Raw genomic sequence first — 127,535 nt, forward strand, 5'->3', positions numbered from 1 at the left:
GGTTGGGGGGACAGGGTGAGGCCCGGGCAGTCCCGGGAGCAGCTGCTTACGGAAAAGGTGGTGCAGGATGAGGCCGTCGAACATGTCCTCCTCCAGGCTGCGGACCACAATGTGTTCCGGGAGCAGCGTGCCATTGATCCACTCCATCAGCACCTGCTGGCCCCAAGGGGACAGCTGATGGGGGGCATGTCCCACCTGGGCCTGCATCTGGCCTAGGATGCCCTCCTCCCACCTGCCAACTCCTACTCATCCTTCGAGGCCCGGTTCAATGGCACCTCCTCTGGGAAGCCCTCTCTGATCTCCCAGGCTGAGCTAGGGGTCTGCTCTGGGCTACCGCAGTCCCCTGCTTCTCTCCACCACAAACATGAGCACTGTGGGGCTGTCGTCATCGTGTGTGCGGTTTTGGTATGGGGAAGCGGGGTATTACATAGCAAATACCTAAAACTGGGAATGTGGCTGTGGAATTAAGCATGGGGAAGGATCAGATCATGGTTTGCTAGAAAAAGCCTAGATTGCCGTAAAGAGATGGTCAGTAGAAATGTGGATGTTAAAGGTGCTTCTGGAGGCGTCTCAGGAGGAAACCAGGGACAGGTCACAGAACACAGAGGAAGGCAAAGCAAAGACGGGGTTGGACAGAGGAGTGATGCAGCCACAAGCCAGGGAACACGGGGGAGTGTGGCAGCCCCCAGATGCTGAGAGAGCATCAGGGGACAGATTCTGACCCAGAACCTCCAGAAGGAAGTGACCTGCAGACACCTTGATTTAGGACTTCTGGCCTCCGCAACTATGAGACAATGACTTTCTGCTGGTTTAAGCCACCAGTTTGTGGTCATTTGTTGTGGCAGTCCCAGGGAGCTGACACAGGGTCTCCTGGTGTCCTGCCCCAGTCCCCCTGATGTCACCACTGTGGTGCCCACTGGCCCAGCTTCCACCTGCCACTCTGCCTCGGGGCTGCTTGGAGGCCGACCCTGCCCTGCTATGCTCAACAGGCCAGAGCACCAGAGAATAGTGCCTTGCCCCTTTAAGGGAGCAGCTTTTAACTAAAGGGTGTCAGGTGGTGGTGCATAAATACCCCAGCTCTTTGGCAGCACCTGGGTAGGAATGCCCTGACGTGCCTGCTCTAGCTGGCTCCCGGCATCCCCAGCAGGCTTAAGCTCCCACAGCTAAAGCCAGCTCGCCCCTGTGTTGGCCCCTTCCCTCTCTTGTCTCCTGGGATAACCTCCCAACTGGTTTTCCATCAGGGACCACGGATGGTTCTTCTCTGTGTCCCCAGTGCCTGGCACAGGGCTGTACCGCACTTGTTTGCTGAAGTGGGAAAGGTGGATGGAGGGAGTGAAGGAATGAGACGGAGGATGGAAAATGGCCCACAAAGTCTCTGGGGTGGAAAGGTGGTGTAGGCCAGGAGGCCTCCCTGGAGGAGGCAGCAGAGAGGCCACATGGAGACTGGAAAGTAGGGCAGCGAGCAAGAGAGGCCCGAGGCTGCCTGCGCCCAGCTGGTCCAGCCAGCAGTCACAGCAGCAGACCTGGGGCCAAGAAGAAAACTTAGAACTGGGTGACTCAGGCCTGCTCCTGCCACCACAGCTCTCCATTGCCTTGGGCAGCCGAGCAGGTATAGGAGCAGGGGCTCTGGCGCCGATGGCCTGGGTCAAACCCCAGCTCTGTCACGTGTGCTGCACAGGTCAGGTCACCTCTCAAAGCCTTGCTGCCCCCTCCCTGGCATGCAGGTGACAGCAGATCCCTCTCAACCTTCATGAGGCTTGCATGCATAAGTTCATAGTCAGTGCTCCATAAATGTTCATTCATGCAACCATTCGACAGGGTTCTCAGGGGCCTGCAAGGTCACTACCTGCCGCTCTGAGGTCAAGGGGGAGTGGCTTCTGTCCCCACCCCATGGAGACAGGTGCCCCATCTGCCCTCTAGAATATGAGATGAGAAGACAGATTCCAGAGAAGTCAGGGCTGCTGATGGCTGCTGTACCTTTTGCAGTTCTTCAAATTTTGGGTCCTTCTTGGAAGTGGGTGGCAGGTATCTCTTCTTTCCTCCTAGAAACAGAGGTGGGCATGACAGGTATGTGAGGACCCTGCAAGGCGCTTGGCAACTCTCTCCTGGCAGGTCCCCCGCACAGCCCGGCACCCGGGCCCCAAGGGGTACTTGGTCCCCTGCTTCCCTGTTTCCCTCGGGGACACCAACTCATCCTCAGACACTGTGATAGTTGTATTTTGGGACATACTCAAACTCAGAAGTTATTTCTTGTTTATTTGATATTCAAATTGAACTGGGTGTCCTGTACTTTATCTGGCATCCCTGCCCAGTCACATGAAATGGAGCCACTGCTCAGAAGGGTGAGTGACGAGCCCAGGTTCACCAGGCTGTGAGGGGCTGAGGTGGGACTCAGCCCAGGGCTGCCCGGGCCCCTGGCCTAGTGTAGCCAACAGGCTCACGTGCTCACCCACTGAGGCCCACAGCTCTCATTCCCCAAGGCCATGGTCAGCAGCTTCCCCCATTGTAGACTCATGGAACCCACAAAATGACAGTGTCCAGAGGGACCTCTTAGATTAGCTAGTTCCAATGTGCATGGGGGAAACTGAGTCAGAACATGGGACAACCTTGACGAAATTCACAAAATGCACCTCCCCTCCCATGGCCCGGCTGGAGCCTTTTCCCAGACGCTCTGAAAACCTTCGAGTATTACCCAGACACAGGACCCGAGTCTCCTGACAGGAGAAGGCAACAGAATGACGTGCAGATGTCCCTGGCACAGGCCAGGATCCCAACAAACACTGGGTGAGTGAGAGAATGAATGAGTGAATGGATGAATGAGTGAATGAATGAATGAGAAAATGAATGAGTAAATGTGTGAGTGAATGAATGAGTGAGTGAGTGAGTGGATGAGTGAATATGGTGCCATCCTTCCTGGAACAGACTACTTGCCACTCTGAATCATCCCGTGTCCCAGCTCTGTTCGCCAGAACTTTAAGTATTTAATCAATCGTAAAACAAACAATAAATGTTTTTTCAAATCACTCAGTCCCACCACCCTAACTCAGCAATTTCCCTCATGATGCTTTCCGATCTTAAACGGTGCACACCAGACAGTTGAGAAGTCAGCCAGGCGGCTCTGGTCGAAGCCAGCCGCTCTCTGGGGACCCGCGTGGCACTGGGGTTCTCACTCCACAGTGCCCACTTTGAAGGGCTGCATTCACAGGATCCAGAAAAAGTTGCCTTCTTCTCTACCCACTTAAATTATTTCACCCTTTTTCTTTGTCGTTGTATTGATGCTTTCCTGGTCACATAAATTCTAGTGAGTTCACTTGAAGCCTCCCCCTGCCACTGGGACATTTGGGTTGCTTCTGGTGTGTTGTTTATTCGTTTCTTTTAGGCACACAGGGACGATGGCAGCTTTGGGTGCTTCTCCAGAACCGTTCCCTGGGGGGGGAGGATTGCAGGGGCAGGGGTCACAACCTCCCCAAGGGCTCGTAAAACAGATTTGCTGAAAGGGTGACCCAAACTCATCGAATTTCCCCGATCCTATGGCCTCCCCACCTTTTTTTCTCTTATTCTTCTTCTTTTTTTTTTTCCCCTTGGCTGCTGGCCGGTATGGGGATCCAAACCCTTGACCTTGGTGTTATCAACACCATACTCTACTGAGTGAGCTAAATGGCCGGCCCCTCACCCCGCTTTTTAAAGAGACCACATGTGTAAAGGGAGCAGATCAATAGCGCCACATCCTGCAAGATGCCAGGGGAAGGCAGTGCTGTGCTGTGCACGCACAGCTGAGCTCTGGAGCCACTGTCCCTGGGTTCAGAACCCAGCTGCACCACCTACTAACAGAGTTGCCCATTACTCCATTACATCACTCCCTGAACCTCGGTTTCCTCACCTGTGAAAATGACGCCCACCCTCAGGAATCAATGAGATGCTGCACTTTAGCAAACAGTATTTATCATCGTCACCAACATCATCACTAACCTGGAGCTAGGGAGTTGGTAGAGATGTGGGGGTAACTCCGGGGAAGGTCCCAGGAGCAGGAGCGGGGTCAAATGTGAAGCGGAAGGCATAGGCAGGGGCGTGCAGGATGCGGCATGCAGATGGCGACTGGGAAGCCATGCATGTTCCCAGCCCTGCCTGTTTGGCTCGTGCGACGCAGACCCTGCCCCTCCGCCCTGGCCCGACCCTCAGCCCCGCTTGGCACCTTGGGGGAGCTCCTCCTGCGTCGGCGGGTCCACCTCCTTGGGGAGCTGCAGCAGGTTGTAGAAGGACTCTGGCTCCATCTTCTCCCTTGCCTGCCCTGGAGGATGCAGGGGACAGAGAAGCCCAAAACTCACTCGGTGCTCAGCATTCACTGCAGACCAGGAGGCATGGGGAGAGGGTGGGATTTGGCTTCGGTGGACCAGCCACCGAGTCAGCCTAGGCTGCCCAAGCAGGAGGAGGCTGGAGCCAAACCTCGCAGGGCGATGGGGCAGAGAAAGGCACACGGCCCAGGGCACAGCCTGAGCAAGTCTTCACAGGGCAGCAGACTGCGCACCGCTCTCCTGCACAGGAACCCCTGCCACCCCTGATCAGGCAGGACAAAGGGGCCTGCGGCCCACTGCTCTGGGTCAGCCCGTGTGGGGCTGGCAGATGAACATAGTGATGATGGTATCTCCCAGACTGCGAGCTCCTGGGGACAGAAACCAGTGTCCACTCTAGGCCCCTGAGCCCGAGTCAGGCGAGCACTGAGCAGGCACCGCCAGCCTTTGAGTGGGTGGCTGGAGCTGCTGTGCCCAGGCCACCCAGGCTGGGCTCTCAGAGGCCTGGCCCCCAATTCTGAATGTGGCTCTCTGCAATGGGCTTATCATTCCCAACCTCTCTGGTGGCTTGGGGACTCGGGGCTCTTGCCCCTGAAGCCTGGGCACGCTCAATGGGAACGGCCAGTGTTTGCAGAGGGCACCATCACCCTTCCCCACGGTCTTGACGGGAAGGGTGCCGGCCTCGCCCTCTTCCTGTCCCGGGGCCCACTTCCTCCCCTGCCGAGGCTTCTCTGCGCTGCCACCCGCTTTCGCCCTTCCGCTTTCTCTCTCGTCAGGCCCTGGGTCTTCCCCAGCGTTTCCAAACTCAGTCAGGCATTTGGGACATGGAGCTCATGCAGCAGATGTTGGTGGTCAAAGCAGGGAGCCCCCAAGCTGTGGGGAGATGGGGGTGTCTGCAGGGCCCAGAGCCACCCCCATCAGACTAGCAGCCATCCTGGGGGAGGCCGGGAGCTCCATCCTGCCCTGGAGCATGGAGGGGGAGAACACAGCCACTGGGACTGACTCCCGTCATCCCCTCAATCCCCAAGCTCCCTGCTGGACACCAGGACACTAACTTGAGGGACATGGCCAAAGAAGAGGAAAGAGCCCCGGCCTGGGGGTTGGGAGTACCGGGCTCCAGGCTGGCTCCTCCTCGCCCTGGCTGTGACTTTGGGCAAACCCCCTCCCTCTCTGGTCCTGATGCATCTTTAAAGGAGTAAAGGGGATGGTCTGGACTCGATGGCAGCCGAAGGCAGCCGAGTGCATGCAGACTGGGGGCTGCCTCTAGTGATCAGCAGCCCTGGGCAAGCCCTTCCTGCTCTGGGGCCTCAGTTTCCTCATCTGAAGATGGGGCAGCCTTTCTCCCCCACACGTCGGATGAGGCTCAAGGGAGGTGACTGGATGACACGGGGTGCTGCTCCCCTGGTTCCAAGAGGTAGGACGGGTCCTTCCGCCTGTTGGGGAGGGAGTACAGCAGCCTCTAAGCAGGGTGGTGTTGGGGTACTGGGGGCCCCGGGGCCCTGTTTTATCCAGCCCCCCCATGTGGCCCTAGCTCGGAATGTGCTCCCTGGGCTCCTTTCCACGCGGTGTCTCGGACCCCTCCCTCTGTGACCTCTGGCACCTGAGCTCGGTGGAGGCCGAGCAAAGGCTCCCAGGGGCTGAGCTGCCAGAAGGGCTCACCTGGCTGCTTTCTCCACGCGAGGAAACAAAGCCCTCAGTGGCTCAAACGGTGCTCCCGGTTCTGAAGAAAAGCAGCTCAGGTTCCCCAGGTCGCTGGGGTGCGGGGCTGGGCCAGGAGTGGGCCGCGGCTCACTTCCTCCTGCTCAGCGCGGCTGCCCAAGCCTCCACCACGAACCCACCGGAAGGCTCTGCCTGGAGCCCCAACGACCCCGCCACGCCCCTGGGCCCCCCGGCAGGTCTCGTAGGCAACTCAGATTTCATATTTCCTATTTCTCTCCCTCTCCCCTCCCCTTCCCAAATCAAGCCAGCTCCTCCCCAGCTGCCCACCCCCATAATGGCAGCACCCCCCTACCAGCTATTCAGGCCAGACACCAGGGGGCAGCCCCCACATCCCAGCCATGGGCAACCTGTCAGCTCTGCCCCCACATGTGATCCAAACAGCGCACGGCCCCCCACCTCCCACCACCGCCCAGCCAGGCCCCCTCCCTCCCGCCTGGACCACGCAGGAGCCTCCTAATGGGAACCCCTCCACCAACTGAGTCATTCTCCACAAGCAGCCAAAGGAGTTCCTTCATGTCCCAGCTCACTCAAACCTGCCACTGGTGTCCAATAGCTCTTAAATAAAATGCCCTGTGCACACCCCAGCCCGGAAGTGCAGACATACCTAACCCACCAGCTACACCTCCATCCTCGTGCCAAAACCTCCCCACCCTCTCACCTTCCCGGTCACACTCACCACCTTTCTGTTCCCTGAAAGTGCCACAGGCCTCCTCCTTCAGCATCTTCACACGTACCCTTCCCTCTGCCCAGAAACCCCTGCCCTGGCTTTTCATGTGGCTGAATCCTCCAGATCAGCTTAAATGCCTCCTCCTCCAGGAAGCCTTCCCTAACTGCCTTATCTAAAGTAGGTTCTCCCTACAAGTCTTTACCACGGCCCATGAAAGTTTCCTTCACAGCACTTAAACCTGTGACGACATTGTGGTTCAGCTGGTCCCATCAGCTGGTGTTTACTGCCTGCTCCCCCAACCAGACCAAAAGCACCATGAGGGCAGGGGCCTTCCTCTTGCTGACCGTTGTGCCAGTGCCTCACAGAGTGGCTGGCACAAAGTGAGCCCGATGAATAAGTATTGATGGTGGTTATTGCCTAGGGGATCAGGAAGACTTTCCGGAGGACAAGGGAGCCATGACAGCTGAATAGGAGTTTGGCAGTCGAGAGAGTGAGAACCGTGCAGGTGAAGGGGGCAGCGTATGCAAGGCCTAGAGGAGTCCGAGAAGGGAGATCCCAGCACAGCAGATGGAGACACTTCAGACCCGAGCCATTCTCTCGAGCTTGTATCATCCCATCCAGGCTGACATTGTGAGTTTCCATAGCAACACGTGACCGCTCTGAGTGACCAGGAAGCTAACCACCCTTTCTCTGCTGACAAATAGGACAGAAAAGTGGCCAGATCAGGTGGGAGGCAGAGCAAAGTATACTTGAGAACAGGAGAGTGAGGTTGTTTATATGGAGTTATAAAAATGTTGTTGCTAATATTTACGGAGTAGCTGACGGTGAAACAAACATAATTTTAAGAGCTTTACTGGAACTGACCCTGTGAGGCAGGTGCAGTTATCATGCCCACATTACAGAGGAAGAAACTGAGGCAGTGATTCGGTCTCTGCCATTCATGGACCACCATGCGAGACTGGAGACCGTGATGAAACAGGCAGGCAAGCAGCCGCGCTCAGGACCTATTTTGCTGGGGCAGGGGTGGTGGGCTCAGCCTGGCTCCGGATCCAACAGTTCTGTGGCGGCTTCTGAGCCCTGCATCACAGCCGGGTAGGTGCATCAGTTAGAGTCCAAGCAGCAAAGAGATGGCACATTCAAATGCAGTAACCAAAGAATGTTTAATAAAGGGACCGTTGGGGCAAAGTTAAGGAACCCAGAAGAGATGGTGCTGCAGCCCAAGGCTGGCAACGTGAGGAGCCGTTACAACTCCAAAGCCTAAAGGGGCAAAGGAGGGAGCAGATACCAGAGCCCAGAAAGGGAATTCCTAAAGCTCTAAGAGGGCCTCTGGATAGGAGTTGTGGCCTCTCATGGTGACCCAGCAGAGGGGCACAGCCAGAGGAGTAAATACCTGGGTCTCCCTCATCCCCACACTCCTCCCTTCCACCAGGGCCTCCCAGCAGCCAAACCCTGCTGGAAGCCAGAGGTAAGAAAGTCCACGGACGCAGCCCATACAGGCCAAGATGGAAACCAGTAGACAGTGGGTCTCAAGATGTGGGCGGAAAATACTCGGCCCAGAAATTATGATTATGGAGCCAGAGTCCTTCAGCAGCTTCCTGGTCGAGGAGGTGCCCTTCACGGGCCTGCTCTGCAGTGTCACCCCCCGAATCCTTGCTGGAGGGGCTGCCTCCATCCCACTCCGCCAGCCTTCCAATAGCTTGGTGATCATGTAATTTCTGTATTAGATTCCTTTCTACTCCAAACAACTAAAGCAGTTCCAGTGATCTGCAACTGAATCCCAATGAATATAGGATTTGTTCCAAGAAACTATCACAAGCAACATACCCTCCAGGATGGGAATCTGGGATTGGTTACTAGCTCGGGTTGATTTAAAGGCAGTGAGGACCTAGTGACTGTTAGAGAATTGAGTTCTAGTGGATCGTGGCACATGGCAGCAAAGTGACCCGCAGTCACTCAGAACCAAGTACCTGTTAAATCTCCGGCTGGGGCAGACTGAGATGTGGCTTGTGGGTATGATAAGCAGATGGGACTGTGGGATGACCTTGCTCTTTGTCATCACGCCAAAGAGTTTAAAACAAGAAAAGAACAGTCCCAGGACTTTAAATTCTCCATTCAAGGTATGTCCAGAGTAGCAGGGAGTTCTATGATCACCCTCAAAGAATCTCTTCTCTCTTGGAGCTGCAGGGCTGATGTGGCTGAAAATCAGATACAGAATCTAATCCTGTGTGGTGTGGAATTACAACACAGACTAAGTCCCCAGCCTCACCAAGCCTCCTCTGTGATAGGAGAAGAGAGGGACTCCAAGAATTGGAATAGTAACATGCAGATAAGTCCAAGCACCCCAAACTCCGGTAAGAATCTTTGCAGCCAAAGCAGCCCTACCTCCAGTCTAAGGGGAAAGGCCCTCCCCTGCTAAAAAATGCTTTAATGACTGCCTCTGGAGTGTCTCCCTTGCAAGGGGATGCCAATTCTCCCCGCTCCCCTCCCTATCACCCCCCGTAGCCTCCAGACATATGGCTGCACTCAGTTCCAGTCTGTCCCAGGGAGACGAGCATAAAGTCTGAGAGGACATGGCTGATATATACACATATATATTCTTTAAATTGCAAAAGTTTGCTAATTTATGTCAGTCAAAATAAAAGGGAAACATGCAGGAATGGGTTACATGAGTGGCGAGTCAGGGAAGAAGACACACACTTTAGACTGAGCTGCATTTACTGATAGATTTGCTTTACTAGAGAGTCTGAACTCGGGGCATCAGCAAGAACAGTTGGGAGTGGTTCTAAATGGCTTGCTAGGTTGTTTTACTGAAAGTGGACTCAGCAGTGGCTACACTGAATGGAATTGGGGCAACAGCAATACCTGGGTATAATGTATTTCTCATATGTGACCATCCCCTGCCAGGAGGACTCAGAGGACACTGGGTATACACTGAATAGCACTGCAGCAGCTGTCCTCTGTAGCCCATGACTGATGTCAGGAGATGTTGTCATGGAAATGGGCTCCCCGATTTCAATGGGATTGAGGTCATTGCAAAAGGGCAGAAGCCAAGGGGCAGCATTTATTCACCTACGGCAAGGTGCGTGTATCAACTAGTTTTTGCTGCATAACGAACCACCCCAAAACTTTGTAGCTGAAAACTACCACTATTCCACTTAGCACATGATTCTGAGTCAGCTGGTCTGGGACAGCTTAGGTAATCTCTGCTGGCTCTCTTGAACATCTGTGGTCAGCTGGCAGCTGGTTATCTAGAACAGCCTCACTCCCATGTCTGGTGGTTGGCAGGCTATTGACCAGGAGCTGGCTGGCTGTTGGCTGCATGGCCTCTCATCTTCCAACAGGCTAGCTCCAGCTCTAGTCTCATCACAAAAAGGATCTTCCATACACAAGCACTTCCAAGATCTCTGCTAGTGTCACTTTTGATATTGCCCCTTGGTCAAGGCAAGTCGCATGGACAATCCAAGATTCAGTGCCTAAGGGAACGGGTAGAGGGAAGGGAAATATTGCAGCCATTTTTTCAAGCAGCATGCCACATGGGCATGGCAAGAATAACAGGAAGCAGGGCCAGAGCAATGCACAGAATGTTCTAGACATGGGGCTACTGGGTTGTGGAGAACTGGTCCTGGAGTCCCTTGGATTGAAACAAATGGGCAGCCCACTAAGGACCTACTCAATAAAAGCTGGAAGAAATCTAGGCCAGCTCAACAGAGGCCTGAATTGAGTCACTGTGACAGAGGGTCACAGCACCAAATCCAGTTCCAGACCTGAGTCAGTTCATGGACCTCCCCAACAGACAGAGTCCCCATATTGCTTGCTCAGCTGGGGAGTGAAGACACTTGTAGGAAAGGCCAAGTAGGTGTGTCTCGAGCCCCTGTTCCTACAGCAACAGTAAGAGCAAAAGCAAAACCTCACTGACAGATGCAAGGGGGCCCCTTTTGCCTGTGCAGAAGACAGAGGGAATCTAGAAATTTTAATCAGTGGGATTCTGGGTGCAGCAGCTGCTCCAAATGTGGTCTCTTTACTAGAGCAAATCAATAGAGCCCTTGGTTCCTTGTAAGCAGCTCTCAAACTAGCAAATGCATTTTTCTCTCTCAAACTAAGCAGAGAAGACAAGAAATATTCACCTGGCAGGGAGAACAGTACACTATCCTGCCTCAAGGCTACATAAATTCTCTGGCACTACGATCATTTAGTCGATCATTTAGTCTAGAAAGACTAGATCACCATCCCACAGGGCACTAGGCTAGTCACTCCACTGATGCTGTCAAGCCAATAGCACCCAGTAAGCAAGAAGTAGCAGGTGCACTAAGGCAGAGCTTCCCACAGTGTGTCACTGATGTGTTGTAGGGATCAATATGTTGCTCCCTCTGGCCCTGGGGATGGTCAGAGCTCCCAGGCTGGTCATCATTAGCCATGAGCTAATCTGTCCATCCACTGTGCCGTGCAAATTCTACCACTTTCTCTATGTTCCATGACATGATTAGCAGTGAGAAGCAGCGTTCTAGATGCCTTGTGGGGACACACGCATGCCAATTCAGGGCCCAGCTGCCTAGTGAGCTTTGGGGGATCTACCTGTCCAGCAACACAGGGATAACCCCTCCCAAATGAAATTTAAGTGACTGCACCTTGCATCCTCCTAAGAAAGAGGCACAGTGTCAATGGCCTGGGCTCTTCAGGTTTCAAAGGCAGTGTATCCCTCATTTAGGTTTGCTCCAACCTATTTACCAAGTAACCTGCAAGGCTGCCAGCTGTAAGAGGGGCCCAGAGCAAGAGAAGTCCTGCAGCTGGCCCTGGAAGCAGTGCCGACACTCAGCCCCCTGGCTCTGGCAGCCCAGCAGGTCCACGGGGCTCAGCTGTGCGAGGCGGGCTAGGATGCTGAAAGGCACTTACAGGAGAACCACGGTCCAGGCCCTAGGGTGCTAGGGCAAAGCCGTGTCCTTTGCCATCACAATTCTTCTCCTTTTGAGAAATAGCTCCCCAGCTTGCTTTTGGATTCTGCTACAGGCTAAATCCCTGACCATGGGGCCCCAGTGACCATGGACCTGGAATTGTCCATCAGATACTGGGTGTCCTTTGATCTACCAATCTATAAAAACCAAGTGTGTCACGGCACTCCATTGTCAACAGGAAGTAATATATGTGGGGTCAGGCTCATGCAGACCCTAATGACAGAGGCAAACTGCACGAGCAGGCGGCTGGTACCACCACCTCTCCCTCAACCCCTACCTGTGGCCTCCTGGGGAGATTTCCAATAACCATTGACTAAAGAAGAAAATTAATTAGCTTGATTTACACATGGCCCTCCATGCTCTGCTGGCCAGAGCCAGAAGTGGCCGCTGCAGGGTTACAGCTTTATTCAGGCTCAGCCCCAGGACAGGGAAAGTTTCCTTGGGCTTTGCCAGTTAAGAGGTCTTAGTACCCAAGAGAGGAATACTCCTACCAGAGAACACACAGTGGCCACCTGGGCATGATGGCCTGCCAATGCCCGGGACCACTGGGGGAAAAATTACCGTGTTGGATGGGGACATTAAGCCTGATTTTCAAAGGCAAGAGGGGCTGTTGCAGCACCACAGGGGATAGAGAAGCATATTTGGAACCCAGAGGGCCCTGGGTGCCTCCTAGAACTCTCATGTCACATGGTAAAAAGTAATGGAAGACCACAGGCAGCCACAGTCACAGGATGGGCAAGTGCTAGCCCTCAGAAAGGAAGGGAGGTTCCCCCACAAGGTAACAAACAGGGACCAGTTGAGGTTCTGGAGGCGGGGTCAGGGGGAAGGAAATGTGTAGTGAAAAGAAGAGGAAGAAAGTTATAATTGCAGGCACATGACCCATTGCAGAAACAAGGACTTAATTATGACTCATATTTTCTTCCTTGCCATGTTACATACACATACACATACACATGCATATACATGCATGCACATGCACACTCACACATACATGTGTGTATCTCTTGGGTTAATATGTTTCTGGCAATGCTTCTTGGTTTGTAATACCCAAACCTACAGAATGCATATGTCTCTCAAGACAATGCTTTTTGTTCAAAGTTTGTATAGAAAACACTTAAATTACATTTCCAATCCCAAAATCTCGATACAAGGTTTTTTTAAAAAACGTGAAATGTACTACATTTGCTTTCTCTTTCACTCTTTTCCATTTAAAATAATTTGCATTTTAAAATAATTTGAGCCATTTAAAAATAATTTGCAGGGATAAGTAAACAAAATATGGTGTATACATACAATAGAATACTATTCAGTCTTAAAACAGAAGGAAATTCTGACCCATATAACAACATGGATGAACCTTGAGGACATTATGCTAAGTGAAATAAACCCACCACAAAAAGACAAATTCTGTGTGATTCCACTTATACTGAGGTACCTAGAGTAATCAAATTCATGGAGACAGAAAATGGAATGGTGGTTGCCAGGGGCAGTCGAGAGAGAAGGGGAGTTAGTGTTTAATAGATATAGAGTCTCTGTTTTGCAGGATGAAAAGTGTCCTGGAGATTGGTTGCACAAAATGTGAATGTCTCTAACACGACTGAACTGTACACTCAAAAATGGTTAAGGTGGTAAATTTTATGTTACATGTATTTTACCGCAATTAAAATTTTTAATTGAAAAAAATATAAAGAAATTGCATGAAGCGTTATCACTTCATCTCTAAATACTTCAGAATATATCTAATTAAAAACAAGGACATTCTCCTACCTAACACAGTACTGTTATGATACCCAAGAAAACTGGCATTGATATAATATTTTTAATATTTCATCCATATTCAAATTTCCCCAAGTGTTCAAAAAATGTTTTTTATACCTGTATTTTTTTTTACTCCAAGATCTAATCAGGGATCACACACTACATGTGATTGCACTTGGTTATGTCTCTTCAGAGCCCTTTAATCCAGAACAGTCTTCCATAACATTAACCTTTTTAAAGCATTCAGGTCAGTTGTCCTGTAAAATCCATCATTTCTGTCAATTTCTTGGCCTGCTCCTATTGACTGATTTCTCTCCTGGTTATGGGGCACAATTTTCTGCTTCTTTGTATGTCTAGAAATTTTTTGTTAAATGCTAGCCATTGTATTTTTATGTTGCTGGGTGCTGAATTTTGTTGCATCCTTTGGAGTGCTGGAATTTTTCTGGCAGGCAGTTAATTGTGGATTACTTTGATACTTTTTGATGTTTTAAGTTTGACCTCCTCAAACTCTGATCTGTCACCTAAATTCAATGAGACCACCTGGCTCTGTCTGGGTTCCCCTTCCCTACCCCACAGTCCAGGAATTATATCCAGGCAGAAAGCATAGGCAATGGGAGGGCTCACCTCACCTGCCTCCCTCTTCTTAGGTATCACAGACCTGACCTCCCTCCTGCCTAATGTCTGAAATAGCTGCCTCCTATATTTTGCTGTGTTTTCTAGTTATTTCTAGTGAAAAGGTAACTTCAAAAATCAAAATTCTTTTCTCATAAATATTTATTGATTACAAAGAAGAGTTAGATTTTCAGTGTACAAACCATATAAACACTATCTTAACCAAGTCATCAAAATTAACGTGAGAAGTAGGGCAAATCAACATGTATCTCCTGCTAATGATGGGCTAAGAAGAAGAACACATCACTTCTGCCAAAAATGTATACCTGAATCTAATCTGAAAATATGCATAACCTGAGAAAAATGCTGGAACAGTCCAAGCTGAGGGACATTCTGGAGAATAACTAGCTTGTATTCTTCAAAAAGCCAATGTTATGAACGTAAGGACAGCCTGAAGAGCCATTCCAGACTAAAGGAGACTGCAGAGACACAAAGTCTGACTGCAACACATGCCCTGCATTTTCTTTTGGTATAAAGGACGTTATTGAGACAATTGGCAAAATCTAATTAAGGTCTGTAGATTAGCTAATGCTATTGTGTCAGTGTTATTTCCTGATAATGACACTTGTACTGAGAATATATAGGAGAATGTCTTTGCTCTAATGAAACATACGCCTATGTGTTGTTCATAAGTGAGGGGGCCATAATGCATGCAACTTACTGTCAAAGATTCAGGAAAGATACATGCACACACGTATAACATGTGTATAAAGACACATATTTATTATTATATACACATACTGAGAGAGAGGAAGAGAGAGACAAATACAAATAGAGAGAGGAAGATACAAAGTAAACAGGGTAAAGCAAATGTGGTAAATAGTTAGTATGTATGGGTATCTGGGTAAACATAGGAACTCTGCACTCTTCCTGCAACTTTTCTGAGTTTGAAATTACATAAAAATAAAATGTTAAAAGAAAAAAAGCCTCCACTCTCACCCCTGTTTAGTATCACTATAAATGATGATTCTTTTAAAACTTCAGTGTGTTACCCTCCACTATTCCCTCTGATGCTCAAAATATCCAAATTACAGACACTCTTAGGTCCTATGTCCTTTTGACAATTCCCTGTCATTCTTTGGGGACTTTCCTGCTTTCTGGCACGATACTTCAAGCTCATCTTACCAATGCATTTTCAAAAATCGATGTGGGGAAACATCTAGAGCTACATCCCAGATACATCTGGTAGAACCTCAGGATCCCGGGTGGACGTTTTGAAAAGCACACCGAGTGTCAACAGAGGGGATGTGCACTTCTGTGTGATGGTGCCCCTTAAAGGGGCTGCAACAACTGTTGTGCTTTATGTGGCCTGTCCCAGCTGCCAGGACTAGCCTCATGGCCCCCTAAATCCAGGGGTGGGGAATGGATGCATATGAGGCCTCAGCACCTGTGCGTCAGAAGCCCCCCGCCCACCTCTTACTTTGCTCCCAGACTTGCCCTGTCTGCATCCCCTGGTGGCCTCACTGCAGTGCTGTCCACCTCTCCTTGCCCTCTAGCCCTTTGTCCCCTGCTGCATCCCTGGTACCCGGCATGGCACCCAGCACACAGTAGGTCCTCAATAAATACCCACTAAATGAATGTTGAGTTTCCTGGGTTGGGGTCATGGGATTCCCCCCATCCCTGCCCCAGGGTAAAGCCTAATACTGATAGTGATGATGATAATTTCTTAAATTGAATTAAAGCCCCAAAGAGTGGGTTTCCACTTAAAACAAACCTGACTAAATCCGATCTTCCCAACCATAAGACGCTGTCCTTGCAGAAAGAACAGCGAGTTCCCGTCCCTGCTGAGCTGGTTCCTGCCTGGGAAGGGTTGCATGAGCTGACCTCAGAAAGTCCCTTCCTTCCTTCAATTCTAAGATTCGGCACATTCTGCCAGAGCTGAGGGCAAGTGGCCGCATAATGTCACAGTTCCCCAGAGACTGGCCGCAAGAAAAGGAGGAGACCCTGACCCAAGCAGACAGCCCCTCCCCCTCTAGTGGAAAGCCCCCGGGGAGGTGACAGAGGGCTTTTCTGAGGGCATGCTACTCACACCAGGGGTGTCAACCTGAAAGAATGGAACAAAAATGACTTTCATTAGAGCACGTCTGGAACAGCCCCCTACGCCTCATCCGAAGCCCCCCTCCGTGTGGCTCCCACATCGTCTTCTCCAGGTCTTCACTGTCCCTCCTCAGGCAGGCTCAGCCAGTCCCCTGCCCTTCCCTGGACTCCCTCCTACATTATAGGTCATGCTGGGAGTTATCTACGGACTCAAGGGCAGAGGTCAGGCCAGTCACTGGCTGCTGTCCCCAGGCTCAGACAAACCAGACCCTTGGTAAGCACCCACCAAACAGGACCAATTAGACGATCCCCAGAAGGCTACGCACCATTGCTGGCCTCAAAGAATGGACACTCGAGGGGACGATCCTCACCAGTACTAGCAGACGAACCCCATCCAATGAAAGCACAGGTTGAGACAGGCTGACTCAAGGCACTGCCACTGACAGCAGGGCTTCCCAGCCTCGGCACCACGGACATTTGGGGACAATGACTGGGGGGGGGGGTTGGGAGCCTGTCCTGTGTACACAGGACGTTGAGCACAACCCAGGCCCCCAGCCGCTACATGCCATTAACACCCCCCACCACAACCTGCCCGTGAGTTGTGACAACCCAAACCATCTCCAGACACTGCCAACTATCCCCAGAGGGGCAGAATCACCCTCGTGGACGACGGCTGATTTGGAGGGAGGGAGTGTTGGATTCGTCCCTCACAACTCTGAGCTGTGAAGTTCAGGTTATTTGACTCACCAGCAGTGACACAGCAACCAAACTCAATTTGAACCCAAATGTTTCTTCAAAGCCCAAGTTCTTCCCAACCAATGTTTGCAATTTTAGTTGTTTTTGTTTGGAATAGCATTGTCACCTTGTTCTTCAGGCTGGCCATCCTGGAATTGTCACCATTTTAATGTCATCTTGTAGAGACAAGTTCGATGCACCTGAAGTGTCCCAAGACTTCTGCCCAGGAGGGTCTACAGCAGGGCCAGCGTAGAGCACAAAGGCTAGGCAACTGTCTGGGGTCACACAGGGGTCCCTCACCCTGAAGAGTCAAGAGCGGCCACTTCCTGGTCAGCAGGCAAGGCTTCATGACCTCACATCCCCTCCGAAGAGTGGGGTGGACGCATCTCCCTGCAGCGCCCCTGGCCCACTGGCTTCGTCCCTGTCTTGGTGTGGAACCAGGAGAATGGACAGACTGGCCTCACCTGTGCTTTATTATTATGACTCCTCTGTACCTGTGGCTCCCACCTATGCACCTCCAGCCTCAGCCAAAGCCCCCGCCCGCCACAGAGGGCTGTGGCTGGAAGCTCCTGGCAACCCCAGCACCTAGCACTGGGCTGACACAACACATGACCACTAAATGCATGAAAGAAAAAAACAGCAGCCAAACAAAGAGGAAGCCCCGTGCTTGGGAACCCTTTATTGGAATAAATAACAGCACGCTGTGACTCACCGTGCCCCTGACACACGTCTCTGCCTGGAAGCGATCTGATTGCGCTGCCGTGAGCTCACGAAAAACAATGGCTTCCTGCTGCTGCCGATCAGGCGGGCCCGACCCACAGCATGGCCAGGGTTTTAGTGGCTTTTATTTAATATCCAGAGATCCAAAGTCAACATTGTTTAAACAATTAAAAAGACAATAAAATACTGGCACACAAAGCAGGGGGGTGGGGGGAAGGATTCAGTTACTGTAAAATAAAATTGCTGTTTGTCACATCTAATTAGGACATCAGGCCAGGCCCTGGGCTCAGCGCCTACACAGCACCCTGCAGTGGTCGAAAGGGAACCACAGCTGCACGCAGGCTCCCAGGGCCACGGGCAGGCTCGAAGGCCGGGCACACTGCGGAGGGTGAAAGGTGAGTATTTCACAGCTCCTGCCCAGCGTCCACTTGGGCCTGTAAGACCTGAGACTTCCCTGTGCCCCCATGGATGGACAGAAATGATCTTGCTGTCACTTAGCTCTTATGCACCAGGGTCCCTCTTCGGAGGAAAACAAGTCACTGGAAAGGTAGAGCCAGAAGAGGAGGAAGGGTTCCAGAAATTTCCTGAACTGAGAACTGAGAGAACCATTTGTATGACAAAAAGGCCCCACTAAGCGTCAAAGGCAAGTGGTTTCTGATGCCCAAGCCCAGAGGAACAATGCAAGGAGAGGAGCAAAGCCACAGCAGAGGTGACCCCGAATCCTGCTTGGGAGCTGGCCAGTGCCATCCAGGACACGCTGTGGGTTCTGACGGCAACTGGATGGTGAAGGGAGAAGGGGCCGAGGGTGCCCTTCACAGGTGTGCTGCAGGTGCACCTCCCCCTGCAAACTGACTGGAAAAGAAGGAACTGGGATAAAAGATGACACTTTTTGCTGGAATCACAGCCTTAAATGGTCACTGTTGTGAAGCAAAAGTGCCCAGTCATGGTTTCCCCACATACCTTCTTATCCCCCGTACTGTCCTGCTTGAAAGACAGAAGACAGTGAAGTGGGCATGGGCTTGCCAGGCGGGGGCCCCCGGGGCCGCCCCGGGAAGCCAAAGCCCGTCCTAGAGAAACCATCTCCTCCCCTTCACTGGCATGGATTGGGCCGGAGCTGCCCACTTGGGCTGAAAATCCACAGCTGTGTTCTTTCCAGGTCCTGATCTCGCCTCCTCCATCTCCCTCCGTCCCCCTCGGCCCGCACAGAGGAGCATCGCCCTCACCAAGCCCACCTGAGCACGAGTCAGGGTGGATCCGACTGCACCGGCTCCAGGTGGCTGTGATCCTGTGCGTGTAATGAAAGCGGCACAGAACGTTCCAGCCCCGGGTATTTTGTCATTGTGGCTCTTTAATGTCACTGCATCCCGCAGGAGATGCTGTAATGCCGTTTTAATTATTTCTTTCCCCTGCTGGGAAACCACTTCCATCAAAACGGCTATTCTGAACCCATCCCCAGCCTAGCAACAGCCGGAACTAAGGGAGAATATTAAACTATTTCCTAAAACTTTAGTGTTGGCTTTCAATTTAGCATGAACGATGTATTCAACAGCTCTGATCTACAGCAGGAGGCGGAAGTCTAAGAGATCAGACGCAAGTGCTGCGAGAACTCCAGGAAGGAGGTCACTTTGCAGGAGGTGCCCTGGGGGTCAGCAGGTGGAAGCCTGAGCAGGAACTGGGGAAGGAGACTGGGGGGAGATGCCAGAGTGCAGGACCCACTGAGACCAGCAGCCAGCCCAGAAAATGTAGCCGATGGGATCCCCATTTCTCTCCAGAGCCAAATGAGTGGTCAGCATTTCATTTTACAAGATGCCCCGAAGAGAGATTTCATCAGGCTCTGGAAAGAGCGAGATGAACACTTCATATCCCCCATTACGGGCTCAACTGTGTTCCCAAATCCATATGCTGAAGCCCTAACTCCCAGTACCTCAGCATGTGCCTGTGCTTGGAGATAGGACCTTTTAAGAGGTAATTAAGGTAAATGAGGTCACATGGGTGGGCCCTAATCCAATATGACTGACATCCTTATCAGAAGAGAACATTAAGACACAGGCACAGAGGAAAGACCAGGGGAGGACACAGGGAGAAGACGGCATCTGCAAGCCAGTGAGAGAGGCCTCGGGAGAAACCAGCCCTGTGACACCTTGACCTCGGACTTGCAGCCTCCAGGACCATGAGGAAGTAAGTTTCTGTTGCTTGAGCCACCCAGTCTGGGGTACGAGCAGACTAGTGCACCTCACCCATTCATCGTTTCTGAAAATGCATCCATTTCCAAACAGGGCCTCTGAGACAGGAAGGTTCTGGCCTGATCTGTCACGGGCAGCACATGTATAGCCAACTCTGGTCCCAGCCACAGCAAGAAGCAGAGCAGTGCCCCGGCACAGCGTTCCTCCTGCAGACCATGGCGGCATCACCTGGGTCTCAGATGTTTGCTCAAAAGCAAAACTAAAACACCGGTGAATGGCCAAGAAGTCATTGGATCGTGGGGTGAACACTCCCATCACATCTAAAGCTTCTGGGACTTTAGAGTGAAGTTTGTAAAACTGCAAGACTCTTTTACCAAAAAGGCCTCACTTTCAAGGAGAGCCCAGCCCTGGAGATCCTGGAGAGTGGTGAGCCCGAGTCCTCCCAGAGCCAGCACTACTGCAAAGCCGACGGCGCACTTCCACGCACCCGTGACCGTGACTGCTCCATCAGATGGAACGCAGGGTGCCGTCGATGGACTTTTTCTTTTCATCTTTTGATCAAGGCAGACAACTGACTCAGCATCCTGCAGAACAAGGTGGGGCGAGGCCTGCAACACAGCCTTGATGTTTAGAAGCCTGCATTTCCAAAGGCTCCTGCCCACCGCGGAATTACAGGGGAAGGAGGTTAAGAACACAACCAAAAAAAGGCAGGGGTGGGGTGGGGTGATAATCACACAGCTGAGACCCTGGGGAGGTGCGGGGCACAGGCGGATGGCACTTCTCCTGCTGGGAAACTGTCCCCGCTGCTGTCTGCTGCTCCCCAGTCACTCAACGTTCTTGTACTTGGTGAACAGGTTGTAAAGAACTCTCAGGGTGGATTTGAGGTCCAAGTTTACCACATCTGCGGAAGGAAACAGAGAGACCGTTGGCAAGACGAGAGAACACAGCCTTGTCCTGTGATCCCCAGGGCTCTCTCAGCAGCAGCTCTCCCTGCCCAGTGCTGAGCACTTCTGTTTAAAGACCAACTGCCACCATGTCCAGGACACTCTGGGCAGCACCCCCCCCCCCCAACAGGCCACTGTGAGAGTCCCCAGCCCAGGCTGCCCCCCTGGGGAATGAGCGTCTGGGATGGCAAGGACAGAGATGCTCCTTCAGCTCTCTGGTATTTGCATGAGGATATGTCCAAGGACCAGCGGTGGGGGGTGGCCAATGACATTTACTGGGGGACCAAACACCCCAGTAACACTTAAGAGACCTGACAGCCCCCTCTGCGGCCCTATGAGTCTGGGCCACTTTCTTTGGTGTGAAGGAGATCTTCTTGGGAGTTGGCACCTGGATCTTCTCACTTGCCCTGTGACCTCAGATAAGTGACTTCCTGGTCTGGGCCTCAGCCTCTTCAACTGTGAGACAGGCCTGTTGGACCAGACAAAGCTAAAGGCCCTTCGACCTCCGACTCCCTGTGGTTCAAAGGCAGCCACAGAATGACCACCTTGCTTTAACCCTGCAGGTCATTAGCCATGTGAGCAAGAATTGGCACTTCTTACCAAGGCAGGCAGGCTGGGTAGTTATGAATCAACAACCGTCCTGTCACCAGCCTCAGGGGCACTACTCCCAGCCTCGTTGGAGCGGGAGGGCGGCTGGTGCAGCCTCCTTTCCTTCCCTCCTGTTTTGCAAAGCAGACCCACACCTATGGCAGGGAAATGGCGTGCCCACTAGTGTACTGCCGGAGCAAAACCAGAACTGAGCTCGAGTCGGTGGGCTTGCGGATTCACCCAGGGTCTCCTCCCCCTGCTGGGTCCACCGCAGCTCCCCTACAGACTAACACAGGTGGCAGGAGAGGGAGGCCAAGGCAAGGGAAACAGCAGGGACACAGCAGAGCCCTCAGAGGGGTGAGGCCCTCATCCTCCCCCTGCCCTTGCAGGTTCCACCCTCCTGGTGGATTCACAGGGACACAGCATGGCAGCCTGGCCACTAACACCCCTGCTCAGCCATCCCCAGGTCTGACCTCTGAGAGGCTCTGAGAGCCTCACTGGGGAAACAAAGCACAGCACTCGTGAATCCCACCAGACCCCCTGCAACCACAGCCAGCATTTAACACCCACACCCAAGGACAGGAATCCCACCCATGAACTCAGCTGCCTCCCCAGGTGGGCTGGGTGTCCCTCTGTGTTCCCAAAATGCTGCCCTGCCATCCGGCTCCTACACATAGCCCTGTGAACTTGGAGTTAATGACAAGGTTCTTTCTCCCTGCAAAGGGGCCTTTCTTAAGGGCAGTGTCAGGACCTCCACGTGTCTCCTCCAGGCTCCCTCCCACGGTGAGAGGGTGATCCATGAAATCTGGGAGCCAGGGGCACCAGCAGCAGGCCTGGTGCAGTCCTGTGGGCTCCCGCCTTCATACCTGCCAGGGGCTGAGGTCTGCTCAGCTCCCCCAGGGGCTCCCCCAGTACTAGGCACCCGGGTAAGTCTGTCTACCTTGGGGGAGGGGACCAGGGAGGCCACAGACACAGCACCTGGTTCTCCACGTCAGTACAGAGCAGACATTCTCGTCTCTGTCTCCTGATTCTCACTCCTCAACTGGTTTTGAATGAAGACGGGAAAGAGCTATTATTCACTGCTGCATCACCTACAAACAAAAAGGCCTCCAGGGACCCTGTCTTGTGAATGTCTGCAGCCTGGTTCCCGAAGGGCTGGCCCAGAGAGGTGCTGATGAACACAGCCAAGCAGCAGTGTCCCTTGCCTGGGCTGGCTAGAGGCCCTGGGACCCCCAAGGGACCCAGCCCAGAGGCTGCAGAACTCGCCACAGCCCTGGGCCAGTCGCTCTGCCTCGGGCCACCTTTCACTTCCATGGCAAGTTCTCTAATGTGCCATGCCTGGAGCGCTCTCTACGCAGATGGGCATGAAGCCCAAAGCCAGCTGGAGGGGCAAACCCTCTCCTCAAAGTCCAGACTGGCAGAAGAGGTCCCAGCCTCTGAACAGGACCCTGCCTCACTCCTCAAAAGGGAACAGAGAACCAGGGCTCCCTCGGCAGCTGGGAGCCCCACCCCATGCTGCAAACAGGGCCCAGGACTCCGGGATGGAGGAAACTCAAGGAAAACCCCCAGCCAAGCCAAGGACCCGTGGCAGGAGTGCCAGGCACGAGTGAGGATTTCTCCTCCCCACCGGAGCGTAACCCCACCAGACACTAGCGCTGAGCTAACAACAGTCGCAGCCAGCAGGGACAAGCAGGGACACGCAGGGACACGCAGGGGACAAAGCCCCGCTCTCCTGGGGCTTCCATTCTGGAGGGAGAGAGGAAGAGTAAAGAACACACAGGTTGACACACAGTGAGACCGCGGGCGTGGGATCATCCTCTGCAGTCGGGAGGATGCTCAGGAGGCTATGCCGGGGCCTGCTGGGTGGACAGGCAGGTGACACATATGATGGGATCCATTTCCAGCTAGTGTGGAGACTCTACAAACCCTACTGTGGAGAGGATGTTGGCAGGGGTGTAAGAAGCATCGTGGACGCCCCCACTCAGATACCACCAGGAGGAAGAGCAGGGCTGGGTGGGGGCCCGTGGTAAAAAGGGGGTGCCCACGGGCACTAGACCACGGTGTCTGGGTTCCATGGGATCCTCCTGCAGGGCCCAGGGATTGACGAGGCAGACAGATTTCTTCACGCAGGACTTGTCAGTGCTTTAACTTTCAGCTCAGCCCTGCGACTTTCCAACAAGGGCTCACAGGCCGTGCTGCCCACACGCTGCTGAGCTGACTGCACCAGAGCACCTGTTGACAGCGCCCCAACTTCCCGGAACATAGGTTGGCAAATGCTGTCACCGAGGGTGATGGTTCTCAAAGTGGAGTCCGTGGTCAAGGAGCATCAATGTTACCAGGAAGCTTGTTAGAGGCGCACATTGTCAGGCCCACCCACGCCTCAAATCAAAATTTGTGCTTTAGGAAGCGCTCTCAGGGATTCTGATACTCAGAGAACCCTGGCACAGGTTACATAACACACGAGCTGGTAGGGACAGTGAGGTGACCCCCGCCCTAGCTCTGCTGGCCTCCCCCGCCATTCAAACCCACACGGAGCATGACCACGCCAAGTCCCTGCCACGAGCATCGCCCTTTGCTGGACATCAGGGGACCTCAACCCTGACATTCATTAAATCTTAGTAAGCCTTTAATATCTTTTCAAGGCATGAAACAGTATTTCCAGCTTAAGTGGCCAGCTAGAGAGGCAATTAAATCCTGAGGTCTGTGGGCAGAGGCCATGTCCTTCAAAGTCAAGTGGTTATTAAAGAAATCAGCATCTCCAGCTCTACCAGCGAGGTCCTCCTGGTCCCCGAAACGAGAACAAGGAGCTGAGGTCGGCAAGAGCCAGGGATATGGGACCTATTCAGGAGATGACACATCCAGACTTCTGGCCACTCCTAAGACCTGATTTTACTTCCCTTCTGTGCCCCCGACCCTCCCCGAGGGCACCTGAGTTGGGCATTACCTTCGGGGTGAGCCTTGGGTTTCTTGAGCCCTCCGTCCAGCATCAGCTCAAAGGCGAACGACACGTTGTGCACCTGCCAAGGAAGAAGAGATAGCACCTGGGTCCGGCAGCTCCGCCCACCCCAGGCCCACCTGCTGCTGCCGCTTTCTGATTGAAGAGCCGGGAAGGGAGCAAGTGTGGGAATGATGGAGCCTCTGCACCTGTTCCATCCACAAGGACCCAGTGAGCCCAGGGCTGAGCACAGGGAGGGCAGGAGCAGGGGAGGAAGTCTGCTGAGGGCCACCACATATGCTAGGTGGCTCTCACTCCTCACACCAGTGGTCTGGGGCCATGACACAGGACAAAGGCTCACAGCCTGTCCTGGGGGGCTCACATCCGTCCAGCACCTGCCCTGTCCCAGACCCCAGCCACAGGATGAAAAGTGACAGTAACCCCATTTTACAGAAGGGGAAACCGAGGTTCAGAGGATGTGTCCCTTGCAAAGGCACCCAGCCCTGGACACTACCCCCAGCACAGAGCAGTCACCCACTTTCTTCTGGAAGAACCATAAAGAGCCATGGATGTGGGATGGATGGCCTGGCCAGGCCATTGGCGAGGCTATGCCTCTGTAGGACACCATGCTCTCTGGGGTAGTGGTGTCCGTGGCACCGAGCAAGCACCACAGATCCTGTTGGAAATGAAGTCAGACCAATGGTGGCTGCAAGTGTCAGCTGCAGGGCCCGGGTGCTGCCCTGGACCTGCCAGATGCCACAGAAAGGAAGATACATCCCCACCCGCTACAGAACTCCCTGAAATTAAAGGGTCTAGTACCACTCGGGCCCCAAGGATGCTTAAAAGCTTTTATTCTGCTAAAGGCTGCTGAAGAGGTTTGAAATAAGAGCCTTCTTGGCTGTGTTTAAACTCTACTTGAGTCGTAAGGACGCAGGTGATTAACCAAATCATATCCAGCCCTGCACCTGCCGCCAGCCAGGGCTGGTGGGGGTGGGATGGGAGGAAAGCCACCAAACAAACAGACAAAACAGAGATGTCAGAGGTGCAAAGGGCTTCAGAGACCTCACAACCAGATATCTTTCCAACAGTAATATTTTCATGAGCCAGTGGAAATGAAGCAGAAACATGGACAATTTTATTTGCAATGCAATTCAATAATGAACCAGGAAAACGATGCTTGGCAAAGTAACCCTCAGTCAAACCTGCAACACTGGAAAACGGCTTGGGTGCTTTGTAAAAGCCTCCAGAGCCCATGACTTGTGCTCTGAGAAGCACAGGGGTCAACGGGCTGCCAGCCCCAACTGAGCCAGGCCCCAGCAAGGTACAGGGGGCATGGCCCAGTGGGAGGATGGGCCATTTCTACCTAGGGCCAGGGTGGGGCTGGGAATGACCAAACAGAGGTCCTGCCCCAAGAGGCTCCCGGGTTGTTCCAGAGGCCCAGAATTGGAATCAGCCAGTGGGCTCACCGGGCAAGATGTGAGACATCCCAACCTGCAGGACAATGAGCAGGGCCTGAGTATGGGGCAGGGCTGCACCTGAGCTGGGCCTGAGGGTGGAAGCAGCACCAGGAACGGAGAAGCAGCATGTGTGAGGGCGGCTGGTGCAGAGCGTGCACGGTGCAGCTCCCCTAAAGGGACAGCGGCTGCTGGGCGCTCACCACGTGACCCAGGCACTCGGCAGGGCCCTGCGCAAGGTGGGTCGGACCTCCCATCACCAAGGAGGGCACTTGGACGTCCAAGCCAAGAAAGGCGGGGGCTCAAAGAGGCAGAGCAGGCCTCGAGCACACTGCAGTCTGGATCTAGAACCTGCACCTGGTCCCCAAGAGCCTCCTGCTCCTCCCCATCTGCCACGCGGGTCCCCACAAGCTGACCACCGACCACATAATCTACTTCACACACACACCACAAGCTTCGTGTCAACGTGGAGACAGGACGGCAAAGAGGGAGGACACAAGAAAAGATTCTTCCCCAACGTAGAACTCAGTCAGCGCCCACATGGGCCCGTCTCCTCAGTGCCTGCTCCACGCGCCTCTCAGGCCTGCAAAATCCTCTCCCCAAGCACGGGGGGGTCATGAGCGGGAGGGACAGCAGGGTTAGATGTGGGACACACGGAGGAGAGACAGCTCCTGGGAACTGCCTGGGTGCTGATTGTGGTCCCTGTGCCCCACCCCGCCCCCAGTCCTCTGCAGCTCCTCAGCTCAGCAGTAACTGGTTTGGAAGTGAGATTTTCCTTCTGCTTTCTTCTCAACCTGAGGAAACGCTGCAGAGGAAATTACCACCGTACTCTGTCTGCTGTCTCTTAGCGCCATGCCTCTGTCCCCAACATCCTTCCATGCCCCACAGAGACGCTTCCCCTGAGCCAAGGCCCCCGGACAGGGCAGACAGGACAGCACACAGCTCCAGAGGAGGCTTGGAGACCACCCTCCCCCAGGCCCAGAGGCATCAGGCCATACATGCCACCGCTACGAGCCAGCCACACAGGCAGGACAACCTGAAATCCTTTCTCTCTGCAATTCAAAGGATTTTAGAAAACGTGTACCAGCTGAGAAAAGAATTAGGGTCCTAGAATAGGGGTTGACTCTTCTGGCTCTGCCTTTGCAGGCTTGTGACCTTGGGCTGGTCTCCAGTCTTCCTGAGATTCTGTCCCTTGTCCACGAGGGTTGAGAGATCAGCTGAGGTGACAGGGGAAAGCATCTTGAAACTGCAAAACCCTTTCTGGAGTCTTCTCCAGAACATGCTCCACTCCAGACAGCAGGACTCTGTGGAATCTCCCCAAACCATGACCAATGGGCAAAAGGTACTCAGCACAGAGGCCAGAATAGAGTCAAACTCAAACGGTGGCTTTAAAAGAGAAAGCCGTGGGTCTGCGCTAGTCCACGTGGCGCTGTTCATTTGCTGGCAGGAACCTCCAGAGCCTGAGCTGTCCTGTCTTATTTTGTTTTGGGTTTTTTTAATCAATCAAATGCAATTGTTTAAAACATAAGTCCTCACTCACTAGGCTCGGGGACCACAGATCAGTCTGCAGCTCTGGTTTTGCTCAGAGGGACTTAACCTCAGTCCCTCCCCCAGAGCTGCTGCAAAGACTCTCAGGGCCAGAGCACAGGCGCCTCGCAGTCCTAGTGCACAGATGAGGTCGCCACCGTTCTGTCTAGTGTTGGGACCAGTCTGAGCAGGGTCAGGCCTCTGCAGGGGGGAACCACCCACCTGCCAGGCGGCCATGGGGACTAGGAGGAAGATTATAACTCCCAGGGGCTCACAGAACACGCCCACGGCTGCTGTTAAGGCCTCACCCCGCGAGGAGGAAAGAAGAGGAGTGCAGGGGCTGGGGACAGGTGAGTCTGGATAAGAACTGCTGGAATTCTCCAGTCCTCCTGGAGGAGGGCACTCCCGCCACCTGCAGCGCCAGGCCGCCACCCGGGGCTCCCTCTCTGCAGGGAGCATGGGACGCACGGTGGCTGAACGTGGTGCTGACAACCCTCCCGCCCTGGCTGCCATTCAGGGGCGAAGGCGGATGACGCAGGTGTCCTTGTGCCTTCCAGGCCAGTGCAGCAACTGACACAGACTTTCATCCCTGGCTCAAAGGGAAAAAAGCCGGGCTGGGGAGATGACTCTGCCATTTGCACAAAGCCTTGTCTTGGAAAGAAACCCAATTCTAGATCTCCTGGCGAATCCCACTGTTCTCGCCAGCATTCTTATTCATTTGAACAGAGAGAAGATGTCTCCGAAACAAAGCTTCCTCACAGCCACGTCAGGGCCTGGAAATGCAGGAACTTCTTCGCCGAATAGTCTGTCCTCTCATTTTCAGAACAACGGCACGGGCATCACGCATCCCGAGGAGTCCCACACGGTTTGCTCGTTCCCTCTGCTCCTGCACACGCGCTTTCTCCATTCAACCTGGACTCCTGCATGCCAAGACCTTGCTAATCTGTTCTGATTCCATCTCGGCACGCAAGATGGGAATGACATTTGGCCACGAGCAAACAGACTGCACAGTGCCAGAAGTAGGCAGATTGATAAACACCGGTCCCACTTTGTGCTGTTTCTCTGGCTGCCGCCACCACCAGCTTACATTGTCTGCCTCCCTGACTCATGGGTCTAGCACTCTGGGAAAATAAATGACAGATGCCCGTGAGTCCAAAGCAACACAGACTGTCCACAGCCAAGTTTTTAAAGGCGATGCACTAAATACTGCTGAGACAGGCTCCACTGCGGGAAGCCCTGGACAGGCGGCAACCTGCAGAGACAGGCCTACTCACATGGGCAGTGACAGGGGACGGGGTGCTGTGGGCCAACCTGGATTTAAAGGATTGACCGAAACAATGCTATTTGAGAAATATCCCTAGGAAAACTATCCATAGAATGAAAAAATACATATACACACATACACACACAGTATGTATATATATGTATTCAAGAAGATGCCCTATTTTGTTTCAGTAGGGAAAAATGTAGAAATGAGTTGATTGCCCAAGAGTGGGGATCAGGGACACCCCAGCAACAGAGCCACTCCATGGGACTTGGTACCACTGAATATATTATTTGGGAAGCTCACGAAGCTGCAGGGAAAACCAGAGATGATGTATGTACAGGAGAATAGGGGAAGGATTTGCAACTCTACTGACACGTGACCACAAGTATTAAAGCTATGCAGTCCCACAGAAAAGACCCCCCAGAGAATGCGGCAAACACAACTTGGGTGTGCTGCACACTGCTGATGGGTTTCTTATTTCTCTCACTGAGAATCCCATCTAACTGTGACTTCTCTTGTTTGAAGAGCGCAGCTAGGCTGCAGGAAGAGCTGCCGGGACAGCCCACGCTGTGCACTTCAGCAAGCACTTCTTGGGCCTCTCCCTGGGACGGAGACCATGCACGTACCTTCTGATCGAAGCTGTCCGGGGTCAGGTAGAAGTTGTGGAGAGGAACAAAGTAGTCTTCAAGAAGGCCCATGAGCAGAACCAGGTACACTCCATCTGCAAACTGGACAGAGACACCTGGTGAGGTTTCTGGGCAGTGTATGAGGTCAGCAAATACTCTGCACATACTCAGTAAAAATAATCCATCTCTCCTTTCACTATAGGTGAGAAAACATGGAATCAAGTGTGGACGAGGGCCAGGCAGAGCTGGGCGGCCTGTCAGCAAGCAAGTGGACCCTCCACTTGCACAAACAACCGGCAGGCTCGCACCCTGTGCATCTCATGGGGAATGGAAGTCCCCATGGAGGCCACAAAATACCATCATCACCGTCTTCATCATCAACACTGACCTCTTGCCAAGCCCTGCTTTTGCTGATTCTAATGCATTATCTCAACTAATCCTCACAATGTCTATTGTCTCCATTTTAAACATGCGGAGAGAAGCTCAGAGAGGTTGAGTAACTCTCTCAACATCACAGAACTTGGAAGCTGTCCACAATGTAAAAGTGGTTCTTAAAAGGAGGGAAAACACACCCCCCCACCCCACCACTCACACACCACATGCCATACACACACAAACACACACATGATACACACACACACACACACACACACACACACACACATCACCCTTCACATACCACATGCCATTCACACACAAACACACACATGATACACACACACACACACACATCACCCTTCACATACCACATGCCATTCACACACAAACACACACACACAATACACGATACACACAAACACACACACACCACCACTCACACACCACATGCCAGTCACAGACACAAATACAAACACAACACCCACAATACACAGACACAAACACAAACCACTCACACCTGTCAGCAATTGAATCTGTGCCTCTCTGACTCCCAGGGCATCAAGACTTTAATGATCGATATATTTATAAAAATACACAAATTCCTTTGCAACAAAAGAAAAATTCTCTGTATCTTTGTGGCCAGTGACCTTTTCTGGTGGAACAGTGGTTAAAAATTCTTTTAAGATTCTACTTTACACAGTGTGATGACAAGAAAAAAATGAAGACACTGAGTAAATAAAAATGAATGCAAATTTAAGTTCAGAGTTCCAGTCTAAGATGCTGTGGCTACGGATATTGATGCACCGGCCCATCTGCGAGGTGCCAGTGGGGGACCGCGGTGAGGTGTGGACGCAGCGCTCTCCACACGCTGCCGACGACAGCATGACACCGCCAAACCTTCCTGCAACACGTGAGCTACCTCCTCTGTGACTCCATTGCTAGGAGTTTATCTTGAAGAAACAGACAAGAGCACAAATAGCTGTGCAGAAAGACGCTCACTGTACTGCTATTCACAGGAGCAGGAAAGACGTCCCATCAGGAGGCGTGGGTTTAATGAAGAGCAGCCTTACAACTGAGGGAAGGCAGCTATTAAAAGTGACAAGACACGAGACAGATGGATAGACCGAACAAGAGAAACAGGATCGGAGAGAAGCGCACGTGCGCGCGCGCACACACATACACACACACACACACACACACACACACACACACACACACTTTCTCTTACACAAAAAGATGCCACAATGTATTTAGTAACAAACAAAAAACCCATTATAAAACAGCCATACTGTTTTAAAACAGGATGATTCACTGTCATTTAAGAAAAATACACTTATGCATATATAAAATCTACGAAAATACACATCCAGCCATTAACTGGAGTTAGTTCCTCTCGAGAGGTTGATGAGGGAAGACTGTAGGATAGGAGAAAGGAGCATTTTCACTTTTTACTTAGTATACTTCTGGACTGCTGACATATTAAACAGTAAATAATACATCATTTAATATATTAATATAATTAATTATTATATATTTAATATATTAAACAGTAATCAATCAGGGGCTAAATGTTTACATTAGTAAACTGCTAAAAATGATATGTTTACAAACAATGCACAAATGAATATACACATTAAAAACAGACCATTCAGCTTTCAAATGTAGCCCCATGCTGTGTGAGATCAGCCCTAAGTGCAGAGAAACGGTCTGAACAAAACCCTCAGCACAGTTATCTGTGGGTGATGGGATTACAGACGATTGTTATTTGTTTTGCTTATCTGCATTTTCAGACATTTCTACCATGAACCTGAATTACTTTTTTAATTAGAAAAGCAAATGAGAAAAGTTAGAGAAAGAGAGAGGAATGAATACAGTCACCCAGGGGTTTAAGAAGGATCAGCTGTACATTAGAGACGTCTTTATCCAGAACTCAAAAGACTCCGAATTCAAGCACCCAGCTAATCCTGCGAAAATTATATTTTTTCTTGAATGCTTGCCGAGTACTTGAAAACGTATTTCCATGACGTTCCTTTAGGTCTGCGTGGGGGCTGGGGGAAGGGGGAGTATACTTTATGCACTTATTGCAGAAGAAGTGTTTTGTACATAGTCCCTAGAGGGATATTTTTCCAGCATTTGCCAGGTGCCAGCCCAGTGCCAAGTGTGAAAGGCCACAGTGGAGAGCAGGAGAGGAGGGGGCAGAACATTCTAGACCGTGCGAGCCACACATGCAAATGCCTTGTGGTGGGATTGTGGTGGGATGGGATGGCGCCCGGGAGGCTGTTATGGGTTGAATTCTGCCCCCCTAAAAAAGGCACGCTGGAGTCCTAATCTCCAGGAACTGGGAATGTGACCTTATTTGGAAATAGGGTCTTTGCTGATGTAATCAGGTTGAGATGAGGTCATTTGAGTAGGCTCTAATCCAACACTACTGTGTCCTTTAAAAAGGGGAAATTTGGACACAGAGGCATGCACACAAGGAGAGCACCATGTCAGGACAGAGGGAGAGATTGGACTGAGGTGTGCGCTCCTTGCAAGTCAAGGAACTCCAAAGATTGCCAGCAAAACACCAGGAGCTGGAGAGCGGCTTAGAACAGACACTCCCTCACAGCCTCAGAAGGAACCAACCCTGCCCACACCTTGATGTTGGACTCCTGGCCCCCAGACCACGAAAACATAAATTTCTGTTATTTCAGCCACCTGTCTGTAGCACTCTGTTGCAGCAGCCCCAGGAAACTTAAGACGGTGGGACTGAGAGAAGGCTTGTGTGGCAGGGGCTGGAGTAATGTCCCCACGGCTCCATGCAAGGCAAAGGACCCTCCAACCCAAAGCACACATACCTGGGTCTCAAGTTCTGTCACTTCCAAATTCAGCTTGTTCAGGTGCTTGTTCACAAAAGTGATGAGAGACTGTCAAGGCAAAGAGACACAGGGACCACGTTCAGTTCCCATCTGGTGGGGCAGATTCTACAGGTGCCAGCACCAGCTTTGTGAAGTGCTTCCATAATCTCCATTTGCTCAAATAACAAGCCCGTGCTTCCCACGCAACGTTCTTAGAACAGCCCTCAGTTGTATGGACGATGCCTACGTCCATCCCAGCTGGAGAAAAAAACACACTTCCCTGTTCACCAACCCATGCACACGTGTGCCCATCCACACACAGCGCCTTATCTCACAATCATAAAGAAGAATCAGTGTCCTTAAGAAGCATGAAACTGTCAGGGGAAGATAGGTTTTCAAATATACCCTGCATGTAACCTCGAAAAAAAGGCACACTCAGAAGATGGAAAGGGAGCAGCTGCCTCGGGCCACCCCTACTGCACTCTCAGGAGGCGGGAGACCCATCCAGGGCTTTATCTCAGGCTGCAGGGATTTTCTGAGCCCTGTTCCATACCTACCAAGGGGCACTGGCTTCTCTCTGGCAAAAGATTAAAATTTGTCACCTATAACTTATCAACAATCAAACCCAACTTCAATGGAAACTCATTACCACCCCACCCCACCCCACTCCTGGATGTGTTATCATTTCTTATTCATTCTGCCCAAATTTATTGAGCAGCTACTATGTGTCAGGCACTCTGCTTGGTGCTGGGGACATAAAGACAGCAAAAGAGAGCCCCACCCTCAAGAGCCTGGGGCATAATTTCCATATACCCGTAGTGGTGGGGACAGAGACATCAGGAGACAGAGCGAAACAGGGGGAAGCTGTACTAGCACAGAAGGGAGGTGAGTGGACCCCGAAGACACCAGAGACAGGGAGGGTTGGAGTTGGCCCTGGGGGGTGGGGGCCGAGTAGGTGCCCAGGCCACGTACACATCTGCAGACTCTTTGGGGGTTTTCAGGCCATGGCTGGATGTGGGTGGGATGGGAGTAGGAGGGGGTGACCTAGGGAGAACCTGAGGAGGTGGTCAGGGGCCCCTGTGGCCATCCTGGGGCACGGGGAGCCACTAACACAGCACCTCGCAGTGTGGGTTGAGGAGCACGTGGCTGGAAGTACGAAGCTGTCAGGCAAATGAGAGGACTTTGTCTTGTTCATTGCTGGTGGCGCCCGTGCCCAAAATGTCTTTTCAAAAAATGAATTAACATCATATCTACCAGAAATCAAAAGCTACCCTTGAGCCGCATCATATTCAACACAATTGGTGACCATGGACTGCACGCTAAGCCCTTGCACAGACGTGATCCCAGTTTATCCTCATGGTGCCCCTGAGAGGTGGGTAATGTCTCTGTCTCTAGTTGACAGATTGGGAAATTGAGGCGGAGGGGTATGAGCTGTCACAGGTCACACAGATGGTAAACGAGGGAGCTGAATTAGATTCATCCACCGAACCAGCTCCGCCGGGGTCCCTGGGGGCTAGGTGTGGTCATGGCAGGGTGAGGGGCACTGCTCTGAGGACCCAAGGACACTGAGAAGGCTCCGCCACTGAAGGACCATTAGGATGGTTCCAACAGCCTTTTGCAACATGCTTCCAAGAACTAATGACCTCATTGTCTGAGCCTGCACCAACATTTTCCAAAAGTGGGATCCCAAGGATGTAATGAGTTCTATCCCCAAGTTAATAAATAAGTAAATCCCACTATCAACAAACAAGTTTGAGAAATGCTTCCACCCGAGCCCCTCTTGGAGAGTTGCAGTGCAGGTTGGCATATGAAGGGCTCTGACAAGGCCTGCACTAAGAAGCCTATTGAGGGAAGCTGTCCTAGACAAAGGAAAACTCCCTCCCCTAGGTCATGGCTGGAAATGACCGTTCCTCCTGCCTCCTCGAATGGGACATCTGCAGGTGCTCAGATAACTCCACGTGCACCTCAGTTCCTTTTGTGGGTAAAAGCCTTCCTGGCAGGTCCCCCGGAAGCTGATCATTCCCAGCCCCTGACTCCAGAGCCTTCGGTTCACATGGTTTTTTCCCATCTGCAGACTGACCAGTGAGCTGCCTGGGCCGGGGAAGACCCTGTCCTCTGTGCTCCTGTCTGGAGGGAACCAGGCCAAATCCATCACGGAACAGCCAGCACAGGCCTGCTTCTTTACCGGGCAGGCTGCGAATGCAGCTTCATGGTAATGAGGCCAGAGAGAGCCTGCAGGCTGACACACTTAAAAACATTTCCACGTTGATAAAAGGAATGACCTGCCACACCGACGCTGGCTTGATAATTCACTTAACAGAAGCGGGGCTGGTGGGCAGGAAGATACCCAGGGAGCAGAGGTGTTGAGTTAAAAGGCGCTAATTTTATGCACCGTAGTTACGTTTTTGACTGTAATTACATTGCGATCCACGTGGCAAACATTTCAGAGATTCCAAACGTTTTCCCACCTTCTCCCCAGCAGGCACTCTTGCTGTACAGGAGCCTGAGACAGGAGAAGGCATCCATCCGTGCAGAGCTTACCTTCTTCACCACGCTGAGCTTATCCGGTGCGTGGTCGAAGAGTGTGTCGAAGGCATCGCGCTCTGCGAGGACATGCAAGAGAGACACGTGGAGAAGCGTTTATGGAGACACGCGGTGCTGCCCTAATCCCCCCGCTTCCCGGGACGCGCCAGCTTCTGGCCCTCAGGAAGTTCGGCCTCAACACTCACACCTGCCTAGAATCCTCTTAATTCCTGCCAGATTTGAAGGGCGGATGCTGACGACAGAAAGTCAGCAAAGTTGGACTAGATGCTTCTGAAGTTCCTTCCAACTCAGTTTTCAGCTTTTCATACGAAGTACAGGGATAGCACTTACGTCTGAGGACCTGAGGCGTCCTGATCTCTCCCTTTTCCCACAGTCCGTCTTCCAATAAACTTTGTCTGTGAATCCGACCACTTGCGCCTCTGCCACGCCGGCCTCCCCTGCACACGCCCCGTGCCCCTGCCTGGGAGCAGCTACTGCCTGCTGCTGAGCTGGCCCCCTCTCCATGCCTGGCCCTCCCCAGCACTCTCCCGCAGGCAGTGAGCCCTTTAAAGTGCAAACCGGGTCATTTCCTTTCCTCCTCCCCATACCGGCCCTGACTAAAACCCTCCAACAGCTTCTGATCGCTCCTACAATCAAATTCCTTCTGTCTCCCGTGGGCCTGTGGGATCTAACAGGCTCCACATCATCTCCAACTCACTCGCCCTCCTGACTTCTCTCCACCAGCCGGTCCCTGAGCTGCTCCTGTGCCACACCAGGCACACAGCTGCCTCAGGGCCTTTGCACCTGCTGTTCATGCTGTCTCCCTTCCTTCAGGTTGCCCTGATGTCACCCCCCAAGGGGTGCCCTGCCCCACTGTCTGTCCTCTGGCTCAGGTGCACTTTTTTCACGGCACCTATCACTATTTGAAATTCCGTTCCATTTTTATTCACTTGCGGTGTATTATCTGCTCTCTCACTTGTTCTCTGCACAGCCTCCAGCTCCAGAACAGTGAGGGGTCGGCAGCTGGTGCTTAGAACAAATGCATGAGCTGGAGACCCTGCTCCAGAATGTCTCTACAGCAGCCTTCTGAGGGCATCTGCCTCTGGGGGGGTATCATCAACGAGCAGCTCACTTGTCCCCGAGGTGTCCCGGCCGTCTTCCTTCTCCCAGGTGAGCCTAACCTGCTCATCTGCCACTCAGGGGCCCAACCAGCCTTCCAAATTAACCCAGAATAAATCCCTTCCCTTCCAACCTGAGGCCACTGAAGGCTATCAGTGCTGCTCTCAAGGCTCAGGGCTGGCTGGAGCCAGGTACCTGGTTCTAGCCTGGCTACTGCCATGGGTGGGGAGGGGTCACATGGAGGCACATGGGACAGAGACTGCTGCAGCCAGGACCCCAAGCAGAGGGCTGAAGCCTCCAGGGTGTATGCAAAGCTGTGTGGAGTCACTCTCAGGGCAGGAGGAAGGGGCAGGAGGGCATTTGGGAGGGGGACGGGGCCCCCCAACATCTGTCCTCAAGTCCCTGGGGACAGTATATGTGCAGAGGACTGAGGCCAGCAGAGAGACCCTCTGTTACTAGCCTGAGCTTGGACCCAAACCCAAAGTGGAGCCCTGGGGAGCTGGGGAGACCAGACTGACAGGGTGGACGAGGAAGTCTCCTCCCACCTGTCTGCAGGTGACCCAAGGGCCTGCTTCAGGGACCACCCTGGCCTGTCTGAGGAATGAGAAAAGAGAAGGCACCTGGTGAACCAGAGGCCCCAAAGGAGAGGAGCTGGCCAGGCCTTCTCCTGCAGGAAGTAGTCTGGCCCTTCCCCAAAAAGAAGGTGCTTGGCACAGAAGGACCAGGGCCCCAGGAGGCAGTTCACGGCCCAGCCCAGGCAGCCTCTTCTTTGGGCTTGTGGGTAGGCAGTGGGTGGTGGGTGGTGAGAGGCAAAGAGGAAGAGAGAGAAGTGTGCATGTGTGTACATGTGTGTGTTTATGTGCATGTGTGTTTGGGGGAGGGAGGGAGGTTTCCTTCACCTAAAGACTGACATTGACCAAAAGGCCCCACCCTCCTGACCCGCCAGCTTTTCTAATGCAGCGGCTGTAAATTATTTTTATAATCATCTAAGTCAGATTATACTCAATAAGACAGTCTGCTAAGGAGACCAGAAAAAGCTAAATCTTTACAAAGCAATACACAGACTTTAAATGGAGCTTAAGAAAAACCCCAGGAGCAGAGAGAGCTTGACGTCAGCCGGGGTATATTTAGCCAGGCCACCGCCAGGCTGGCGGAGTCAAGCCACGCGGGGAGGCACTGGCGCTGCAGAGGCGCCTCCATGCCGGCCACTCACCTGCACCCAGGGGACGGAGCAACGTCACACAGCCCACTCGGCTGGGGCAGGGGGGCTAGGAAAAGGGGCAGTGGGAACCCGGACAGGCCTTTGCTGCACCCCTGTGTTGTGCTCGGCCTTGGAAATAAAATCAATCTGGGTTCAAACATAGTTGCTCAATTTAAAATCTCACGATGTGAGGCGAGTCGCTTCCCTCTCCAAACCCATTCCTCCTCTGTAAAGAGAGAGTACTGCGTGTCCCCACCTCAACCCTGTGCAAGGATGAACCAGGCACTGAAAGAAGTGATGAGCAGACTGCCCGCCGGGCACATCAGGTCCTCAGTGCTCCCTCATCCTGCCCCCAGCCGACTTCCTGGGGCCATCACAGACATAAACAAGGATAGCCCTGCTGTTGAGAGGGGCACAGGTGGGGGGGGGGTCTGAGGAAGGGGTAGACTGTGGTGGGACAACCCTGTAAGTGTTGGAAAACAGGAACCCAGAGAAGGGCCAAATCGACCAGAGCGTGCCAGTGTCCACCCAAGTTCAACCCGCAAGAATGCTTAGCCTGGTCCATATAAAGTTGTTTTTGTTTGAGTCAACGTTTCTGAAATTGGAGGGTTTGTCCAAAAGTTCTGAATGTCTGGCTGCTCTGGAAGAACTGGAGGCTGTGGCAACAGCAAGCCTGCTCTCCCCCCCGCCCCAGTGAGCTGCCCATGGGGACGGGGGTGCGGACTCTCCAGTTTGCCCCAGACCCCACCACTCCCCACTGTCACCCAGCACTGAGGCTGAGGGGCAGCTGCGTTTATCACTTTATAATCTAGCTACTTCCCGCTTCCATGTTACTGGCCTGGTGCCTGGAGGCACCTGAGTACCAGGCCCAAGGGCCAGGGGCGGGGGGGCCAAAGAAGGCTCCACAAAGGGCCCCGAAGTTTGAGCCGGGCTTGCTGGGACAAGAAGAGGAGGAAGGGCATTCCAAGAGGAGGGAACAGAAAGTGCAAAGAGAGGTGCGAGAGAGCCCAAAGTAGGTTCAAGAGTGGGGGTGCGGGTGAGGGGGGCTAGCGGGGCTGCACCCTGCCGCGTGGGAGTCGTGGAGGGCACAGTAACCAGGGGTGGTGAGATCGAGCTGGAGTTTTTAGAACAAGCTCGCTGGCAGGAAGGGGGAAAGACAGGATGGGGAGGGGGCAGCTCCCCTTCTCCCCCCATGTCCTGACATTGACCCGACACAGCTTTGGCCTCCGGAAGGGGCTCTGGGCTGGTGGAAGCGGGGGAGACGAAGGGCCCAGCAGAGAGAAGAGGTGAGGGCGAACCTGTTGCCATGGAGATCAGGCTGCAACCTCCCAGCTCCCGGGAGACTCGTTTCCAGGGGAGAGAAAAGCATCCTCGCCCCACCTCTGCCAGGACAGTGACGCTGTCAGGAGGCGGGTGGGACCCTCGGGAGCCCACTCAGCTGCTGGAGTGATGGGGGATGGGGCAGGCTTCTGGGCTCAGTGCGCTCACAGGTGAGGCCGAGGCCGAGAACACGCTCCTGGCAAAGCCAGCGGGCAGCCATGGCCAGGAGGGTCTGCCTGGTGTCTGGAAGCTCCAGGAACGTTTGGTATCTGCTGGTGGGGACTGAGACCCAGGGCTGGCTGCTGTGGGGGGTGCGGGTGGAGGAAGAGACGGTCCCCACCCACAGGGCGCTTCCAGTGCAAGGAGCTGTGTGTGAAGGGAGAGGGGGAAGGGCGGCGGGTGCCCTGGAAATTTCACTGGCGCCACTGTCTGCCAGGTACATGGAGGCTTATGTGTGTAAACACTGACGCAGGAAAGACAAGCCAAGAACCCCTGAGAGCAGAGAGCGCTCTTCAGTGTGAAAGATGATTACAGGCATATAAGTAAGGCAGGTGGGGGTAGGAGAGCCAGCGGGTGCTAGTTTGGGGCAGCAGGGTAGGGAGGGCCTCCCTGATAAGTGACATTTGAGCCAAGAGCCAGAAGAACTGAAGGCATGAGCCATGGAGTAATCTAGAGGGAGAGCATTTCAGGCAGAGGGTGGTGGAAGCGGGAGTGCTCTTGGGTGTTCTCAGAATGGTGAGGGAGCCGCAAGGCTGGGCCAGATGCGAGGTGAGAACAAGAGGCCAGAGAGGAGGTGCATGGTGTCCAGAGGGGTGGTCTGAGAGGCTCTTAGAGGCCACTGTATGGGCTGCGAGCAGAACAGGGACGTGATGAGGGGGCTTTAGGAAGCACCACCCCAACAATTGTGCAGGGGAGCAGCCAGCAGGGGCATCGGACACCAGCATGCCCAGGGGGAAGCAGCACCTGGAGGACCCAGGCAGGGCAGTGGGCTAGAGGGCGGCTGCAGGAGGTGAGCGTGGGACAAGACAGACCACTGCTCCCACGGGGAGGTGCTGGCCAGAAGCCCAGCTGCGCCCGAGGTGGCCGGGCTGGGGACCAGGAGGCTTCGGAGCTTGCGTCAGCAGAGGCAGGGAGGCCGGGGGTGGAACTAATTGCCTGTCACCGCTAACAGCCTGTGTGCACCTCATATGCACAGTGTGGAAAGCCCAGGAGGTACTGAGAACAACCGCACAGACCTCTCATTGTCCCACCATCCCCCCAGCGGCAGCTGAGTCCCCTTTTCACATTGTGACATGCGGCTCTTACCTAGGGGTCACTGCCCTGAGTACCAGACCCCAGAGGGGCTCTTCCTCCCTTGGACCATGGGATGCAACACACAGCCCCAGGCGCATGAGCCCCCCCGCCCACCACAGAACCGATTCTCTTTAAATTCCCTAAACCTCAGACTAGACAGAGTAACACCTCTGCAGAAAACCGGGAACAACACTGAAAACCCTCTCTTCATCCATATCTGTACAATCCCAAGGGGCCTGAGCCGCTTCTGTGCAGAAAGGATGGAGAGGAGGTGCCATAGAGCTGCACTATGTCCCCAAACTGGGCCTCCTCCTAGACACAGACAGAGTGACGATGCCCGCTGGCTCCACTGGGGCATCCCACGCCCGGCCCCGTGACCCCACTGTCTGCTCCCTCAGCAACTGTAAACGGGAGGTGTCCCTTTTTCTTCCTTTATTTGTTTATTAGTAATAAAGTCATTAAAAAGAACTGAATTGCTCCTTAAAAAAATAAATAGTGAAGGCCTGTGAATTTTCCCAGCACAGCTTAAGGTCTACTAAAGAAAGCTTAGGGGACACATAATCGCTGCATTTTCTTGAGTTCAAGAGCCTTCAGAACTTAAGGGCTGCAAGCCCTCTTCAGATGAAAGTAACAGTGGTGTCGCAGCCTGTGGCCAAGCCAGCCTGCCCCCGTGGTAGAGGACTCATGGGGTGTCACCCTCCACCCAGAGGCCCCTGAAGCAACAGGGACCAACTCCGGGTTGGCAGGCTTGAGGACAGCAGGGAAGCTTCTATTTGGCTTTCACTTTCCTTCTAACAGCTGCCCCCCGTCCCCTCCCCCCACTGCAGAACACAGACAGTATCTGGGGGTCGAGTGCTTTGTTTTGAAATATTCCTCGAGGCAGACAGCCTGGCTGTGGCTCTGGGGCTTCCCATCTCTGAGGGTTTAAGTGCTGCCACTAGCTGCTGGTCCCTTTGTCCCCCCCCCCCCTCGCTGAGATGAAGATGGAGTCGTGGGCTTTAATGGGGTAAGAGGGAGTGATCATCTCCCTGTTTGGGAACAGCTGTGGAAAACTAGCAGAAATAACCGCCCCACACAGAGCGCCAGGCCCTGGGCAAGCAGCACACATGTGATCATGTCACTCAGTCCTCTCAACGACCCCGCCAGATCCTGGCAGAACCTCCTACTGTCCCATTTCACAGATGGGCAGCAGAGCAGGACAGGCCAAAGGCCACCAGCTGGACAACGGCCGTGGCCACCAACACTAAGGAAGTCTGTTAAGCAGAGCTTCTCAGGTGGAAGATGTGTGTATGAAGGTTCACCTGCAGGGAGCGTCTCTCCCGGCTAATCAGGCTCTGCGTGGGCCCAGGCCACCTCCCTCCTGTCATCTTCTTTCCCTCCTGCTCTGGCTCCCGACAGTGAGAGTGAGAGCGTGCCCCAGACACTGCCCGCTGCTCCTTCCGCCCGTGCAGGCTTCTGCCTCGCTCTTCTTAGCACCACCCAGCCCCTTGCAGCTCTGAGAAGCAAAGTCACGAGCCTGTAATATGGGGGAAGGGGGCTGCTCATGTTCTCTAGGATTCTAGAGCTCCTGGGAGCAGCGAGGCCCACGTGGGGTCCTGCTTTCCCCACATGACAGCATGAGCGCCCCCAGGAGCCTCCTGGGACAGTCCAATGTGCTGGATCTCAGACTCCCCTTTCCCACCCCCATCCCATTACTTACCAAACCGGCCCATCATCATCCTGCAAACAAGAACACAGAAAGTGGTCAGATGGGTCAGTTTACTAAGGAGCATGACGGAGCACGATGGCTGCCCAGGGCAAGGGCTACTGAGAGCAGCGCAGCCCGCAGTCTGCTTCGTTCTGAGCCACTCGAATTGCAGACGAGGCACTCATGGATAACTGATGTCTGCCCAAGGCAGCTGCAGATCACCATCTTCACCTGCACATTAACCACCCGTTAATGCCACCTGGAGGGGAGGCATTTAAACCTTGAGAGGGACTAACACGGAGAGGACTCCAGTAGGAAGCAGGTCTTCCAGCAGCCATTGAATGGCAAACCTTAAAGAACAGGCTGCAGACTACCCAAGGTTTGCGACGCAGTGAGTGAACACAATGCCCTTTCAGGGACTCACAAAACAAAACAATTCTAAAAAGACCAGGCTCTGATTCCAAGCAAGTGACACTGAAAACATGAAGGACAATGACTATCTTCTTGAAGATTTCCAGAGCATGAGCATACTGTTCTTTTCCACGAGCTACCTTACTGAGAGGCAAAGACATCTTTATTTCACCCCCCACCCAGGCTCAAGTCCTGTGGCTCCACCTTATTTAACAACATTTTCTTGCACACCTACTATGTGCAGACCACGGACATACAGAAGTAAACCCCTCATGGCCCCTGCCCTCAAGACGTCCAGTGGGAAGAGACAAGCATAAGCCATGTAGGAGATGCCACGGGAACTAAAAGCAGCCAAGCATGGAGAGCTTCTTGGAGGGGGTGACCTCACAGGTTCTTCTAGAAAGAGAAATAGGAAGGACACTGAGACTAGTGGGAGGTGGCAGCACTGCCTTAAGAAACTAAATGTGGATCTTTGGGCCACTAAGTGGTTTTCAGCAGACATCCCATGATTTAGATGCCCCATCAGTTCCCCTGCAGTCACGTGGAGGGGAAGGGACAGCAGACAGCAACTGGGAGTCTGGAGACCAGGATAGCATAATGAGCCATGAGAACTGGCCTGGATGTCAGCCTGGAGAAGGGACCGCCCACCTCTCCAGGACCCACCCCCTCTCCCCGGCTCCTGCCAGCAGAGTGACGCTGACCCGGGGCTAGAAAACCCCAACTCCATCCCTTGCTGCTCAGGACTGTCTGGCATCCAGTTGAAACAGCTCCCACTGGAATCTCCCCATCCTGACTTTGGGGCATTCCCCATCCTCCTGAAAACTTCTTTAGGGCCCCGAGGCACTTCCCACATGCTCCTGTGCTGGATATTACATTTCTTCAGATATGGCCTTCCTTGCCAGCCTGATGGCCATCCCTGAGGGAGGGCAACTACATCCCACACAGCTCTCAGCAGCTCTCAGTGCTCTGCACAGGGCCTGGCACACAGAGGACCCTGTGTGTGCTGTTCACTGCTGCTCAGTTGCTGAGGCCATTCTTGCAACCCCTCACTCATTCTCCAATTGTCTCAGGACCATTCTGGTTTTACCCAGGATGACTGCCAAGCTCCCAGCTCCTCCCTGCTGCCCTCTCTCCTGTCCTCCTCACCCGTTGGGAGACTGCAAAAGATGGCCACAGCTTCTTCCCATCACTGCACACTCCCTGCTGCAAAGTGCCTGGGCATCAGGAGGCAGAGTCTGTCTCCCACCTTCTGGTCCAGGATGGCCTGTGACTTGCTTTGACCCACAGAAGTGAGGACATGGGGTAAGCATCCAAGATAAGGTCTCAAGGGCCTGCAGCTGCTCTCCCTCTCTGGGGACCCTGGGGGCTCCATGAGGAGGAAGGACATGTAGGGGAGACCATCTCAGCCTCCCCAGCCCCAGAAGAGCCTTCAGACGTCTGCAGTCACATGAGCAACCCAGGGCAAGACTAGCCAAAGAACCACCCCGCTGAGCCCAGTCCAAATTGCTTGAGCCTCAGAACTGGCAGCAGCAAATGAAACAGCTGTAGTCTTCAGCCACTTGGCTCTGAGGGTGGTTTGTTACAGAATAACAGGCACCTAAGACACCACCCCGAACCCCAAATCTTCCCAAGCTGCTCTCCTACTGCTGAACAGGCCAAACTGCTGCTAAGGGGCTGCTATGCTGGGCACAGAACTGCATTCTCCACCCTCCCCTCCCCCTGTTCTCCTCTCTGTTCCCTTTCACAGGCTTGGAACAGACCTGGAGGCCACCTGCCAGGCTGTGCACATGTGTCAGACCGCACATCGCATCTCTTCAGTTTCCCTGACAGTGCACACACCACAAGTGGATTCCTGTGTCAGCTCCAGTTCTTGAAAGACCATACATGATTGTCTGGCACAGTAATTAGTCACTCTGTGAACTGAGCTGGTGGGTTAGCAGCGATAATCAATTTTTAAATGTTCTGTTTCATTTGAAACAGGTGTAGTCGAGAGGCACAAATGCAGTGGATTTTAAAGATGCTTAACAGGATGTCATAAAGGCTCCTAAAAACCACACACAAAATATACTATTTGATGTGCTATTTTCAATAGATTTAAAGCCTTTCAGACTTCTTGAAACTCACCCTCTGGCTTTCTCTTAGAGAAAAGAGATGGCTCAGCAACGTCTCTCAAAGGAAAGTTCTGGTTTAGACATGCATGTGGCTCCCTCCCTCTACTGGCGCTAATAGAGATGGATAAATGAGCCAGACGACAGATCTTTTTAACCATCCTGAATTCTCCCCTCCCCAACACTCTTAAAGTCCACCTTCTAAAATAAGGAATGAAAAATCCAAAGGCTTTGGATGATAACTCAGCTCAATGTTAAAAACTCTGAAGAAAGTATGTGTAGCAAAGAAAGCCAGGGTGGAAGGCTGCCTGAAAACCTCATCGTAAGACTAAGGAAATGGAGTGGGAAACAGCCCCACAATGCCAGTGTCCCCGGCTCACTCGGGCAGCAGGGCCTGGGAGGGCAGGTGACAGTTCTACTTACTCCGTGGTTGTGGTCAGCTCCTCCAAGACGTGGCTGGAATGCAGCAGGCCTTCCCGCTTCTGAAAACCCCAAAGTAAACAAGTAAGTACACAAAAACCAAGCTGACAGAGATGAGAAGGGCAGACTGGCGGGGTGGTTGAAGCTGCATGTGGATGGCCAGGGGCCAGGAGACCACCTTAGAAAGGAACCACAGGATAAAATCAAGGTGTTGCAGGGTTAAGAAAAATAAAAATATAGACCCTCCTCCCATAACCAGGCACACAGTGCCAGCACCTCGGGGCCCCACCCAAGGGCTCTGGGCTTGGAGTCAGGGACCAGACCCCCCTCCCACAACCAGGCACACTGTGCCATTGCCTCGGGGTCCATCCGGTGACCTGAGGTATGGAGCCAGGGAGTGGACCCCCTTCCCACAACCATGCACACCATGCCAGCACCTTGGGGCCCACCCAGGGACCCAAGGTATGGAGCTGGGGACCAGACACATCCCACAACCAGGCTCACCACCAGCGCCAAGGAGCATGCCAAAAACATCACCTCCGTGTGGGTGGCCCACCACAGCCACCACAGTAACCACAGCTGCTGTGAAAGTGGCTAGATGCCACAACCACCACGCAGATGGTCCGCCAACCACTGGCGTGCATTGACACAAGGAGAGTCACCAGCAGAGATAAAGAAAAGAAGAGGATGTCTCTCTCTAAGAGACAAAGCCCATTTCAGGGTGACAGAAGAAGCATCTGCTCTATGACAATATTGGGGGACCTGATCACACCTCTCAGCACTGGACAGATCATCTAGGCAGCAAATTGACAGAGTAACCATTATCCTTTCAGAAGGAGAGAAGAAACCGAGGGTAATTAGAGGGGGGAGGGGGAGGGAGAGCAGAATAGGGAGAGGCTGGACAAGGGGCATAAAGTATAATTGTGATTTGTAACAATATATATGCTAGTGATATTGATTTGATCAACGTATCTCAATGTTCAACCCCCAAAATATGTATAATCAATTTTGAATCAATAAATAAAATAAATTTAAAATAAATAAATGAATGAATGAATAAATAAAATAAAAATAAAAATATAAAATAAAAATTTAAAAAAGAAGGAGCAACAAGAGAATGAAGGGTCGTGCTGAATGCCCGCCAGTGACTACAAGGGGTGACCCTTTCAGAGGCTGCAACCTGTCCCCAAACTTCTCCCACACCCTCCATTCTCCACATTGCACTGAGAGTCGGCACCTGTGTGGGCCTCAGGAGGAGCACCCCAGCTCAGGCTTCCCCAGAGGGATCCTCTGCGTCCCAGCTGGGAGAGGTGAGGAGTGCAGAGAGAAGGGACACAAATGACAGCAAGGAACACCCAGAGAGAGAACGTGTGCGCACCGTGCTGAGTGGGGTCCCCCAGACCCTCCAAGTGGGGTCTGCCCTGGAAATAGAATCTTTGCAGATACTCGTTAAGAGGAGGCCATGAGGGGCTACGGTGGGCTCTACTAAATCCAGTATGACTAGTGTTGTTATTAGAAGAGAAAACAGACACAGAAACAGAGAGAAGAGGCCACGGGATGACAGACGCAGGGATCACAGTGATGCTGCCACAAGCCAAGGAATGCCAAGGACGGACGGCCAGAAAGAGAAGCAGAAAGAGGCAGGAAGGACCTTCTCCTGGAGACTTCAGAGGGAGCACGGCCCTGCCAACCCCTTGATTTCTGACTTCAGGCCTCCATAATTGTGAGGGAATATTTGTGTCTGCTGTTTCAAGCCACCCAGTGTGAGGTTCTTTGTGCAGCAGCCCTGGGAAACTAGCACAGTGTGTGATGTGCTTCTCCCGGAGCCCAGCAGGTGTAGAGAGACAACGATGGGGGTGGGGGGAGGAGGCCACATGTCACAGGAGCTTTGGGTGGAGCTCAGTGGCCAGATAAGGCAACCACCAACGCAGGCCCCTACACAAACACCCCAAGGGACCGGAGCTCACTTCCTGCCGAGGCAGCCCACGGTGGACACCATCCAAGCGTGGCCTCCGGGGGACTCTCGGGGCTGGTTCTTGCTCATGAACAACCGCAGTTGGGTGACCATCAGCTTCCTCATGCTGTCATCCTGACAGAGTCTCTGGAGAGCCCACTGGGGAAGGTCCAGAGACCTTTGTGGGCTTAGTCACATGCTAAACATGCACTAGCCCGGGTCTAGGTATCAGAGACAGGAAGCTGAATGTTTCAGAGGCTTGTGGTATAGTCTCAATCTTATGGGAGAAATGATGGCAGCTCAGAGAAATCAAGCGGTCTGCCCAAGGCCAGGCAGCCAGGTAGCAAACCAGGCCTTTGCCCTCATTCCTTCCACCCACGAAATGCCACATTCCCTGTGTCACCCCATCTCGGATGAGGTAACTAGTTACCTGAGAAAGCCCAGAGGCGGAGGGACAGTCTGGGGGACTGCAGGGCAAAAAGCCTTCTCAAGTATGATGTTGGCCCATTCCAGGTGTGGCCCAAAGCACCAGCAAGTGCTTGCCTGGGCCAAACTTTCCACAAACCCAAAAGACTGTCTTGGATCAAAATGCAAGCCTAAAAGGAAATAGCCTGGTCACTCAGGCTGCACAGTGCCTGAGGGGCCCCGCTTCTGACGTAGGTGGGTTTGGGAACCATGTTCCCATGTGTCTTGGAAGCCTTTCTCAGCCAGCTGCCTGTGAGCGAGCATCCAAGACAAGGGGCTGCAGGAAGGGTCCGTGGGTCCTGAGTCACGACCACCAACCACAAACATCCTCCTTAGGAAAGAAACAGGGCGAAGCAGCAGATGACCCTTGCCTGACACCAGAAAGTGGCATTCCCGTCAGGTCAAGCTCCCGGGGTAAAAGCGAGATCATAACAGCTTCAGAAAACACAGGCTCAGGCAAGTCTTTGTGGCCTCAGAGACCACGGGACTGATAAGTTCAAAAACCAGAGCAGAGAGCGGAGCAGGATGTGTCAAGTAATACCAACACCCAGACGTTGGGTTTCAGGCATAACCTCAACTCTCTGGCAGAAGCAGTTGCTCCATTGGGCCTCAAGTGTGTTTTTTCCACATTCAGTGTCCCCACTGGCCCCGCGGAGTGCTTAGTAGGTGCAGAGCAGGTGCTTTGCCCATGATCACAGGACAAAATTGCCCACACAAACCCCCGGCAACATCCGTGCACTGAAATGTAAGGAAAACAGCTCCACCTCCACTAGAAGGTCCCTGAGTCCTGGTTCCATTTCTCCATGTGAATCAAGAGAAATGAACCTAAAAAAAGAGATAATAGGGAACAGTGGCTGCCCTGCAGAGCCAGTGCAGAGAAGCTTTCATTTGGGTGTCTGGTTCATACCGCCCATCCCACCCTCCTCCAGTGACTAATAAGTACATTCAAGGGGATTGAATTCCAACCAGTTGTCTTTGGAGAGAAATGAATATTCTTTTCAAAAATGTGCAAAATTAAACCTCACACCCTCGTGCCTCCGCTTCTGCCTCTTAAATCAATCCCATTGTTCTGCTCTAATCACTTATCTGGACGCCAGAGTGAGACATAAATTTTGTCAAGAGGGAAAAACAGAAGGTAGCCTCTTAGAAGGGAAAAAATAATAATAAAAAGGCAGGACAACGACAGGAGGAAAAAGTTAGGCTGCCTGCCCGGCGGAGTGATGGTCATGCCAACCGCTGGGTCATACTCACCCGCACGACCACCACCTGCACGGTAACGTGCTCGGGGAGGCGGATCGGGGCCCTGAAGTGCACAGCCAGGGCGACGAGCAGGTGAAGTATGGCCACCAGGTTCTTCCCGTGAATCGCTGTGGGCGGGGAGGGAAGGACGGAGCGGCTTAGGACCCGCTTGCACCGGAACCCAAGCCCACGACCAGAACGCTGCGTCCAGACGAGACCGAGAGACAAGGGTGGAACAGGCCGTGGAAAAACTGAGAGAGTCCACGAGCGTCCTGGGTGGGCTGACTTCTAGTTTCTAGTTTTTTCTTTTCTGTTGGCCTCAGGTGACGTGGGCAAGCACTTTTAAAAGCATAATGTTTTTAAAAGCAGTAAATTTGGTGGTGACAGGAGGAGTGAGCAGGGTGCTAAAATTAGCACAAAAGAAGGGACAAATGAAGAAACACAGGTCACGGCCACTTGCCCATCATGATAATGAATGTTATTATCTTTGGCACTGCGAAAGTTCTCCCTCTCTGCAGTCAGCCATCCCAGCGAGGGTGAATGTCGCTCTGCCCGGGGATGTCAGACATTAGCTCCCGCCCTGCCTAAGTCAGTCCCTGGTTACTGTCCCCAGCCCTCTTCTAGCTCTTCCTCAGCACGTGGAGTAGGGCTTGGTTATAATCACCACTTCTGTGTAGGGCTTTACAGAGTACAGAGCATTTGACTGTGAACCCACAGCCCCAGCAGCCCCCAAGGCAGGCTTGGGTTTGTCCAAGGTGTCAACGCCAAGAAACCAAGTCCAGGACCAAGCACCTGGACGTCCCCTGTACAGCCAGGGCTCGGCTCACCAAAGCACGGAGGCCCCTCGTCAGGTGGGGAGAGCTCTGCGGCCACAGCCCGACGGCCCTGCATCGAGGATGGCAGTGGGGGCAGGATGGAGGGGAACCTTCCAGCTCCTCTTGGTTTAGTTCTTCTGGGTTCATGTCTGGGCTAGAGATACTGTGATGTCACATATCCCTCATGTCAGCCCACTCTGTGACACATTTCAAAGGCCAGCAGTTCATTTGGTACTATGGGTATTTGAGGTTGAGTCCCAACAGGAACCCCACAGGGCCTCTTCTGCCTCTCAAAGCCTCCCTGATCCACCCAAGCAGAAACCACCCCTCTCTACTCCAAAGCAGGGAAAAGCAAAAAATCGCAGCGCAGCTGAGTCCCTTTCCTGCAAGCTCCACAGCCTAACTTCCTCCTCCCCTGCCTTGCTCCTCTGCAACGCTGCCTCTCACAGAGCTCCCAAGGCAGCTTTTTAAAATGCAAAGCCTGATGTGATGATGAATGTCGAAAGACAAAGGATGGGGGCTCGCTCCAAACGCTCCCTCCCCCAGCAGCCACTCACAGTCCACGTTCCACCGGAGCGCCCAGCCACGGGGCCGCAGCAGGTCATGCACCGCTTCCAGAACAGTCTGCAGCTTCTGCTTCTGCCCTATTTCAGACTGTGTCACCTCAGCCACATTCAGCTTGCGGTCTGCCAGTTTTTCTGCAGTGAGAAGGACAAGAGCAAAGGGCAGTGTCACAGAAAGCCAGAGGCACTCAGAGACGCCTCAATGAACTGGCCCAAATGAGGTCCCCAAAGGGGAGCAGGTTGTCACTCAACAGTGGGGAAGTTTCGAGGTGTTGAGCCGAGGAACTCTGAGCTTTCAGGTCATTTGTGCTCCTTAGAAAATTACTCCGAATGAAAAGGGGAGATGAGTTAAGGATAAAGCTCTGGGTGTCGCACTTGGGAACATTCTGTACATAGTAAGTCGGAAAAATACTTTAAGATGCAGTTGGGAGGTTACCCGGGAGGGGCAGAGTGGGCCGGGAGGTGAGGACACTGTACAGTGGGTTCCCAGAGGGAAGAGACTTTGATGAAGATAATAAAAAGGGTCTTAAAAGCTGTCCTCTGCCTCCCTACACACAGGCTCCCCTTCTTGTTTCTCTAACATTTTGAAACCACAATGAGAAGTTTGATTAGATGTTCACAGAACTCGTGACTATTTTATTATCAAGAGTGAGCTGGCAGCAATCTAGAGGAGCCAGGACCAGAACTGTCACATCTACTCCAGACTCAGTCACTGAGGCTAACACCCAGCATGGCTGGTGCTCCTTCAACCTCCCTCCGAGCCGGGCAGCCGGGGAGGGCAGCCACCGGCAACCAGCGCTGGACCCCACGCCCATGAAGGGCACCGCGGCAGCCAGGACCTCAGGTTTCCCTCCTAGTCTTTTATTCTAGGACTCGAGTGCTTCCTGGTTCGATGTCCTCTGCAGAACAAGAGCAATGACACAGGCCATCATGAGATAATTCTCTGGGAGGCTGATTACAAAGCAGTTGTCACAGCTCCTGCCACTGTGAGCCTTCCACACAGAGCTGCTGCTGGCCACACCAGCACCGATGGGAGATCATAAAAGCAACCAAGTCCAGGCTGGTCACAAAAGGAGCTTCCATTTCACACGCAAGCCCCAGCACATAGTTCTGTATAAAGCATTTTGGCTGGAAGCTCAGGCTACGTCAACATCCCCCGTGTCCTCTCCCCTCATTTAGAAGAACAGGTTTAGTATTCCCTTCGGGGTAATATAATTATATAGCAATGCCTGCTGGGCTCACGATACCCCTTCGTTCGTCCGTTCATTCATTCATTCACTACAAAATCGTTCCTGAGCACCCACTGTGCGATGGGCACTGTCCTACGTGCTGAACGCAGCACAGAAGTACCTAGTGAGGAGACAGGCACGTAATCTCAGGTCGGGTGATGAGGGCAAGGAGAAAAACGAAGCAGCCAAGAAAACCACAGCCTGCAGGGAACGGAAGTGATTCCTGATTATACATTTGGTTTCCCTCCATCTGTATCTAATAGGTCCTAGCTGAATAATCCACAGCTCTCTGTCTGTATGAGCACCCTGAAAGAAACACAGCAAGCAGGTCCCACGTGTGTTCAACCACCAAGGACAGGGCAGAGCAGGAGCCCTTGGGGAAGGAAGAAGCGGGAGGGAGAGCCAGGTGGCCCAAGAGCCTAGCCCGCAAGGGAGACAGGGAGCCCAGCACACCCCTGCTGTCCCCCTGCCATCAGCCAACCCTGCAGATTGAACACAGCATGTCACCTGGGGTGGAGGAGAAGTCAACAGAGCTAGGGCTGCCATAACTAAGTACCACACACTGGGTGGCTTAAACAACAGAAATTTATTGTCTCATAGTCCTGCAGACTAGAAGTCCAAGATCAAGGTGTCAGCAGGGCTGGTTTCTTCTGGGGTCTTTCTCCTTGGCTTGTATGTGGCTGTCTCTTCCCTGTGTCTTCACTTGGTCTCCCCTCTCTGGGTGTCTGTGTCTTAACCATTTCTTCTTATGAGGACCCCAGTCATATTGAATTAGGACCTACCCATATGACCTCATTTTAATTTAATTACCTCTTTAAAGCCCCTATCTCCAAATACACTGAGGGTTGGGACTTCAACAGATGAGTTGGGGCAGGGGGAGACAATTCAACCCATAACAGAGACCAAGGAGACTGGCTGTGTGAGGTGTTGCCTTAGGCTGGGTCTTGGGTGACTCTCCCATGTGGCAGAGAATAAGGTACCTGGCTGCCCACAAGCCCAGCTGTCACATTGCCCACCGATGGGGCTGCAGGGGCAGCTTGGCGCTTTGCCATGGCCAGGACCCCTGTCTTCCTAGCACAGAAAGAGACAGAGAGAGGCAGGGCTATTGTCAAGTGTGGCAGGTGACCATGCAGGATGGCTAAATGTGAGGCTGTGGAGTCACACGAGGAAGGGACTGACTTAGAGGGGTGTGCCAGTGAGTCAGTGATGGGACAACAGCAGCCCGGGAGCTCCTGCAGCACCCTGCATGGGCACCTTCACTCAGTCCATAGACAGTCTACCTTGAGAGTAACACCACAGACACAGAAGAGCTACACCCACAGAAACCTGGTATGTGACAGAGAATCCAGCAGCTGCTTCCAGAATCTCCTCTCAAGAACAACATGGCCTTACTGGCCAGCCACGTACAAAAAAAATCTTTCACACGACCAGGCAAGATATTTTGATGTTCTGTTGATATCTGAACATTCTCTTTTATTATTCTTTTTTTCAAACAATGTAGTATGTCAAACTACCTGATGTGCAAGAGATTTCAGAATTGCCTTCTAAAGTACTTATGAGATACTCAGACGAGATGGAACAGCAGCTACTCCACAGGTAAGTCTGCCTGCACCAAAGTAAGCCTCATGCTATACCTTACAGATAACAAAATGGATATAGCAGGACTCACTGACAATCAGAACAGCTTCAGGGTAAGTGCTGCACTTGCTGGAGCCAACTGAAGAGGAAACCAAAAGGATGTGCCTTGAGAGGGCAGGATTCCTGCTCTAAAGATGCCCCGGTCATTCTACCCCAAGGAAGGCAATGGAATAGTTTACAGGCAACCATGACAGAGAGGTAGATGCAATTCAGAGCCTGTTCTGTGATGCTGAGAGCCAGATACAGGGTTCCATGGCCACACTGCTAGATATAAGGCTCAGGGACACACTGTTTCAAGTGATGGAGTGGGTGAAGCCACAAGCACATACAAAAGAATCAGAAATAAAAAACGTAAGTAAGCATAACACTCAAATTTGCTTCTGAAAATATCAGGAAGTGTCTGCTGCAGGCAGTGAGCAAAGCACCAACTCCAGAGACTTCTTCAATAAAGGAGCTTCATCACCAACAGCCAAATCTTCAAGTCCAAAACTCGAAGAGGAGTTAAGTCTTTACCATAATTGGTTGCTCTTATAGAGGGAGAAAAGCAGATACCCCAGGGGCAGCTTCCCCATCAGTAGTATCCTTGCAAATAGCATCAGTCAAAGACCTGTGTGCTTCTCTAGACTTCCTGGTTGAAAGTGTCTACCGACTCCAGCATCCGGTTTGGAGACCGTGACAGCAACTGACACCTGACAGTGCCGGGGATGACTGCACCAACACTGCAATGTAACACATCAAAACTCCGACCACTAACACTCTTTATAATAAAACCGGTCATTAAAAAACAAGCTTGATGAACATTTTAGATTTATTCTTGCACCATGGAAGCTTATTCTAAGATGGGGATTCTTGTCTTAGCCAAATACAGATGTTAACTCCTGGCCATTCAGCGTTCAGCCAATAACAAATTCGGAATGCCCTCTCCAGGTGGAGTCATCTGGTGCCACGGCGTTAACGTCATCACGGCTCCACATTTACACCAAAGCCTGGACTCCACAGGCATTTTAACACCAGCAAACCCACACTACTCCCAGGGGCCTCCTCAACCGCTCAGGCCACAAACTCAGCCATCAGCCTCAATTCTTCTGGCAGCTTTAACCTCCAAAATACCTCCCATTCTGCACTTCCACTGTGGTCCGAGCCCCTTCATCCGAGGCCTGGGCTGCTGTCGTGGCATCCTGGTCCATCTCCCAGCTCCAACTCCTGGCCCTCCTGTCCATACTTTCTGCACCCAGAAGCCCAAGTGACCTTCTAAAGTTTCAACTCAAATCATGTCATGGCCCTGCTTAGAGCCTCCACTTGCCTCCTGTCACCTGGAATAAAAGCCTCTGTTTAGCAAGGCCGGACGTGATCTGAGCCTGTCCATCTACTCGGCCTTATCTTATGACCCTTCCTTCCCTCACTGCCACCCCAACACCCACCCCAGCCTCCAACACGGCAGGTTCTTTCTCACCTCCAACTGAAGGAAGCTGTGCACGACCTGCTGCAGCCGCACTGCTGGGCATCACTCAACACCCACAGAGAAAGGATGAGAGGACAGATGACCCTAAAGCCTGGGGGCTGGGAGATGCCAGCTGGGAGGCCTGCACTGTGGCTTTACGTCTATTTCCAGGACAAGCAGCCAATGTCACCATGTAGAGAAGAGCGTGGTCCAGCCCCAGAGCCCTCTGCATAGGATGGGGCAGGACAGAACTGTCCCTTCCCATCCACTCACCCAAGAGCTTCTGCAGCACTTGGCCATCGTACAGGTCCTCTTCCAGCTGCTTCACGATGATTCTCTCCTCCACCAGCACGTCATTGATCCAGCTGAGGAGTACCTGCGGGAGAGCCGGGCGTTACAGCCTCACTCCACCAGCACCATGCAGACCAGGCAATGACCACAGCAAGTGCAGGGACAGACAGCTGCATGACACCATGACAGCCACCCGACCATGGCCTGGTGAGCCGGGGTGGGGGAGCTAAGCTTCTCTCTCTATGGATGGACAGGGTAGAAGGGGAGGGGGCTGAAACACAAGCAGGCTTCACACCCACCCCAGTCTGCCAGGACTTCCCAGGGAACGCCCAAGGATACCCTCGTTAGAGGGCAGTCACTTTGGTGAAACGGGGCCTCTTCCCACCTGGGAACTTGGGTAGGTGGAAAATTCCCAGTAAAAGGGAGTTTTACCCATTTGCCTTGGTATGGAAGGGGGTTAAATTAATAAATGTTAATAATAATGCCCCGCCACGTGGCCCCTGAGAGTAAAGGCAGGCCATAAAATGTCCATCCCCTCCTGTCTGCAAGATCTGCACCACAGTAGTCCCCATCACCCTGAGCCCCAAACTGTAGCAGGAAGGGGACTCCATGTGGCCGTCACTGATGAGCTGGGAGCTCCTACTCTCTGCAGCATTTTTAAAGCAGCTTTATTGAGATAGAAATATACCACACAACTCACCCTTCTAAAGTGTGCGGTTCAGTGGGTTTTAGTATTTCACAAAGTTGTGCACCCATCACCATAATCAATTTCAGAACATTTTCATCACCCCAGAAGAAGCCTGGACCCATGAGCAGGCTCTCCCCATTTCTCCTTCCACCTGCCCCTGCCAACCACTAACCTGTTTTCTGTCCCCACGGATTCATGTTTTCTGAACATTTCACATAGAAGAAATCGTACAATACGTGACCTCTCAGGTCTGGCTCCTTTCACTTGGCATCACGTTCTCAAGGCTCACCCGTGCTGTAGCAGGTGGCAGAGCCTCCTTCCTTCTTATGGCTAAAGAATATTCCACTGTACGGCTGTGTCACATTTTATTATCCACTTAGCAGTGGGTGGACATTTGGGCTGTCACTACTCTTGGCTATTGGGAGAAATGCTGCTATGAACATTCATGTACAAGTTTCCGTGTGGACGTAGGTTGTTATTTTTCTAGGCCAGCCCTCCTCTTAAGCCTTTTCTCAACAGATTTTCCATTCACTTCACTGGGTGAGATACTTCAGAAGACGATTGCTTCCATTGCGAAAATATCTGTAGAAAAACAGCATTCCCGCTGAACAGCATTCCAGCTGGCCAGTCCTGCTTACGACACTTCTGCTCCACAAAATACAACAGATGCCTGAACAGACGTGATCCATAATACATAGCCCATGGTTTTTCAGTAGAAACAAAACTAATAAAACTATCTAATTGGTCCCAATAACCTCTTAGAAATGGACGTTTACAGCCCCTCTCGGAGACGAGCAGTAGGGACAAATCCAGAATATATCGCTCTCTGTCACTCTTTGGAACAGTTGCAACCTGCAAAATTGGCCACAAAGCAAATTTCTGTGAAGTATATTCTACTTTCCCACTCACTCAAAATTATTTAATCAGACACACAATCCCATGAAGAACAGGAGTAAAAATAAAGGGAGGTTTAAGGAAGAGAGAGGTGCGGTGCTGCGGCTCTCTGATTTTGTCAAGACCATCTCCGAAAGGTCAGGAGGACAGAGCGGGCTCCTCTGCTCCAGCCCTGGGGACAGCACTGGCCAGGAGTCCTGGGGCTGAACCCGAGTCCCCCTCCGCCCACCCGGGGCCCCCACAGCTCCCAGCTGCACCGCCTCCTCGGGATGCCGGCTCCTCTCACACTCCACTGCCTTCCTCCGAGGCCACCTCATGTCCTCCTATGACTTCCAGCACTGTCCCCAACCCAGAAACCTCTAAACGTATGGCCTTCACCTCTGCACATTCCTTCTGCTCGGTGCTCCATGGGCTCCTCTTGCTCCCCAAACCTGCTGCTTTTCCAGGAGGGAAAGAGGACCACCCCAGGACAGCGTCAGGAGCTGGACTTCATCCTGTCACCCCACTTCTGTCCACTTCCTAACTCAGTCCATGTTCCTCTTGTTCAAGCCACTGTCTCTCCCTGGGCCACTGCCACAGGCACCACCCTAGGCCTTGGAGATATGAAGAAAGCTGACCTGGTCTGTGTTATGCAGGGAAGGGCACATGCATGAAGGGGGCACATGGCAGGGCACTGGGAGCCAGGCCACCTCATCTTCCCATGGCTACTAGAAAGAGCTGGTCCCTACTGCACTGGGTCAGACCGCATGCTTTCAAGGGCCTATGAGGATGTTCCACACAGCACATCTCTGTCACCTCTATTCTGTTTCTAACCACTCTCCTCCTTGCTCACTAGGCTCCAGCCACTGCCCTTCTCACTGGTCCTTAAATGTGCCAAGCATGTGCATACCACAGGACCTTTGCACCTGCTTTGGCTCTGTTCTCCCAGGTACCGACACACAGGTCCCTGCTCAAATGCCACCTCCATGACCACCTCACCTGAAATGGACGGTGGGGTTGTTGGGAAGGTGGGGTCTCTGATTCCTGTTTTAGTTTTCTTCAAAGCACTCACAGCCATCGGATCACATATTCACCCATCCCTGTCCTACCTGTCTTCCCAGATGGACTGTTAGCTCCATGTACATTGGGTGTTTGTTTTGCTCAGTGCCATATCCCCAGCGGCTAAAACAGGAACAGACCTATGGAAGGGGCTCAAACAAACTGCAGAACTGCCTAGAGACTTTCTAGAAAGGTCTGGAAAGTCTAGAACATTTGTTTCTAGAACGTGGTTCCAGAGGCTTCCTTGCCCAAGCATAGTCCTGTTAGAAAACACACAAAGGACCATGTTTCTGCTATAAGGAAACTAAACACAACACACACACACACACACACACACACACACACACACACACACACATCTGGATCTCTAACTCAGTCCAAGCCCAAACACAAAAATAACAAACACGATGGGATTAAAATCGAATTGCACGGAGAAGGCCGGAGCAGCCAGCGCTGTGGAGCAAACGTGGTCACTGCCCCCCAGGGGTGCAGCTTACTCCTGGTACCACAAGTCACCCTGCCGTGGTGCACCCCAGGATACCCATCTTCATCCTCTCTTTCACAAAAGACTTTTTAAAGATAGCACCAGCCATCATTTTCAGGAAGGTACTCATTTGTAAACCCCGAATCCTGTGGGCAAATGTCCAGGACGCACATTAATTATGTCCTGGACATGGCACTCTATGCTTTATGGGCTTGCTTTAACCAGAAAAAAATCACCTTTCCTTTAGTTCCTTCTGAATTATACTCAGGATCTGCAGTCTGTCTCCCCCAGAGCTTTGACAGTTATATTCTAATCATGTCCAATCAGAGTGGTGGCCACTGAACTCACCGAGGACGAGGGCTTCTTGCAGGAGGCGATGTGGCCTGTGGGGCCAGAGGGCCTCCTGGGGCATCTCCATGCGGCTCTAATAGCACCGACTTCAACCCAGAGGGTTTTCTCCATGCAGCTGACTTTTTAGAAAACAGAACCTAAAGACCAGGGAGAGTCTTGTCCACCAAACTGGGAAACGAGACGTGAAGTTTGGTCTTAGGGAGAAATGCACACTCCGATGTGGTGCCTGCTGTTGACCAACGTGCCGAGGAAGTGTTGGGTGGTTTTTCCCCAACACCAAATACATTGTTCTACGAGCAGTTCACTGGTTCTCCAACACCAACTGGGCATCCTACAATTCAATTCAATCCTGACACTAACTAGCAGGAGTTAGACCCCAGGTTAAGAGCTCAGTCCCTCAAAACTGGCCCCACTGCAGATGCCAGCCGCAAACGGGGTCCTCAGGCTACCGGCACTTCTGCCCAGCTGACTGCAAGCAGGGCTGTCTGCCTTAGGCTTAATAATTTGGTCGAAGGACTCATTGAACTCAGGAAAACACTTTACTTAGGATTACCAGTTTACAATAAAGGACAGAACTCAGGAACAGCTTCATGGGAAGAGACGCACAGGTATGGGGAGGGGTGCGGCGCTTCCATGCCCCTTCCGGGCACGACCCCCACCCAGCGCCTTCGTGTGTTCATCAGCTCGCATCTTCTTTGAACCTTGTGTTTGGGGTGTTCATGGAAGACTCATTACAGAGGCATGATCAGGTAAGTCACTGGCCACTGGTGATCAACTCAATCTCCAGCCCTTCTCCCCTCCCCAGAGGTGGGGGGGTGAGGGGAAGGCCTGATGTTCCAACCCTCTCATCAGGTGGCCGGTTCCTCTGGGACCAGCTCCATTCTGAGTCCCCCTCATTAGCACAAACTTAGGCACAGTCAAAACGGGCTTGCTGTGAAAACAAAAGACCAAAACAACCCACGAAAGTTCCCATCACTTGGGAACTTCCAAGGGTTTTAGGTACTCTGTGCCAGGAACCCGGGACCCAGAGCACATACAGATGTTTTATTATACCACGGCTGTGAAGGCCCTTCTCTGGCTATTCATTCTGGGGAGCACAGGAATCGCCAGTCCCTCTTTCGGGACTCATTAAAAACACAACATATCTCATCCGTAAACCTCCATCTGCCCGCGCAGCACTCGCTGTGTACCCATAAGTAATTCAGCGGAGAACACAAGAGAAAATGACACAGGAAGAAACACCAGCAGAGGCAACTTCGGCACACGCCTTTCTGGCTCTTGACCCCGCAGGGCCCAAGTGCTGGTTTTTAAATCTGCACCGCAGACCTGCCAGTCTATCTCCATCCCCATGTGCCCTGTTCCCACTCCTGTTCCAACAGAAATGACAGCAATAGCATGGGACCATGTGCACGATCCACACAACACCTCAAGGTAGTTGTTATTATTCTACCTCTTTAATTTGAGTAGGGATTTGCATCTAGGAATCCAACCCCAGAGCCCACCTCCACTCCGTAACACTACATCATAAGCAACAGATGCTCAAAGATGATGTTTGAATGGCCAGCCTCGTTCTCCATGCCTAGCTTAGCCAGAGCCAAGGATTTTTTTTACAGGAGCAGAGAGAAGCTCAGTTTTTTAAACAGCAACAGTCCTGAGGCAGCAGGGCTCAGAGGGGGAAACCTACAGGGGGAGACAGGACAGGCGACCCCAACAAAGAGAAAAGTGCAGATGACAGAGAACAGAAAAAGGGGAAACGAGGGGACCAACCAGGCTTCCCGGAAAGTGTCTGGTTTCAAGATTGGGATGTGGCCACAGGTGACGGCCACACTCACCATGTCCTCCCAGCCTGGCCTGGCTGTCCCCTGACCCACACAGGCCGGCATGCCATACACACTGTGCACTAAACACCTCTGCTCTGGATCAAATCTGTACAAGGAACCACAGGGAGAACGTCTCGGCCGGGGCCTGCTCAATCTGCTCCACTAGAAGCTTGGAGAGTTACCGTCTACAGCACACCAGGGTGTTCTGAGAAGCAGTTAGATTCACGCAGCGAGCGCGGATGAAGGCGTTTTGTCTGAACCGCCCTGACTGGCGTGGGCGCCCCTGGTTCCTCAGGTGTGCTCCTGGGACCATCTGCGTCAGCATTCCATTCACAAGCTCTCCCCACCATTGCCCCGTCCTCCCAGAGCCCCCTTCCCCAAGATCTGGATCCTGTAGGTCTGGAGTGGGATAAAAAGACACCCGTCTTATCTTTAAGCTGCATGCCCCCTGGGGTGACCTTGATGTAAGTCTCCCGATGGTGCTGCTGACACAAGCCCTCCTTCGTTCCCTCACTACCCAGCAAGTGTGACTTACTGCCAGGCCCCTGGCATTCAGCTGTTATGTGCTGGGGAGGCAGGAGGGAGGGACGGTGCGTGACAAAGGTGAAAACAGGTCCAGGCAGCAACAAGCCCAGGAAAGAAAAAGCAACCAGGGTGAGGAGGTAAAGGGCCAGAGTGGCACGGGTGGAGGAAATAAGTCTCTCAGGAGGAAACATCAAGAGAAAACCAAGAGCAGCAGGGAAGAGAGCTCCAGGCAGGGGGCTTTGCAAGTGCGAAGGCCAGTTTCATGGTAAAGAATCTCACTTGCCCAAGGAGAGGTCTGGCTGTGCCCTGGGCTCCTGGGAAGTGATCCCTAAGCCCCCAGAATGTCCTGCCTGGTAGAGCATCTTTGTTTAGCTGGGGGCCTTGAGCCAGCCACAGCGTGACACCGTGACTCAGGGTAGGGGGTTGGGGCCATGCTGTGACAGTCAACCCTGCAGGGGCTGGAGCCTGAGCTCAGCCTGTGGACAGTCAGCTGTGCCCATGTGAAGAAGCCCCAATAAGAACGCTGGACACTTAGGCTCAGGTGACTTCCCTAGCCGGCGACACTCCATGCATGTTGTCACACATCATCCCCAGGAGAGTGACGCCGCCCACAACTCCACAGTGAGAGGACAACAGAAGCCCCACCTCAGAATCTTCCTCCACTCTGCCCACGTGCTCCTTCCCCTGGCTGATGCCATTCTGTGTCCCTTCACCATCATATACCGTAACTGAGCACAACAGCTTTTAGTGAGTTCTGGGAGGGCCTCCAGCGAATTATCAAAGCTAAGAGTAGTCCTGGAGACCCCCGAGCTTGCCATTGGTGTAAGGGTGAGGGTGGGCTTGGGGGCACTGTCCCCTCTAACCTCACAGTGGGCAGGCACTTGCTCAGCGTGTTCAAGGAACAGCGGGGAGGCCGGGGTGGCTGGGGCCGAGCGAGTAAGGAGGGGAGGCAGGAAACGACACAGGGAGGGTTCCGGGCAGAGCATGTCTGAAGGTGCCCAGCTCGGCAGAGCCACGGTGCTGGCCTCTGGCTCCAGCTGCTGGGCTGACCCTCCCATACTCACATGCTAACTGCACAAGCATGCTGCTCTGGCCTCGTGCAGTTAGGGAGCAACTTCTCCCCAAACCAGGAAAAGGAGGTGCTAACAATCCACTGATGTGAGCAACCCCGACTCAGGGGTGCACCACGGCCCCACACACGACCCCTGCGTGCCCGACGATCGAGAACAAACTAAGCACAGCCGATGCTCAGCACAGACTGCCCACCCACCACACCCACACGCTTCTCTGTTCAAAAGACTGCAGCTACGAAGACCCAGTATTTTACATACGTGCCTTCCACGCCACCGCTACAGCAACTAACAAGCCACAGACAACCAAGCCGAGGCTGCTCTCCTGTTTGCTGTGTTTATGCTATTTTGGGAAATGCTTGATCAAAAGTGAAAAAAATGCTGCCAGCCTGCTTCAACATTCAATCCACAGTCTGAGAGCAGGTGGAGCCTTCTGGAAAGCTGCCCATCTCCAGGCACATGCACTCCAGACTGGCGGGACTGTTGTGGGAACAGACATCTCAGTGGATGCTGCTGCCACCGCAGGTAGTGAGGCTCACCCTGCCTGGCCCACGCGGACAGACCCATCAGCTGTGGCAGAGGCAGGCATCAGTGTGGGAAGGGGGATCGCTTAGCCTGGTGCATTCTTTTCCTACAGCTGCTGTAACAAGGCACCACAAACCTGGTGGCTTCCAACGGCAGCAGTGGATACTCTTGTGGTCCAGGAGGCCAAAGTCCAAAATTAGTCTCACTGGGCTATTATCAAAGTGTTGGGGTGGCATTGGGGGGCTGGTTCCTTCTGGGGGCTTTAGGGGAGAATCCGTTTGTCTTTTCCAGCTTCCAGAGGCCGCCTGCGTTCCTTGGTGCGTGGCCCCTTCCTCTGTCTTCAAAGCTCCATCACGTCACCGTCTTCATCCGCAGTCATATCCTCCTCTGCTCCCCTCTGATCAGGGCACTTGTGATCACATTAGGCCACCTGGATAGTCCAGGATAGTCTCCATATCACCAAAGCCTTGACTGAATTACATCTGCAAAGTTCCTGTTGCCACGCGAGGTGATAGTCATAGGTTCAGGGATCATAACACAGTCATCTTTGGGGCCACAATTCCACCCACCGCACCCATGTTCCCCAGGAAAGAGAGAACAGCAAAGCTCACTGCTGATGCTTTTGGGGAGTCTACCATCCCAGACCAGCAACAGTGAGGGACAGGGAGGGAAGGCAGGGGCATGACCGAGCTTCCACAGCTCTGGACGGAAACCCACTCAATGCTCAGCCACGTGGTCCACCTCCTGTGGAGCCAAAGGTCTCAGAACCATACAGTAGGGACATCAGAGAGGGACATTCATCCATCCACTCCTTCCTGTCCTTAGTCCTAGTTTGCTCCACAGGCCATTAACCTCCTCCCACTTCTGGCCCCTCCAGTCAGCCCACCCTGAGCCCCCGATGTGGCCCTCATCTGAGTCAGGAATCCAGAAGAGACGGAGCAGTGGGGACTCCACAGGCCCTGCAGGTTAGTCCTGGACGCCAGAGGTGCCACGCTCCCTCTGTGGTGGACAAGCTGCTGACCAGCCCTTGCCCCACCGAGGCCAAATCTGCCTGTGGTCTCAGGAGGCAAAATGACAAAGGTGGGAGGGGAGGGGCTGAGTGAATTGGGAGGAACAAAGACTGGATCCTAAACAGGAGGGAAGTGACTTATTCATCCCTCCAGCCCCAGGGCCCAACACAAAGTTCATCTGGGGCTCAGTGAATGTGGCATCCTATCACAGACCCCTTAAGCCCAGACACATCACTAATCCCCAGTGAAACCTGGGCGTGGGGAGGTGCTTCACCTCTCTGAGACCCCCATGAAAGCAAGGTGACACCAGCTCCACTCACAGTTCTTTCAAGGAGAAATCGCTTGTGAACAGAGCTTGCAGACTCGAACACTGCTCCAATGTTGAAGAGGAAAAATTCAGACAGGTGTGTACAATAGTTAACTTCATGTGCCAAATTGACTGGGCTATGGGGTGCCCAGATAGCTGGTTAAACATTAATTCTAGATCTGTCTGTGATAATATCCCAGAAGAAATTCGCATTTGAATTGGTGTACTGGGTAGAGCAGAGGGCCCTCCCCAAGGTGGGTGGGCATCATCCCATCCCTTGAATAGAAGAAAAAGTGGAGAAAGGGTGGATTCCTCTCTCTGCCCGGGACTGCTTGAGCGGCACATGGGTTTTCTCCTGCCCTCAGTGCTTCTGATTCTCAGGGCCTCAGACTCAGAATAGACTCTATCCCACGGGCTCTCCAGCTCCTAGGCCACCCAACGACAGCAGCAGCTCTCCTGGGTCTCCAGCTGCAGATGGCAGAACATGGGACCTCTCAGCCTCCGTAATCATGTGATCCAATATCTTATAATAAATGTCTTTCTAGGCATATGTGTATATATATATATATACTATTGGTTCTGTTTCTCTGGGGAACCCTGACGATTCTCATACATCTTTTGCTTAAACATCCCCTGTGGATAACATTTTGTTGGCTAAAAGACAAAGTTAATTCCTCGCCAACGTTCTCCTCTTCGGAATAACAAAGTGAATATTGAGGGGGAAAATTTTTTTTAATAAAATAAACTAGGTAATTTAAATGGTTAAGAATCAACAACTTTGGGTGGGCCCTAAAACTGACATTTTCAATCTAAGTGTTAACTTGGAAACGGTTTTATTTATCCTAAATCAGCCCTTGTGAAAACGCAGTTTCGCAGCACGGCGTCGGGTCCAACAGTGGTGGTGAAGGTGGAGAAAGTTTTTTAAAAGCACTTTTAATAGAAAATGTCTGTCTCTGGCACACAATGTCACACACAGCATTTTCAAAGCCCCCGGGTCACCCAAGCTGGCTATGGAGTGCAGAAGTGAAGTATTTGTCACGGCTGCCTGCTCCGGAGTGGCACTGGATCTCGCAGGGTCAGGACGCTGACAGAGCTCACAGCCACTGCTCCTCTGGGGATTACTTTATGAAGCCTGTTGTGGTTTAGATCCAAGCAATCAAAACTGCAATCCATGCTCGGACACGGACAAACACTACAAATAAAGCCTCACCGCCAGGCAGGAGCCAGGCTGCAGAAGAGCCACCACTGCATCTCCAAGAAAGCACAGAGCTCGTCTTCCCCTTGCTGGTTCTGTGACTTGGGGAATGATGCAGCCACTTCCAGAAGTGCCGTGGCAGCTCAGGTGTGCCTGACATCAGGCGGTTCCTCAGCAGGAGAGGCCAGAGTGATCGTACATACCAGCTTTTCAGAGCTACCTCTGAATCCAAACCTCCATTAGTCTCCAGGAGGAGTTCCAACCGCATCTGTAAGGTTCTGTGATGGTTTATTCCAGCTGCTCATTGCAAATCCTAAAATCCCTCCTGCACAGCTCTGTCCAGTACAGAGTTTAAGAGAGTGGTTTTAAGATGCCGGGCCGAGCCAGGCACGTGGTAGGCACTCAGCGCTGTGAGTTCCTCCTGCCCAGGTCCAGGTCAACCTCCTCACCCAACACACCCATCCACTCTTAACACAGCATTAAGGTCCCTTCCAGGAGCCTGGGATAGCCCTGGACCCCAAAGCCAAGGCCTCACCCTAACAGAAACTCCAGCCAAGACAAACCTCCTTACCTTGACCAGCTCCTTGAACTTGGGGTCTTCCTTGGAGGTGGGGTCTATCATAGTACGCTCCTCATTCTCCTCTGCCAGGGACAAAAGAGAGTCACGGTCAGTGCTCATGAGAGGGGAGGGTGCGGGGGACAGGGGGGTCCTTCCACAAGGGGATGAAGTCACATTCCATCATCACGCCAGGCTCACCCTCACCAACTCCACCAGCAGCAAGTCCAAAACACTCCCATTTTGGGGGAGAAATGATGCACAAGGTGGCATGCACAAGGCCTGAGAAGCGTCCCCTGCCTGGAATCTGATACGTGGGAAAGCTTCATGCACCAGGTGGTTCCCTGAAGCTACTATTAATAAATACACGGGAGGCGTTGGGATGGTTATAACCAGATGGAAAATGTTTGCTACATTAAGTGGAAAAAAATCAGTATGCAAAATAGTATGTACAAAACAAAATTAGAAAGCAATAGCAAAAAAAAGAAAAGATGACATTTCAGAACAAAGTGGGTTCATCCTCTGTTCTCTTTCTGTTCATTCCTTTGTGTTCCCTCCGCGTCTGGCCCGGACCTCATAGACATCATGAGCCAGCGGGGCATGTTGCGGAGGAGAGTGCCACGGAGGCCGGGACGAAGCGGGCACAGGGGAGGCACCCTATGGAGAGGCAGACACGATGAGGAAGGAAACAACCATGGAGGCAAGAGGGCGTGAAGGCGCCCTGGCCATAAGCAGGGGAGGAGGGCAGGAGCCCCTGGCTGCCCACGCTGTCCAGCTCTGGAACCTGGGCAGAGACAGAGACTGGCAGGGCCCAGCGCCCACTCCCTGGGAGCTACCATACCGAACCTCCCTCTTTAGTGAAAGGGAACCAGAGCATAATAGGGGCTGCAGGCTGGACATGCGGGTGGAGGTGGCCAGAAGCAGCACAGACCAGCATCCCAGGCCCCAAACAGGTTCCCATGGGGCTGGGGACGCAGTCCTTGTAGGTAGAATGAACACGGCTTTGTGTGAAACTGGCTTTGCCACTGACATGTATGCGATGCAAACTTCACAGGGGCAAGTGTTTAAATTTAAGTGGGGGAAGTATTTTTAGTGTTGTGCAGGTCAGTGCTTCAGAGGCACGCTCCAGGTAACATGCAGGGAGTACACGAGAAACCCCAGTGACACCCCTGCCAAGGCCCTCAGCAGCTCCACTATGCCTGGGACCAAGGCCTGCGTCTTCCACATGGCTTTCCCGTGTGGCCTTCTCCATGTGGCCTTCTCCACGTGGCCTCCAAGGGCCCCTCCAGCCTCACTTCCCCAGATCTCCCAGCACTCTCTGCTCCAGCCCTTCAGCAAGCCTTGCGACCGCCTGCCACAGGGCCTTGGCACATGCTGCTCCCTCTGTCTGACACACGTTCCTCACTCTGCCTCTCCTTCATGCTTCAGATCTCAGCTCCAGAGCCTTCCTTGAGCCCAACATCAAATCCTCCAAGACAACTCTTCTGCCTGCCAGCTCCTGTCCTTCCAGGCCCTTTTGCTTCTGTTAACACCTGGAAACACCTCAGTGTGACTGTGTGACCCAAGTCTGAGAGCCCCTCTGGACCATCCCTCTCAGGAGAGCAAGGACCATCCCAGCGATGGCTCGAGGCCTGCCAGGAGTCGATAAGGTTTGTGCTGGGGAGGGCAGGACAGACGGAAAGGAAGCAGGCCACCCAAACCTGGCCTTCAGAAAGCCCAATTCTGGGATACCCCTTCGGTCATTGCTGAAAACCTGCACAGAGACCTAGATCCCCACCGCTGCCCCCACTCCTCACGCTGAGAAGCAGGATGGGCGGCTCAGCTCGTGTGCAGCCCTCCGGAACTCCCTCTGCCTGCTGAAGACCGAACCCACATCCGAGCCTGCAGCACCTCTCAGACTGGACAGGGGCTCACAGCGCCTGCTCTGTTGTCCCCAGGACTGGGGGCTCCTTGAGGGGGCCTAGCCTCAGTCAGAGTGTCCCCAGTGAGGAGCCTGGCACTGACCCGAAGATGAGGGTGCCAGTCAGCACCTGTGAAGAGTGAAGGATAGAGCCTTTGTGTCACCAAACACCTTCTCAGACGCGGCTCTGGTTTGCCCTTCTCCGTGGGCCAGATTTTATTCCTGATGCCACCTGGAGGAAGACAGGGGGCCTAGAGGGAGGGCTGGTATGCCCCAGCAGGCGGCTGCGTGTGGCACGGTGTCTGGCTGCAGGCCCCCTGAGATCTCCCAGCGCTGTGGTGACAGTGACAGGAGGCCAGCTCGGAGGCTCTGCATAGACCAGGGAGCAGCATCTCATGGGGTAGGGGCCCACCTCGGAGGAGGCGCTCACTCCATATGAAGGACGGGGACAAGCTTGTCTGGGAGCTCAGGCCCTCACACTGTCAACCCTTGTCAAATGTCAGCATTGGTGACCTACGGCTCTCATTGGCCCAGGATCCTGCACATCAAGCCCTGACCCCGCTGCCACTTGCCATGACCCCCAGTCTGTGAAGGGCTGTCAGAAAGCCTAGTGGGGAGAGGTTCCCAGACTTCAGAGGGCCCCAGAGTTACCAGGAGCATATTTAAAACAGATGCCTGGACCATGTACTGCCCTTTAGTAGGTCTGGGGGGGTCTCTGGAACCTTTGCTCCCAAGTGCCCTGGGGAGGAAAGTGAGAACCCACTGTTGACCCCAGCAGGCTCGGGAGTCCCGCCAGCCTTGGCTGCAGGTGGCCGCAGCTCCACAAGCTCTTGCTGGCATGGACTCATCGTGGAAACCACAAAAGAGGAACAACCAGGACTTCCCTTTGAAGCTGGGTTTGGAAATAAGCAGAATGTTCCACGATACCCTTCCAGATCGGTCGGATCCCAAAGCACACTTTAAGGAAACTGTATCTGGGCCTCCTCATTACTGCTGGGCAGTGACTGCAGGGCCTTTGCCACGTGGCAGGTTCCACCCAGCAAGCACCAGGACTCAGGGCAGCTCTGGCTGCAGAGACGGGAAGTATATTAACCCTGTTTTTTATCTTCTGTATTTTCTGATGCTTTGACATCCTTGAGCCCTGCTGACCCTGAAGAGACTGCCCCTCCAGGGCTAGCTAATTCCCAGAGACAGCAAACAATTCCCCAGAGAGCAACCCTTTCATGTGTAAACCAATCCAGAGCCCAGGCCCCAGCCACGTCTTTTATTGTGCTCTCACAGGGCTCTAACCCTCCAAGCCAGTATTCCTCAGCCCTAATCATCCTGGGGCCAGGTACCAGACAACCCAGGACAGCCACTATGCCCCAAAACCCATGGAAATTACTCAAGCCAGCAAATCCTGACCTGCTCACACTGCCTCTCCTATTCCTTCTGAGAAAACCACACTCCTGCCTCCTGCCCCCCCCCACTTTCCCGTGCAGCCCCACATGGCAATGTGCACCCCCTGCAGCCCTCACATGGTGTGGCATGCCCACGTGGCTCCCACACGGCGTGGCATGCTCTGTGTGGCCCCCACATAGTGTGGTGTGCTGTGTGGCCCCACATGATGTGGCATGCTCTGTGTGGCCCCACATGATGTGGCATGCTCTGTGGCCCCACATGAAGTGGCATGCTCTGTGTGGCCCCACGTGGTGTGGTGTGCTATGTGGCCCCACATGATGTGGCATGCTCTGTGTGGCCCCCACATGGCGTGGTGTGCTGTGTGGCCCCACATGATGTGGCATGCTCTGTGTGGCCCCACGTGGTGTGGTGTGCTGTGCTCCGTGTGGCCCTGTGTGGTGTGGTGTGGCCCCTCCTCTTGGAACCCTGAGTACAACAAACTGTCTTTACAACGTCAGTTGTCTCCTAATCCTCACTCAACGTAAATAAGAATAAAACTTATTTTGAGGACTGAGGCAGAAACCTACAAGGAACGACATGCTTTTCCCTATGGACTTTTCTAAACATGACCTTGAGCTAAGAACCTGGACCCTCGATGCTGCCTAGCGTGGTGTCTGATCGAAGGCCAGAACTACAGGATCTCATCAGCCTCCCAAGACCAACGTAATGCCTCGGAAACGCGACCGTCTCGTGACAGGTGTTGGAGGAACCCACAGTACCTAGCTGGGTGTCTTCGGGGTGAATATCCAGCAGGGCGGGGGACATCGGCAAGTTGATGGCGTTCTTGCCTTCTTCCTGCAGGTCACTCACTGCCAAGAGAGGGAGAAAACAGGTGAGAGTAAGCGCAGGACCGCGGCCTCACATGCTGGCCATGGAAGCAGAGAAAAATAAACTCCTGCAGTTTCAGCATTTAACAAACATTCCTAAATGGCTGTGGCCCAGAAAGAGTCCAAGGAAAATTGTTCTGGAGCAAGAATACATTCTGTAATTCTCACCTCACTTTGCTCTGTGGAACACATGACTAAGACCCCAGAGCTTCCAGATGCTTCCAGATCTTCCCAAGGCAGCTGAGGCAGACAAAGCTTGAACCACAGCGACAGAGTCTGAGAAGGCCGGGTACTCCCCCTGCCCCCAACCCTGGAGACCTGTGACCTGAGCCGTGGACTCGAGGTGCTGACACCCCTCCCGACACATGCACGGGCGCACCCATATTTACAGTGGTGTGTTGCCCATGGCCACATTCATGGGACAGAAACATGGAAAGTATCACCCAGGGCCAGGGCCACAAGATCACACAACAGAATCCAACAGAGAGAATCAGAGGCTTCAAACTGCGAGCACCATGACCTCCTGTCCAGAGAGCACGAAGTGTGGCTATCACTGGGGCAGAGAGAGTGCTGAATAGTCGCAGGGACCAGAGAGCTGGGATCCAGGGCAACAGAAAGGATCCCTCACCAACCCACACCAGGGAGACCCTCCAGGCCTTCAGGCGACGTCCACCAGGGAGGAACCAGCCCCGCAGACACCAGGGGTTACCACCATCACCTCTTTAACATCGTGTTTCTTCCACGGTCAGTAACTGTGGCTTTCAGGCCCAGCTGCACCAAGATTCAGAGTCAGTAAGTGCACGGTGGGGCTGGGGCACCTGCTGCTTCTTACAGTCCTGGTTGAGAACCACTGGGTAGCAGTTCCTGACCACACACCACAAAACCAGCCTTCTCCATTTGGCGATCTCCAGTGACAAGTGCCCAGGACAGTTTGCCCAGAGCGGCTTTTCCTCAATGAAATGTATTTAGAGCTAAAATCCTATTTCCTCTTTCTTTCTTTCTTTCTTTCTTTTTTTTTTTAAAGATGACCAGTAAGGGGATCTTCACCCTTGACTTGGTGTTGTCAGCACCACACTCTCCCAAGTGAGCTAACCGGCCATCCCTATATAGGGATCCAAACCCGTGGCCTTGGTGTTATCAGCACCACACTCTCCTGAGTGAGCCACGGGCCGGCCCCTATTTCCTCTTTCAATACTGCAATCACCTCAAACCTTTAACACTTACTTCCAATTGTGGGTACTCAGTCTCTTCAGTGGCAGGTGATAGAGTAGCAAGGGGGTGTGATACAATGGCAGGCAGGCCACAGTGGCCCCACCCTTGCTGGCTGTGGGACCCCAGGCAAGTCCCATTAACCTCTCTAGAGCCTGTTTCCTCACATGGCATTTGAGGGTTGCCTTGGATTGAATGTCCCCCCATATTTAATCCCCACTGTAATGGCTGAGGGTGGGAAATCCTATTATGGTCATTGAAACGTGGGCCTTGAAGAGGTGATTAAGTTGATGGTTTAATGGTGGTCTTGGGCGTGGTTCTGAGGGCTTTAAAAGGACAGCACATGAGGAGCTCTCTCTCTCTGCTACACTATTTTCTGACATGAGACCCCTGCATTCCTGAAAAGCCACCACAAAAGAAGACCCTCACCATAAGTGTTTCCTGGACTTTCTCCAAAACTGTAAGCAATAAACTTCATTTTCTTATGAATCACCCAGTTCCAGGCATTTCGTTACAAGTAACAGAAACAGATCAACACAGGGATGATATCGCAAAAATGTCAGGGACTGGGGAGGGGCTGAATGAAACAAACAACGTCCAGCCCCCGCCTGGGGCCTGGCCCACAGTGGCCTCTCAGGACCTGGCTGTGGACCCCGCTATGGGGACAACTGAAGGTCCCCCACAGGTCACCCAGGCCAGTTTAGAAAAGAGACCAAATCTCAGCAATTACTTTTATTACATAAATAGTTACAAAGAGTATTTTAACCAGCAAAGAGTCTTAAAAGGCAGAAAAGGAAGGATGAAGAGGTGATTTTTCACAGAAATCCTCACACCCGCAAGAGCCCTGGTGGACTGGGAGTCCGGAGAACACTGTGGACTCCGAAGGCCTACTTCCCAGGCTGACATCACAGAAGGAAGACAGAGGAGCCAGGGAGGTCCCTTCTGGTCAAGGCCATCTGCAGTAGTCATGCTGAACACCAGGGAGGGACAAAGACCCAGGTTTCACACAAGCAGAAGGCCATACAGGTGGGCTTCATGGCACAGGTGTGCTAGGCAGGTGAGTCCTTACAACGACCCGAGCACACCATCTGCTTACCTGGACATGGGACACGTGGCAGAGCAGCTGGGGAGGAGCAGGACTGCTCACCTGATTTCAAAAACACAGAGGGGGAGGAGGAAGGCAGTGGTGTTTTCAAAGCATAGAAAGTGGGTCACATAAAAACAGAGAAATTTCCACACTGCCCTTGAACATCAAAGATAACACTAAACAGGGCCAGGGATTTCATGACCTTAATAAATGAGAAATGCTCTCACAAAACCCACCCAGCCCCGCAATCTGAAGGGGCTTGTTAAGCACAATGTCATGAGGGTAACAAAGACCCCAAGGACCAGGAGGGGGTGCAGCCCAGCAGACCACACAGTGACCATATGAGCACAGGCCTGTGGCCACAGAGCCACGGTTCAAATCTCATTTGGACACTTGCTGGCATGTGGCCTCAGGCAAGCCCCTGCACCTTGCTGAGCCTCAGTTTCCCTGTCTGTACCATAGGGTGGCAGTAGTACCTACCTCGCAGGGGTGTTCTGAGGGATGAGGGAGATAGTGGGTGCTCGGCACAGGGTCCCGGACGCACAGCCTGCACCCAAGAGGGTTCACAGCTCTGGGGCAAGGCTCCCAGAGCGGTACAAGCTGAGGAATGCATGACGGAGAGGAGGGCAGGTCCCTCACTCCAGGAGGAACCATGGAGGGCTCCCTGGAAGAGGCAGCAATTGAAACAGGCCTTGATGGCAAGAATCAGAAGGGCCTTTGGCATTCTGTGCAAAGCATGTGGGTGACAGACCAGAGTCAGCACTTCTGGAAGCCCCAACCTGGAGGCCACTGATGCTGACCCACAGGGGGCTTCGACAGATGTCCCACTGGGCCTTGCTCTTTTTCCCAACCTGGGTGCTCCAAAGGACACAGCCCCTTTACTGTGGAGCTTTCAGTCTAAATCTGATTATCACCCTCACAGGATCAGTCTGATTTGGGGAAAGAGGGGCTTCTCTTGAGCCTATGGCTTCTTCCCCCTTAGAACCTAATCCTGCCAGTTTAGTGGCGTTCAGTTCATCCCAGGAATGTTCTGGTTTTTAAAGTAAAGGTCCATGTGCCAGAAAGACAAACAGTTCAAAGATGCGAAATGCCAGCTGTCTTGCGTCCCAGAGGAGGATCGGCTGGCCAGGGAGAGCTGTGCTTGTCCAGTGTGTGCGATGGTCTGAGCGCTCCAAGAGCCCAGGGTTCGATTCTCTGAGATCAGCAATTAACTGGGAAAGACTGACCATCTCTCGCCCGTTTTCCTAAGTGTCTACACTGTTCTGAGATGAATGCCCTTGTCCATACCAAACCCGACAACCAGCCACAAGGGAATAGATGCCAAGGCGGACCCACCACTGCCAGGGATCACCTCTCCCAGTGCCTGGAGGGCAAGCAAGAGGATGGGACCAGGTAAGAAGAGAGGGACATGCGGGACCATCCCCTTGCCACACTCTCTCTTTGGGGACGGCCGCTCCTCACTAAGCCCAGGACGGCAGGGTTGGAAAGTACAGGCTGCAGTCGCCAGGTCTTCTGAGTTTTAGAAAAGCTGGAAATTGCAGGGGTTTGTGTGGAATCACCCAAATTATAAACGTGAGCGAATACACTCTGTGCGCCAGCCAGGGTCACCAGTGTGCAAGCTCGGACCATAGCACATGTCCAACCTACATGTCTAACTGTCCATGGGAAGGGGAAGCAGGCCACTAACGTTTCCTGAGCACCTACGATGTGCATTCACTTCGTCTTCTAACAAGTCTATGAGGGAGTGGCTGGGCCTACTCTGTTAGGTGTGAAGCTGCCTGACTCACACCACCAGTGAGCCTGTAGTCAGGACCCAACCCCGTTCTACCTGGTCCTACACCTCACCGTGTCACCTCTCCCAGGGTGATGGAGACGCAAAGGGTTACTCAAAGCCCATTTCTCCAGAGCAGTGAGAGGCCCAGAAGGGGTTAATCCCAGGCAATTCCTTCAAGAGGGAAGAATTCCTAGGAAATAACCCCGAATGAGCTTTTCTCTCAGTTTTCATCGTCCAGGCAAGAAAGTTACAGAAAAGGAACACAGGTGGTTACAAAAAGAACGATGAGATAATCGTCACGGCAACACTCAGTTCCCCAAGAAACTCAAAGAAACAGCTGAAGACAAGATGTGGAACATCCCCCAACCATCAACCTTGAAGTCTTTAGCTCACATACTTTCCCATCATTAGGTTTAGCTGCACCAAGGGCATCTGCCCTTAGAGCAAACATTTTTGCTGTGTTACAATTTTTTTTAATCTACAACAGAGACTTTAGTTCTGGGAAAGTTTTCTGTTTTTCCCAAGCTTAGCATTTCTATGTGTAATTCTAAAAAGTTAGGCTATACCTTAAACTAAAGGGCTTTGGCCCTTCTAAAAATTAAGGGCTGTGGCCCCACTATGGTATAAGTTAGGCCCTGTGAAATACATTTGCTTTATTAATGTCAGTATCTTCCACATCACCGTGCCCTGCTAAATCCTACATCTTTAAGCCTCAGCTTACTGGCCACCTCCTCCAGGAAGCCCTCCTGGGAACTCCCTCCCACCCCAGGGTTCCCTCTGCCCAGCTTGTGTCACACAACCCTATAACTATCATTTTCCTGGAACTCCCTTCCCCTGCCAGTGCTAACTCAGCTCCTGCACACAGTAGGTCTTTAAATATATTTGAGGAGCGGCATGAGGAAGGGCTTAGAACCCTGGTACCAGGCTGCTGGTTTCAGATCCCAGCTCGGCCACTGATGAGCATGTGATCTTGGGCAAGCTACTAAGCTGTGCCTCAGTTTCCATCTGTGGAATAGAATCTCAGGGAGATCATGAAAACTAAATGCGATCAGCACAGAACAATCGTGGCCCACAGCAGGGCTTTAATAAACGCAGCTTCTAGTGGTGCTGGATACGTGAGGGTTTCCAGAGCCTGTCCCTTTCCCAAAGACTGGGCAAGGTTTTAAAAGAAAAAAAATAACCTCTCCTGATCCAAAATTACAAAAAACATAAAAAGGAGGAAAGAGAATCAAATACCACTTGAAAGCCTCTCATAAAGGGCTTGCCATTTTATACCTCCGGCCAGATGCAAAGGTTCCATCTTTGATTTTTTATTTTTTAAATCATTCTGTTTGTATGGTTTCATTTATTTATTTATTTACACCCAGGCTCTTTCCAAAAAAAGGATTGTAGGCAGCTTCTTTTTTTTTTCCTTTTGACATTCATAGAAAAACAACTTTGAAAGCATGCTGGTTCAAAGAGCAAGGTTACCTTAAGGGAAAGAATAAATTAGAAACACAAAGACTTATCGGCTTCTTGCTCCAGAGGGGACCAGGGCAAGATGGGGGTCATGACGCACCCCCTGCAAAGACGGGGCACCAGAAGCTCCCTGGGGGCCTGGCTGCGGGTGGTCCGGCGAGGACATAAAAGCCTAACGGGGGTAAGCTGCAGGTCTTCGGAGGCCGCAAAGATAATGGCTCCATCTTCTGACATTTTTCTAAGTGTGTCATTTCACCACAGCAGAGAGGCTTTGCCACCTATGGGGACTTTCTACGCCATGTATACACTACCTGGTTTTTATAAAGAACAAAAGAGCAGGGGGAGAAATTTCAGCAGGCCCCATCTGAACCGAGATCAAAGAGAAAAATCCAACAAAAACCATTCCTCACATCTAAAAGAACTTAAAAATGGCAGGAAAGCCTCAATTTTGGACACTTAGCCAGCCCTTCTCAAGCCATACCCATTTCTATTTAAAATTGATCCTACTCAAAGGAACTGAGGGGTCTTCAGAGCTGCCAGGAAGAATCAAGCAGAAGAAAGAAAGGCGCGCCCCCGCCCCAGCGCGCCCCCGCCCCAGGGTGTACCCCCGCCCCAGCGCGCACCTCCGACCGAATCCACCGGCTCCTCCCCTCAGCCAGGGAAGAGGCATCGGGATTGCTAACCACTGTGTTTAAGTAGCAACTCGAAGACATCTCTGTTAAATGACATTTTCCAGGCCGCCACCAGGGAAATGAACACTTTCTATGAATTTACCAACTTCCATCTGTGCTAAGAGGAATCGTTTCTTCACAGAAGTCATAACTTATCAGAATAATTAAATTCACCAGCCACTAAGGTCTTAACAGAGCAGTTCTTCTAAAAATAAATGAAGTTGTACTTCGTGTAATGATCTCACAGCTCCATGGAGTTAAAATAAGATCCAAATGAGATCCAAATAAGAATAAGAACGTCACCAGACTCAACGGCTGGGGGAGGTTGCTGGGCAATCTCTTCTGACACCCAAAGGTAAGGTGATCGGTAGGGCTACAGGTCCTAACTCCACGGGGGGAGCTGTTTCCGGCATATCACGCATGCAAAGGCCTTGAAATGACAGGTCTGGCCCTTCTCGGGAAGTTCCGAACTCCAAATTCAATTTCCAAGTTTCTCAAATTTACAAGCTGGCTGATGACAACATCCGACCCAGGTGTCATGCAGCACAAGCTGACAGCCCCAGAACCAGCCACGCTCCTCCTGACCCGGATGTGAGAAAAGAGTGAGATGACTTTCAGCAATTCATGGAGCAAATCTGAAAAGAGAGAGCCTCTTAACCTTTCAAGTGGCAGATCTAGTTTGTTTTTACTGAGGACTGGATTTTGGCCTTGTCACGCAGCTCTGTGTACTTAGGTGCAATTAACTCACTGTCATTTCTAAGCAGAAGATGAGTTTTTCTGTACTCTGCTGACAAGACCAGAGGAACAACAAAGCCCCGTTACTGCTGCCCAAACCATCAGGATCCCTCAGCTTGAGTGTTGATTTATGAGGTTTGTTCTGCTGGGGCACGAGGTCTCATCCCATCTCTCATGATGAAATAAGTTTAGAGGCTAAAATAAATGTGTGAGCATTTCAATAATGCCAAATCCAAAGGAGGTCAACAGGCACTGCTGACCCCACATCGAGAGCTCGCAGCTAAAATTCTGTCCTGCTCGGGCAGCTGCAAGTCTTGGGCATTACAGCCTGCTGATCTAACAAAGCCTGGTCCAGGGGCTCTAAAGGGTTGAACACGTGACCCAGGAGGACCTGCCCTCAAGCCATGAGAGTCTTCAGGCAGTCAACAAGGCAAGGATGTGTCCTGGTCACGTCCACCCCAACAGCCTACATAGCACCTGGCACAGAGAAGTCCCTTAAGGACCCAATGTACAATTAATTCAGTGAAAAACATTCCATGGTGTTGCTTTTTTAAAAAGGCTTTTAAAACAATACAGCATGATATTTATGTAAAAAATACAGCCAGAAGACTCAACACTGTGTATTTACATGTGTGTATATCTAAATTCACACACAGAGAGGGATGAAAGGGCACGCTCCAAAATGACAAGAGTAGCATTGCCTCCAGAAGGGACGAGTGACTGAGAGTAAGGAAGAGATAGAGGGAGGCTTTGCCACCAGACTGTGTTATGTTCCTTGTGAAATAAAAATAAAGCTGCAGGGAAGAGGGATAAACAGATGCTTTGGCAGGGGCACGTGCAGGGTATGGTGGCGGCCCAAGGAGGGGACAGCCCATTCTACAGGGAAGGATGTGAACTGGGTTCAACAACAGAAATGGCCCCGGGACCCAGAAGGGGCCTCAGGACTCTCCCAGAAGCACTGCCAGCCTCGAGGACACAGCGAGCAACCAGAGAGAGAGAGGAAGCTGGGAGGGAAGCCCACAGCACAGCCTCACCCGTGCAAATGACCGCAGAACAATAACATGATTCCGGGACTAGGAGTGAAGCAAAGGCCCCAACACTGTGTTGGGGTCAAGAACAAAGAGGAAGGAACCAAGATGCTGGACCGAGGACCACCCTCGGCAGTCTGCATTCTGCGTCCTGCCCTTGGGGCGGCTGGGGGACGCTCTCACCAGGACGGCCATCTTGGCGCCCCACAGGCCCTGCCCTGGCCTCTTCCATCCCGACCCGACCCCTGCCCTTCTGCAGTGACTGCCCCAGATGCCGCCGTTTTACTCCTCTGCATCCATTCATCCTTCCGGCCAAACAAGACTCAGCCTTCCCTCCGGGACAGCCAGCCCCTGCCACCATTCTCAGGCCTTATATTTCAGCCCCAGGATGGAGCAGGTATCCCAGGCCAAAGCCAACTGGCATGATGCACTCACAGGAACACAGTCAGGGACGGGCACAGCCCAGTTAGAGCCAATGAGAGAGTACCAGGAATGCAGAATGAAACAGGCGCTCTTTCCCACTGGCCTTGACCCAGAGAACGCAGGTTGGAGCAAGTCCCCTCATCTGACCACGACACAGAACCAGGTCAAAAGAGCTGAGAGAAGGACAAAACAGTTTATTGACACCATCTGCATGTTGGATCAAGCCTTACCTGAAGCCAGACACCCTGGACCTTTCAGTCCAATGCACCAAAGAATTCTGTTTCGTTCTTTAGCCACTTTGAGTTGGGTTTTCTGCCATATACAAACTGAGAGAGTCCTGTCTGTTGCAACAATCCTTCCAACACACAAAACTGGCCACACAACTCCCTAGTGTAGAGCACTCCATGGCACCCGCCAGCTCCAGGATAAAACCCATACCCCTCATAGTGGTCCCCAAAGACTCTCAAGAGGACACCTCCTCTCACCGACCCAGCTGCAGCTCCCACGCATCCACACGCACCTTCCAACGAGGCTGTTCCACACCACTCACGGGGGTCATACCTCCACACCTCTGTCCCAGCTGTCCCCACCACGTGAACGGCCCTTCACTTTATATCAGCTAACTTCAGCCTATTCCCCAGACTTATGTGGACAGCATTCTCTGTACACCCACCCACCCCGGGCGGAGTCGGGGCCCCTCCTCTGAGTTCCCACAGCGCCCTGTCCACATGACAGCTTATTCCCTGCTCACGTAGCTGTGGGGTGTGTGCACCTCCCTGCTCCTGGCAAGCAGTGCACAGAGACCAGGGCCTGTCCATGACCATGGCTCAGGTCCTGCACAAAACCCGACATGTGGGAACTGTTCAGTAAACACCTGTGGAGTGAACGATCAAATAAACACAAATGCATTTATGCAGGCGAAATGGGGCTAAATAGCAGACTTCAGTAGGAGAAAGCAGGAGAACCGGAAACTGTTCTTGCACAACACTCCACCTCCATCCACTTAATTGGGTGGAAAAAGAGCGTTTCCATTAAGGCTTGCATTAGCCTGGCAGTCGTGGGTCACCAAGAACCTAATTATTACCATGTGGCCATGCCAAGGGTGAAGACAGACTCAAGAGGAAGGATTCTGCTCTGCAATTAGGGACTTATTGGCACAAGCAGCCTCTGAACCAACATTCCCAAACCTGACCCCCCGGTGTGTGCATCAGACCAGCAAGCTGCAGGCATCCACAGTATAGACCACCCGGAGGGAAAGAACCCGTCTGCCTCCTCGGGGAAACGAGGTCTTCTGAATACCAAGAGTTGTTCAGTATAAACGCAAAAAGAAAAAAGCTGAAGTTCAGATGCCAGTGTTAAACAGAAAGCCAGTCTTTTTTCTTCCCCTCTGTCCCTGGGGTAATCAGAAAAATGTTAGAAACACAGGAAAATGAAATGTCTGTGGGAATGAGGGTAGGAAGAAGGACTTCCAGGTGCACGTTAAAATGTCAGGTTTACCATATAAGCCACCCAGGCGAGCAGAAACCAGGGCACGGGTGGGGCCGACCGGCTTCTTGTTCCTAAAGGACAACTGATCCCTTAGAGACATGTGACGATCTGGTCGATCTGGTCGGTTTTTCAGAGGGAAAGCTAAGCAGGCCAGTTTCGTGGATCCACCCCTCAAACGCAGCAGGTGGAATCCTCAGGGGCCTCCGAGAACAAAGTTCAGACCCCTCCTCCAGGCACTGTCATCTGCCTCCCGGCCCAGCTGACCTTTCTAGCACCTGCTCCTGCTCCCCCTGGCAGAACCTTGCCTGCTCCACGCTCCACTGAAGAGCTCGGGCCACCACACCTTTGCCCATCCTGTGTCCCTCCACGAGCACTACGTCCTGCAACCGCCACCAGGAGTGCACTTTCAGAGTCCACTGCAGATGTCCCCTCTTCCCCTCCTCCAGATCTCCCAGCCCAGGGTCGGTCCCGGTCCAGACAGGAGCCCAGAGAGTGGAGGCTTTGGAGAGGCGCGTGACCTCGGCACACACGTTAACTCCTTACGTCTTTACAGCCTTGTCACTGCAGAGGGGTGATTAATGACCAGGCCCAATCATGAGGTTGTCACGACAATTAACCTAACACGATGGTGTGCGTGGAAAAGTAGTTGAACCATAAATGCCGGGTCCCCCCTCCCCTTCTCGTCCTGTCATCGGCACCTGCAGTGGGTTACAGGGAGCAGTTTAGCATTACTGAGCGTCGTCCACTCAACGAGGGCTTGCCTGAATGAAACCAAACTGAAGCTGTGTCCCAAAAGCCACAGTTACCCTCCAGTGCTGAGGCGAGGAGCAGCCTCATTAAGCAGCTGTTCCCACGACTCGAGGGGCATGTGCCCCAGGGTCAGCAGCTATCAAAGAATCTGGACGTTGCAACAGCTACCTCACCACAAACCAGGCATGATCTAATCTCAAAGATCTGAATTTACTGCTCAGGCACCACCACAAATGTCTTTATGTGGTCCCTGGGCATTTAAAACAGACACTAATTAGGCTGACTTAGAGCTCCAACTCCTCATGAAACACCAGCAGCACTGTCCGCCGCACCGCATCGGTTCTGAAAGTGCAAAGGGCCTCCCAAAGTCAGACACCGTCACCAGTGACGAGGAGAATCGCACCGACGGGCTGACCCAGGGAAGGAGGCCGCAGGGCCCGCAGGAGGCTCGGGAGCTTTCCTCAAAGGACTCGGAGTGAAACAAAAGCAGGCCCTGCTCAGGCAAGCCAGGCTACCTGCGGAGGGGGAGGCGCCAGCTTCCCTGCGGACCTCGGCGGCAGGGCCCAGGGTCACTACCACCTGGTGCTTGCTCTTCCGGAGCACGTTAGCACGTCGCGCAGTTTCCCCACCTCTCCAATGAACAGCTGCACACACATCCCCGGAGCCGGCCTCCCCAGCCTCCCAAAAGGCCCCCTGTTTGCCTCCCATTTTCTAGGGTCCCCTTAGCTCAAGTGCCTGGCAATCCCGGCATCCTGGCCACCTTCACCCCAATCCCTTGGCAAGTCCTTTGATGTGAGCCCTCTGCTCCCTTGATTTTTGGAGGGCGCAGTGGTCACCTTTCTACCTCAACCATGCTGGTTTATCATGAGTACTTCAAAGCGGCTCCAATCACTGGTGGTGAAGATCTGCCATTCGTTAACAGAAAGGGAAAGAGAGGCCAGGAGACACAGAAGTGGGGGCGGGTGTGAAACCCAAAAGAAACTCACGATTATCAAAAAAGCGATGCTGACATCCCCCCTCGTGGGTGTCACAGTCACAGCCACCCCAAAAGGGGGGGTCTTTGCTGGTAAGCTCCACAACGTGCCCCACCAAGGCAGGTAGGTGACAAAACCCGCTGATCACTTCCAGCAGCAGGACAAGCCCAGTGAGGTTAACATGCTATTAGAGAAATGTGCTTAACAAAGAGAAAACAAAACAGCAATGGAAAAACCAAGTCTGGAGAAGCAAGATCAGCTGGTTCCTGAGCTATGAAACTCATATTAATTACTCTGATCGGTAATGTCCCAAGGTATCCAGGGAAATCCAAAGCGTGCTCTGCCGAGAAAATAAGATTAAATCATTAAGTCATTAGGAAAAAATGGACTCGGCTGTGCACCTGCTCAACTGGCCGGAAGGACGGCGCCCTCTAGCGTCCCGTCCAGACAGGACACAGCTGCGAATGTTTGAGCTGCTGGGGCCACAGGCCTCTTCCGAAAGCAGGTGGCTGTGGGGGATGCTTGAGGCCACCAGCCCCTGGTGCTGACAGCTCCATTCTCTCCTGAGATACTCAAAGAGTCAACACAGTGTTTCACCCACCCCGCCCGGCACAGGCACCCCCCCCCACACACACACACCTCGAACGGACGCAACACTCAGGGCAAAAAAGGCGAAAGCCCTTCACAACCCTCAGGGGTGCCCGCATCCAGCCCGGAGACGCAGCCTTCAGAGAGAAAGCCCCGGATGAGGGGCTGGGGGCTAAAGACATGTTGAGACTCCCTCCTTGCCCCCCCCCAGACCAGGTCAGGTTCCCCCCCACACCACACACTCATTCCCATTGTGCCCTGTTCCTTTCCCTATTGCCACTGAGGCACATCCACGCATCCGTGTCACTGGATTGGTGTCCATAGTGCTCCATACGGGCAGATGTATGGCCTGATTCGTCTGCCTGGCACCCAGCACAATGCCTGGGCAGGGCAGGCGCTCAGTGAACACCCAGTGAGTCCCTTGGGGAATTCATGAATGAATGAATCAGTGTCTCCAGTGTCTCTTTTTGGAACTCATCGGACCTATTTTCTACTCCATCTTTTATGGCCTCTATGGCAGGCTGCATAGTGCCCCCCCTCCCCAAAGATATCCACGTCCTAATCCCAGGATCTTGGGACTTTACAGGGCAAAAGGGACTTTGCAGATGTGATAAAGTAAGGATCCTAAGATGGGGAGATTAGTCTGGATTGTGCAGGTGGCCCAGTGTCATCGGAAGGGTCCTTAGGATAAGGAGGCAGGAGGGTCAGAGAAGACGGGACAATGGAAGCGGAGAGAGGGACTGGAAGAGGCTGTGCCTTTGACTCTGAACACAGAGGAAAAGACCACATGCCAGGGAGTGTGGTGCCACTAGAAGCTGGGAAAGGCAAGGAAACGGGTCCTCCCCCAGAACTGCCAGAAAGGAACGCAACCACGCTAACCTTAATTTTAGGGCTATTGACCTCCAGAACTATAAGATACTAGATTTGTGTTGTTCTGATTTACTAAATTTGTGCTATTTTGTTACAGCAGCCCTAGGGAACTAGCCTCGAGACAGCCCCAGCTATTCCACGTCATTTCAAAAGGCTCGAAACATTCTCTGACTACACTAGTTTTACTGAGCGCCTGCTCAGCTAGGCTCCCAATGACACAACAGTTATTGAAATGGACATGGCTTCAGTCACACAAGCAGAGCGAACATTAGACCAGCACAGGACGAGTCTGACCAACCACAAGGATAACCACACAACTGTCACTCTCCTGTGACATGGAGGCCTGAGGAGGTTGGCTTCTTACTAGCAAATCCACTAAAACATTTTATTTTTTATGTGCAGAAACAACAGGATGACCTCACAGTCGGCAGGATCTAAAGTCACCTCTCTGCCGGTGGCCTCTCAGGATGGCTTAGCACGGCAGCCTCAGGCCAGAAGGCTGGGTGAGGGGTCAGAGCACCCCCGCTGTCCTCCTCAGCCCAGTTATTTATGGGCTCGTGGGGAGTAGCCCGGGATGTGCTAATTGCTTGACATTTTTGGCCACAGCTGTGCCCCACAAACCTCTCCCCACACCGAATCTGTCTCCTCTTTGTCCCCAAGAGCACCTGACAGATGCCTTCTCAAACCTGCCACCGTCCTTCCGGGTACCCACCTTCCAGGCTCTCAGGAAGCAGCCTGGGCATTTTCAAATACATGCATGGGGCTGGCAGGTTAGCTCAGTTGCTTAAAGCGCAGCCTTATAACACCAAGGTCATGGATACAGATCCCCATACCAGCCACCAGCCATCAAAAAAAAAAAAAAAAACAAAAAAAACCAACAAAAACAAATATGTGCATGATCCGCTGGCTCTTTCTCAAGAGCCAGCCAGATGTCAGCCCAGATGTCATTCGGGCCTCGAGGACAAGGTACATCTGTCCATGGGTACCAGGCAAACATGACCAAGAAAAGGAGGCAGGTTGCAGGAAGTCAGTCGCTTTACTCTGGGTCCAGATACCTCCCTTCCCACTTCCCCCCACGCACACCCCAACATGGTAACACAGGCCACGAAAAGGGGCAGGTTGGTGGTGGAGAAAAGGAGGACTTTGGAGTCAGGCAGATCTGGGTGTAACTGCCCATCTGGGTGTGTGACCTTGGGCAAGCTAACATCTCCAAGTGCCAGTTTCATCATCAATAAAAACAGCAGCACAACCTTAATAAGGACTTCTCTGGGGAAGGAAAGACAGAGGCCACCATGCGGCACGCCCTCTGCAATGCTCATCCAACACGGTATCTCGTCTAAATTAGGGAAGCAGACAGGGTTTGTAGGACCCAGGTCATGAGCTTGGGACTCCACATCCAGGGCTCCTTCCATCAGGGGCTCTGCAAAACAGCCTGGTTCTCAGGGACCTGGTGTTTGTGTTTGTATGGATGTCACCAAGCCCCACTAACCAGCCCACACATCTTTCCACACCCCCCATCGATTACTTTCCTAGTTGTAAAGAGTAACTCCCTGCCAACACCATCTCTAATTTTTAAATTGGCCGTGTGTGGGTGGCCTTCCTACCAAAGCAAAAGGGCAATGAAGACGTGCTGTTCCCCGAACACCTGCACAGGTTCATGTCTCATGGTGTCCACCCAACGACTGCCTTCTCCCCTTCAAAGACAGCCCACCCTGCTCACGAGCCCAGGGCATGCTTCTGTGTGTTGCCCCCACGCTCTGGAAGCAGACAGGACTGGAAGATCTGAAAGACTCACCATGTGTTGTGATGACTTGTTGGAGTCCTAACGCCCGGTGCCTGTGAATGTGACCTTATTTGGAAATAGTGTCTTTGCAGATATAATCAAGTTCAGATGACATCATTAGGGTGGTAATCCAAAATGACTGGTGTCCTTAAAAGAACAGAAGGCGGAGACAGAGAAGATGGCCCGTGCAGACAGAGGCAGAGACTGGAGTGACGCAGCACAAGCCAAGGAACCTGGGCCACCAGGAGTAGGAAGAGGCAGGAAGGACCCTCCTCTAGAGCCTCCAGAGGGAGCACAGCCCTGCGACACCTTGATTTCAGACTTGTCACCTCCAGAACTATGAGAGAAGAAATTTCTGTTGTTCTAGACCCCCCAGTTTGTGGTCATTTGTTACAGCAGCCCCAGGACACTAACACAGCATGCCACTCCAGGACGGCCAGGTCACATCTGCATCTGTGCATGGCTGCACTTGGCCCTGGAGAGCCGTGCATTTGTTGGGAGATTCCTGAGTGCTTTGAGGCTGTCCTTTACATCTCACCAGGCCCCACCAGACTGCAGACCACACCCTCCCGAGGGAAGAATCCATCTCTAAGGCTGAGAGAGGTGAGCAGAGGGGATTTCTAGCAGATGGGGCCCGGGACCGGCCAGAAGAATGGACTCACAGAACAGAGGACTGGAGAGAGGACACAGGACTGCAGGGATGGCTGCCTTTTTGCTGTTCTCCACACGGATGGGTGTTTCCCTAACTCAGGTGTCGTGCAAGCCATTCTTCCCATAAGGGTCACCTCGTGGGGAAACTAACAACAGCCCCGCACTGGAGAGGCTGCGCTCTCTTCCTGGCCTCTTCCAGACCAGCCGTCCTCCTTGCTGGACACTCCCAGGTCCCGGCCCTGCTCCTACCTCCCCTCTTCAGCGCCCTCTGGTGGGACCTCAGCAGCTGGCCCAAGGCCCTGTGCTCCCACCTCTAGTTGTCCTGGCAACTGGGCACCCTCCCTTCCCAAGGAAGGATGGGGCAGTGGCAGGCAGAAAAGCCACTGGGCTCTGGTAAGTGTGTGCTATGGACACTGGTGACAGCTGGGGCCAGGCAGGGACAGCCAGACCAGCCAAGTGTGTAGCCAGCATCCTGTGCAGCCTGGACAGCTGCTATCCAGAGGCAGCACTGACCAGAGCCCAGGGGACAAACACTAAAGGATGGCCTCCTGTCGGTCCTGCTCCCGTAGTCAGTCCTGCCGGCAACAGAACAGACTGTGGGCTCAGAAACAGCAGGGCTCGCTGGCATGGCCAGGATTCTTTCTGTTCCTCTCCTGGAAGCCTCGTCCAGGCTTTAGATGACCAGCCCCTTCTCATACTTCCAGACAGCCCCTCCCAGACCCCCACACCAACCATCCCCTGAGTGACTAGCACAGCATCCTGCTTCCTTCCTGCTCCAGCTCGTCCCACTCTCTTATTGTTTTATGTTGCAATAAACTGTGTGTCTCCAACTCGAGCCAAAGCTCCCGAGCACAGGTCTCTGTCTTCATCCTCGGAGCCCAACACAGGGTCTGACACATAGTAGGTCTTCAAGAGTGTCTGCTGAATAACTGAATAAAATCTCCCTCACAATCATACCTCCTCCAGGGTTATGGATTAAATGAGGGAACATGTAAAAATGCCAGCAATGCTCAGCAGGTCCATTTGGAGGACCTGCCTCCTCTGCCTTCTACAAGTAATACCTGTTTCCGTTCAAGTGAACCCCAAATTTCAAATGTTGGCCCCACTTCCTCAGCTGCACAGAGACCACCACATTTGGAGAAAATAACTGTAGGGATACCTTTTAATAAAAGCAGTCTGGCTTTTATACAAATTTTACAGCACAATTATGAAAAGATTTGGCCTAGTGTGCGCGTGTTCATTCACTCATCCAACAACCACTTAGTGGACGTCCACTAACATCAGGCCTGGCACCAGGCACTGTTAAGCCAGGGGAGGACTTGGACAGGCCCCGCCCGAGGTCCTCAGTGTCCGGAAGACAAATACTGGATGTATCTGAGAATGCTGGGGGGCTCAGGAGGGAAGGAGGAGTAGTCCAAGGAGGCTTCCTGGAAGAGGCAACCTTAGGGTGGAGAGTTTCTGACCTGCAGGGTGGAGGCAGAGGGTGACATCCCCACGTTCCCAGTAGATAGGGGACTTAGTGATAACTGAAGCTTGTCCTTTTGCTCTGGGTTGTCCTATAGCAGGAAGACGGCTAATAAGCCAGGAAGACAGAGGATGCCTCTGAAGCCTCCGTCAGCAAATTGCTGGCTCTTCCTTCTCAAGTTCCATTCTCTCATCCCATTCCATGCCCAGCTCGAAATTCCCCAACCCGAAAGAGCTGTGAGAGATGGCCTGTGGGGTGCGGACAGGGGCTATGGGAGCCGGCCCCATCGGGGAAGGAAGTTGGCCTCCGTCGAGGGCCAGCCTGCCCACACTCCCACCCTGAGCGTGCTCAGGCTCCCAGCAGCCTGCGGGGTGAACGGAGGCTCCGCGAGCGGGGCACCTGCCCAAGGAAGGGCGGAGAAGTGGACGCATTCATACTTCATCCAAATCTATGCAATTACAAAGTCCTTTCCACAAAATTACAGATGCGGGGAAGTCAGACATTTAAGGAATCTTCCAATGTTCTTAGAGTCTTAGATGCCCGTAGGTAGAGCGGGAGGGAGGGAAGGAGGGAGGAGGCAGAATCCAGGGAGCTGGCGGTGCAGGAGAACGACAGCGCTGCCCTTCCCTTTCCTGGGTCCTCGCTCTGGGCCAGGCGTGGATGCCTGCGGGTCCTCAGCAAGCCAGGGAGCGGGCGACCTCGCCGTCTAACCTGCTAATCGAGGAGGAAAATAAAGCTTAGGGAGGGTCAAGGAAATGGCCCAAGGTCTCGTGGTGAGGAAGATGTGGAGCTGGGGTCTGTGTCCTCCCTGTCCTCCTAGTTGAGGAGCCAGAATAAGCACATGTTCATTGACTTGAGCCCGATCATGACATCTGCGTCCTCGAACACAACAGAAGACGCTAAGCTTGGAAGGAGGGGACGAGACTGACTCCAGACAAGACCTGGGGGGCAAAGGCAGAACAGGGCCCAACCACAGGCTGCGGGGAGCACCAAGGACCACAACAGAGGGGTGGTCTCGGGGGGGTCCTCAAGCTGCAGGAGCCCGGGGACACCTTTTCTAACAGAAAGCTTCACAGACCTCCTCCTCTCATCGGCGGCTGCACATTCAGACCGGGAAAGCACAGTCGGCGTGGCTTTTAAGTTCGCTTGCATTTTAGGAAGCCCCGTGAAACTGAAACACAGCAGCACATACGAGAAGATAGCTATTTACAGGGTCTCCGGCAGTATTTCCCAAAGTGAGCTCCACAGGCATGGATGCTCTCAGGTCTTACAGGAATTGAGCAAGGGTCAAGGAAGTGGAAGGGACCCTGGGGTATACAAAGCTTAACAGACATCTTTTCCTGCAGGACTTCTCAGAGCCTCGACTCTGCCCATGCACCTCCTCCAAGGGGAGCGGGCCGAGTACTTCCTCGCCCACCCACCCAGTACTGGTCCCGGAATGCTCTCTGGGAAACACTGTGGTGAGTGAACCTGGGCTCCAGGACCCTTTACAGTGACTCCTGCCCCAACAGGCCAGGGTTGGGGGTCCTGGGCTGGAGTCCAGGGCAGGGGGCCGTGACAAGGAACCACTGGCTTGAAATAGGTCTGACAAGGCTCTAGCCTCAGGAATTAAAATCTGCCTCCTGGGTAAAGAGAATCCAGCCCCTTGGTTAGAAAGAGCAAGACAGGCAAAGCCCATCAAAGGCCCCGAGGGTCTGCCTCATGCCCAGCTGCCAAGCCCTGTCTCCGCAGTCCCCTCCTACACTGCACGGAAGAGCCACTTGGCCTGGTTCAATCACTTCTGTGCCTTTTACTGCAAGGTCCATTGTCTCTGAAGGGCTGCCTCAGAGAACATGAGTGAAGGGCCCCTGTTCAGTTTCCTTGCGTCCTCCTCCAGCCGCTGGCTCCTCTAAACGACCTCGCACATCCACAGCAAGCTTGCCGGAGGACTGCAAGCGGTCAAAGGCAAAACAGCTGCGACTGGACACAGTGTCTCTTTCCTTAAGGAAACACCAGGCAGACTCAGAGAGAATGTGTATTCTTTATCCCACCACATTGCTGGGAGCCTGCACAGTGTTGGAACCACATTAGCACGTGAATAACCACCACCAGCTCACTCAGTCCCTTAAGAAGGGTCCCAGCAGGCAGCCTTCAAGCCGAGGTTAAGAGCACTGACTAGAGAGCCAGGCTGTCGGATAAACTCCTGATTCCCCGTTCTCATTCTCTGTGTGACCTTGGCCAGGCTACTTAACCTCTCTGGGCTTCAGTTTCCTCACCTGTAAAAATAAGGTTGTTATATGGATAGCAGGAGGCAAAGCCCATGAAGAGGTTGGGACAGTCTCTGGGACACAGGAAGCTCAGCACATATGCACTGTACCGCTGTTCCATTTCACAAGCAGGAAAACCAAGCACAGGGTGGCTGGGCTGGCACCTCAGTGGGCGCTAATAAGGCAGAGCCAGGCTCACCCCCAGGCCTGCCCAACACAAAGCACCTTCCACTGACCGCTGCCCCCCAAAGACAAGACAGACCAAATCTCTTATCCCGTGTTGACCAGAGAAAAGTCAGACACTGGCCAAGGACCAAAGCTCACTAAAGAGAAACCCATTCTATCAGACACCTCTCGCAAAAAACCTTAATTGCATCTCATCCCTGAAAACATTCCAAATACCGTTCTTCTCGGCCAAAGATCCACATGCCACAACCAGAGTGATAGAAAATTCATTCCACAAGTCAGACCCTGTCCCTCCGCACGGCGAGATAGCTGAGGGTCCTACTTTCCCACAGTCCTAACACCACATCCCTCACCTTCCTGGGAAAAGCCAAGCAGCCAGCCCAGGGTCCATCGCAGCAAAAAAATAGATAAATAAAAGTCCTCCCATAAAGCAGAAAAGGAATTATGGGCTGGCCTGGGTTTAACTCCTGCTGACAATGAGAGAAAACTTGGAGGACTCACTGGTGCAGAGGGCACGCTGCAGGGGGTGTTAGGACCCTCCAGGCTGCTCCACGGATGCGTGTGGCCGGCTGTGGTGGGACAGACAGGGCGCTCACGCTGCGTTCATATAGGGACGGGCAGGGAGCCACCATGACTTGCAATTCAAGGAAAAGGGCTCTTCAGGAAGACTCTGAGGAAGGCCACAAGGGATGAAGCTGCCAGGAGGACAGGGTTGTCTTTAAACGATAGGACTCGGCTGACCACAGAACATCAGTTCTGTCTTTGCTCCCAATGGCCACGCAAACTGATCCCCAGGAAAACAAAGCCACAGCACATAGAGAAGGAAGGAAAGGAGGGTCCAGTCCTCTGCTGTGACTTAAGGCACATTTGGCTCAGTGAAGAAACTGAACCACGGACGCTGGCCTCTGACCCGCCCCAGCTCCCGTCTGGGCCTCGGGACAGGAGAGGTGAACGGGTCTGCAAGCTCGCAGGGCCTGGGTCTGCATCCCCACCCGGACGGAAGGCGACGTCACCTTGCAAGATGCCAGTGGTGTCGGGAGGAACAAACGCTAATGCGCTGAGCACTTGTCACCCCGTTTCCAGGACAACAGAAATCAAATACCAGAAACAGAAGCCAACGTGACGCTGAGTCCACCCCAACTGTGGAGGCTGGCAGGCTTGCTTCCGGCAGCTCCCATTTCACCGGGGTGGAGGGGCTGAGGAAGGTTCTAGAATGGGGAGGGGGAGCAGAAGTGGAGACACACCCACCTTTGCCAACAACTCGCCCCCACTTTCCTTAGCCACCGGACTCTACCGAGTTTCAAAGCCAGGCCCAGCAACCCCCAGCTGGGTGACATGGCAGGCCACCTGAGTGTGTCTGGGTTCCTCGTCTGTAGAATGGGGCTAGTAACAATAACCAGCCTCACGGGGATGCCGTGGGATCAATGAACTTCCAAGCAGCTAGGAAGCACTATTAGCTCCTATTTATTAGGATTATTACCAATCCCCCGACTCCCAGAGGAAACCCATCCACCAAGGCTGACCTCTTACGTGTTGCTGGATGAACACAACACCCCCCAGGTTTGCTTCAGCAGGGAGTGAGTGAGCCCCACAGGAAGGCCAGTGTTCCCCACTGGCAGAGGCTTCAGGACAGCAGCTGTCTGGGACACACTGGCCTCCTCCCGGGGCACTTGGCAGCCCACCCCAGGGCCAGCCAGGATCAGCAGTGAGGTCCCACCCTCCCGGGCCCCCTGCCACCCGCACAATCCACTCCCACTAGACTTGGCACAAACCAAGGGCCATCCAGAGTCGAGACCGGGACCTGTAGCAGCAGCTACATGGAACCCAAAGCGGCTGTGGTCCCCAAAGCTGACTTTGGTTTATTACTTCAAAAAGAAAGGTAAACTGGATGACGACTCTCAAGAAGGGGTAGAGTCCACCCTAGCCATCTGCCTGGTATACAGTAGGCACTCAATGTTTGCTGTATCACCATTTTCATTTCTTTTTAGCAGCTTTAAAGAAGGATCAAGGCTTCCTTTTAAAAGGTAGAAGGAGTAACAAAATACAAACTTCTTCTGAGAAGGCCACAACGGAGCAGCCCACAGCAGGGGACAGGGACGTCCTCGACACAGCTACGGGGCTATCGCTTCCCCTGCTTCATCTGGGGGTGACGAAGGTGGTGGATAAAGTTTTCCCACAAAACACCAAAATTAGTCAGTGAGCACTGGGGGCCCAGCTGGAGAGAAAGAGCCCAGGTTTAGAGTCTCGGAGGCCCCCTCTGTCTGCTCGCGGGAAGCCAGGCTGGAAACCACATATGCCCCGAGGGCCTCGCGCCAGCCACAGCAGAACCCAGGGCCTCGCCTAGCACACGGCGTCAAACCCCAGTACATGCCACCCTCCTTCCTCCACAAAACCCTGCACATTCCCTAATCGGTTCATACAGCCAGTCGAACCCAGGAAATCAATGAAAGAACAACTCACAAAGGCCCCTCCAGCCCTGAGCACCCTGATTCTAGAGCTATCTGGAATCACGTTTTGTTACTCACTATGAGACCTCTCCTAGCCCTGCAGGTGAGGGCTGCCCTTCTTCAAGGTCATGCCCTTTAGCCTCCAAGGGTCTCCTGATCAGAAGCAATAGAACGCTCTTTGACACTAACCCCAGCCTCTAAAAACCCGGCTGGGCCTTTCAAGCACATGCACAAACACTTCCTGCTCTAACCAAGCATCTTTTTGCTCTTTGGACATTGCCCTCATCTACTTCCAGGTCATATGTCATTCCTCTCCCCAAAACATGTCACAGGGAAAAGGAATCCAAGACACTATGGCTTGGAAGAAATGGCCACCTGGAATGCCACTCTGGGACACACGCCTCGGCTGTGGTGTGTCTTTAACCAGGTCACAAGAAGTACCCTTGAGTGCCAGTGGTCTCAACGGGAAGGAAGATCGTGCTGGTGTGGTCAGTCCCATGTATGATCCCCAGGCGGCTTGAGAGGAATGTCCCGTTCCCCAATCCCCAGCACCACCCTTCTGCTCTTCCACGGCTGGGCATGAGCTGGACACAGTCAAGAATGTCCGCATGACCCCCACAGACCAAGGAGGAAACCATCCAGGCCTCTCTAATCAAGGATGGGGCCAGGCCCCGGGAGACCACGCCTGGGAAGCAAGAGAGAATGTGGCAATGGTGCAAATCAGCTCAGCCAGAACAGGGCCTCCGAGCTGGTTCAGTCCATGACAGCTTTTCCTATGACCTGGAGCAAGTCACCTCCCAACATCCACACAAGAGGCAGCTGGCTGCCCGAACCCCACGAGCAGGGACCGTGTCCTTTTTGAGTGTGTATCCACAGCAGCAGGCAGGCCAGACATGAGTGAACGAACCAGAGGCCAGCCGTGACGAGCTGGTGCTGGAATGGGACCCTGGGGATTGCCACACCCCAGAAAGCCTTCCCTGACCTGACCCCGGCTACTACCGCACCATCCCTGTCTGCCACTCTCTAAACCACAATGCTGAGGGCAGGGACCAGAGGAAACACAGAGGGTGCTTATGAAGTAGTAAGAAAGACATATGTTGGTCTCTGCCCCCAGGCCCTGGCACAGAGCTACTAAACTCTGGTAAGTTCCTAAGAAACAGGGGTGCTAGGAGCATCTTTTATTCTAATATTTGATCTTTGACCCCAGTTCCTGACACAGAGCTCCTACATCCTTTGGAATTTCCTGGATGATGGGAGCGTTTTTTGTTCTGATGAGGGGACCCTTGGTGGGCTCCTGGATGGGGCTGGTCACCAGAAAGACCAAGACACGGTCAGAAGCTGGGAACTTTCAGCTCCAGCCCCCATCAAACAGGGGCTGGAAACGGAGTTAATAATCGATCATGCCTCTGTGATGCAGCCTTCATAAAATCCTTCAAACTACAGGGTTCCGAGAGCTTCTGGACTCCTGAACACGTGGTGGTGCCTGGAGGGTGGAACACCCCAATTCCAGGGGAACAGAAGCTCCTGCACTCAAGACCCTTCCAGACTTTGCCCTCTGGACCTCTTCATGGGGCTGTTCATCTGTATCCTTCATGATATCCTTTATGAATCAACCCTTAACATAAGCAAAGTGTTTCTCTGAGTTCTGTGAGCCATCCAGGCAAACTAATTGAGCCTGAGGAGGCTGATGGTGGGAGCCCAATTCATCGCTGGTCAGTCAGAGGCACAGGTCAGAACATGGGGCTTGCAACTGGCATCTGAAGTGGGGCTGAGCCCTTGACCTGCGGGATCTAGCACTGTCCCCAGGTACACAGTGTCAGAACTGAATTACAAGTCACCCAGATGGTGTCCACCAGAGAATCTCTTGGCGTGTGGGGAGAAAACCCTGCAAGCCTGTGTCACAAGTGCTACACAGAGTGGCACGTCAGTAGAAGGAAAACGGTTTGTTGTTTCCTACTACAGCATTTGACAAATAATTGTCAAAGTACAGTCAATCCTCATTATTCACGGGTCCTCTGTTTTCCAATTTGCCTGCTCACTAAAATGTGTCACCCTAAAACCAATACCCTTCACCCTTACACGATCATTCACGGACACACACAAAAAGGCGAAAAATATGTCACCTGCTGAGCATGCTCCCGACTGGGGTCAAACAGGGTGACACTGCTGCTTGCTTCAGCTCTCATATGATAAACAAGTGTCCATTTCATGGTCTATTTAATGCCATGTTTTCTGCATTTTTGTGCTTTTGTGTTGGCGACTTCGCTGTTTAACATAGGCCCCTGAGCGCAGCGAAGCATCATGCTCCCAAGCGCAAAGAGGCTCTGACGTGCCTTGCAGAGAAAGTACATGTTACATAAGCTTTGTTCAGGCTGTTGGCCTTGAGTTCAATGTCAATAAATCGACAATACTAAATAGGGTGTCCTTAAACAGAAACATTCATAAGGCAAGGTTGTATATTGATCTGTTGCCACGAATGTGACCAGAGGCTCGCAGGAACCCAGCCTGTATTTCCCCTGGGGTGTACAGTGCTTGTGATGACTTTACAGAACACAGCCACCACAAATAACAAGAACTGACTGTATCTGAGAAGGAGTGGACTGAGGCGAGCACTCCACTCTGGCGGGCTCCTTCCACCTCTTGCCGTCCTACCCGGCTTCTCTTCCTGGGCAATATCAACCATAAGATCCCCTTGGCCTATGCTCAAGGCACCCAGGGTTCTGACTTTTGTCTGGTTGTAGTGCCTAATACAGCTGGATTACCACAAGACATTGACCCAGTGTCCTAGCCCGTTTTGTGTTGCTATAACAGAATGCCTGAGGCTGGGCAATTTACAAACAATAGAAATTTATTTGCTTACAGTTCTGGAGGCTGGGAAGTCCAGGGTCATGGTGCTGGCATCTGGTGAGGGCCTTCTTACTGCATCATCCCGTAACAGAAAGCAGAACGGTGGCAGAGTGCTAGAGAGAAGAGGGGGCCGACCTTGCTTTTACACAAGCCCACTCCCACCACCACTAACCCACTCCCGAGGTGACAGTAAATCACTTCTTAGTAGGCACCACCTCCCAACACTGTTGCTCTGGGGATTAAGTTTCCAACACTGAACTTTGGGGAACACATTCAAACCACTGCATCCAGTAAAGTGCCACTGGGTGTAACTCACATTATGCCCAGGTTTCCTCACACCCAACCCAAATGCTGGGATTTCTGGAACCCCAAAGCTCCCAGCTCCGACCATCTTTCTCACCACTGACTTCTTCCAGCTCAGCCCAGGTTCATCCTAAAAGTTTCCTGTTGAAAGTGGGTCCTGTTCCCCCAGACACTGGGACTAAATATATCCCCATAACAATCAGCCATGGAATTCTAACACAAGAAGCCACCTTACATTACTGAGCGCACTTTCCACCTTCCCAGAACACAAGCAAGAATATTTCTTCGGATGCCAAGCAGAGAAGGCACGATCATGGTGGAGGAAAATGCAACCCGGGTGCGTCACTCCCACCCTCCACCATGTGAAGCAAACACACCACAGGGAAAATGCTATTTAAAACCAAATGACAGCAGTCTTTGCATCTGTTTAATAACACATCTTCTGTACCTGTCAAACAAGCTAAGTGAGACTTTTTAAAGCAAAAGAGGCATGACATCTTTTTTAAAAGCTTTTAAGCCAAGACAATCAATACCAAGTACACAACGCTACGAATTCACATGCAGCACCCACACTGCGTGGCGACGGGCGTCTCTTCCCTCCTGAGCACGAGGCTGGGGTACCACACCCGCTCATCCCCCTCCCCAAGGCTGACACTGAGTAGCATTTATCTTAAAGGAGTAAATGTCAGAAAAACCGCCGTTTACCTTACGGCTGACAAATTATACAGAATGTAATGATACAGCAGAAGTAAGCCGAAAAGGGCTTATCAGTTTGTCAGCTCTGGGCACTGTGCAAACACAAGCCTCGTGGTCTTTTCTAATCAAAAGAGCACAAACCCTCCACCCCTTTCCCTTTGGCACCAAAAACAGTCTTCAAAATGAGCCACTGAGTGTGCAGAATCAAGATAAAATACAGTCAGCTATGTCTTTACTACTTAGCCTTCTCCACTTCCTCCTCTAAGAAAAAAATAGCGAGAACAGTGACAATATAACTACGGGGTTTGGGGCACTCAGCACCAGGTACTGTGGGTTGAATAGTGTCCTCCCGAAAGTCACGTTCACCTGGAACCTGAGGATGCGCCCTTATTTGGAAATAGGGTCTTTGCAGATGTAATTGGGTTAAGAGGAGGTCGTACTGGACGAGCGTGGGCCCAATGGCTCTCCCTATTGGGAGAAGGAAATTTGGACACAGACACACACAGACAGTAGATGCCATGTGACGACTCAGAGAGGCAGAGGCACACGGGAGGCACCAGGTGAAGATGGAGAGAGACACTGGAGTGCTGTGTCTGCAAGCCAAGGAACACCAGGCTCTGCCAGCAGCTGCCAGAAGTGGAAAGAGGTAGGAAAGATCCTCCCCTAGACCTTCCAAGGGGGCGTGGTCCTGCCCACACCTTGATTCTGGACTTCCAGCCTCCAGAACTGTGAGAATAAATGTCTGCTGTTTAAGCTCCCACTTCAGAGTACTTTGTTTTTGCAGCCTAGGAAACTAATGCAGATTTTGTGTTCTCTCCTGTATTATTTTCAAGAGCCCATTTACGCAGGTGTTTACACTTGCTCCACTGGACGGGGGAGGAGACCGAGGTTCAGGGAGGTTATGTCCCTGGTCCAGGGTAGCCCCAGGTAGCTGGCTGAGCGGGACCATGAAGTGGGCCTGGAGGCTCTTGACCTCAATGCCTCTTGCAAAGCACCTGCCACACACACTGGGAGGCTCCAGGTCCCCACTCGCATCCTGTCCCTCATCCCATCTACCCACACTGAGAGCAAAACCCCACAGTGGCTTCCCAGGACCCAAGTCTGCGGGGTCAGGGTTCGAGACCCATCTCCAGCTTCTTCCTCCTCCCCCCTTCCCTCCCCCACCAAGCAGGTGTCTGGTGCTGGACTGACCCCTCCCACAGCCCCACAGATGCCCAGGGCTGAGGCACATGACCCCAGCCCCACTTGTGGCACACTAAAACTACACACTACCCAATGAGCATTCTGGTAGAGCCACCAATCTCCTGAGCTTTGCTAATCAGGCTCACCCCCAAGACCCAGTCTGTTCAGTGCTGACAAACTCAGGCTTCAGAGCCTGAAGCCAAGGGACCCCACCAAAGTCACAAATGTCACCTTGTATACCTCCCAGGACGCAGTGCCCAGCTCTCCTCAGGCCTGGCTCTTGGCTGACTCCGGCATGAGCGTCTTCTCTCAGCTTTGGATTCTTTGCAAGCACATAGATTATTTCTAGCAGCCATTATTACTCTACAGTCACTTCATTAGTTTTAGAACCAAATAATCCCATTATATATGACTTGATCAGCTCATAAAATTATCATTCATTCTAACAAATATTTATTGAGCATGCAACCATGTGCTATATCTTGCTTGGTACATTACATTAAAAAAAAAATAATGTACTTAGCTAATGATCACAAGGCCCCTAATATAATTTACTCTTAAATGTGCTTAATTTCCCCATAAATGGAACTACATGCTTCTAAACCGAGCATTTTGAGACAGTAGCAAAAAAATGAGAAGAGAAACTGCCAGCATAAAAACCCATCAGATGAGGCCTCTAGCCCCGTTCCCACCCATACCTCTAATGATAAGAAGATAGTAAGAGCTGCCTTCCTGAGCACTTCGTAGCTGCCATTTCTGGGCATTTTATGCGGTCACCCTTCCCACCATTACTTGATTGGGAAAACTGTGGCACAGAGAGGTGGAGTAACTTGCCCAATAAGGTTCAGCAGGTAGGAAGTGACAAAGGCAGACTTGGAACCCAGGCAGTCCCACGTCAGTCTGCACCCTTTGCCACCTGCTCTCCCACTTCTAAATCAAAACTCAGCAGGAGGAAACTGACTGCACCCCAGGCGATGAAACACCTTTCTCAAGCGGCTCCGACATGGCAAAGCTGTGCCATCACGTGAACATGAGTCACTGAACACACAGCAGGGCTCCAGGCATACCAGGTTCAAAGTCAGGCAAAGCCACACAATGTGAATGACTGCAGTGCATGTCTGTGCATCACGTCACAAGGAGAGGCAAACCATCAAGTGATGTTCGTTTTGCAAGTCAACTGGACTGGGCCATGGGGTGCCCTGGGATTTGGTCAAGCATTATTCTGGATGTGTCTGTGAAGGTATTTCTGGATGAGATTCACACTTGAATCAGTAGACTGAATAAAACAGAGGCCCTTCCCAGTGTGGGAGCGTCTGAATAAAACAAAAGGCAGAATAAAGGAGAATTCACTCCATGTGCCCAAGTGTTTTCCAGCTGGGAAATGAGTCTCTTCTGCACTCAGACAGACACTCCTGGGTCTCTGCCTGCAGACTGTGGGCCTGCTCGGCCTCCATAACCATGTGGGTCAAATCCTTTTAATAAATCTCTTCAGATAGATAGAGGGACAGATAAGACAGAGATACATGTCTCCTCTTAGTTCTGTTTCTCCAGAGAACTCTGACTAATACAAAATGCCAAACACAACATTCAAGATGGTGTTAGTCACCTCTGGTGGGGAGAACGAAGGGGACAGATGAGGTACTAGTAGCACAGGGTTCAGGCAATGCTATTTCTTAAGGTGGGTAGTAGGACCATGGGTACTTTGCAAAATTATTCTTTAAACTATACATACGTACGTTCTTTTGTATGTGTGATATATCTCACAACATATTTTTCATTTTTTTAATTGTAGTAAGATACATTCAACATAAAATTTGCCACTTTGACCAAGTTTAAGCATATGGTTCAGTGGCACTAAGTACATTGACACTGTCATGCAACCATCACCATCACCATCTTGCAAAACAGAAACTCTGCAGCCATTAAACACCAAGTCCCCATTCTCTCTTTCCCCAACCCCTGGCGACCGCCACTCCACCTTCCATCTCTATGAATCTGACAACTCTAGGTTCCTCATGTAAGTGGAATCACACAGTATTTGTCCCTTGTGACTGGTTTATGTCACATAGTATAATGTCCTCAAGGTTCATCCATGTTGTAGCAGGTGTCAGAATATTCCTTCCTTTTTAAGGCTGAATAATATTCCATTGTACGGATATATTACAATTTTTTTTTTAACCATTCTGCCATCCATGGACACTTTGGTTACTTCCAGCTTTCGGCTATTGGGAATACTACGACTATGTCACAATATTTTTTTAATGACAGCATTCCCAAGGAGGGAGCTAGTAGAAGACAAATATATCCAGTGGGTTCCCGGCCCTTCACAGTGCTCTAGCATGGAGAATAATTATGGGCTGCTTATCCTCACTGACCATATTATGCTCTAATACTCATTTCAGGGGAGTGTGGTAAAAGCCGCAGGAAGCAATAATAGAATACTTGACATGGTCATCTCTCTGAGAATATTCTAGAAAATACAACATGTTATACAAGCATGTATTTTTTTAATTATTGATTTAAACCAGGGATCGGCAAACTGCAGCCACATCTATTTATATAAATAAAGTTTTATTGGGACACAGCCACAGCTATCTGTTTACATATTGTCTATGACTGCTTTCATGCTACAACAGCCATATGGCTCACAAAGTCTAAAATATACACTCTTTGGACATTTACAGAAAAAGATTGCCAACTTGATGAACAGAATTTCATAATACAATTTTTTTAATATTTTCAAGGGGTGGGGGATTTAGGATTGGGTGATGTCAGGACCATGACTTTTTCAGCATTCTCAGAATCAGGTGAGCAGGACTAAAGTCTTTCAACTTCTCCTGGATCTATTGAGCAACAGTTCACACAAGTCCAGCTTCTGCCTGCTGTGTTCTGCATTTACACTGCCTTGCGGGATGGCAGAGCTCATGTGGCACCTCCAGCTTAATGCTTCTAGCATGACTTCCACCTGCGACCTTCATGTTTCATTCACAACCCTTACTGGCCGGAGAACCACTGAGGAAATCAGCAGATCAAAGGCCAGATGGAAACCATGTTAGCGTCCTGTGGCTGCCGCAACAAAGCACCACAAACGGGGGACTTAAAACAACAGACATTTACCCTCCCACAGTTCTGGAGGCCAGATCCGAGGTCGAGGTGTCGGCAGGGCCGTGCTCTCTCTGAAGGCTGCAGGGGGGCTCTTCCCTGGCCTCTTCCTGGTTTCCGGTGCTCCTTGGCCTGTGGCCACATCACTGCAATCTCTGTCTGCACGTGGTCTCTCCCCTCGTGTGTCTGTGTCTGTCTGTCTGTCTCTGTCTTTTCTCCTCTTATAAAGGCACCAGTCGTATGGAATTAGGGACCCACCCTACTCCAAGATAACCTCATCTTAACTTACATCTTAATCACATCTGCGAAGATCCTATTTCCAAATAAGGTCACATTCACAGGCACTGGCATTATGACTTGAACATACCTGCTAGGAAGGGCACGATTCAGCCCATAAGAGAGACCTTCCCTCAGTTTCCTTCCATGGCAGCTTCTTGGACTGCTGCACAATACTCTCTCCTGTTTAACGTAAGCCAAGCACTTCCTGGCATGAGCTTCCTCTATTAAGGGCAGTGCCAACACTATAAAGTGCTCCTGCTGGTGCTGAGCTGGACACTAGCCCAGCCTGGCCCACCCAGTAGGACCACCTGCTCGTGTCTTCACTGAGACGTGGAATGACTCACCTGCCACGTCACATGTCACAGCTGGAACTAGAGGGCTTCGTTGGAGGCCAGACAAGCACCCAGAGATGGAGTCACAGGCTATAAACGGCTAACGCGTGGCCAGCAGAGCGTTTTCCACTTGGTTATTAATCCCCAGCACCTATAAACAGACCGAGTGAGGTGACACTCTGCCGGGCTCCCCTCTCACTTCTTATGAGTTGTATATATTGTGCAGCAGGGAATTTGCAGCCGCAAAGCACAGGTCTGTGATTACACGGCACCTGCCAATTGAGACCTTTTTCCCCAACCTGCAGTAGCAGCTTAACGTGTGCCTCGGTGATCTATCGCCGAAGGGCTTTGCTTCACCCTCGTGGCTATTCCTCAGCACAGCAAGGGGGAGTCACAGGCCACCGGGGACTTCACAGACAGATTAGACACCAGCATGAGCTAGACACCAGTGCCCGGGAGTGGCATCCTTGTGGCACAGGGGGAAGTACACACCCGCCCTGCCCCAGCCCGGGCTTCTGTTCTCACATCTCTACCCACTCTCCTCTCCTTCGTGCCCTGCTGACAAGCGCACACGCCCATACCTGACACCCGCACTTTCTCACATGCTGCGGCCTTTAATTCTTCACACAATCCTGCAAGACAGGTAAGGAAGGTGTTGCCATCATCCCATTGTTCAGTGACAACGGATGGGGCTGAGCCGAGCCCAAGGTCACTGAGCTAACAGGTGACAAGTGACCCAAGTCCTGTATCTCTAAATGATGTCCCTACCTCACCAGTCTGCACTGCATAGAGTCTTAAAGAGGGCAGAATATAGCCTGGGGGAGTTGGGTTCTTGGAATTTCTTTTTAAGTAACATTTTACAAGTCTGGCTAGTTAGCTCAGTTGGTTACAGTGTGATGTTACGACATCAAGGTCAGGGGTTCAGATCCCCATACCAGCCAGCCAGCCACCAAAAAATAAAAATAAAAATATTGTTTTAAGAAGAAGGAAAGAGGACTAAAAATAACCTCTATGGCAAAGAATCTATGCCACAGATGGGGGGTCAGCAAACTATGGCCCGGGGGTCAAATCTGGTCTGTGGACTGTTTTTATTAGAACACAGCCATACTCATTCACTTACATATTATCGGTAGCTGCTTGCACGCTACAACAGCAGAGTTGAGTAGCAGCAACAAAGACTTTATGTCCTGCAAACACTAAAATATTTACTGTCTGGCCCTTTACCATAAAAGTTTGCCAATCCCTGTTGTAGGTAATAACTGAGAAAAATAGGAAGGAATTTTTTTTTTTTTTTCTTAAAAGATGACCGGTAAGGGGATCCGAACCCGTGGCCTTGGTGTTATCAGCACCACACTCTCCCGAGTGAGCCACAGGCCGGTCCTGGGAATTTGGGTTTCAAGATACAGCTGTGTGTCTGGAAAAGTACAAAACACAATGATAGCAGGACGTCAGGCAGCCAGTGGACCCCACCCTCTTGATTAGGAGGTCCAGTCATCTGATCGCAAGCAGAAGTAAGTCCGCTTGAAGGAACCCTACCTGGACGGTGTCACTACAAGCTGGAGAGTAACACTGAGTCCAGACACAGGTGCATTCCCGGGGGCCCTGTGTGCTCACGATCCCCAAGTGCACATGAAACAGAAACCCAAGGCTCAAGCAGGCACGGGGGTGGTCCGCAGTGGGAACATCAGGACGCAGTCCCTTCCAGAGACACACAGGAGCTCAGAGCCTGAGGCTTGAATGGCTTTGGCAACAAAAGCCCCTCACTCTGTGTTCCAGATGGCTGAGCCCCTAAAGGACCTGCTCTCCCGGGCAGAAGCGTCACACGTTGTGTAGGAATAAAGCACCAATTTCAGTCTGATTTCCAGCCCAAATCTCTAAAGCTGCTGCAGCCCCTGGAGTTTCTTGCAACGTGCTCAGAAATAGTGCTTAAAATTGGATCACTCCAATGCCACAGAAAATAAAAGCCAATAAACAGGGCCGCAGCGGTGGTGGGGACCCTTCCTCAGAGGGCCTTTGACTGCTGGAGGAATGGAATTAACCTCGGAATGTGGTCTACGCGCTGTGCGTCCTCTGCTGGCGTTTCCACAGGACGGAGTGGCACATCACCCAGGTGTAGTGGGACAGGAGCTAGACTTGAGGAGCTAGACCTGCAAGTCCTGTCTGGTGCCTGAGTGAGAAAGTGCAGGGAAGAAGGCCTGGCCCCTTGGCTCAGTTGGGAGAGCATAGTGTTGATAACACCAAGGTCAAGGGTTTGGATGCCCGTACCAGGTAGCTGCCCCCGAAAAAAAGAAAGAAAGAAAGAAAAAGGGAAGGAGAAAAAGTTCCTTGTGTCACTGACCTCCTATCACGTCCATGGTTACTATGGTTCATTTTGACTCCAACACACACCGCCACTCACAGACGTCTTCCACGGGCACATGTCTCCAGGGAGAGGATCATGCAACCAGAGGCCTGGCTTCTCATCCCCTCCAGGGCCTCAGTCCCTCATCTGTACAACGAGACTCATCTACATCTCCCGTGGGGGAGGCGGCGCGGGGCACGTGCCAGGACCTGCAGCCGCTCCATGAGGCGGGACCTGGGCCATGTGGCAGGCCAGACCCTGAGCTCCCATTTCCTCACGTGCAACGTGCAGGGAAAGTGCCACCCCAGCGGGTGCGTGGCCCCCACAAAGATATGTGCACGTGGCCATTAGCGCTCCCCAAATACTGAATGCCAGGATCCGTCTCCATCAGAGAAACTGGAGAGCTGGACGCTTGCTCTACAAGACAAGAGCTTTCATTTCAGTCTATGCTGCACAAGGTTTCAGGCCCCACGGAAGTGCAGAGACAGTGTGCAGTCTGGCCTCCCCCATGAGCCCCCTGAAAGTTCAAGTCCACATTTCTATTCTCTGCCCCTCGGTCGTGAGTGCCTCGGTTTCGTCTGCCCAGGACCCCGTCATCCGCTCCAGACAGGGGCTGCCCCCATTCCACCGCTGGCCACCCACCTGAGACAGGACAGGCACATGGCACGATAGGCTGGGCTGCACTCGTGACCAGAATCCACAATCTGTCTTCCCTGGAGCGGACTCAGGGGAGGTGGAGGGGAGACAACTGCCCCACAAGATGCTGCGGGGCTGTGAGCCCAGTCCCACCCCCATGCCCCACACACATGTAGAGGGTCACGCCAGTGCTCCCCGACGCCAGCTCCTTCCTGTCATCTCTAAGATTTAGTTAGTATTATGGGCTGAATTGTGCCCCCACCCAAAAGATATGCTGGAGCCCTAACCCCAGTACCTCAGAATGTGACCTTATTTGGAAAAAGGGTCTTTACAGAGGTCACCAAGTTAAAATGAGGTCACTAGGGTGGGACTTCACCCAAGATGACTGGCATCCTCATAAAAATGGGAAAATTGAACACAGAGACAGACACACAGAGGGAAGACCTTGCGAAGACACAGAAGGAGAAGAGGGCCAGCCGTGGGACTGGAGGGACACAGCCACACGCCAAGGGACACTGAGGACGCCGGCGAACTCCAGGAGCTCCCAGAGGCAGGAAGGACCTGCGTGGAGCCTCGGAGGGAGCGCGGTCCTGCGACACCTTGATTTCGGATTTCTGGCTCCAGAGCTGTGAGAGCGTTTCCGTGGTTTTCGGCCCCCTGTTTTCGGTAGTTAGGGCAGCCCCAGGAAACTAACACAGTTACCCAAGCCAAAACCTTTCTGGCTTAAAATACTGCACCTTGAGTTTGTGACCAGAGCCTCCCCGCACTCAGAGCTGAGACTTTCCCTCCGCATAAAGAGGATTTCTTTTGACTCTCGCTGTATTCAGATGGAAGGCCCCAGGCCCTGGCGGGCCCCAGTAACCACGGGGAGATGAACACCCATGACCGGGGCCACCGGACGGGCCATGCTCTGGCCCAAACAGCGGCCCTCACAGCACTGAAGGCCCCTCCCCAAATCACCAGCTCTGCTTCCTGCCTGCCACGGCTCCACCAGGGCTGCACTGCTCCATCTGCTTCACCAGACATGCTCTTTACTAACTAGCTTCAAAGAGGAGACCGGGCAGAGGAAGACAGGCCTCCACGGGGCTGTGGCCAGAACTTTCTCTGGCCCCTTACCCTGACTGCCCATCGGTGGTCACGGCCAGAGAGGAACCTCACCTGGCCACGCTCCCCGGCCCACCCCGCTCTATGTTCCAGCCTCACGACTGTATTAGTGTCCTATGGCCATAAAAGTCCCACCGACTGGGTGGCTGAAACAACAGAATCCACTCCCTCCCAGTGTGGGGGCCAGAAGCCCAGGTGAAGGTGTAGGCAGGTGGGCTCTTTCTGAGGCTGTCTCCGTGGCTGCAGGTGGCCAATCTCCCTACTTGCTCTTCAAGGCAGCGTGTCTGCATCCCAGTTTCCTTCTTTATGAGGCCACCATTCATACTTAAGAGGGCCCACCCTCATGACCTCATTTCAACTTGATAATCTCCATAAAGACCCTATTTCCAAATAAGGTCACACTCTGAGGTACTAGGGTTGGGGCTCTAGCACCTGACTGTCCCCTGCACGGGCCTCTTCCCCACAGCCTTCCTGCAGGCCTGTCCCCACCTCCCCAGAAACCCCTGCTCAGCCTCCAGCTTGCAGGGGAGCCCTCCCCGGCCCCCACAGGCAAGTCCCATGGACATGAGTCTGCCCATCCTGAGACCTCCCAAGGACAGGGCCACCTCGGGCACACTCCCAGCTGCATTCCCAACGCCCATCCACACGTCTCTGTTGAACAAACAGAGAAGAAAATGAATGATGCAACAAGCAAATGATCGCTTCCACCATCCTCATGTTATTCCACACAGAAGGCAGCCAGGAGAGCCACAGGCTTCCACTGTCCTCTCAGGGTGACTCCCTCTAATGTCCTTAAACCTGTGTCCTGGAGTGGCCTTGGAAACCTGAACACTTTGCTGCGCTTCCACGGTGCTTCCAGTACTACCCCAAGGAGTCTTTCATGGGGAAGGGACAGGCCTCCTCATGCCCATTCTGCAGACAAGGAAGTCGAGGCTGAAGGTGACTGTGGCCCAGGCAGGGCGACCAGGCAGCAGGCCCAGCTCAGTGGGTGGGGCACAGGTGCCACACGGATCCCAGCTCCTTCATGTACAAGCCAGGGGCCCTGGGGCAAGCCACGACTCCTTGCCATCCTTGAGGTTCCTCATCTTTGAATTGGGATCACGGCATGGCCCGCCCCACAGGGCAGAGGCGAGGACTGATGAGCTAAGAGGCACCAAGGCTGGTGCTGGCTCAGAGCACGTGTTCCATCGATGCCGACTGAGGAGGACAGAGGAGAAGGAAGACGACCCGCCGCTCCACCCCCGGGCACCCGGGCACCAGCTCTGGGCTCAACCCTTCCCTGCACAACTTAATCCTCTAAACCATCTTGAGATGAAGCTGCTGCTCTCCCTGCACTGATACGGACCCGAGGCTCCAGTCAACTGACTCTGCTCAGCCTCCAGGCCCCAGCCCACCGCCACCCCCACACTGTCCCGAAGCAGTGAATGCACATCGCTGGTGAGACACTCAAGGTCTCTCCCGGGAACCCTCCATGGTGAGCACATCACACACCACTTAAGTGACAAGCGCCCCACGGCCCCCCTTTAATCAGGTGTAACCCATGGGCTGCAGAAAGAGATAAAGCGGAACCAAGACCAGCCTGCCATGGTCTAACGATCATCAGTGGGCACCGCCCTCTGTTCCTGGACCCGGCCTCTGCCAGACATCCGTGCCAGGTGGCCGCTACAGAGCCAACTCCGGCCCCTCAGGGCCGAGGGCTCATCCCCTCCTGCAGCCAGCGCCCCCATCAGCCACGCCCAGCAGGCGCATCCTCCCCACTGGCAGAGAGTGACATCTCAGGATGAGCATGAGGTGCCGGGTCCTCTGACACGGGGTGGAGGCCTCATGAAGGATCTCCTGGTGCCGAGGAGCAGCTCCGACATGCTGAGGGGCCTGCTGCACGTCAGCACACTCCTGCTCCCCGCAGGAAAAGTGGCCAGAACTAGGTCAGTGGGCGACACAGGGGCCCTGAAGGGCAGCAGCTCCACTCAGAACGCTGGCATGGAGAACAAGCCCCTTACAACAGCGCCCACAGGCATGCGCCACCTGGGGATGAACCCAGCCAGGGAGCCCCGAGACGCACACTGAAAACTGCAGAACATTGTACAGGAAATGAAAGGAGACTTAAATACGTGGAAAGACACCCTGTGTTCACGGATTCGAAAACTCAGTACTGTCAGGATGACGACACTACCTGAAACAATCCTGAAATTCAATGCAATTCCTCTCAAAATCCCAATGACGACTTTTTTTATCCACCCCTCTCAGTGACGACTTTTACAGAAATAGAAAAACCCACCCTAAAATTCATATGGAATCTCAAGGGATCCCAAATAACCATAACAATCCTGAGGAACAAAGCTGGAGCAACCACACTTCCCTATTTCAAAACTTACTACAGATCTACGGTGATCAAGACAGTGTGGTGCCAGCACAAGGATGACACACAGATCAAGGGAAGAGAACTGAGAGCCCAGAAATAAATCCATACATCGGTGATCAATTATTTTTAACAAAGGTGCCCAGGATCATTCAATGGAGGATAAACAGTGGACAGCAAGAAGACAAGGGTCAAAGGAGGGTCCCAGCCCAACAGCACCACAGGGGGTGGGAGAGGACAACCTCTAAGGCAGGGACACCCCACTGGGCCCACCCCCAGCCCGGCCTGGTACCTGCTATGGAGGGCGCTCAGTCCATATGTTGAGTGAGTGGCTGCAAGCCTGGGACACTGAGTAATGAACAACTGAACGAGCAAATGAGTTGGAAACCCAGGCTGAAACATAAAAACCAGACCCAAGAATAACATTCCTCAAAAGCACTCTGGCCCCTTAACACCCACCAACTCCATCTTCCTTCTGTGTCTCTCCAAGCAACATTTTAAAGCTATTGTCTTGACCCAGTGGGTCATAAAGTCTGCTATGGCCAGTACTCTAATGAAATAGAGTATAGAATAGGAAAAGATACATGCACATTTATGGATATGGATAAATGCATGTTAGAACCAGGATTTTTATGAAGATGTATCTCTTACTGCGGGTCAAAAAAAAAAATAGTTAACAGCCACTATTTCCATTCAGAGGTTCTTGACCATTTTTTTTTTCCCCATAAAAACCTGGTCAGGGTCTCCTTCCAAAGGAAGTAAGATCAGGGCTGGCTGGTGAGCTCAGGCGGTTAGAGCACGGTGTTATAACACCAAGGTCAAGGGTTTGGATCCCCATACTGGCCAGTCGTCAAAAACAAATAAATAAAACTAAAGTATGTAAGATCAGGCAACACGGTGCACACAGTGTCTGGAGGGTTCCCCACTGTCGCCTGCCCAATGAGGATATTACCATGCCTGCCCCAAAACGCTCAGAGTCACGATCAATAAGACGATATGTGCACAGCCCCAGCCCAGCCCCTGGCAGAGAGAGCCCTCGACAGGTAACAGCTGCCACCACCGCAGGGACAGTGAACAGGAAGATAAAGAGGAGGAAGAAGACCGGACAATCCCACGTCTGTCCCAGACGCCCCCAGCCTGACTCCCAGGTTAAGGCTTCCACCTTGGAAATATGCAAGGAAAACTGATCCGCAACTGGAGAGAGAAGGGGATAAGCTCTGAGCTCCAACTCTCAGCAGCATCACATTTTTTTAACCAGCTTTATGGAAATAGAATTCATATTCCAAACAATTCACCCTTTTCAAGTATATAATTCAATGACTTTAGTATATTCACAGAGTTGTGCGGCCATCACGACGACTGATTTAAGAACATTTCATCACCCCATGAAGAAACCCTGCAGCCATGAGTGGTCATTCTCTGTTCTCCCAGCCCCTGGCTACCACTTTTTGTCTCTATGGATTTGCCTATTCTGGATATTTTATACAAATGGAATCACACTATATTTATCTTTTTGCAACTAGATTCTTTCCCAGAGCATAATGTTTTCAAGGTTCATCCATATTGTAGAATGCACCAGTACTTCATTCCTTTTCATTGCCGAATAGCATTCCATTGTACGGATTACCGTATTCTGTCTGTCCATTCATCGGTTACTGGACCTTTGGGCTGTTTCCACTTCATGGCAATTATAAATAATGAACAGAGGGCTAGTGTAACCTCAAACAAACACAAGTCTCCTTCAGTAACAACTTGATCCTTCTGATCAAGCCAGCTCAGTGTTTACAAAAAGAATACTCTTTTTTCCAAGAGAGCTTCTAAACAAGAAAATTAAGAGCAGTATAAAAGCAGGGCTCTAAGAAGGAAAAACTAAATAATAACTGTAGAAATGGGTCCTTTCAATGAGGCCCAAGCAAAAAAAATAAAAAACACCCAGCTGCACACAATAAGATTGAAATTCTCTGTGCTGCTCCAACAAAATTTCAAATCATTAAAATCTCATTATACTAATAATACGTTTTCTAGATACATTTAACTCAAACACTCTCTTCCCCTAACAAACAGCAGAACTTCTCAGAAGCAGCAGCGCAGGGTGTTAGAAGATGCCGGGACAGCTCCCAGGGTGGCGTGTCTTCCCGTGCCATCTCTGCAAGTGCCTGCAGTCTGGACCACGTCAGCCGACAGGCAGAGAGGGCAGTCTGCTGGATGGATGAGCCACATTGCTCCTGAGTTCCCATCCCTTCACTTCAGTTCTTTCTCTCAAGTTTTCTTAAATGAAAGCAACTACCCAAATATGTCCTGTGGCCTCATCATATTTTGATTAGTTCTGTTCACTGACCACCAGCCCATCCCCTGGTCTTCTCTTCTTGCATTTTTCTCTCGCTGATGGGTAAAGTGCGAGTGGCAGTTGTGGGAATAAAGCACGGGGACGAGATGCTAATGGGAACGAAAGCTGACACCATGTAGGGCTTATTATGTGTTAGGGCCAGTCATTTTCTCCCTTTTTTTGGCAGCTGGCTGGTACAGAGCCCAGCAGGACCAGTTCGAAGCCATGCAGTTTGGCCCCAAGATCGGTGCCCCTAACCATGATGCTAGCCTTCCTCTTGCTGACTGAGCAAATACTCAGTGGCCACTTTCAACAGCTGAAGAACATTTCTCATCACTGTCTCCCAGTGCAAAGGCGACACACCACAACCCAGGGGCCCAGGCGAGCAGGAAGACAGGCACCGAGGCAACAACCTCACGAAGGAACACTTGGACATGGTGCTAAAAGTGGGCAGAGAGGAACCCCAGCCCTGCTGGAGGAGGGACACTTCAACTGTCAGGACAGAACGGTGCTGGAGCAGAGGGAACAGCATACGTGAGGGCTCTGAGCCAAGGAAGCTGAGCAAAGACCCCATGGCTGGGCTGCGGGAGAGAAAGGCCAAGAGCCAGGCAGGGCACTGGACAGCCAGTGGGACTCTGGGCTTGGCCCTGGAGCAGCACAAAGCCACCGGGTTCTGTTCTCTCTATAAATGCCAACGAGTCCCTTCAGCGTTAATGGATGTCCTTTGTCTCCTCCGGTGCATCTTCTTGACACTGGGGCTGAGTGCAGCTGAAATGCCAGGAGCAGATCGGTTTCTTAGGTGCCAGCTGGAAAGAAGATTTCTCCCACCTGAATCACTCTCCCAGTGTAGCAAGGCCAGTGGCAGTTAAGAGCCTGACCGCCTGGGCTTCAATCTCACCTGCTGCTGGTGTGACCTCGCACCACTGCAAGCCTCTGTTTGCTCATCTGCAAAATGGGAATAACCACATAATACCTACTCCCCAGCCTGGAGCGAGGCGTAAACAAGGAAACAGTGCACGAAGTGTCTAGCACAGTACCTGGAACATCACAAGTACCCCCAAAAGTCTTAGCCACCACGTGACTATTATGTACTCCATTCTGGCTTTTTCTTAGATTCTTCTTTTAACTTTTTCCCTCACATCTATTAATCTATTAAGCCTGCATATATGAAGTATGGATTCATTCAGGTCTTACTCTAAAACACTATATTAATTTTCAAAAATCAGAAAAAAGAAAGGGATGAAGACATTTCAAATTAAGCTTTGGGCAAGATGTCCCTCAAATTTCATTTATACCAAAATTAAATTACAAACCTATTTGCACTCCAGACACTGCCCCAGACTTTTCCCCTTTCTCCAGGCTGCTCAGAGGACGCTCATATCCACACAGAACCTGGTCAGGTCCAGCTCCCTGGAGTCTGGAATAACTTGAGAAGCGGCAATGACAGATGGACACAGACCCACTTAGACACACAGCTGCTTTGAGTATGTCTTACTGGAGCAAGCAATAAGCAAGCCCCAGGAGTTACAAAATTTTCTCACCCTCTTTAACTTTTTAGTAACTTAAAGTCTAGATCTTTTGGAATTTCTTCCTTTCAGATAAAAGGAAGTATGAAAACACATAACTTTTTGAAAGAACATGTGTACACTATTAATGTGGTGTTAGTTGGGAACACCAATACTGCTGACCCATTCTGGTTGACTGGTAAGTAAGGGTTCTAAGACCAAAATCAAGCTCATCATATCAAAATGTCTCAGCTCAAAGGAGCATACGTTCAACTACAACACACAAGGACAAGAAGCTTGCCTTGCATTCTCATTCCTTGGGCTGGCGAGCAAGCACCAGCAGAGACCACGGTGGCCGAGAGCACCTCCCGATGCCCACCTGAGGTGGTCTCGCATTCCAGGCACGCGGCATTCCAGCTCAGAGACACGCGCACTCTGCAAACACTAGCAAAACGTCACTCTGCAGTGCGCCCCTCAAAAGAGTAAAGGGAATGCTCCCTAGCCACAGCAGGCTGGGAAAAGAGTTGAGATACCAGTGTCCTCAGTGCAAAGATTTTAAGGCTTTGTGCATCTTTGTTACCAACAGCCAATCGGCTGCTGCATGGAACACAATGGGAACTTAGCAGCCAGTGCTGCTGAAATGATGCGGTGCCAGTGTGGAAAAGGGCTTCCACTCCAGGGATGACAACACACAGCAATTAACCCTCCACACACACTGGTAGTGTGGCTCAATGGTCCCAGCGTTCTTATCCCCGGAGCCCAGGCAGCCTCACAATCCTTCTCAACACAGAGTTAGGTAGTCATAAATCGAGCCGTTTGCTCTCGAGTGGAAACCAACGTGCCACTTCTGTTCTTCCACTAACCAGCTCTGGAGTCTGGTGTCTACGTCAATACCCTTATCTGTCAACACTTATCAATAGCTAAAGCTTATTGGGTGCTCGCTCAAGTGCTGATATGGCTTCACCTCCTTCACTGAATTTTATCCTCACATCATCTAAGAGATAAGTGCTGCTATGATACCCACAGGATGGTCAGGAGCAGAGAGGCTTAGAGGATTAAGTAGCAGATCCATGGAACAAGGACGTGAGCTCCCCCTCCCTGCTGTGCAGCCTCCGGGTGACCTACTGACAATCAGCAAAAAGTCACCAGCTCAGAAACCCAGACCTGGGATCTGCCCCACAATTCCCTGCATGACAGATGACAAAATGAGGCCCCAACGCTTTAAAACACACAGCCTCAGAGGGCGCGCTTGGTCCCCAGAGCCAGACACTCTCAGCTGGAGCATCAGAGCAGGCAGAAAATTAAAGGACTCTTCTGGTTTCCCAGGGCTGGTCAAGTTATTCCTCAGATGCTGGGACCCTAGAAGCCAGACAATGCCAGAAACTGCTGATCATTTCCCGTTTTTCCTGTAAGCAGAAGGAAGTCTCTCTTTTGAATATGAATTGAGAAGTATCTCAATGCAAATGCCACCAAAAACTTCTAGAATTGATTGCATTATGTCTACGTTCTTTTACTCCAACAGCAATTAGTACAGATAAGCAGATTAACACTGCTGGGCCAACATATGTTTATCATGTGCTCCTAAGCTTAGCATGTTTTTCAGCCTCTATGTCATGTAATAAGTAGCACATATACTCATGAGAAGATATATTTTTCATCTGAAACCCAAAAAGTAAAGTGTACAGCTAATGCAAAGAGAAATGTTTTCTTAGGGTACATCTTTTATGCGATGGAACCACATATTTGAAAAGAAGAAAATAGCTAGGTAAAGGTAGCCACCCTTTGCCAACCACAGCAGGGGGAACCGATCAACTAAAGCACTTTAAAGCCACTCACAGCAGGTGCACACACACTTACATCGTATAAACATCCCCTAATTATTCTGATGACTGGACAGGGACGCAATGGTAAGCAGCTTCAGGATGTGCTATAAATATTAATTCCATGGACGTGAGGCAGGAATTCAAAGCAGAGCGTCTCTAATGAGTGTGGGGTTGCCAAGGCAATTTGATTTTTTGGAAGGTTCCTAACCGTGGTGCTGGAGATGCACAGAGGGTTCGCTACTTCTCAGGGACCGCCAGGCACGGAAAGGTGGGTAACTAAGGGTTCTCACTCTCTGGGCCAAGCATCGCCCTCCCCACTTTCCTGAAGCAAAGTTTCCTAGGGATTTTACCAGGCCACCAAGAAAAAAGCTCAGTGGGGTGCAAGTCTACTGTGCTCCCCCCGGATGACAGAATGTGACAGTGGAACACACAATGAGAAATGCAGGATTTGAAGATTATCATCAGAATAATAATCAAAGGAAATTTAGCTAAGCCACACCAAGCCGCCCTGAAAGCCACTCACTTCCTCTCAGCCAGGGAGAGGAAAAACAGACGAATGATTTCCAGTGAGTTCCACCCCGCCTCCCTAAGGAGTGTTTTACAACACAGGAGCTGGACAGAGTCACACATAACCCAACGTTCCTTTTCTTCATGGACCAAGAGCTGTCCCTTGTCCCCCAAATGGAGGCAGCCTCTGCTCAAAGGAGCTTTTGGAATTGTTTTTCTCTTTCTTGGCCATTCTGCAGAGAGGCTCACAACCCAATGGTTCCAAATAGGACCACCAATGACACCTCTTTCCCATAGAACATTCTAGAAACCACAGTGTACATGACCCCAGACCCTCATCTGTTCACATCCCTTCACTTAGTACCAGCCACGCTCTTTCCCTTCTCATTGGCTAAGTCGACTCAACCTTAACCAGATTCTGCAGGTAACTTTCTTTTTTTTTTTTTTAAAAGATAACTGGTAAGGGGATCTTAACCCTTGACTTGGTGGTGTTAGCACCATGCTCTCCCAAGTGAGCCACGGGCCAGCCCTGTAGGTAACTTTCTGAGGGCCCTGTGTACCATCAACGGGATCACGTTAGCAAACAGAGGGGCCTGGGAGTGAGAAGGATCCCAAAAATCCTCCCTCCCAGGCCCAAGGAGACCAAACTCTTTACAAATCCTTTTCCTATATATTGCCATGAAGAAAGATACCATTCCATCTCTTATGTTTAAAGGTAAGTGTGAGAGGGGCTGTTGAGATCTGCTAGAAAACAGTGTGCAGAAATCACTTCCAAGCCACGATCTCTGCCAACCAGTTCCTGGTGCAAAAATGTTCTGACCAGCTGCAAACCCCACCACCTGCATAGGTGAGCCAGCTCTCAAGCATGCCCCTCCAAGGAAAGGAAGCAGCCTGTCCCGAGACCAGCAATCAAGAGATGCTGGAGATCTGTCTCTATGCAAAAGGCCTTCATTTCCAGAACAGCCTCCTGGCCACCTCTTCTGCACCCAGTCCTGCAGCTGCGCCCCTCTCAAGAGTCCTCAGAAGTGCTGCTTCTTCCCAGCCCCACCAGCACTGCCTGGCTTAGGCAGACCTCCTGTGCCCACCTGCATGCCCTGACTCCTCACTGGTCACCCATTCCCATCCATTCCACACTGCAGCCTCCGGGACTTTCTAACGCATGTCCTCAAGATCGGTCACTCCTGCTTAACCCCCGTGAGGGCTCCTGCTAACTCCACGTGCCGAGGATGACAGGGCCCATGACCTCTCCAGCCTCCCTCCGTGGCTGACCATGGCCCACACACCACACCACGGCCCAGCCACCGGGAGTCGCCTGCACTTCCTGAAAGGGCCTTGTTGGGGTCTCCCCCAGGGCCCCCTCCCCCTCTCCTCTGGCTAATTTCCTGCCATCCTTTATACTCATGTGATTTCCCCCATGGGTCTCAGTCCCCAAACCTGCCCACCCCTGCCTCCCCATCAGACTGCACTATCCTGAGCACAGGGGCTGGTGGGTGAAGATCTGCTGAGGGAATGGGGCAGAGGGTGAGGTCCCTGGTACGTCTGTGGTCACAGCCACACTTCCTTTCACTGGTTCCTTACACTCCAAGCTCCAGGGTACCCCCTCCCTCTGGCATCCTGTGACAGACGGGACAGCTGGCCTTCCCCTGCCCCTTCCTAGCCATGACCCACTGTGATTCAGAGCAGACTGCATTTCTTGTCAGCATTCACACACTGATTAAATTCCAGAAGTTTCCCAGTGCTTCTCCCATAGCAGCTCTCCACCACCTGGGGGGCTCTGCCAAAGCCACATTCATCTCCCACCACTAGGAATTTGCCCCCCCATCCCCCCACTCACCAGGTGGCTCTCATGTTTGTACCACACCTGCCTGTAACTGGCTGGGCTGGACATACGTGCCTGGCCCGAGTGGGTCGAGTGGATTCTCCCTCTAAAGGAACTGAATCGAGAACCCCAAACGCTGGGAGCTGGGCCCAGGGCGCAGTGGCCCAGGGCGCATTGGCCCAAGGTGCATTGACAGTGGGGCTCGGGGGCATTCCCAGACTGGCGGTTGAGGCCCCTCAGTGGCATGGGCTTCTCTGACATCTGGCTATTCAATCTTCTCTTGGAGCTCTTAAAACACTTCAAAAAAAAAAAATAGTGGTTCCCCCACCCCAGCACTGCTGTCCAACATTTGGGGCCAGATGATTCATTGTTGTGGGGCACTGCAAGATGCCCTGTGAATTGCAACATGTTGGCCAGCATCCCTAGCCTCCATCCCACTACATGCTAGTAGCACCCCCACCCCAGGCGTGACAACCATAAGTGTCTCCAGACACTGCCAAAGTCTGCTGGGGGGCCAGAATCACCCTAGTTGAGAAACACTGGCTTAAACTGCCATGAAGTAGCTACTGGGAAAGGTCTATTTCCTCAGCTATAAAATGGGGGAGGAGTCCTACCTTTCAGGGCTAAATTAAATAACACGTGCATCTGGGTATTCTTATTACAGAGCAGTGTTTAAGTGTCCTGGTGTTTGGACAACTCGGCTTCTGCACATCAATGGTTCCATGTAAAAGACAGTGTGATCGGATGGGAGGTTAGGGCTTTAAAATTTCTCTCCTGGGAGTGATTTAAAGGCCACATGGAAATGTAATTCTTGCAGCTCCCTAGTGTTTTCTGCAGATCTAGTTCATGGGGTCTCCAACTCGCTCACTTCCCACTATTTCTTTTTTTTTTTTTTTTTTTTTTTGTCGTTTTTTCGTGACCGGCACTCAGCCAGTGAGTGCACTGGTCAGTCCTATATAGGATCCGAACCCGCGGCGGGAGCGTTGCCGCTCTCCCAGCACAGCACTCTACCAAGTGCGCCACGGGCTCGGCCCACTTCCCACTATTTCTACATCGGATGCTTGTAAGACATCAGGTTCAAGAGAAGGGAAAGACGAGCCACAGACTGGGATGAAATATTTGCAAAACACACATCTGACAAAGGACTTGTATCCAAAATACAGAGAGGACTCTTTCAACTCAACATTAAGAAAACTGAACAACCCTACTAAAAAGTGGGCCAAAGACCTTAACAGACGCCTCACCAAAGAAGATACGCAGATAACAAGTGAGCACACGAAAAGACGCTCCACACCACACTCCCTTATGAAATGCAGACTAAACGATGAGATGCCACCACGGCCACGTGGCCAAAATCCAGAACGCTGACAACACCAAACGCTGGTGAGGGTGCGGAGCAGCGGGAACGCTCGTGCAGTGCCGGCGGGAATGCAGCGTGGCGCAGCCCTTCTGGAAGATGGTTTGGACATCTCTTATAAAGCTGAAAAAACATACTCGTACCATGCCATCCGGCAAGCGTGCTCCTTAACCTTTACCCAAATGAACTGGAAACTTGGGGACTAGCCAGTTAGCTCACTTGGGGAGAACACAGTGTTATGACACCAAGGTCAAAGGTTTGAATCCCTTTCCTGGCCAGCCTCCAAAAAATAAAAAATAAAAAAGAAGATGCAAAAAGAAAAGGAAATTTATGTCCACACAGAAATCTGCACACAGATGTTTATAACCCTCAGTTGCTTGTCCTTCAGCACGTGATGGATCAACAAAATGTGGCATGTCCAGACAGTGGGACATTACTCAGGAGCTAAGAAGATACGAGCAGTCAAGCCACAGAAAGACATGGAGGGACCTTAAATACATATTACTGAGTGAAAGAAGCCCATCTGAAAAGGCTACAGACTGTATGATTACAACTATATGACATTCTGGAAAAGACAAAACCGTGGAGACAATAAAAAAAAAAAAAATCAGTGGTTGACAGGGGTTGGGGGAAGGGAGGAGTAAATAGGCAGAGCAGAGCGGACTCAGGGCAGCGACACGACACTGTACAATACTATAAGTGTGGATCCACGTCACTACACATCTATCCAAATCCACAGAACCCTAGTGTAAACTACAGACTCTGGGTGACAATGACATGTCAATGCTGGTTCACAACTATAAAAAACGTACCATACCACCTGGGGATACTGATGGTGGGGGAGGCCAGTGGGGGTGCGAGAAGGGGTAGACGGGGAAGCTCTGTACTCTCTGCTCAGTTTTGCTGTGAACCTAAAACTGCTCTAAGAATATAGTGTGCGTGTGTATATACTCATATATATGTGTGTGTGTATGTATCATCTTTTTAAAAGCAGTCGGAATAGGAACCTCTGTAATGTTTTCTTCAGAAAAGGAGGGACAGAACCTCTGGATCTGGCTGCCCTGGTCCTGGAGGTTTCGGCTCTGTCTGAGAGATCTGCCATTCGTCACTGGTGTCTGATGTCTGGCGTCCGGGCCTGAGAGAGCAGAGCGGGCCTCTGGTGGCAAGAAGGAGGATCTGACTGTATCCGGCCCCTTTTGATCCAGGGCCTCACTGCCCCAGAGCTGGTTGTAGCCTCTAAGGACTGGAAGCAGCAGCTGTGGCTGTTCCCAGCCCCGCCCCCTGGCCACCGGACCTATGGGGTCTCTCGTCAGTGGTCACAAGGGTGACCTTGCCTGAGCGAGTCTTCCTCTATGCCTGCTCTTCCGAGCTCCAGTAAAGCTGAGCCCAAGATTCTAATCGTTGTCCTTTAATGTCCCCAGACTTTCTGGGGGGAATTGTGGGGGTTGTTAAGTGTTCCTTTCCATTTTCCCAAATGCCCAGTTAGTCCTAGTTCCCTTTTCTGAACTGGGCCACCACAAGACATGTCTCGGTGTCGCCTCCCGTAGAACATCAGCCTTAGTCACGCCGTGAACTTCATTCTCAGACATTTCCTGCACTGGTTCCTCCAAACCCCAGCACACCACAGTTCCACCTTCCCGGGAACACGACAGGACGCTTAACTCAAAATGTCCCTCCCTGCCTTGTCACACCCAGAGGCTGTGCCAGTCAGGGTGGGGTCGCATGCCCACCCAGGCTCCCCAACCTCCAGCTTCACCCGTGATCCCGTCCCCCTCCTCCACCTCCCCACCTCCCTCACAGAGTCCTCAACTCAGGAAAATGTCAGCGTCACATCGGCTCTCCTGAATCCACCACCAACCTTCTAAAAAAGAAAGAAATGGGGCCGACTGTGCAACTGGCAGGGCCCTGGAAAACTTCCCGAGTGGCCTCATGCTGGTCATTCCCTGGTAGGCAAATGAGCATAAGCTCCAAAGGCCCAACGTCAGGGCCAGGAGCTGCTCCAGCCCATGAATGGCCAGGAGGGCAAGTTGCCAAGGCAACAGGCCCGCAGAAACACTGGCGACTCTCAATTATTCAAGGCCTCATTGTCCAGGTTTTGCGCTTAGCCTCCCGTTCCTGCCTCCTCCACTTCCCAGACGGCCACACAGAAGCCACCCTGTCCTTCCAAGTCCAGCCCCTCCCTCCATTACTGCGTCTGAGTCCAGTCAGGCTTTGTGGCCTTCTGTTTGTATGGGGGACGCCAAAGGGTGCCAGGCACCGCACCTTGAGAAGCGAGGCAGGGGGCCCAGCTGACTCATCTCGCTCCTCCTGCTGTCTTCAGGCCCGCTCTGTCCAGGACAGCGTGCTTCACACTGCTGGCTTCTCGGTGCACTGCGATTCCACCAGACCCGCCCTCAATTTTCCAGGCACACACTAGTTCACAAAAGCCAGGACCAGAAGCGCTTTACTTTGACACTTGGGACCAGTCCCTCGCTTCAGCTATGTGTGTTCTTTGTGTTCCAAGAGCATAAACACAGCTCTAGAAAAAAGCTGCCCTAGTCCAGAACTCTCCATGTCCTTGCTATTCTGTGAAAGACTCCTTTCTCTGGGTCCTTCTAGTCTCAACCCAAATATCACCTCCTCAGAGGCCTTCTCTGGACACTCCATCTGATGGCCCTGTGACATTTTCTTCACAGCACATGTCACCACAGAACTATGTGTGTGTTCATTCATTGCAACTCTGACTCCCCACTCCACGAAAGCACGAGCTTCCTCCCGCTTCTCTCTCAGGTCCCAGCAGTGCGCAGCCCACAGCCATGTCACTTCAGCCTGTAATTGTCCTAGGGCGTAAAGAGGAACCGAAATGATTTCTGGCAAGGGCAGTGACGCCTACGTGGGAGGAGACACATTAGAGAGCCCTGGGAGAGGATGAGGTGTAAAGGGTGACTGCCAATCGGAGACGGGACAAATAGAGATTAATACAAGCCAGTGTGGGTCCCCCAGCATAAGGCCTGAGAAAAGAGTGGCCAGTTTGCTTGGAAATACTCAAGGAGACCTGCTGGAGGTGACAAGGCCCCACCCCCGGGAACTGATCATCCAATTTGGTAAAAAGCATCCCTGGGGGGAAATGCGTGGGGGAGCATGAATTCCCCTACCCCCTACACAATCCCTGGGGGCACACACATCCCCTAGAGGTAAATGTGTCACACGCGTCCCTGAGGTCACACGCGTCCCTGAGGGCACACGCCTCACTAGGAATACACACCTCCCATGGAAGAAATGAATGGGGTACATGCATCCCAGGGGGCACACTCATCCCTGGAGGCACGAGAAGCATTTCCACGGATAAGTCAGGCTCCAGCGGTTTAAGGGAGTCATCCGCACGCCCCAGCTGGGGGGTTCGCAAGGTTGACCTGCCCGAGGCCAGCCCCGGGGCTCACCTGTCCCAGGGCCTGTTCTCCCCCGCAAGCACAACCCCGCTCCCCCCAGTCCGGAAGCTGCCGTAACGCACTGCTCCAGGGGAAGAAAGTCCCAGCCCAAACAAAGGGAAAATTCAGGAATGCAGCTCCCGGAGAGGAGAGGCCCCGGGAGCGGCAGAGCACGAGGCGCCAGGACTTCCATCCCTTGAAACTCCAGAAACTCAAAGATGCACGAGGAGAAGGGTGGATTTGCAGAACGAACTCCACCAGGGAAAGGTCCGTAGTCCTCGCTAGCAGGCCTGCCTGCCTGCCTGCCTGCCTGCCTGCCTGGCCTGTGCCCTGCCTGCCTGGCCTGCCTGCCTGCCTGGCCTGTGCCCTGCCTGCCTGCCTGCCTGCCTGGCCTGTGCCCTGCCTGCCTGCCTGCCTGGCCTGCCTGGCCTGTGCCCTGCCTGCCCTGCCTGCCCTGCCTGCCTGCCTGCCCTGCCTGCCCTGCCTGCCTGCCCTGCCTGCCTGCCTGCCTGACCTGCCCTGCCTGGCCTGTGCCCTGCCTGCCCTGCCTGGCCTGTGCCCTGCCTGCCCTGCCTGCCCTGCCTGCCTGCCCTGCCTGGCCTGTGCCCTGCCTGCCTGCCTGCCTGGCCTGCCCTGCCTGGCCTGTGCCCTGCCTGCCCTGCCTGCCCTGCCTGCCTGCCTGCCCTGCCTGCCCTGCCTGCCTGCCCTGCCTGCCTGCCTGCCTGACCTGCCCTGCCTGGCCTGTGCCCTGCCTGCCCTGCCTGGCCTGTGCCCTGCCTGCCCTGCCTGCCCTGCCTGCCTGCCCTGCCTGGCCTGTGCCCTGCCTGCCTGCCCTGCCTGGCCTGTGCCCTGCCTGCCCTGCCTGCCTGCCTGCCTGGCCTGCCTGCCCTGCCTGCCTGCCCTGCCTGCCTGCCCTGCCTGCCTGCCTGCCTGGCCTGCCTGCCCTGCCTGCCTGCCTGCCTGCCTGCCCTGCCTGCCTGCCTGCCTGGCCTGTGCCCTGCCTGCCCTGCCTGCCCTGCCTGCCCTGCCTGCCTGCCCTGCCTGGCCTGTGCCCTGCCTGCCCTGCCTGCCTGCCCTGCCTGGCCTGTGCCCTGCCTGCCCTACCTGCCCTGCCTGCCCTGCCTGCCTGCCCTGCCTGGCCTGTGCCCTGCCTGCCCTGCCTGCCCTGCCTGCCTGCCCTGCCTGGCCTGTGCCCTGCCTGCCCTGCCTGCCTGCCCTGCCTGCCCTGCCTGCCCTGCCTGCCTGCCCTGCCTGGCCTGCCTGCCTGCCCTGCCTGGCCTGTGCCCTGCCTGCCTGCCTGCCTGCCTGCCCTGCCTGCCTGCCCTGCCTGGCCTGTGCCCTGCCCTGCCCTGCCTGCCCTGCCTGCCCTGCCTGCCTGCCCTGCCTGCCCTGCCTGCCCTGCCTGCCTGCCCTGCCTGGCCTGTGCCCTGCCTGCCCTGCCCTGCCTGCCCTGCCTGCCCTGCCTGCCCTGCCTGCCTGCCCTGCCTGGCCTGTGCCCTGCCTGCCCTGCCTGCCTGCCCTGCCCTGGCCTGTGCCCTGCCTGCCCTGCCTGCCTGCCTGGCCTGCGCCCCGCGCCCCGTCCTCCCTCCGTCGCCGTCCAGGGCACGGCAGGGCAGGGCACTCCGCTCAAGGAGCCGGCGGGTCCCCGAGCCCGCGCCCGCCCAGCGCGCCCCGCACACCGCACTGTCCGACCCAGACGCTCGTCGCACGACGGTCACCGTGTGACCAGGGCTGGCCGAGGAGGCCTGCGGGCGGGCCCGGCCGGGTGGGAAGGCGGCGGCGGGGGGCCGAGCGCGTGGGCCCGGGCCTGGGGGCGCACTCACCCTCCCGGGCCTTCTTCCTCCTGGCCAGCGTGCCGCCCAGCTTGCCCAGGAACGACTCGTCCTTCTTCATCCCGCGGGGCCGCGGGGCCGGCGAGCGCGGCGGCGCCGACGACATGGGCCGCGCGTGGGTGGGGAGCCGCCCGGGTCGCCGCCGTCGCCGCCGCCCGCTCGCCCCGGGGAGTGGCCGGGAGGGCGCGGCCCCGCCGCCGGCGCCCGCCCCAGGCCGCGCGCCGTCCCCGCTGGCCAGTGCGGAGCCGCTACAGGCCCCCGCCCCCTCGTTCCCGGCACACCCGAGCCCCGCGCCGTGCCCGGCTCCGCGGGTGGCGCCCGATCCGGTGGGCAGCGCGACAGCCCCGGCAGCCCCTTTGTGCGGCCTCGGCGCGTCCTGGAAGCCGGGTGTCAGATAGCCGCACAAATATGTGACTTAGCGACGCGTGGGGCTGCGGGAGCCCTCGGGGACAGCGGACCGCCCCGGTCCCCAGGGGCCTGGAGGAGGCTGGGGGCTGCCGGGGGCGGGTAAGCCCAGTAGACCCCCCGGGGAGATCAGGGAACTGTTTCTGGAAGAGGCGATGGGGACGCCCCGGGAACAGCTGGCTGGCAGGTAAAATCGGGGCGACAGAAGGGCCAGAGGCCAGCGGGGCACCGGCGAGGGGAGAGGGGAGACGCGGGGAAGGCAGGCCTGGCGGGCACCGGCTGCTGAGGAGCCGGTGATGAGTCTAACAAGGTGGACGCTGGTGATGTGGCCACAGTGGCTGGGTGGAGGGAGGCCAGAAGCAGGAGACCAGTAACCCGGGAGAGAAAGGAGCAGATTTCTGGATGTCAGTGGAAGTCCTAGACTTGAGGAACTAGGAACAGCCAAGGCCGGGTGTCCTGCTCTGGAGCCAGGGGGACGCCGGGTCACTCTCCCAGAGATGGGGGATGTCAGAGGACCTGTGACTGGGGAGTCTGGGTCTAGGCGTGGGTCACGGTTGTTTTTCTCTGTCCATTTTAATGGTCCAGTGCCTTGCACTGTAAACTGCAATTCAGTGCAATAAATATTTACATTGGCCGAGTGCGGACCAGGCCTGGTCCTCCAGTTGGGGGTCGTCAGAGGAGGAGCACAGAGCCTTGCCCTCCAGGAGTGAGTGACCGTGATCAGAGGACACGGAGCTGGGGAGCCAGCAAGGATGCGGACGGTGGGGGGAGGGCAGAGGAATTGCTGAGGGGCAGAGGAGGCTTGTCAGGGAAGGGACACTGATGAAGCCCCCTTTCCCCTTCATTCAGTAAAGGAAGAGACAACTCACCAGGCAGAAGGGAAAGACAGAGGGAGAGATCGTGTTAGTGTCCTCTGGCTGTCATAACAAACTGCCACAAACTGGGTGGCTCAGAGCAGAAATTTATTCCCTCACCGTTTGAGGCTACAAGTCCGAATCAACGTGTCAGCGGCGTTGGTGTCTCTGGAGGCTCTGAGGGCGAATCTGTTCCGTGCCTCTCTCCTAAGATCTGGTGGTGTGCTGGCAGTCTTTGGGGTCCCTTGTTTATAGAAGCATCACCCTGATCCCGCCTCCGTCTTTACATGGCCCTCTCCCTGTGTGCGAGTCTGCGTCCAAATTTCTCCCTTTTTCTTTCTTTCTTTCTTTTTTTTTTTTTTGGTTGCTGGCCGGAAGGATCTGTAACTTTGACCTTGGTCTTATTATCAACACTGAGCTCTAACCAACTAAGCCAACTGGCCAGCCCACTTTCTCTTTTTTCTTCTCTCTCTTTTTTTTTTATAAAGATGACCAGTAAGGGGATCTTAGCCCTTGGCTTGGTGTTGTCAGCCCCACACTCAACCACTGAGCCAACCGGCCATCCCTATACAGGATCCGAACCCGTGGCCTTGGTGTTGTCAGCACCGCACTCTCCCAAGTGAGCCACAGGCCGGCCCCTTCCTTTATCTTTTTTCTAAGGACACAGTCATGTTGGATTAGAACCCACCCTTTGACCTCATTTTAACTTATCATCGCAAAGACCTTATTTCCAGACAAGGTCACATTGACAGGTCCTGGGGGTTAGGACGTCAACATCAGTGGGGGGACACAATTCCACCTGTAACAGTGACGAGCTGGCTGGCGTGGCTTGCAAGTCTGGAGTGAGAACAGGGGGGGATGAGGCAGGACTGCCCCGAGTGCTGAGGTTAGGAGTGTGCACTCGATCTTGTGCAAGGAGTGGGAGCCATTGAAAGAGTCATCCCAACATGGAGAGGGGATTGAAGCGAAACCCGGAGCTCGAGACCAATTCAGAAGCTCCTGACAGGGGCCAGGTAAGAGGTGCTGAAGTCGTGTACTAAGGCCACGGCAGAGGGAAGGGGGACGAATTTGAATGAACTTTTGGAACTGGGAACAACAAAATGGTTGGATGCTGGGGTTAGAGAAGTGAAGGGTCAAAGAGGTCTCAGAAGCTTCTTACTCACATGGCCTAACCAAGCCAGGGAAGATGCAGAAAGATCGTGTATTTGGTTACTGAGATCCCAATGGGATAATGACACAGTTGGGAAGGCAGTGATCCGGGTGCTCTCTGGATGCTGGAGGGATACTGTCATCTAGGGCAGGGATCTCTGGCCTTTTCAAGAATCTGGTGCATGGTACAGACACTCTACCCTAGACAAACACACACCCGAGATGTCATATACTGTTTCCAGAGGTCTACTGACACTTCCCCAGCCTCCCCAGCCTCGGCGCATCCATGAACCCCAAGTGGAGAACCTCTGACCAGGAGAGGGTGAAGGGAGAAGAAACCCTGGGAAACACCAACCAGGAAAGAAAATGGAAGAGCTGTCCTCAAAGGGGACAGAACCAGGAAAAGCCAAGGTCCAGAAGGCTGAAGAAGTAGCTGCAGTTCCGGGCACATGGTAACCGCCCAGTAAATAATTGATTGTTTGAATATTTCATCAGTGGTTCCAGCTTCCCAGTGCACACACAGAATTTACAATTTTCATTCTGTAACTTCTCATTTGAACACTGCAGAGACAGGTCGAATCCTACATTGAAAAATGCCATTACAGCTTAAAGGAATTTCTCTAGTAGATAACCCAAGACCTGACAATGGCCCACATATTTCATGCAGGACAAGCTATAACCAAGTGATTCTTGGTCGTAAGAGGAATTGGTCTGAGCTTTTCATGACAGTAGAGTTCCTGGAATTCTGTACACCTAATTTATATAAAAATGAAATCATTTCCTTGATAATGTGTTTCTTAAAGAAAAATGGAATCATATTTTAAATGCAAGCATGGTACTTATTACTAAGAAATCCCATGTAGAGCAGTGAGTGACTTCTCGGTAAAGTTCATAATCGTTCCTTGCCCTCGGGTGAGTAATGACTTTTGCAGCCACAGACTGAAAGCACTGCATTCACTTCTTCTATTTTCCTTGTACCTCTTTGGCTAGAGAATAGGATGATTTCTTATCAAATGCATGTTGGAAGATTTTTTTTAATTATTATGTTAGTTGTCATGGTATTTCATCTTGTATGTGCCGTAGATGACAATCAAGAACTTACTTGATGGCTGTGGATAATTAGTGTTTGTTTTTCAGGATGAGAGGAAGGAAGGACAATGACCTCAACCCCAAAACTTTCCCTCCCTCCTGGTCTGGCTCCTGGGGAGTTTACGTAGCTAGCTTTCTCTCTGGGGTAGCCTAACCAGAACTACTTTCCGAATTGCTTTACAGAGCAGCAAACATAAATATTAACTTGAAGGTTGGAAAGTGCTGGTTTTTAATAAAAAGAGAATTTAACGAGATGCAGAAATATGAACTTGGCTCCTGTCTGCATCAGCTCAGTCTCCAACTTCTTATGCTACATACACGTACCCCGTGCCATTGCCCTGTGTACAATTTACATTTGGAGAACAGTCATGAAAATCAGACTACATGCAGCTGTCCCCATGAAAGAAACCCATTTGATTTGCTCTTGAACTGTGGCTTGCAAAGAGGCTTGTTCCTAATAAGCTTAATGAAGGTCAAGGAACAAGCATTTCATGAGCTCATGCCACGCGTACTCCTCGCCCTGGGCTGGGCCTGCACTGTGTGGTCCCGTCAGTGTCATTTATCCATATTCTTACCACCTTCCCCTAGATAGAGTCACTGGAGAGTCCAACGCAAATATAGACCAGGGTCTAGTGTGTTTGAACAAACAGAAACGTTTTTCTGTATATGGTATCCAAATATAGCAGTTCTGTTACAAGAGGAAACCCGGTATGGCAACATTAAAAAATTAGGAACTTTTACCTGGCTCTTGTATGTTACTAAGTGTCCTAACAGCTTCAGCATAGGCAAGCTAAGCAAACAGCCATGAAAGAAATGTGGTAGGAGAATGGACAGGCCAACTGGGAGATGCATACAGTGGAATACACTGAGCGATAAAAAAGACCAGTGTGGATGTATCTCAGAAACATGTTGTGTGAAATGAGGCCAGACAGACACAAAAGAGCACAGACTGCATGATTCCACGTATTTGAAGTTCAAGGACAAGCAGCCTCTGTCCTGTGTTGAGAGCAGTTACCCTGGGGGGCAGAGGGTCTTGCCTGGATGGGGCACCAGTGAACTCTCCGGGTGTGGCACGTTGCGTGTCCTGATCGGGTGGTCGTCATGCACTGTGTACATAAGTGAAGTGCCGTCAGACTATCCGCTGAAATTGCATTTCACGGTATAAAATTAGAACTCATTAAAGTCTTGGGGAACAGAAAGTCAGTAAGTGACGGCCCTGGGCAGGATAATTTGAGTTCTTTTCCTTACATGCATTGAGTTCATTATTCATCAGTGTCTCATATGATAATACGGCAGCACTCTGAGTGCTTAAGTTTTTAAAGCTGCAAGCTTTCTCTCACTTCCCTTTAATGTAACTTAAAAAAAAAAAAAAAAGCTGATATCTTTCAAAAAGAATAAAAACAGTCTTTAGCTCTTTGGGAGAGGAAAGAGAACTCATTTGAGGGAGTACCAAGACTGTGCAAATGTTTCCTTGTGTTGCTCATTTTCAAACCTCCAAGCAATTTCAGGAGAGTTAGAAGTGCGTAGAGAAGTGACGAAAATGTTCAATTGATTCAGTGGTGGAGAAAATACCTTTTTTCCCCCAGGTTATACTTCTGATGCAATCTTACTGCACTCTGGGGTAGCATTTTCAAGTATGCGGTAATCATAATATCTAAACTAGCATTTTGAATGGTGTTATTTAATCAGTTTGCTAATTTAGTGATCTGGCAAGAGAGGAACCTGTGATTTTCACTGGAAATGCTAAGAGCTCGAAAAGAGGACCAAACTTGCCTGGAACTTAAAAACTGTGGTGGTGATACTTTTTTCCCATACCACATGTGAGCAGTGCATGAATCACTGGCTGCAACGATCAACAGCCTTTTACTCAAATGATTTTAGAAACGCCAGCAAACTTTGAGACAAGGGAAGTTGGATTTTCATTTATTAGCAACTCCTTTGAGTTTTCTTTTTGCATACTTGGCCAATTGAACTACATATGCAGTTTCTTTCCTTAAATATTTTATAGATGAGGAATGAATGAATAACTTGGTAGCATGGGGGAGAACTGGTAAAGCCCCCTTAAAAAGACTTCCTTCCAGCTATCAGACAATAGGGGATGAGCAAGCTCCTGGAAAAATGCCAATACCTCTTATGTGGATGGGAGAACAAAGGCCAGGCCTATTAGACATTTGCACCTTAGCCTGAATTTCTCCGACCATTTATTTGCCATATATCTATCACCTGCCTGCAAAATAAAAGACTTTGCTTTCCTCCTCCCACCAAATTTGACAGCAGTGAGCGGGTGAAGGTTGTGCTTTGGCTGAAGGAAAGAATGAGTGTCGTGGGGGAGAACTGAAGGGTGGGGCCCTTTGGGGGAGTGAGATGCTCCAGGCTGCTGAAGCTGATGATGTGGACATCAGTACAATACGAGAACATCACTTGTGCCTGGAGGAGACAGTGGTCTAGGGTAGGAGTCTGTAAGGGACTAGACTTCTATCGCGATGACTCAACTTTGCTATTGTCGCTTGAAAGCAGTCATAGATATTATGTAAGCAAATGAGTGTGTTCCTATAAAACTTTGTTTATAAACACAGAGATGTGAATTTCATACAATTTTCCTGTGTCACAAAATCTTTTGATTTTTTTTATCCCAAATATTTAAAATGTAAACCCATTCTTTGCTCACAGGCCATTCAAAAACAGGCATTGAGCAGATTTGGGAGTAGATCGTGTTGTCAGAACTGAATTTCATTTACCGCACATTTTTGCCTGAAAGTCCTAATAGTAGTAATGACAACGGTACCACTAAAAACTGATGTTTGAAAGACATATGGATTCAGATTCTGTCGTTCTGAACTCTAAGATACTATACAAAATCTTTCATTGCATTAGAAATGCATTATTAGGGCTGGCCGGGTAGCTCAGTTGGTTAGAGTGCAGCCTTATAACACCAAGGTCATGGGTTCGGATCCCCACACCGGCCATCCAAAAAAAAAAAAAAAAACACATTATTAACCCAGTATTTCCACAAGTGAGTCAGTACCAGTTTAACTTATAATTTATTCCATAAAGCTTTCTGCACACTTATAAAGAGGCAGGAGTATACTGCAGCACCACTTGTCATATTGGGAAATGGAAACCACCTCAATGTGCACCTTTAATTACACAAATTATAGCGGAATACCACCCCACCATGGAACCTTATAGGACAACTTGGCAAGGGAACGGGGCTTTAGGGAAGCCCAACTCTTAAACTTCAAATACTTTATCAAGGGGAATAGCTGATTTGAACTCTGCCTTTTTATCTGGCAGTACAAAAAATAACAAATTGATGTTTATGTAGAGCAAATAGAACTGATTTCAAAACCAATTAGAATACATTTTGATTGAGAAAATGAATACTCAGACAGGCACAGCTCGATCATCAGTTAAAAGTGCAGTCTGATAAGTGATGGAAATTTTCATTTGTTCAAGTTTGCAATTCCTACGCTCAAATCTGTTCTGTGATTGTCCACCTAACACACCTACTGTAGTTTATCACTAATAGAGATCAGAGGGCTGAGGAGCTGCAAGCAAATTATGCTCTTAAATCAGGAAAGTATTAAAATGTGAAGCTGAACTCTGGTAAATTATCTTAAGACTGTAAAAATTTCCAATTTGCAAGGAAATCAGTAAAGTTCAAGGCTTGAAAAGACTATTCAAACATCAGTGCGCCTTACATATTTATTATAAATAGCTATTAAGATATGGAGCTCGGGCTGGCCGGTTAGCTCAGTCGGTGAGAGCATGGTGCTGATAACACCAAGGTCAAGAGTTTGGGTCCCCTTACCAGCC

The 127,535-nt window shown here is 52.4% G+C and overlaps 2 protein-coding genes across 3 annotated transcripts in view; both read right to left on the reverse strand.

Moving 5' to 3' along the window:
* PARVG (parvin gamma) overlaps positions 1–4,298 on the reverse strand; it is a 20,933-nt gene extending 16,635 nt beyond the window's left edge. Inside the window, exons 1-3 of the mRNA XM_063115607.1 lie at positions 4,193–4,298; positions 1,978–2,042; positions 51–153 (exon numbers count right to left, since the gene is read on the reverse strand). Of these exons, the coding sequence (XP_062971677.1) occupies positions 51–153; positions 1,978–2,042; positions 4,193–4,271 (247 nt within the window). The 5' untranslated portion in view covers positions 4,272–4,298. The remainder of the gene's footprint in view (positions 1–50; positions 154–1,977; positions 2,043–4,192) is intronic.
* A 13,177-nt stretch (positions 4,299–17,475) lies between these two features.
* PARVB (parvin beta) lies at positions 17,476–120,385 on the reverse strand. Of its 2 annotated transcripts, XM_063076386.1 has the most exons (14): positions 120,214–120,289; positions 93,326–93,425; positions 68,525–68,614; positions 64,481–64,551; positions 53,985–54,087; positions 49,398–49,538; positions 48,038–48,153; positions 44,371–44,429; positions 41,441–41,460; positions 34,827–34,888; positions 32,286–32,354; positions 29,071–29,172; positions 24,206–24,278; positions 17,476–20,630 (listed from the first exon to the last, which is right to left on the reverse strand). In XM_063076386.1, exons 3-14 carry the CDS (start codon positions 68,568–68,570, stop codon positions 20,554–20,556), a joined length of 939 nt encoding a protein of 312 aa, XP_062932456.1. In that variant the 5' UTR covers positions 68,571–68,614; positions 93,326–93,425; positions 120,214–120,289; the 3' UTR covers positions 17,476–20,553. The 2 variants fall into 2 exon arrangements, with proteins under 2 accessions (XP_062932456.1, XP_062932455.1); XM_063076385.1 differs by lacking the exon at positions 93,326–93,425 and having other exon boundaries at positions 120,214–120,385.
* Between the last annotated feature and the right edge of the window lie 7,150 nt (positions 120,386–127,535).

The sequence above is a fragment of the Cynocephalus volans genome, chromosome 12 (assembly GCF_027409185.1).
Source record: "Cynocephalus volans isolate mCynVol1 chromosome 12, mCynVol1.pri, whole genome shotgun sequence".
NCBI classification, from domain to species: Eukaryota; Metazoa; Chordata; class Mammalia; order Dermoptera; family Cynocephalidae; genus Cynocephalus; species Cynocephalus volans.

Bases quoted from the DNA above. Each gene is read 5' to 3' on its own strand.
- PARVB (XM_063076385.1), bottom strand. From the start codon at position 120,328: ATGTCGTCGGCGCCGCCGCGCTCGCCGGCCCCGCGGCCCCGCGGGATG. The intron at 54,088-64,480 runs GTAAGGAGGTTT...GCTCTCCCGCAG, and splicing joins AGTTCAAGGAGCTGGTCAAG to GTACTCCTCAGCTGGATCAA. The intron at 32,355-34,826 runs GTAAGCTCTGCA...TTGCCTTGACAG, and splicing joins AGCTCAGCGTGGTGAAGAAG to TCTCTCATCACTTTTGTGAA.